The 129,333-nt window shown below is 44.7% G+C and overlaps 4 protein-coding genes across 4 annotated transcripts; 2 read left to right on the plus strand and 2 right to left on the minus strand.

Annotated features, from left to right (window-relative positions):
- Nucleotides 1-8,472: 8,472 nt before the first annotated feature.
- TAF5 (TATA-box binding protein associated factor 5) lies at nt 8,473-25,821 on the plus strand. Its single transcript, XM_073685338.1, has 11 exons — nt 8,473-8,946; nt 13,253-13,493; nt 15,239-15,554; nt 15,819-15,982; nt 18,611-18,746; nt 18,853-18,973; nt 19,455-19,584; nt 19,673-19,837; nt 20,176-20,353; nt 20,545-20,722; nt 21,647-25,821. Exons 1-11 carry the CDS (start codon nt 8,505-8,507, stop codon nt 21,862-21,864), a joined length of 2,289 nt encoding a protein of 762 aa, XP_073541439.1. The 5' UTR covers nt 8,473-8,504; the 3' UTR covers nt 21,865-25,821.
- On the minus strand, nt 25,662-32,425 carry ATP5MK (ATP synthase membrane subunit k). Its single transcript, XM_073685339.1, has 4 exons — nt 32,269-32,425; nt 28,928-29,023; nt 28,745-28,836; nt 25,662-25,860 (listed from the first exon to the last, which is right to left on the minus strand). Exons 2-3 carry the CDS (start codon nt 29,012-29,014, stop codon nt 28,747-28,749), a joined length of 177 nt encoding a protein of 58 aa, XP_073541440.1. The 5' UTR covers nt 29,015-29,023; nt 32,269-32,425; the 3' UTR covers nt 25,662-25,860; nt 28,745-28,746.
- A 13-nt stretch (nt 32,426-32,438) lies between these two features.
- Nucleotides 32,439-90,809, plus strand: PDCD11 (programmed cell death 11). Its single transcript, XM_073685337.1, has 36 exons — nt 32,439-32,594; nt 35,063-35,167; nt 44,068-44,196; nt 44,507-44,674; nt 45,297-45,458; nt 46,263-46,386; nt 50,129-50,310; nt 50,407-50,514; nt 52,468-52,674; nt 53,995-54,116; nt 55,645-55,705; nt 56,224-56,370; nt 56,452-56,703; nt 57,394-57,534; nt 58,291-58,485; nt 59,958-60,128; nt 60,754-60,973; nt 61,490-61,645; nt 62,418-62,533; nt 63,378-63,856; nt 65,332-65,394; nt 66,232-66,319; nt 66,660-66,749; nt 66,835-66,937; nt 67,080-67,257; nt 69,436-69,492; nt 69,739-69,861; nt 70,343-70,465; nt 70,546-70,693; nt 73,057-73,155; nt 73,634-73,771; nt 75,770-75,990; nt 76,077-76,245; nt 77,089-77,242; nt 88,401-88,566; nt 90,331-90,809. The coding sequence occupies exons 2-36, from the start codon at nt 35,075-35,077 to the stop codon at nt 90,500-90,502; spliced, it is 5,325 nt and encodes a 1,774-aa protein (XP_073541438.1). The 5' UTR covers nt 32,439-32,594; nt 35,063-35,074; the 3' UTR covers nt 90,503-90,809.
- Nucleotides 90,810-99,691: 8,882 nt separating this feature from the next.
- Nucleotides 99,692-114,030, minus strand: LOC141271254 (RING finger protein 122-like). Its single transcript, XM_073681377.1, has 5 exons — nt 113,892-114,030; nt 110,447-110,489; nt 106,792-106,833; nt 104,505-104,587; nt 99,692-100,412 (listed from the first exon to the last, which is right to left on the minus strand). Exons 1-5 carry the CDS (start codon nt 113,999-114,001, stop codon nt 100,316-100,318), a joined length of 375 nt encoding a protein of 124 aa, XP_073537478.1. The 5' UTR covers nt 114,002-114,030; the 3' UTR covers nt 99,692-100,315.
- Between the last annotated feature and the right edge of the window lie 15,303 nt (nt 114,031-129,333).

A 129,333-nucleotide genomic window follows, 5' to 3' on the forward strand; every position in this document is an offset into this window, starting at 1 on the left:
ACCATCCCTGTGTCATGCAGGCTGTCAGCGCTGGACAGGGAGAAGATTGTTTGGAGATGCACTGCGCATGTCCAAAAAATCTTCCTGCTGTCTGGTGACCTGGATGTTGTCATGACGACATCGGGTCGTCATGGCAACATCCTGGAAGCCACGGCAGACAGTGCTGGAAGCCGGAAGAGGAGGAGAGTATCTGTGATCACCTCCCCTTGCCTCTGCAATGCTGCGATCGACTTCGATAACAGCATCGCGTGGGTTAATGTGCTGGGAGCGGTGCGTGACCGTTCCCTGCACATAGTACCGGGTGTCAGCTGTGACAATCAACTGACACCCGGCGGCGATCGCGCCCGCATAGCCTGTGTGCGCGCGCGATCGCGATGACGTACTAATACGGGTCTGGCTCTTAAGTCCCAGGGCACAGACGCGTATTAGTAAGTCTAATGTTGTTAAGGGGTTAAACAATATTTTACCTCACAAAATGAATAGTGTAAAGGTAATACGGGGCCTGCAGGGGTAGGGGCCCGGGAACGCCAACTTCAACTCTATGTACATCTTTGGACGCACGTTTAGCTGAAGAGTATTGCAGCGCAGAGACCCGTAGGGTCCGTGCGCCGCAATACACGCTGCCGGCCAATCAGAGGCCAGCAGCTGACGCCAGCGTACACATGGCAGTGACGTAATTCGCTCCAGTTTGCACCCTGAATTCAGCTGCCGGCTTCACAAAAGGATGCCGCGCTATAGCGGTGCAGAGAGAGTATAATTATTTTTTCTATGCATTAAAGAACTGAGGCAGAATGGTGGATATACAGGTGCTTCTCACTAAATTAGAATATCATCAAAAAGTTAATTTATTTTGGTTCTTCGCTACAAAAAGTGAAACTCATATATTATATAGAGTCATTACACACAGAGGGATCTATTTCAAGTGTTTATTTCTGTTAATATTGATGATTATGGCTTACAGCCAATGAAAACACAAAGGTCATTATCTCAGTAAATTAGAATACTTTATAACAACAGCTTGAAATGTTTTTAAAATCTGAAATGTTGGCCTACTGAAATGTATGTTCAGTAAATGTCCTCAATACTTGGTCGGGGCTCCTATTGCATCAATTACTGCATCAATGCGGCGTGGCATGGAGGCGATCAGCCTGTGGCACTGCTGAGGTGTTATGGAAGCCCAGGTTGCTTTGATAGCAGCGTTCAGCTCGTCTGCATTGTTGGGTCTGGTGTCTCTCATCTTCCTCTTGACAATACCCTATAGATTCTCTATAATAGATTCTCTATGGGGTTAAGGTCAGACGAGTTTGCTGGTCAATCAAGCACAGTGATACTGTTGTTTGTAAACCAGGTATTGGTACTTTTGGCAGTGTGGACAGGTGCCAAGTCCTGCTGGAGAATGAAATTTCCATCTCCAAAAAGCTTGTCGGCAGAGGGAAGCATGAAGGGCTCTAAAATTTCCTGGTAGACGGCTGCGCTGACTTTGGTCTTGATAAAACACAGTGGACCTACACCAGCAGATGACATGGCTCCCCAAACCATCACTGATTGTGGAAACTCACATTACTACATAATGAAGGAGGAGGTGCAACTTGTATGTCCTTATAGGATTCGGATTGCTACAATGGCCTATACATCTGACCAACGTGCAGGAGGGGGCCCAGGTCCAAATCTAGCACTGGGGCCCATTGGACTCTAGTTACACCACTGCCAGTGACGTCTCTAGGTGAAATCCTTCATCTTCACTTTTCTTCTTCATCCAGCTGGAGACCGCCATCACTTCTTCCAGCCAGGACTCGTCTCTGCAGAAAATAACACACAGTTATCAATAGCTGATCTCTTCTTGATCACATTCCCCACTTTCCCCCCGACTTCTACACTATGCCAGATGAAGAAAAAAAGCAACATAGTGCTGCCCTGCACAGTAACAGGATCTCCCTTTTGTTCCCTCCCAATTAAAAAAAAATTTCCTCGAAAGTAAAATATATTACAGTAATTATGTCCCCCAATATGTTCCTCACTCTCACCCCCCATATAGTAATTACGTATGTCACCAGTCCTAGCCCCTTCCTGTGATTATGTCCCCCATCCTGGGCCCCATCCAGTAATACTGTCTCCCATCCTGTAATAATGTCTCCCATCAATATTGTAATTAAAATAAAAATGATTCTTCTTACCTGTCCGCAGTCCAGCAGCGTCCTCTTCCGGCTTCATTTCTGGCCCATGTCGCCTGTGTATGACGTCAGCTGCCGGGTCACCGGCTATTTTAACTATTGCCGTGCAGGAAGGGTTTCATTGGCTACCTGCACAGTAATACGTCAACTGGATGTGCGTTTAATGACGCACATTCAGTTGAAACTGGCAAGCGGCCCCTGGAAGTGGATCGGGACACTGTTTCCTGCAGGTTTGGGGAACCAGCTACAAATTTATCAATCGGCTCTCCTGAACCGGTGGGAACAGGCTGAATCCCATCCTTGTGCACATGGGGTATTTAAGGTGGTCAAAAAAGATTTGTTTCCAAGTGAAAACTGCTTCAGGAAATGCTCCTTCTTTGGTGAATTTTTTCTTTTTTTTTGCAGCTTTTTGATCGGACAGTACTTAGTTTTTAGACGTCTATGTGTCCATCAGGATCCGCTTCAAAGATTAAAAAACACTTGAAATGGAAAAAAGAAAAAAAATCATTTTATGAACAGCAAATTGGATTCCCCATAAAAAAATAAGAGTTTTCCAAGTATTTTTTTTAAGGAGGATTTTGAAGAGGTACCCCTCCAAATGCCTCAAAAAAAACTCAGTGTGAACATAAACGTAGAAGTAGAGATGAGTGGATTGATTTGTTGGACTCCAGTCCAGCGTCCGGGTCAGTGGTACACGACGCACAAATGACATTGTGGCAGCCAGCCATGACTAATGCCGTGCCGAGGACGCTGAAAGGTAATAGATTTGCGGTCTCCCGTCTAGCTGCCAGGTAGCAACGACCTGGACCGATGGCCCCCAAACCATCCGCTTATCTCTACTTAGAAGCTCTGCCAGGAGCCTGGGGCAAAAGATAAGTTACTGAGCGGAGGAGGATGGACTGCTGCCACCAGCACCAATCACTGCACCAATCAGCAGAACACGGATTACTATCCACATTACACAATGAAGCAGCAGATTAGACGCCGTGCCACTAAAATAAAAATACAAAAAAATCAACAGCACAAGTTCGGTATCTGTGTAATTGCCCTGTCCTGGAGAATCACGTTACCCGTAATATTTACCGCACTATGAAAGTCGTAAAAAGGAAACCCACAAAAATACGGAAGAAATGCATTGTTAGCTTCACAATTTTCCATGCAGTTGGAATTTGTTTCCATTTTTTCAGTACACTATACAGTAAAGTCAATGGCGCCATCCAAAACTACATAGTAACATAGTTTTTAAGGTTGAAGGAAGACTAAGTCCATCTAGTTCAACCCATAGCCTAACATGTTGATCCAGAGGAAGGTAAAAAAAAACATGTGGCAAACACTAAGCTCCACATTGGGGAAAAAAATTCCTTCCCGACTCCATACGACAATCAGACTTGTTCCCTGGATCAACGCCCTATCAAGGAATCTAGTATATATAACCTGTAATACTATACTTTTCAAGAAAGGCATCCATGCCCTTCTTAAATTTTAGTAATCACTCATTACAACATCATGCGGCAGAGAGTTCCATAGTCTCACTGCTCTTACAGTAAAGAATCCACGTCTGTGATTATGATTAAACCTTCTTTCCTCCAGATGTAGAAGATGCCCCCTTGTCCTCATCTCAGGCCTCAGAGTAAAAAGATCAGTAGACAGGTCTTTGTACTGTCCCCTCATATACTTGTACATAGTAATAAGATCACCCCTAAGCCTTCTTTTTTCACAGTAAATAACCCCAAGTCTAATAACCTGTCTTGGTATTGCAGACCCCCCAGTCCTCTAATAACCTTGGTCGCTCTTCTCTGCACCCACTCTAGTTCAGCTATGTCTTTCTTATACACCGGAGACCAGAACTGTGCACAGTATTCTAAGTGTGGTCGCACTAGTGACTTGTATAGAGGTAACATTATGTTCTCCTCATGAGCATCTATGCCTCTTTTAATGCATCCCATTATTTTATTTGCCTTTGCAGCAGCTGCCTGACACTGGCCACCAAACGTGAGCTTGTCGTCCACCAATACACCCAGGTCTTTTTCAGTGACAGTTTTGCCCAGTTAAATACAATTAAGCATATAATTATACATTTTAGTTCCTCTGCCCAAGTGCATTACCTTACATTTATCCCCATTAAAGCTCATTTGCCATTTATCAGCCAAAGCTTCTAGTTTACATAGATCCTCCTGTAATATAAAATTGTCCTCCTCTGTATTGATTACCCTGCAGAGTTTAGTATCATCTGCAAATATTGAAATACTACTCTATATGCCCCCTACAAGGTCATTAATGAAAATGTTAAATAGAATCGGGCCCAATACTGACCCCTGTGGTACCCCACTGTTAACTGAGACCCATTCTGAGTGTTTTCCATTAATAACCACCCTTTGTTTCCTATCACTGAGCCAGCTCTTAACCCACTTACATATATTTTCCCTTATCCCCATTGTTGTCATTTTATGTATCAACCTTTTGTGTGGACCCATATCAAAAGCTTTTGAAAAGTCCATATGCACAACATCCACTGCATTTCCTTGGTCCAGTCCGGAACTTGCCTTCTCAACTACAACTCATGCCACAAAAAAAAAAAGGGTCATACGGCTGTGCAGGGGAGGGGAAAAAAAGTGATGGCTCCTGAAAGGGGAGAAAAGAGAAAGCACAAGCATGAAAAATAGCCAGGTCTTCAAGAGTTAATCATTTCTATCTACTGAGGAGAAGCTGCACAGCAATGACAGAGCATAGAATCACATGTAGTGGTGCCAGGCCGCACTCTGAAGTAACCGCCGCCGACACCCTCCCGACTACTCCCTCCATCTACCCAACTACTCAGCCATCCTCACACTACTCCGCCATCCTCCCGACTACTCCGCCATCCTCCCACTACTCCCCACATCCTCCCGACTACTCCGCCATCCTCACACTACTCCCCACATCCTCCCAACTACTCCGCAATCCTCACTACTCCACCATCCTCCTGACTACTCTGCCATCCTCCCACTACTCCGCCATCCTCACTACTCCCCACATCCTCCCGACTACTCCCCACCCACATCCTCCCGACTACTCCCCACATCCTCCTGACTACTCTGCCATCCTCACTACTCCGCCATCCTCCCACTACTCTGTCATCCTCCCACTACTCCGCCATCCTCCTGACTACTCTGCCATCCTCACTACTCCGCAATCCTCCCACTACTCCCCACATCCTCAAACTACTCCGCCATCCTCCCACTACTCCCCACATCCTCCCAACTACTCTGCCATCCTCCCACTACTCCCCACATCCTCCTGACTTCTCCGCCATCCTCCCACTACTCCCCATATCCTCCTGACTACTCTGCCATCCTCCCACTACTCCCCACATCCTCCCAACTACTCTGCCATCCTCCCACTACTCCCCACATCCTCCCAACTACTCTGCCATCCTCCCACTACTCCCCACATCCTCAAACTACTCCCCACATCCTCAAACTACTCCCCACATCCTCCTGACTACTCCGCCATCCTCCCACTACTCCCCACATCCTCCCAACTACTCTGCCATCCTCCCACTACTCCCCACATCCTCCTGACTACTCCGCCATCCTCCCAACTACTCTGCCATCCTCCCACTACTCCCCACATCCTCCTGACTACTCTGCCATCCTCCCACTACTCCTCACATCCTCCCAACTACTCTGCCATCCTCACACTACTCCCCACATCCTCCCGACTACTCCCCACATCCTCCCGACTACTCCCCACATCCTCCCGACTACTCCCCACATCCTCCCACTACTCCCCACATCCTCCTGACTACTCTGCCATCCTCCTGACTACTCTGCCATCCTCACTACTCCGCCATCCTCCCACTACTCCCCACATCCTCCCAACTACTCCGCCATCCTCACTACTCCCCACATCCTCCCAACTACTCCACCATCCTCCTGACTACTCTGCCATCCTCCCACTACTCCGCCATCCTCACTACTCCCCACATCCTCCCGACTACTCCCCACCCACATCCTCCCGACTACTCCCCACATCCTCCTGACTACTCTGCCATCCTCACTACTCCCCACATCCTCCTGACTACTCTGTCATCCTCCCACTACTCCGCCATCCTCCTGACTACTCTGCCATCCTCACTACTCCGCCATCCTCCCACTACTCCCCACATCCTCAAACTACTCTGCCATCCTCCCACTACTCCCCACATCCTCCTGACTTCTCCGCCATCCTCCCACTACTCCCCATATCCTCCTGACTACTCTGCCATCCTCCCACTACTCCCCACATCCTCCTAACTACTCTCCCATCCTCCCACTACTCCCCACATCCTCCCAACTACTCTGCCATCCTCCCACTACTCCCCACATCCTCAAACTACTCCCCACATCCTCCTGACTACTCCGCCATCCTCCCACTACTCCCCACATCCTCCCAACTACTCTGCCATCCTCCCACTACTCCCCACATCCCCCTGACTACTCTGCCATCCTCCCACTACTCCTCACATCCTCCCAACTACTCTGCCATCCTCACACTACTCCCCACATCCTCCCGACTACTCCCCACATCCTCCCAACTACTCTGCCATCCTTCCACTACTCCCCACATCCTCCTGACTACTCTGCCATCCTCACACTACTCCCCACATCCTCAAACTACTCCGCCATCCTCCCACTACTCCCCACATCCTCCCAACTACTCTGCCATCCTCCCACTACTCCCCACATCCTCCTGACTTCTCCGCCATCCTCCCACTACTCCCCATATCCTTCTGACTACTCTGCCATCCTCCCACTACTCCCCACATCCTCCTGACTTCTCCGCCATCCTCCCACTACTCCCCATATCCTCCTGACTACTCTGCCATCCTCCCACTACTCCCCACATCCTCCCAACTACTCTGCCATCCTCCCACTACTCCCCACATCCTCAAACTACTCCCCACATCCTCCTGACTACTCCCCACATCCTCCCAACTACTCTGCCATCCTCCCACTACTCCCCACATCCTTATGACTACTCTGCCATCCTCACTACTCCCCACATCCTCCCAACTACTCTGCCATCCTCCCACTACTCCCCACATCCTCCCAACTACTCTGCCATCCTCCCACTACTCCCCACATCCTCCCAACTACTCTGCCATCCTCCCACTACTCCCCACATCCTCCCAACTACTCTGCCATCCTCCCACTACTCCCCACATCCTCCCAACTACTCTGCCATCCTCCCACTACTCCCCACATCCTCCCAACTACTCTGCCATCCTCCCACTACTCCTCACATCCTCCCAACTACTCTGCCATCCTCCCACTACTCCCCACATCCTCCTGACTTCTCCGCCATCCTCCCACTACTCCCCATATCCTTCTGACTACTCTGCCATCCTCCCACTACTCCCCACATCCTCCTGACTTCTCCGCCATCCTCCCACTACTCTGCCATCCTCCCACTACTCCCCACATCCTCCCAACTACTCTGCCATCCTCCCACTACTCCCCACATCCTCCCAACTACTCTGCCATCCTCCCACTACTCCCCACATCCTCAAACTACTCCCCACATCCTCAAACTACTCCCCACATCCTCCTGACTACTCCCCACATCCTCCCAACTACTCTGCCATCCTCCCACTACTCCCCACATCCTCCTGACTACTCCGCCATCCTCCCACTACTCCCCACATCCTCCTGACTACTCTGCCATCCTCCCACTACTCCCCACATCCTCCTGACTACTCTGCCATCCTCACTACTCCCCACATCCTCCCAACTACTCTGCCATCCTCCCACTACTCCCCACATCCTCCCAACTACTCTGCCATCCTCCCACTACTCCTCACATCCTCCCAACTACTCTGCCATCCCCCCACTACTCCCCACATCCTCCCGACTACTCTGCCATCCTCACACTACTCCCCACATCCTCCTCACTACTCCGCCATCCTCCCACTACTCCCCACATCCTCCCAACTTCTCTGCCATGCTCCCAACTACTCCCCACATCCTCCCAACTACTCTGCCATCCTCCCGACTACTCTGCCATCCTCACTACTCCACCATCCTCCCCACATCCTCCCAACTACTCTGCCATCCTCCCAACTACTCCCCACATCCTCCCAACTACTCTGCCATCCTCCTCACTACTACCCACATCTTCCTGACTATTCCCCCCATCCTCCCACTACTCCATCCTCCCGTCTACTCCCTTCATCCTCCCACTACTCCGCCATCCTCCCGTCTCCACCCTCCATCTCTCCTCCTGTCAGCGGCCACCAGGAGCCCGGAAGTGACCTTAGACACGCCCCTGGTAACGTAAAACGCGACGTCGTATAGAATAAACTCCCGCTCCAAGATGGCGGCGGCGCCAGATGAGGCGAGTTTGCCGGTGAAGACGGAGCCCGAGCTCCTGGAGGACGTGAAGCAGGAGACCCCGGCGACTACCGACAATGAGGAGCCGGCGCTGGGGAACGGGAATGGAGCATCTCCAAAGCCTCCGAGTCCCCAGGCTGCAGCCCCGGCAGCGGTCACCCCCCAGGCGGGGAGCACGGACGCCCCGGACCGGCAGACGTTGCTGGCTGTGCTGCAGTTCCTCAAGAAAAGTAACCTGAAGGAGTCTGCGGACATCCTGCTCCGGGAGACCGGGATCCTGGACGGGGAGGACGCGCCGAGCCTCAGCCCCGAGCAGCGCAGCGAGCAGGACGGCGGGGAGCAGACGCTGCTGAGCCGGGTGACCGCGGGGAGCGGCGGGGCGGCCGCCAACAGCGGGACCGGCACCGGGGTCCTGCCGGCGAAAGGTGAGTCTGTGGCCCGGTGTACCGGCACCGCAACCGGCCGGCATGTGTGCACGGAGCCGGCACAGTCAGCGCTGTGTACTGTACACACGTGTGATATATGTGCGGTATTATACACTGCCCAGCTTACACAGGTGTGCGGAATCACAGTGCTGTAAGGAGTATAGATCACTAATATACAGTATGTAATGCACCTATATACTAACATACGGCTAATTAACGTGTGTGTGTGTATATATATACAGAATTACACTAATGTAAGGTATATAATATACAGTATGTAATGCACCTATATACTAACATATGGCTAATTAACATGTGTGTGTGTGTGTATATATATACAGAATTACACTAATGTAAGGTATATAATATACAGTATGTAATGCACCTATGTACTAATAACATATGGCTAATTAACATGTGCACATTATTATTGTTATAGCGCCATTTATTCCATGGCTTTTTATGTATAGAATCACACTAAAGGAATATATATCACTAATATACAGTATATAATGCACCTATATACTAATATACTGCTAATGTAACAGGTACACATGTATATAGAATTACACTAATGTAAAGAATATAATACTGCATATAATAAACCTATATACTATAACATTCTGCTAATGTTACATGTATATAGAATTACACTAATGTAAGGAATATATAATGTACTGTATACACCTATATACTAACATACTGCTAGTGTAACTAATACATGTAATATATATTACAGGTATATGTAGAATCACACTAATGTAACTATTGTATATAATTACACATATACTAATGACATAACATACTAATAATGTAACTATGTACATATTACATGTATGTGTAAATCTGTATATAGAATTACTTATTTAATGTTACATGTATATATTTATGCTAATATAGCTAATATACCCCAATATGTATATAGAATTATATTTGTATAAATACACCCAATATTACTGTTATGTTATACATGTATTCTACATTATATGCCTCAGAATCCAGGTTATAAATCCTAATTTGACAAGTCCAGAAGAGGCAGCGGCTCAGAATAATTCCAATTTTAGAGTTTATTAGCTTAGATGGCTTTCTCACTTTTTATGGCTGATTACGTCATCACCTGCTGTCTTATCTCTTGGATCACTCCTCTTTTGTATGCATGTAAAGAAGAAATCAGATCAATTTAAAGACCTGTTTTCTACAATAAAGACCTTATCTTATCCTCGGTTTTACACCTTTCCTTATCACTCACTGCCTTCACTGACCCAGACCAAGCTCTTATTTCCCTTTTATATGTGATACTATTTACAATAGGAATTATTCTGGAGTTCTCTTATATCTACTTATCTAACATTGCATAGTGTATACACAGATAATACATACATGAAATAGACTAATGTGAATGTCCTATATGCCTCCTGAAGAGATCAGTATTACATTGTGTGTACAATGTATCATGTATGGGTAAATATTTACACTGCCTGTTGGAGAGATACACACTTGCATGGCATACAGGTTACATTCCCTCTGTAGTCATATCTGCTGTGGATTTATTCTTAGGTCTAGGAATTGTTACACAATCCTGGTTATTGTATTACAGGAAGGTAATGTTCCTCTATATTAGATGCATTTTGAAAATCAATCAGAAAAAGACCATTTACTCCATATTTCCAGAGTACAGCAGCAACTCAATTATGTGGAACATCCTTCTGCAGAGTGATCAGAGGCGCGTTTACATTGCCTTTAACAAGCATTTTTATGTTTAAATTTTGTGTTTCTTTCATTAAAAGAGCACTCGCATGTATTTTTTTAAATTAAATGTGTGTATATTAATATACTCCCTTACCGGTGTTCAGTGGCTCTGTGTGACCCAGAAGTGACTTTTACAATGTCAGTCTATGGAGCGTCAGAACAAGCCTCCATAGACTTACATTGTGAAAGACTTTTGGGTCATGCTTACAGTGAGCAGGCTACTAACAATTGTGGTGACGTGCCTGAGAAAAAAGGTGCTGGACACTGGAGAGAGAAGCGGTGGGTGAGTATATTAATACACCCACACTACATTACATGCACATACACACAAATTTAATGAATGAAATGGGAGTGCTTCTTTAAAGGGATTGTCCAATAAGTTTGACAGGAACACATGTCTCTCCCAGCTTTCAAATAGGCTCCTGCTGAACGAACAGTTTGGATCGGCATTATTTTTTCACCCTGGCTATCTCTACTCTCTCCGATGCTGCTATGATGCAGCTTTGCTGCGGCAGTGTGTGAGTGCGGCAGTATGTGACCTAATCGGAGCTAAGGCTGTGTGCACACAGACTTTTATCTTTTTTTCTGCCCATGGCTATCAAAAACGACAAGTTTTTTTTTTTTTTTTTTTTACTAGGACCTGTATCATGAAACTCCTTTGCGTTTTTGAAGGAGTTTTTAATTTCTTAAAGTTTTGAAGCTTTTTCGAAGTCTTCTGATTGAACAGAGTCTGTAGTTTGGAGAATTTTCCATCAGGAGCTGCTTTAAAGACGTGACACGCACTTGGCTTCTATCAAGACCTAAAGTGAAGGAAAACGCTGAAAAGCTGAAGAGACTGTATACATGAACAGCAAAGTGGTTTTCCAATGGAAAGTTTTTTTTTTTTTTAAATGTAACAAATTCTCTACATACTTTACCATTGCGCTATAACTAGTGTTGAGGAGTATGTTCTGTTAACCCTTTCGCAGAGTATGCTCGGGCAGAGCTCCAAGTATTTACAGCTGCTTGGTGATATGTTTAAATCGCTCCCGTGTGCATGATTTGCGACTGTTTGACAGCTTTATTACATGTGAGGAATGCAAAAGAAACTATCATTGCACACGGGAGCGATTTAAGCATATCACCGAGCAGCTGTAAATACTCGGAGCTCGGCCCGAGCATACTCGCCGAAAGGGTTAACAGAACATACTCGCTCAACACTAGCTATAACTATTGGCTTCAGAGCCGCATTACAGGCTGTTGGAGAGAGGTTCAGCCACCACAGACCACAGCGGTGGATGGTAATCAAGGCAGCGAGCAATAAACTAAGAACAAAATTGTAATCCGGAGAGTTGTGCACAATTTTAATAGCACATTACAAAGCTGCTTGTTTTTATAAGCGCACTCTAATTATATCCAGCTTTTATGAAGATAATTATTGCTCCCCCTCCCCCCATACAGGATTGTCAGCAGCACATCCATGGAGATGTGCTGCTGACAGATGTGATTATTTTTTTTTATGGTTCCATTAAACATGACATCCATAACAGAAGCCTTTTGGTGTTTGTCAGGGCTCGGTTAGTCGTCAATGGGAACTCGTTCCTGTTTTTGTAATGCATCAATCCCTTTTAGTCCCTGAAAATTTGTTCTATTTATCTGAATAGGGTGGCTTTTTTGTGACAAGCATTTCTGTTTCTGCCAGCCTTAATCATGTGAACGTCACAGTTGCAGAAATTTTTGCAACAGACCTGCGACGTGCATATACCCCACAGCTGAGTGCTGGGAGTTGTAGCTTCACAACAGTTGGAGGTCACTCTAGTGTGAACAGGGTCTCAATGATTGTGTGGAAAATATATGTTCAGGGTGTTGAAGCTCTTGGGAAGTAACAGTATTAATAACAAATAATTTCTAGTATTGGGAAGTAACAGATATAATGGTAACTAGACTTGGTCATTGAGAGCTATCTCAGACCTGTTGGTGCACTTAATACCATATTGCCATTAATGCGATGTGTTGACTTAAAGGTAACCTGTCACCTGATTCATGCTGCCCAAACCACAAGCAGCATGAATCAGAGCCTGGCTACATGATTGTAGTCGGGTATATATTTCTCAAACACTGCAGCATTTCAGAGAAATCAGTTTGAAGTTCTTGCTGGGAGAGATGAAAAGTCTGCTGCACCTTCTCACCCCTCCATGTGATTGACAAGTCTCTCCAGTGTCTGTACAATGGGAGAGACATGGAGTGGGGCGGGGAGACTCATCTCTTCTTTGCTGGTGAGATCTTCAAACTATGATTTCTCTGAAATTCCAAATGTATACCCAGCTGCAATTAAGCGACCAGGCTCTTATTCATGGTGCATGGGTTTGAGAGGTATGAATCAGCTGACAGGTTCCCTTTAACGGTCTGTCGCCTCAATGGATAGTTTGTATTAGAAGTGTTTTTGTTTTGTGTGTGTGTTTTTGTTTTTTTTTTTTTTTCTTCTCTTCACCCCCCTTTGCTATGTATTTATATTTACATATAGTTTTCATGTCATTGTGACAATGTTTTTTTTTTTTTGTTTTTTTTCTCTCTTTAGCTCCGCTGAATAGTGGCCCCCAAGATCAGCCGGATGTCAGCGCTGTACTGTCCGCCTACACCCAGCAAGGGGATCCAGCCCTGTACGAGGATTATTATAGTGGCCTGAAGAGGTTCATTGAGTCCGTCCTGGACTGTCATCGCGCAGAGCTGTCTCAGTTATTCTACCCACTGTTTGTACACATGTATCTGGAGCTTGTATACAACCAGCATGAAAATAAAGCCAAATCTTTCTTTGATAAGTGAGTACAATGACACTGAACATGGCTACTATAAGCTTACAGTTTATTAGGAATGGGGGGAGGGAACGCGATGCTGACACTCAGGATTATTTTATGACGGCGCAGAGGATTGGGCATGTTAAACACATACATACATGCCCATTCCTTGCTTCAACCATTGCAGATGATAGTCTAATGGTGCACACCGACTGTCGGTATGGTACCTACCTGCCCCAAACTGTGCCAACAGCACAGTAGTGGTAACGTCACTTCAGAAGGGTTCATCATAGAAGGGGGAAGTCCAGGGTCAGTTGTCTGCAGTTATGTATCTGTTAAAAGGTATAATTAAAAGCGTTTTCCCGTGATAGACGTTCATCTACGCACACGAAAGGGATTCCCAGCAACTAGACATTCACCCCTAGCAATCGTTGGAAAGGGAGTCATGAGACGTACACTACCGTCACTTCGCCTTTGAATGGAGCCTGTGCTTTACCTCTCAGATCAATGTCTACGGGACTGATGGACACAACCCTGAGATTATTGGTTCCTGTCGTGACCTTAGACAATGAATGAAGTGTCTAAGAGCACACGCTCAACTGGTACTCGATTCAGTGAAGAGTAATGGGGGTCTTTGTACCCCTGTTTAAATGAACAGCTGGGGTCCCAACAACGAGTTTTGCATTGCACATATCCTGTGGATAAATCTATTGTGGTAAAATCACTTTTTTAAAGAGAAACTATTTTATGGTTAATTTTATGGGAAGCGGGGGCACCCATGACAGCGTTGTGATCTTTCAGATGTCGCCTCTGTTTAGCTCCTCAGTGTTACTGTCGGTAATTCATGGATGTCTCAAGTCCTCTGGTGTGTGGGGGACATCACTCTATGATCTGTATGCCAGAATAGGGGACATGGATAGGATTTGCTTTCATAAGAGTATCCCTTAAAGAGGTTGTCCACTACTTTTACATTGATGGCCTATCCTTAGTATAGGTCATCAATGTCTGATCAGTGGGGTCCAACACACTGTACCCCTGCTAATCAGCTGTTATCGGTGGCAGCGGCAACTGGCTGGAAGTACTCACTTGTGGAGCTTGGCTGTCTACTTGTAGTATCCTGCCTCTGCCACTACAAGTAGATGGCTAGCTTAGTAAGTACCTGTGGCCACCCCACTGATGACAACTGATCGGCGGAGGTGCCGGGTGTTGGACCCCAGCTGATCAGACATTAATGACCTAAGGATAGGCCATCACTGTAAAAGTAGTGGACAACCTCTTTAAGGGTAAGGCCTGGGCCACATTGGCTTTTTGTAATGCTATGGACTAATTTTTTTTTTTTTTAACTTATTTATCTACGGTTATTCCAAAGCAATTCATTAGTTTTAACTGAAGTGGAGCTGCAGTCCTCCCAATTGCATACAACCCAATCAATAGCAAAAACTTGCAGCCCAGCCGAGGCCTAACTTTATTGGCATTTTTACTGAAAAGCTACTGGTTTTCTTCAAGCTGCTTTTTTTTTCTTTTTTTCCATGCCACTTTGAAAGAGACTGGTGCTTTTATGTAAAGGTATCCATGAAAAGTTAATGTACCTAGCTGAGATTGGAGTTCTTCCACTTTGTGGTACTCTTCCAATGTGTGGCGTCTTGGCTGTCTCCCCTCCGTTCTAGCTTCTCACGTGCATCTTCATATAGTGACCTATTGACAAGTATAGCGAACATGTTGCTTATTATACAGCATATCTTAATTTTTCTTTCTGTGCTTTCTTATAGGTTTCACGGAGACCAGGAATGTTACTATGAAGATGATCTGCGGATTTTGGTCAGTCTCACTAAAAAAGAGCACATGAAAGGAAACGAGACCATGCTTGATTTTAGGACGAGCAAATTTGTCTTGAGAATATCCCGGGACTCTTATCAGCTGCTGAAGCGCCATCTACAGGAGAGGCAGAACAATCAGATCTGGAGCATAGTCCAGGAACATCTGTATATTGATATCTTTGATGGCATGCCGCGTAGCAAGCAACAGATTGATGCAATGGTGGGCAGCCTCTCCGGAGAAGCAAGAAGGGAAGCAAACAAAGTCAAGGTTTGTGCTATTAAGTGGAAAGTACCTATTGTATAAACTGACCCCTTGGGCATAAGCAAAAAATCTATCCATTTCCTAGACAGAAGGTATTTTCCCTGGCCCCTGCCAATCTAGAGATCTTCTCTACTGTTCGCCAGCATGTTTTTTGAGCAGCGGCAGAGTGTTAAGATTTTTGATATTCACTATATTGTAGCACTGGCATACCATCCGTTCGATGAGGACCCAAGGTAGAGGGAGTTTTATTAACTTTTATTCTTTTTATAGGTGTTCTATGGTCTTCTAAAAGAGCCGGAGATCGAGGTGCCCTTGGATGATGAAGATGAAGAAGGGGAAAATGAGGAAGGCAAGCCAAAGAAAAAGAAGCCAAAAAAGGATAGTATTGGTTCAAAAAGTAAGAAGCAGGACCCTCATGCTCCTCCGCAGAATAGGTATGGGGGCCTAGGTATTTATCATTTTGACAATAATTCTGTATCTGGCTACTTTTTTTTTATTGATTTTAACAACTTTAAATCCTGCTAAAGGAGGTTATCTTGTGAACACAACCCCTGTACATGTTTTATGCATCATAAGAGGTTCTTCTGCGCTGATCCATTAGCCTTTTCATTGCGGATTTATAATAAAACAGATCCTCAAGTACAGGAACACGGCTAAGTTGCACATTCAGTAGCACTTGGATTTCCTTATGCCCCCAATATATTATATAAATGCCAACGTCTATATAGTTAGACTTGATTGTTTATGTGGTATGCCTCATCTCCTCCTGCTGTCACTGAGCATTAGTGTTGCTCTCTATACCCCCTTCTTCTCACTTTGTAATTTTTAAACAATAAAAATCAATTTATACTTATTGGCCATTTGTTATTGATCAAAATAGGTATAGGTATTGAGCCACTGAAAATCAATTTGTAGATGGCAAATAGTGAATTACATAAAATAAACTACCTTTTAAAAAGGTCCAAATAAACCTGAAGTGCAGAGCAGTGGAAGGGAATAGACCAGTAAATGTGCACATTCACCCCCCTCCAAGCCTTGTCCGGGCAATAATCCACTCATATACGGTCCTCCCACTTAATAACAATATAGACCCACCAATGTGTATAATAACCTCCAAAGGAACCACAAGTCCTATATAGGCAATGGTTAATTATATTAATAGGTCATCATTTAGAGAATACACCAGGACAAAGTACACATGGGCATAGAGTCATAATAGGGAAAAATCAAACCAAGAGAGGGTCTGTGTGACCACCATACAGAGAGGATGTTGATCTAATCTAAACACCAACATGGAATCTCCCCTGATGATTCTGGTTTAAAAAGGAAACTTCTTGGGAGTTATGTTTTCTGCTCACACACCTTGGACACAATCAATGATACACAGGGCTTTCATTGAACCTTTAATAGGCAGAGGGATAGATGTCCTGAAAACTACACACTGTGAGATCGTTCCAATATGTAATCTGACTGTGCGTTATTGATTTGATTCTTTCCCTATTATGACTGTATGTACTTTATCCTGGTGTATTATCTAAATGCTGACCTTCTATTAATGTGATTAACCATTGCCTATATAGGACTTGTGGTTCCTTTGGAGGTTATTATACACATTGGTCTATTCACTTCCACTGCTCTGCTCTTCCTGCACTTTAGGTCCATTTGGACCTTTTTAAAAGGAAGTTTATTTTATGTAAATCCGTAATAAATGTTTTATATTCACCACTATTTGCTATCTACAAATTGAAGAACATGCATACGTACATACATACATACATTTATTATATAATTTTAAAAAAAAGAAACTGAAGTGGATAGACTGTCGGAAACTTCTGTCCTTTGACTCTTAAAGGGAATCTGTCAGTAGGATCACCCCTCCTAAGCCGTCTATATGGGCATGTAGGTCATTGGAAGTTGAATAAAATGATACCTTGATATCTGCAATCTGATGTTATTTTACAGGGAGATGCACATTTTTCTTACTATAAATGAGCTGTTAAGATCTATGAGTGGGACATGGATCTCCCTGAAAATTTGCCTCCAAAGCTCCTTGTAAATGAAAGGGGGTATTACCAGTGTGAGACATGTAATGACTGACAGGCTGCTCTCCTGATCTACATGTCTCACACTGGTAACATCCCCTTTTATGTAAAATGAGCTCTGGAGGCATATTCTCAGAGATCTATGTCCTGCCCATAGATCTTAACAGCTGATTTGCATATTAAGAAAAATGTGGATTTCTCTGAAATAAGGTATCCCTTTATTCTGCTTCCTATGACCTACATGCCCATATAGACGGCTTAGGAGGGTAGATCCTGACAGATTTAACTTTAAAGGGGTATTCACATCTCTAAGATCCTATCCCAATATGTATTAGGTGTAATATTAGAAAATGCCTCCAATTAGAAATGTAGTATAGTTCTTCTGATGTGCTATGTCGCTTTCCTCATGCAAGTCATTGCAGTAGCTTAGGTATCCATGGTTATGGCCACTCGTATAGTGACAGTTAGGTGTTAGTGGCTGTAACCATTATACCCAAGCTACTGCATTGCCCTGCACATGGAGTAAGCAACATAGCTTCAATTAGAAATGTAGTATAGTTCTTATGATGAGCTATTTGCTAATATTAAACCTACTACATATTGGGGTAGGATCCTTTTTAACAATGTATCACTTAAATTTGGATGGAACTCTGATGTAACAAGTCTCTTCTGGTTTTCATCTGTGCCTAATGGATCTCCATAAACTTTAATTGGCCGGGTCTGATCAGCAAAATGGATGAGAATATCACCTGCTCAGTCTCACGGATCAATGGATGCGTTTTCAAAACTAAAGTGTGTATGGATTAATTCAGCAATATGGGTCTGTCCATTTAAAAACATCTAGCTCATGGATGTATGAATGTAGCCTTGGCATGCACACAAAGCTGTATGGGAAAAACTGAGTGACTGGAGGTTAATCCGCCACCAATTTTTTGTATTTTTACCTGTATCCAGTTAAAATTGTATAAACAAAAATGTAATTCAGAATCTTAATTGTATCTTCATTCCCCCCCCCCTTAGGATACCTCTGCCAGAGTTGAAAGATTCTGACAAACTTGATAAAATCATGATAATGAAGGAAGCAGCGAAGCGTGTGAGACTTGGTCCGGACTTTTTACCGTCAATATGTTTTTACACATTTCTCAATGCATATCAAGTATGTTGAAATGTCACCTTACCGATTTATTTTTTAATTAGATCCAAAAAAAAATTAGAGAAAATAGCATTGCCCATGTATAAAACTCTTCTTAATTTCCATGCAGGGCCTGACCGCAGTGGACGTCACCGATGATTCCAGCATGATCGCAGGAGGCTTCTCCGATTCCACTGTGCGCGTCTGGAGTTTGACGCCTAAAAAACTACGTAATGTGAAAAGCACATCTGGTAAGGAGGACTTTATTCTACCTCTTTAGAGCATAGGGTTGTATTTTATAACTGGAGACAATGGAAGAGCAATAACACTTGAGAAAAGCTCCTGACTAATACAGGCTCATGCCTACAGTACCTTTTTAAAGAGGTGGCCCTGTTATGACAAATATGGTGTCAACAGGGGACCCCCTTCGCCCATAAGGCAGAGGAGAGCTACTCTGTGACTGTGCGGACCACCGATCCATGCCTGTATTACACAGCTGGGTGGAGCCTCACCTGTTCATCTCTGCTGTTCTGCGTTTATTTTTTTGAAGACCTTAATCAGGCCGATAAGTAAAGCAGGACAAAGAACTAAACCTAAAACCACTACTTGGTGCAAGTTTGTGGATTTTCACCAACTCCCATCCCAAGTGGAGACTTTTATTTTGGAAAGGCAGAACCTGTTTGTCTTAAGTTGCTGAATATTTTATTTATTTTATTTTTTTTTCCCGTCCAGATCTTAACTTAATTGACAAGGAATCAGATGATGTCTTGGAGCGAATTATGGATGAGAAAACTGCCAGTGAGATGAAAGTCTTATTTGGTCACAGTGGTCCTGTATATGCAACCAGCTTCAGTCCAGACAGGTGAGAGGAATATTGCCATGAAACTTGATGACTGCAGAGCATTGCATAGTTCATATATGTACATCTATATAACATGCATCTCTTCTAGGAACTACTTATTGTCCAGTTCAGAAGATGGCACTGTCCGGCTATGGAGCCTGCAGACCTTCACCTGCCTGGTCGCATACAAAGGCCACAACTATCCTGTATGGGATGCACAGTTCTCCCCATTTGGTTATTACTTTATTTCTGGAGGACATGACCGAGTCGCACGGTAAAATTTACTTCTTTTTTTTTTTTTTTTTTTTTTTTTTTCCAATACAACTTTTCTTAATAAATCTGTTTTATGGCCACTGAACGTTGTCGCCCAATTAAAAGTCTAATTTATACGCTGATGGTTTTAATGTGTCTGATCTATGTATATTACTGAATTTGGGTATATTTATTCAATGTCTGGTGCCACCATATTTGTTCATTTAATCCATATTGATCATGTAGTGCCAAAATATTTTGTGGAGAGAAATACACATTTATAATTTCTTCTTTACACATTTCTGTACAGAACTTGTGACTGAATTCTGTAAATAATATACCTAACTTTACCTTTTTCAGCTTATGGGCCACTGACCACTATCAGCCGCTTCGTATATTTGCTGGCCATTTGGCAGATGTCATAAGTACTCGTTTCCATCCAAATGCTAACTACATAGCCACCGGCTCTACAGACAGGACAGTCCGGCTATGGGATGTTCTCAATGGGAACTGTGTAAGGATCTTTACTGGACACAAGGTAACGTACAGCCGCCTCCAGCTTTTGGTTGTTGTATTTAGACCTAATGCCAATTAAAATTATGCTTTAATCTTGTTATATATCTTGTATAGATTATAAACTATTGTTGTATTAGGAGATGTGATCAATGATTGTGATTTCTCATGAAAACTATGGATGCTGATTGATATGTGACTTGTATATTTCTGCAGGGACCTATTCATTCCTTATCCTTTTCTCCTAATGGAAAGTTTCTCGCCAGTGGGGGAACAGATGCCAGAGTTTTGCTTTGGGACATTGGTCATGGATTGATGGTTGATGAGTTAAAGGGTCACACAAACACAATCTATGCACTTAAATTTAGTCGTGATGGAGAAATTTTAGCATCAGGTATGTTAAACCTTTTCAGTACTTAATATGGTAACATTTATGTAATATTTTGTATCTATTTGAATTTCCTGAGTGCTCAGTAAGATGAGTGTGCACTTAGGTTTTACTTTTTGGTACAGACCAGTAGTTCATATGGGGAAAAGGCCACAGTTTGGACTAGTCTGGTCCTTTCTAGGGATCCAGCTAGTGCATCTCTATAGCAGGCAGCTCCAGCACTCTTCCTCTATGCGTGCGAGCACAGGGCTCATGCAGATGTCACTGGCCTGAGTTTGCACGTACTCTGCCTTAAACCTCATTCACACATGACTTTTTTTTTTTTTTTTTAAGACCTCAGTGAATGGTCCGTGTCTGTTTTTAGGAATGGAAAAATAAATTACAGCTTCTTGTATCTTTGCAGTGCTTAAACACAGACAGCACATAGATTGTACACTGATATCTGTGTGCTGTACATGTTTTCCACAGACCCATATACTTGTATTGGCACTTTTCATCTGTGATTCTGGAAAAATAAAACCTGGATATGTGAACAGCACAATAGACATGTGAATGAGGTCTTATGCTGACTTCACTTGTGGCTTTTTTTTCTGGTTGCAAAATAAACCCACTGCCTACATGTCTGCAAATCGCTAGGAATCACATTGCAAACAGTTAACACCCCCCCCCCCCCCCCCCCAACTTTTATTCTTGTCTACTTTTAATCCATTTTCCAGTATAGTATAGGAGAAAACTGCAGGAAGCGTAATGTTGTAGCCGATACGCTCCTCTTTGAGATCATGGAGTAACCATAAATATAATGGGCCTAGTTAGAAGTGATATATCAGGCTGTTGAGAATTTTATTCTGCCATGAATAAGTTGGAATCTGATTAAATCCTTCCCTATTCTATATTCCATTCTGTTAACATTTTTTTTTCTATCCATTATAGGATCAATGGATAATACAGTTTGTTTATGGGATGCAGTAAAGGCTTTTGAAGATTTGGAGACTGATGACTTTACGAGTGCTACAGGTCACTTAAACTTACATGAAAATTTCCAAGACTTATTACTTGGCTCTTACCTGACAAAATCCACCCCTGTTATCCATCTTCATTTCACAAGGCGAAACCTCCTTATGGCTGCAGGAGCGTATGGCCCACAATAAGCCGATGCACTTAAAAGACTAATACAGTGGGGAAAAAAAAAAAAACGTGTCCAGCCAAGGGCAAAGGCCAACTTATGCAATGAAGTTACCAAATGCGATTCAGATGTCAATTTCTGCAAGATCTTCTTGCATTCACTGCACTGCCTTGTTTGCTCTATGGACGGGCTGTGTAAAGCTACGGCGCGCAAGTGTATGCGGAAATGGTGCTGTGATCGAATGACTGTTATATTAAGCACTGAGTGCTTGTGTACATGTACAACTGTATATCAAAAATGCTGATTCTGTGGTGGTCCCGGATTTCAGGAGCTATATGAAATCTACTATAGAGCAACTTTTGTAGAATAGGGGCAGCAAGCATGGCGAAGCCTGTTCATTAAAGGTCCATCGGTGGGAGTGCCTCACTATTTTGCCATATTATTTTCAGTGGAGTAACGTTCCAGCTTCTCCTGTCTGTCAAGAATTGGTAGTGGCCTTACTGCTGAGATCCTCAAATAACACTTCACGTTGTATGATGTGGCAATGAGGCTAAGCTTGTGCCGATTCGGGGTACATGAGCGGCATGAATGTGTCCATCCTCAGGCCTGTGGCTGCTTTTGGAATATGCACATTGGCCAATATGAGAAGTGAACATAGTCCAATCACTTACCTCTGCCTTTGAGGTGGAATACAGGATTTAATGCCCCAAATTGTATAAAGAAAAGCTCATATTAGTTTTAAAAATGTGAATCAGTAAAAAGAAAAAAATATAAATGGTGGGCATTAAATATACAGTGCTGTGCAAGTCTTGGGTAGGTGTGGGGAAAAAACGACAAACATTTTTATTTTATCAATTAACAAAATGCAAAGTGAACAAAAGAGAAATCTAAATCAATACTTGTGGTGACCAGCCTTTACCTTCATAACTGCATCAATTTTTCTAGGTACACTTAGTTTTTGGAGACACTTTGCAGAGGTTATTCCAAACATCTTGGAAAACTAACCTCAGCTTTTCTGTAGATGTCACTTGTGCAAATCCTTCTGTATCTTCATAGAATCCAAGACAGACTTGATGTTGAGATCAAGGCTCTGGGGGGGTGGACCAGATCATTACTTACAGGATGCCTAGTTTTTTTTTTTTTACACTCTAAAAATAGTTCTTAATGACTGGCTGTCATTGTCCTGCTGTAGAATACCGCTGGAGCCAGTCAGCTGTCTCCCTGATGGTATTGCACAATGGATGAGTATCTGCCTGTCTTGATCATTGAGGACAATGTTAATCCTGACCAAACTCTTTACTGAATTACATTCCCAAACTTGCCAGGAACCTCAACAATACTTCACTGACTACACTCATTGTACTGCTCTCAAGCTCTTAGCCTCCTCAGTCCAGAGCACCTACTCCTTTTTTTTTTGGGCCTCCTCATTCCTGTTTTTTGTGCACAGATGAGTTGCTTTGTCTTGTTTCCTTGTCAGAGGTATGGGTTTTGGCTGCAATTTACCCATAAAGACCATTTCTGGCCAGACTTCTATGAATACTAGCTGGGTCTCCCTAGTTCCTGATAGTTCTGAGCTGATGACACTGCTGGACATTGTCTCATTTCAAATGGTAGAAAGCACCATGTGCGTTTCATCTGCTGCAATAAGTTTCCTTGGCCCACCACTGTCTATGGTCCTCAACGTTGCCCATTTCTTGATGTCCTCAATACTAAGAAAAATGGGCAGATTCTTAGCCACTGAGTAACACCATCAAGGAAGCATCTGATTTTCTCCAACCTTATTCTGCATTAAGAAATCAACCCCAAACTTAATTGGCTGTAAGAACGGTCTTCAGTGCAAAGAAGTCCCAGAAGTGATGATAGGGTTGTCGTCGTCCCCAAACTCCCTCCCCTCAGTGTCTGTGTAGGATTACATGAAGAGATTGAAGGATTTGCAGAAGTGATATCTGCAGATCTGGGGTTAGGTCTCAAAGATGTTTGGAACAACCTCTTTGCCGAGTTCCTTTAAAAATTGTGTACCTAGTACTATTTATGCTTGTTTGAAGGCCAAGGGAGGTCACAATTATTTTATTTGTTTTGTTTGCATTTTGTTAATTCATAAAAATACAGTTTTAAAGGAATTTTTAGTTTGCAACTTTTTTTTATATATATGTATCTGCCTACAAGTTTTGCACAATGCTGTGTATCAACAGAAGCTGTATTATCTCTGCTTTCATGAGTTTGAATATTGTCTTCATTTTTTTGTACTCTGGCTGCACAGTTTATCTATTTATTATTGGTAAAGTAGGCCTTAGCATCTTTGAGAAAATATAAAAACATTAAGGCTATATTGATATGACTTCTGGATCTTTTAGGAGCGGTAGTCCAAGAAGGGTCCTGCAGGTAGCTATGACCTGTGTAATATAGGAGCAGGCTTATGGATGAGTTAATATCAAGGTCTGTAGCAGACCTGTTCAGTGGTGCATTTTTTTTTTAAATTTTGTGGATTCTTGCTAAAATTCCACACTAAAATTTTTTTAACTCTTAATTGTGTGTGGATTATTTTCCTGCTTCAATAGATACAGTAATCACTCCTGAAGCAGTTTTTTTTTTTCCCATAGAGACAAGTTGCTGCTTTTTCCATGTTGAAAATGGCACCATGTGAACGGTGTTTTCCCACCAACACTTATTCAAAGAATATTTGACAAGTTTTTTTTTTTTAATGGAAGAATCCACTTCAGTAGTTTAAGAACCAGCTCAACTATACAGATTTTATTGTAGATTTAACACAAAGTTATTTAAAGGTGACAGCTGTGTTTGGAAGAACTTCTCCAAGTGAAGATCCTATGTATAGAACAGAACTTTGATCGAATATTAAATGCAGAAACTTTTGCAACAAGTGTCATGTGCATTAACCCTTATTCTGTCAAACAGAAGAAGGGGGCAATGTACATATCTTCCTATAGCCCCATCCTCAGATGTAGTTAAATTGTTTTGTTTTTTTTAATGTGTGACAAACTACTCAGGTATAAAACAAAACAACTTTATATGGCTATTTGTTTAAACTATGCTTGTTTTGACCACCTACCATTATGTATAACTTAGGCTTTACTTCCCAGTCTGACTATTGGACCTAAACATACAGCATCATATAGGTTTATTAGGCTATTGGTTTAAGTCAGACTGGCTCCTGTCCTGAAATACTGCCTCATATGGAAGTTGTGGCTGGAGCTCAGCACTTCTGCCAATGAGTGTCCTAAGTGTGAAACCTGCCCAAGTGCCAGTTTAGTCTTCCACTATCTGAGTGTGATAAGTGGCATACACCATTGCTCCACATGCATTCTTATTCAGTAACTAAAAGATATTGTCCCACAAACAAACACCTATAAGTAATGGGGACACATGTTTGACAACCACTGTATTCAAATAAATGCATGGGACCTCTTTGAAGTAATCATGGAGAAATCAGATTTCAGTTGTTTATTCCTTTTGAATGCTACAAATTAATCTGCAAGGATTGGAAAGCAAATCTCATTTATCAGAAGAAGTTGAGCAGACAGATCAACCTACACTTTGCTGCCATCATGGAGGTTTAGTACACAGGAGAAAAGGATGCAGAAGTGAGGACAAGTTACGCTGCCCTGGTTCAGTCAGGTCTAAATATGACCGTTATTAGTGTGAAGGGACAGCTTTAGTAATGGAAGTAGTGTCCTCCACTTCCTATCCCTTTCAGTCTCCCACACCCCATTTTAGACATTGTACTTACTACCTCTGACTGGAAGAGATCTTGGATTAGGTCCACTTTATGCGAGAGCAATAACCATTTTACAGAAAAGACAGGAGTGACTTGTGAATTATCATTTATTGACTGACACCTCCAACACTTGTGGCTGCCCGGGCAGGAGGGCGCTGCTTTTTGTACAGACTAACTGAAATATTGTAAATAAAGACAATACAAATAATCTGGTATTTAATGTCAAAATGTGAGTGAGTCCATGGGGGGGAGATGGTCCGGCGACTGTCAGCTTCTAAATCCAGGATCCTGTCAACAAAAGCAAAAGTCAGGACAGACGTACAGGACTATGGTGGATATGAGAGCCCAGAAAAGGTGGTAACTCTACTTCTCACAACCCATCATCACTGGAGGATTCTTCATTGTTATATATTGGTGCTAAACACAGCCGCAGAGCTTTCCTTATGTATACAGAAACCTGTCATTGTAGGCTCAGGAAGAATACATGGTTTGTCTTTATGGGTATGTCTGTGGGGGATTGTTGCACTATGAAAAAAAAATCTGAACAACAAAATGTGTTTTGTTGCAGGTTTTACTCTGTAGTGCAAAGGATACAAATCCACACAGTAAAGTGTCATACCACAGATGTAAAGTAAATTTCTTTATGTAGAAAAGGTTTTGATAAATCTCATCCACTTTATTGGTACTGAAATAATAAAAAAATCCAGACCGTATTGTCCCTGTGGAAACACATCCTAAAGCATGTTTTACAAATATTTAATATTTTAACTTGCATGCGTGACCACCATACCAGTGACTGTCTATGGGACAGAAAGCCATTAAGGAATCCTATCACTACCATTAGGCTGGGGCGACATTGGCAGCAATAGAGGCTAATTATTATTAGTGTTGAGCGAACTGTGTTATCCGAGCATGCTCGGTTGCTAACAGTATCTTCAGAGTTCTCAAACACTATGCTTGAGTCGCCGTAGCTGTTCGACATCTGCAACACATGCATGGATTGCCTAACAAACGGACAATCCATGCATGTGGTGCAGCTGTCAAAACCGCTGCGGTGACTTGAGCACGCCGAAGATACTCCTGTTTAGCACACGAGCGTGTTTGGATAACACCTTATCTGAGCAAGTTTGCTCAACACTAATATATTGTACTGAGATACATGGCTAAGTGAATGAAGTGGCATTTGCCACCCCCAAGGGTATAGGGACAAGTGAGTTGCTTGTCACTACCCTAGGAGATGCAATGCGATAGCAGTGACAGTGATCTTTGGCTGTGTGACCTGTGTTGTGGCTATAGTCACAGTGTAGCCCTAGCCTAAAAGTAGACTGAATAGTGATATGTGCACAAAGGACATTGGACCCCTGTATGGGATCAGTGGAGGTCCTAGTTACACACTTTCATCATTCATATTCAGCAAATCGGTGATACACATTTAGTGAGAAAAGTCCTTTATATGGGAATTAGTTACCTGGATAAACCTTCCCATTAATGCTTTCCATAACAGATCAATATTAATACAGGATAATAACATTCTAACAGCACTGGGCCTCATTTTTCAATACAATAAAAAGCAACAAGCTTTTTTTTTTTTTTTTTAAACAACCACAGTGTTAAAAGGGGGACATGGCGGCTTTATTCCATATGATTTTTTGGAGGTGCGATCCATGCTCTTTTTTGTATTTCTTTATTCCAAAAACTGCACCACACCTGTCCACAGGTAATGTTTGCTATTACAGCTCAGCTCCATTCACTTTTACGCCTGGGCTACACTGACTTTTTGTAGCGCTACTGACTGATTTAAAAACTATTTAGCAACAGCAATGCATTAAGGCTATGTGCCCACGATGCAGAAATGCTCAGGATTTTTTCCTGAGCGTTTCTGCATTTCCCTGGCAGAAAAAAACGCATGCGGATTGTACATGCGTTTTTCCTGCCAGGGACATGCGGAAGTGAAGCGTTCTTCACATAATTTCCGCATGCGGGTTGACAAGCGCTTTCCAAGCGATTTTAGCATCACTTGGAAAGTGCTTGTCAACTTGGTCACACTATAAATCCATGCCGGTTGCATGGATTTTTATATAGTGTGACCGTAAAGAATGGTAAAAAATAATTATACTTACCTTCTGATGGCATCGGAGTCCTTGTCTCTGCTTGCCGGCAGCTTGCGGTAGATTTAAGGACCTGCTGACATCAGCGGTCGCGTGGTCTGTCACATGACTAAATGATGTCACCGCAGGTCCTCGAGTCCACCGCGATCTGCCAGCAAACCAAGACAAGCACACCGGGGGCCATCAGAAGGCAAGTATAATTTTTATTTATTTATATTTTTTACAGGTACTATGGTACCCGGGTCCCATCTGCACATTGAAACGCTTGGATTCCGCATGTACAGATCCAGTGATGCGGATTCCATGCATTCCAATGCAAGTCAATGGCGGCAAAAACACCACGTTTACGCACAATTGGTAGTGCTGCGGATTTTTCCGCAATGATAATCCGCAGCATGTGCACAGCACATGCGGATTATCATTGGGGAACATAGCAGACTTTCTACCAAGTGTTTTTTAAGCGTTTCTGCAGCGGAATTGCTGCTACAGAAATGCTTAAAATGCATAGTGGGCACACAGCTTCATTTATATGCAATTGGGTGGATCACAGCTGCCACTTAATAGTTAAAATCAATCAGTAGTGCTACAAAAAGTTGCAGTGTAGCCCAGACCTACCTAATGCAGCCAAGGTGCAATACAAGACAACCCAAGACAGGTTGTCCATGGAAGACAGACAAGTTTTTTTTAAAGAAATGAAAGCAGTGTAGATTAGTAGGTTTGGCAACGAGGCCAGTTACTCTGTTAAATGGGACTTACTGGGCCACCCATCCAAAGACCTATAGCCAATTACACAATTGGCTAGAGGTTACACTTAAAGAGGTTGTCCAGGCTAATAAAATTCATGAGGATGAGTCCTCCATATTAGTTCACTGGAGGTCTGACTTGTCGGCCTCCTGCCTCTGATGGTGCCAAGATCCTCAGCTCCTATTTAATTAAATGTCATCGGAGCAGCCGTGCTCAGGAGGTCACTACACCGCAAACTGCCATTAGTGGAAAGGGATGTGGCCCAGTATAACAAACCAGTATCTGATCTTACAAACAAAAAAGGGCTGACTATCACTTACCATTATTTATCTTTGACCGCTGCTTGTTTCTTGGGCTTTAATTTAAAGAAAAGGACAATGGCGGCAATGCTTGCATATGTGGCCAGTACACACTGCAAAGGGGAACAAAAAATAAATAAATCAGAATCTTAGAAAAAGTTGACAAGGATTGCCACAGTCCTCCCTGTCCTTAAAATCACATACATTCCTCCTGCCAACCATGGTATAAGAGTTGAAGTATTTCTTGATGCCAGTGAAGTGGTACTGTGCCCCCGCGTCGTGTCCTCCCATGGTGAATTACTGAAAGAAACAAAAAACCTCATTAATAAGGGACACATGACTACTCGTGAGGATTGTATGCAGCAGAAGCTTTAGACATTATTGACAGACCCGAGCACAAGTGACTGATATACAAATCGCTTTCTAGCACCCAGATATTCAATTTTCACTGTGAGCCATCAGTAACAGGTCACAGGTACAGAGCATCTCCAGTTTTGAGTCCCTCTTACACTATTTTACTTTGTGAATATTTTTTATAGCTCATCTTGGACTAGTCTAAAAAGTACAGGCCGCTTTATAGTCTGGTGCTTTGGTCACAAATCTGCTGATTTGTCATTGGAAACCATCAACAAGTATGTCGACGCTCACACCTCTTACAGATTAGCTAATCTTACTGTACAGTATAGTACATTTTTCATACACCAGATTACAGGCCAGCACCTGGAATAACTAGAAATCCCCAGGAATCAAGCTACCTAGTAATGCTGGGAAATATAATGGGTTATTCCCATCTCTGCCTTCCTGTACTCTGCTTTGCTCAGACCACTAGAGATTGGGGCAAAGAAGCAATGAAGAACGGCTGAGCTTAGGTAGTTTCTTTAACTCATTAATTTCCACGGAATTTCTAGAGACAGCAAATCATTCTGACATCAGATCATCTCATACGAGCTCTATACATATTTTTCACAGATAGATCACATACTCAGTCTATGGAGCTGTTCACACATGTATTTTTGCTGAGTGTATCCCCACACAAAATCACAGAACCAATGGAGAATTATCTAAGGTTTGGATTAATCTCACCAATACAAGTCTAAAAGGCACAGGACGCGGGCACAATCCGTGTGCTGTCCATTTTTCATGGACTGCTTGATACGAGTGTGATTAGAAACCTCCATCCCCCCCCCCCCAATCAGTGGAGAAAAATTACTGAAAAGGTGACCAGCCTCTGGCCACGTGCACACGGTGTCTAATCTGACAGGGGAGACACTGGAGTTTTCTTTCGCAAAGCCGCACCAGAAAAAAAGCTGTCACTTTGGCGGTGATAGATCACTTTGACTCATTGAGCTCAGTGGCTCTGAGCGTCTCCTACAGTCAACATGGGACGAGCCACTGAGCTCAATGATTGGCTGCAGCGCTGTAACATGAACACTGCAGACAATAACACACTGGGAGCAATGTTGGAGACTCACTGGACCCGGGGAGGGTGAGTAAAGGACATATGATTAAACCTGCAGAGGAAGGAGGAGATACGGGGGCTACAGAAACCCCCCTTAAATTATTGGTTACTTGTCGCATTACTACATGTTAGGGGCTTTAAATTCCGTTCAACTCCTTTAAGGCTATGTGCCCACGATGCAGAAATGAAGCAGAAAATTTCTGCATCTCCCTGGCAGAAAAAACGCATGCAGATTGTGCATGTGTTTTTCCTGCAGAATACATGCGGATCCACATGCGGATTCACTTGCGTTTCCGCATGCAGATTGACAAGCGCTTTCCAGGCGATAGCATCAGTTGGAAAGTGCTTGACAACTAGGTCACACTGTATAAATCCATGCAAACAGCATGGATTTATACAGTGTGAACCGTAAAAATGAAAACAAATAAAGCTATACTCACCCCCGATGCCCGGCGTGGCGGCAGCGCTCGTTCCTGTCTGGTTCCCGGCTGCCGGCATATCGCGAGACAGAGCGGTGAAGGGCCTGCGGTCACATGACTGTGACGTCACCGCAGGTCCTCAAGCGATGCCGGCATTCAGAGAAAAGACGCCGGACAGGTGAATATAACTTTATTTGTTATTTTATTCTTTTTTAAGGCAGTGTGCCCACGTAGCATTTTTCAAGCGTATATGCTGCGGAATTTCCGCAGCGTAAACGCTTGAAAAACGCATGTATATCCGCACCCCATGGTCCCCAATGGGATTCCGCAACTTCTATGCACATGTTGCGGATTTTTCCGCAGCGTTTATGCCGCGTTCAAAAATCCGCAGCATGTCATTTAATTTTGCGTTTCCGCAAGCGGAATTGCCTTAGTCCAATGCATAAAAAACGCAAGGCAATTCCGCATGTGGAAAACGCGTGAAAAATGCGCGATAAATACGTGCGGAATTCCGCATGCGTTTTTCCGGGAGAGGACTTGCATTTATGCAGCAGAAATTTTCTGCTTCATAAATGCAACGTGGACACATAGCCTTAGGCTGTGTGCCCACGTAGCGTTTTTCAAGCGTATATGCTGCGGAATTTCCGCAGCGTAAACGCTTGAAAAACGCATGTATATCCGCACCCCATGGTCCCCAATGGCATTCCGCAATGTCAATGCCCATGCTGCGGATTTTTCCGCAGCATATATGCTGCGGTCAAAAATCCGCAGCATGTTCATTAATTTTGCGGAAGCGCAGCGGAATCAATGTGCGGATGGTACCCAAGTCTGGATGAGAGGAGACTCTCATCCAGACCTGGGTACCAAAGAACCTGTAAAAAAAAGAATAAAATAAAGTTTATACTTATCTTCCGATGTTTTCCCTCCGTCGCGCTGTTGTCTGAAGGACCTGCCACGTCATTGAGTCATGTGACCCACCACATGACTCAATGACGTCACCGCAGGTCCTGCACACAACAGCGTGAGCTGCTCAAGACTCCGGACGGGGCAGAGGATGCATCAGAAGGTGAGTATAAAGTTTATTTTTTTATTTTTTACCATTCTGAACAAGCTGTCAAGCACTTTTCCAAGTGATGCTTGGAGAAGTGCTTGATAACCCGCATGCGGAAATGCATGCAAAGATGCCTCACAAACGCTTCTACCTGGCGGGAAAACCGCATGTAATATCCGCATGCGATTTTTCCGCCAGGGAGAAGCGTAAAAAATATGCTTCAGGTCCGCAACGTGGGCACATAGCCTTAACGCTGCGGAAAAATCCGCAGCATGTGCATAGAACATGCGGAATCCCCTTGGGGACCATGGGGTGCGGATTACCTAGCGTTTCACAAGCGTTTCCGCTGCGGAAAATCCGCAGCATAAACGCTTGAAAAACGCTACGTGGGAACACAGCCTAATGCAACTGGCCATCATGTGCACAAGACAGAGGTCAGTGACGGCCCCGCATCCATCCAGTCCTGCAGTGGAGGACGCCAGGAAACAGCACCGATAACCGGCCACCGACTCACAGGCCCAAATACTACGCAACAAATTAAAGGCGAAACCCAGCCACAGAACAATGCAGTGTGACCGGCTGCAGCCAGTGTTCCCTGTGCCCCCGCAGCGCTCACCAGTCCGTGCCCGCAGCTACGTGCCAATGCCCTTCACTGCCGACTACTGCGCCCGATGTCTCCGGCTTTCTAACCACCGGCTCCGCTCATTGGCTGTTCCAACTGCTCGTCAAAGCTTTCTGTCTTCCTATTGGCTGCTAGTCTCTCTCGTTCTCCAAGGTCCAGAAGGTGACTCCGATGACGCAGCCAGGAACAGGAAGTCGTGTGTCACGTGGCTGTGTGGCTGGAATTTTGTACTTCCGGGTTAACAGTACGGGAGACCCACGTGTGTGATCGCTGCATGTTTCTGCTGAGGAGCCCGGCTGTGAGCGATCTGTGTGCAGCCGGTAAGTGGTCGCCTGATCGGAGCAGTGAGGTCCGGAGCTAGGGAAGGGGACGGTCAGCAGTAAAGCTGGGATGTGACTATCCCGAGCTTCTAAGAAAGAGAAGTGCTGGCGGGTAATGGTGAGGCTGACATCCTGCTCACACTGCAGTCTTTCCATTCTCAGCCCTTAAAGAGATTGTCTCGTCTTAAATGGAGAAACATGTGCAAAGTGCCTGTAAAGTCGTGATCGGTGCAGATTACCTGGTATTAAAGATCCTCTCCGTTTTCAAGAGATCTTTAATTTTATTGTTTACAGCTTGTTGCCTTGGTTACCAACCACCTTTGCAGTCTATTTGAAGTGGCTGGACTCCTAGGCGAGGAGCGCAGCGCTTACAAGCTCTTTCCAATAGTCTGCCATGGTCAGGAGTGAGCATCGTCGGTGCCCTGCGCTCCTCCTGTGCTGCAGAGGCCATGTGTCCCATGTAGCGGCATCAGTAATTCCCAAACTGAAGGTTGATAAAGCCGCAGTGGACACAAAGAGAAGAGGCCCTGGTCAAGAGCAGTATATGGACCCTATCGCTCATCATAATGCACAATGGCATCTGATTTGGTTGTAGTGGCCCTTTACCTCTTGTCCCCTGGCTGCACTGATGATATGTCGGCCCCTGAGCACACTGTCACTCAGGTTTTGGGAGGATGGGGAGCGGCGTGCTTTTGCCACAGAATAAGAGACAACCCTTTAATAATCAGTGTGGGTCTGATCAATGGTGCACGATCACGCGTAGCTTCCCTGCTGGTATCAGTAGATGTGGCATCACCTGCAATGTTGCCTCCCGATGCCAATGTACTTTGGTCTGTCTGTGTAAAAAGGCATTTAAATGACCGATGATTGGTAATAGTTTATTGATCGGCGGTCATATTGTGCTGCCGGTTAGTCCATGTATGTGGACCTTAAGCAGAGCAGGACTAACCCCTTTAATAAAGCTGCTCTCCACTCAGTGTTGCCTCTCCATCGGGGTATGTTCACACTTGATAGATCCTCTTTGGATTTTCCATCTGGGTTTGCGGCAGAGAATCCTCAGCATATTATAGTAGCTGCAAAGTCAATGACTTGATGCCAAATCTCATCCATTCACTGTGAAAAAAATCAGATGCCGTGTGTCACGGGTGTATCAGAGGTGACAGACAGCCCTGCAGTTGGTTGCAGGAGATCTCTACGTTTGGCATTACAGACATCTTTTTAGATGAGAGGCCGTCTCTAGGACCTAGCGGCTACCTCCCTCTGGTATTTAGATCCCTGGCCTGGTGTGTCTGAGAGGGAGGTGCCAACTATATTCATTTCTACTTGTGAAGGCTTATCTACAGCAGTACTTCGTCCTCTCTGGAGCTTGAGGCTGAGTTTGCATTTGTCTGGAGTCGTCTAAAGCTAAGCAATCTCCCCCTGTTTGTCTACCCTTGTTGTCTATAGAGTTTAGTGGAGATCGACTAGTGCTCATCTCCTCCCATCCCTAGCCTTAGCCATATGCCAGGGAAAGACAGGGCGAGGCACGCATGCAGCAATTGCTGAAGAAGCAATATAGGGACGGTAGTTGAGACAGGGTGACGCTAGACCAGACTAGGAGGTCTCCACTTGCTCCTTTTCCCTCTTCCCTCTGTGTTGCACTAAGTCTTTCCCACACCTGGCATGACACCGTGCATTAAACTGTGGTTCATGTTGTAAATCAGCATTTTGTCCCTTTATGCTGTGTTTTATTCCCCCAATTTTCACTGTGAAATCTGCACCAGAATCCTCAGCACATCCAGACTTTGCGGTGGATTTACTGTGAATAAACGGCAAAATCTGCAGCGTAAAATTTGTATGTGGCAGCAAAGTGAACGCTGAGCGTATTTTTTTTCTGTGGATTTTACATTAGTGCAGAATTTTGTGCTGTGTCTTCCATTTTCAGATGTCTGACACCTCACTCCTCATGACGTAATGGCATGCTTAAAGGGAAGCTGCCAGCACGTTTTTACATATAGAAGTATCGCTGTATAGGTGCTTGTCCCCCCCAATAAATTTCATACCTTTTTTTTTTTTTTTTTTTTTTGTAGATATTCAATATTCCAGTCCTGAGAAATCTAGAAGTCATATGGAAATGAGGCTGGAAGTGCACTGGGGGCGTGTCAGTGCAGTTGGACTTCCTTTTCCAAGTACATTGACATTCCCCCAGTGCACTTCCAGCCTCATTTGCATATGACTTCTAGATTTCTCAAGACTGGATCGCTGAATCTCAACAAAAAAAAAAAGGTATTATTTCCAATGAGGTAAGAGCATCTACACAACCACACCACGACTTCCATATGTAAAAATGTGCTGCGGTGCGACTGATGGAATAGTTTAATGGTGTGCAGGCAACTGCTGCTGACTTGCTTACGATTTTCATCATAGCACTGAAAAAGTACAATTCTCTGATTAGTTTTGTAATGTTTTATTTATTTTTTCTTTTCCAGACATACACCAAAATGGAAGAGAGTTTCCCCCGAGGTGGCGTACAGAAGAAATCCGAAGAAACTGGCGTTAAGAAGAGGCCGCGAGAAGATGACAACCTCTTTTCTGTATGTCAATGAGCGATTTTTTTTTTTTTTTTTTTTTTTTTTTCCTTCTGTTTAAATAGAAATATTTTTAATATAACTTTTAAAAATGTATTTATTTTTGACATATCATTTAGATATACTTTCCTGTTCTTTGTAACGGTACGTCCACATGGGAGGAAACATGAGCGGATCGTATCAAATCAAAAGTTTTCTTATTTCATTGCTGTGGACATCCTGCTGATGTGCAGCAGGTTTAATCCTATGCATTGTAAAGGGTGACATCCATGGTGAAAATGTGCAGCATAGGTTGGCATGCGGTGGATTTAAAGGGAAAGTGTCATGTCCCCAAACGCTATTAACCCGCAGATATAGGGTCAATCTGCAGGTTAATAGCATTACAGTGCTGACTGGACGCAGTATTGAAAATGCTGCTACCAGGAAGAAATCTTCCTGTCAGGAGGAGGCCTGACAGGAAGTGGTGGAGGCGGAGCCTGCCGTGTGCTGCAAGAGTTGTGCTGTGTGTGGAGAGAGCTCCTGGGAAGGGAGGAGAGCCAGGCGGAGGTGACCGAGCGGACCGGGAGGACCAGTAGGAGGCGACCGGAGGGACGAGCGCAAGAGAGCGCTGTGGCAGCGTGCAGTGCCGGCCAGCGGAGGGTGCCAGGTGGTGGTGACCAGGAGGTGATCAGGAGGACCGGTAAGAGGCGACCGGAGGGACAAGCGCGCTGTGATAGCGTGCAGCGTCCCTAGAGGAGGTGAGTGAGGGGCAGGAGGCCGCGATAAGCGGCCCTACTGAACCCAAGTGTGTACTGTACTGTATTGTATTTGTATCTGTATTGTAATTGTATTGTATTCCCTAGTCCATATTTAATTGATTACCCCCCCGTCCATATTTAATTGATCACCCCCGTCCATATTTAAATTGATTCCCCTGAACACCCCCGTCCATATTTAACTGATCCCTCTGACCACATTAAATTGACCCCCCGTCCTCATTTAATTGATCCCCGACCACCCCCCGTCCATATTAAAGTGATCTCCCTGACCACATTTAAATGATTGACCCCCCCAGCCCATAATTGATTGATCCCCCTTGTCCTATTTAATAGATTCCCCTTGTCCACTTTTACTCATCCCCAGTCCCTATCTATTTGCCTTATCCCCCACCATATTTAATTAACCCCCGTCCATAATTAATTGATTGATTCCCCAGACCACAATTAATTATTTCCCCAGTCCATATTTATTGATATTATTGATACTTATTGATCCCCAGTCCTTAGTTAATTGACCCACCGTCCATACCTATTTATTTGCTTTACCCCCCATCCTATTTAATTAAACCCCCTGTCCATAATTAATTGATTGATTCCCTAGTCCACAATTAATTATTTCCCCAGTCCATACTTATTGATCCCAGTCCATAGTTAATTGACACACCGTCCACACTTAATTAATCCACCTGACCCACTCAGCTGATCCCCCGTCCATACTTAATTGATACTTAATTGATCCCCCGTCCATACTTAACTGATCCCGCGCCGATATCTAATCGATACACTTGCACATCCCTAATTGATCCCCGTCCATACACCTATATATAAATAATTGTGTTTTGTACTTGTACATATATACTGACTGTATCCCCATATTTAGAATGACGTCCATGTTGGCCGGAGCCGTGCAGTGTACATCTTGCGCAATGTATGCATTCCCTGAGCTACCGCTCAGGGATCCATACTGCTGCGAGAGATGTGAGCATATCGTGCACTTGGAAGCCCAAATCGTGGATCTAAGTGCTCAGATAACGGTACTGAGGAGCATCGACAACATGGAACGGAGTTTGCTGCTCACCGAGCAGACACTCAATGGGTCAACACTGGGGGTGGAGCTTAGTGGGGAAGCGCAGGCTGAACAGTCAGGGAGCTGGGTAACAGTTAGAAGGGATAGAGGGAAGAAGTATAGGAAGGCTGGTTCAGAACCGGCATTATTGGAGCACGACAGATCCTCTGACCGCCGGGGGAGTGTATGCTCCAGTAATGAGGGGGAGGGGGGAAGTGTAGGGCAGGCTAGACAGGTCCTGGTAGTGGGTGACTCTATTATTAGGGGGACAGACAGGGCAATCTGTCACAAAGACCGGGATCGCCGAACGGTGTGCTGCCTCCCTGGCGCTCGAGTCCGGCACATATCGCGGATCGGGTTGACAGGTTACTGGGTGGGGCTGGCGAAGACCCAGCGGTCATGGTCCACATTGGCACCAATGACAAAGTGAGTGGTAGATGGAGGGTCCTTAAAAATGATTTCAGGGATCTAGGTAGGAAGCTTAGGGCAAGGACCTCCAAGGTAGTTTTCTCAGAAATACTACCAATCCCGCGAGCCACACAGGAGCGCCAACGGGAGGTTAGGGAGGTGAATAAGTGGATAAAGAGTTGGTGCAAGGCAGAAGGGTTTGGGTTCATGGAGAACTGGGCCGACTTCGCTGTCGGCTACAGGCTCTACCGTAGGGACGGGCTGCACCTCAATGGGGAGGGTGCAGCGGTGCTGGGGAAGAAGATGGCTAATAGGTTGGAGGAGTTTTTAAACTAGAGACGGGGGGGGGGGGAAACCAAGGAAATAGGTGGGATGTGAGGCAAGCAAGGGGGAAGGGGAGAAGTGAATGTAATGAGGGTGGAGAGGGGGGTGGGGATTGTACAGTTAGATCGTTAGAGAAGAATAGGATGCTAAATAACCCCAAAGTTTTATCTTGCATGCTGACCAACGCAAGAAGCCTGACCAATAAGGCGGATGAGCTGCGGGCGCTTATATCGGAGGAGAGGTATGACATCGTAGGTATAACAGAGACTTGGCTAGACGATAGCTACGACTGGGCGGTAAATTTATTAGATTATAGTTTATTTAGAAGGGACCGGAAACGGGAAGGGCGGAGGAGTCTGCTTATATGTAAAGTCACGTCTAAAGCCCAGACTAAGGGAAGATATAGGAGAGGGAGAAGAGGGGGTTGAGTCCATGTGGGTAGAGATAGAGGGGGGCAAAAAATAATAATAAAATATTACTGGGGGTCTGCTATAAGCCACCAAATATAACAGAGGAGAATGAGAATCTGCTATTAGGACAAATAGACAAAGTAGCAAAACATAATGAGGTGATTGTAATGGGGGACTTCAACTACCCGGATATTGACTGGGAAACAGAAACCTGTAGATCTCAGAAAGGAAAAAGGTTCTTGACAAATATCAAGGATAATTATCTCTCCCAACTAGTGCAGGAACCAACGAGAGGGAAGGCCGTGTTGGACTTAATATTGACTAATAGGCCTGATAGAATAACTGAGGTACAGATAGGGGGGCACCTAGGTAATAGCGATCATAATATTATCAATTTCAAAATGCCCTTCAGTAGGGTTATCAATAAGGGAACAACTAAAACATTAAACTTTAGGAGGGCGAAGTTTGATCAGCTGAAAGAAAACCTTCAACTTATAGACTGGGACAAAGTTCTTAATCAAGGAAATACGAATAGTAAATGGGAAACCTTCAAAAGAATTCTGAATACTCAGTGCGAGAGGTATATACCGTATGGGAATAAAAGGGCCAGAAATAAGAGGAAACCAATATGGTTGAATAAGAACGTAAAAGGGGCGTTAAATAGCAAAAAAGAGGCATTCAAGAGATTAAAACAGGAAAACAGCAAGGAGGCACTAATGTGTTACAAGGAAAAAACGAGAACCTGCAAAAAACAAATAAAAATAGCAAAGGAGGAAACAGAGAGACATATTGCTAGGGAAAGTAGATCAAATCCCAAACTGTTCTTTACGTATATAAATAGTAAAAGGATTAAATCGAATAATATTGGACCGATAAAAAGTGATGAAGGCAAAATCATAGAGAAAGATGAGGATAAAGCTAATCTATTAAATAAATTTTTTTCGTCAACTTTCACAAAGGAAAAAGAACTAACAGGCGAAATGAGAAGTGACCAGCTTAATCCTCCACTAAGTATGACAAATCTAACCCAAGCTGGGGTACAGGAACGCCTCAGTAACATTAAAATAAACAAATCACCAGGACCTGATGGCATACACCCACGGGTACTAAGGGAACTAAGTAATGTGATAGACAGACCGTTATATCTTATATTTAAGGACTTTGTTGAGACTGGGTCTGTACCACTTGATTGGCGACAGGCGAATGTAGTGACAATATTCAAAAAGGGAGCGAAAAGTGACGCCGGAAACTATCGGCCGGTGAGTCTGACGTCCGTTGTGGGCAAAATTTTTGAAGGCTTTATTAATGAGGCAATCATGGAGCATCTTGACGCTAATAATCTATTAACCCCGAACCAACATGGATTCATGAGGAATCGCTCCTGCCAAACAAACCTGATTGACTTCTACGAGGAGGTTAGCTCTCGAGTAGATCAGGGGGAACCAGTGGATGTCGTGTATCTCGACTTCTCAAAAGCGTTCGATAGCGTGCCACATAATAGGTTGGTATACAAAATGAGAATGATGGGGCTGGGGGAAAATGTCTGCAAGTGGGTAGCTAACTGGCTAAGGGATAGAAGACAGAGGGTGGTTATAAATGGAATATACTCAGATTGGGTAAGCGTCACTAGTGGGGTACCACAGGGGTCTGTACTAGGCCCAATGTTATTTAATATCTTTATTAACGACATAGTCAACGGGATAAATAGTCAAATATCAATATTTGCAGATGACACAAAGTTATGTAAAACAATTAATACAAAAGAGGATAGTGAAGACCTACAGAGGGATTTGGATAAGCTGGGTAGGTGGAGCATTAAATGGCAAATGAGGTTTAACGAGGAGAAATGTAAGGTCATACATATGGGAAGGAAAAATGGAAGTCACCAGTACTCACTGAATGGGAAATCATTGGGGAATTCAGAGATGGAGAAGGACTTGGGCATCTTGATTGATAGCAAACTAAATTGGAGTGCCCAAAGTCAGGCCGCTGCTGTAAGGGCAAACAGGGTAATGGGATGTATCAGAAGAGGTATAGCTGCAAAGGAGGAGAACATTGTTCTTCCACTGTACAAAGCACTGGTCAGACCACACTTGGAATACTGTGCTCAGTTATGGGCCCCAATATATAGAAAGGATATAAATGAGCTTGAAAAGGTACAAAGGAGGGCAACAAAATTAATAAGGGGAATGGAGGGACTGCAATACCCAGAGAGGTTGGCAAAACTAGGACTATTCAGCCTGGAAAAGAGAAGGTTGAGGGGGGACATAATAAATGTGTACAAATATGTTAGGGGACAGTATAGAGACCTTGCCCGGGATTTGTTCAAAAGGAGGGATATTACGGTAACAAGAGGGCACTCACTAAGACTGGAAGAGAAAAGGTTTCAGCACCAGCATAGGAAGGGGTTCTTTACGGTAAGAGCAGTGAGAATATGGAATTCACTGAGTGAGGAGACGGTAATGTCAGATTCACTACACCAGTTCAAGCGGGGACTGGATGCTTTTCTAGATACCAGGCAGATTTCTGCATATACTTAAAAATAGAATAAAATAGTAGGTTGATACAGGGATTTATTCTGACTGCTGGTTTCAGAGTCGGGAGGGAATTTTTCCTCAGGTGAAGATTGGCCAAATCATTTGGGGTTTTTGCCCTCCTCTGGATCAACTTTAGCAATTACAGAACTAACAGGTCGAACTTGATGGACGCAAGTCTTTATTCGGCTTTACTAACTATGTATATGAAATGAACTTTAATCTTCCCAGGAGCCTCCGGCTTTCAGTTATAGGTGTACCCAGAGTGGCTACACTCACCCTCAGTACGCTGTAAGCACAACCTGGCATTTTGACTAACAGCCGGCTCTGCAGGTCATCTGTGGAGAGCGGTATCAAGAGAAAATAGTCGGCACTCCGTGTGGCTCGGGTGATGCACGTGGAAAACAATGTCTGTAGGAAAAGCAAATCCCGGCACTCACTTGTTGATGATTAGTTTGTTTATTCCACAACTCACAAAAAGACGTTTCAGCCTGTCCAAGGCTTTTTTCAATTGTGGTTAAATACATTCAGTCAAGATATTTATAGTCAAATCCACGGAAATGACACAATTCTCATTAACATAAAAAAGAAGACTGACAAAAATTATATACAACAAAACTATACAAAAATTAAAACATAATAATAAACTTAAATTGCAAAACATCATCCACAAGTGAATTTATATACCTAGATAATCCCTAACCAAATATAAATACATGAATCTCCAAATATGAATTCCATTTAATTATTCCCACCTATAAATATACCACATTTTAATACTTTCTCAAATGTTCTAATTTACATTTCTCAATATTCTTATATTATTTTTCTTAAATATGTTCAACGTTTTATAATTTTTTTAATGATTTTTAATATTTTAAGAATTTTTTTTATTTTTTAAAAATACTGCTCATTATATTTATACATGCAACTGATTCCTTGTAAACAACCTGCATCAAGTGACTAAATCTATCCTTTATTCTTTCTCCTCAATATTATAATCCACTATAATCGTTTCAAGTCACTATCTAATAAATGCCTTATAGATAGATCAGTATATTGCCGCATTCCCGCAGATCCCAATTCACATCATAAGAAATGATTTACCATACTGTTCCTTTATCACTTTATATCCCATTATCTAAACTCAGTCTATCCCATTCAGAGAGGTATAGTTACACATTAAGCTACTAATAAAGGAATCACCGCAAACACACGGGGATAGAGAAGCCTGCATTCCAAGTAATTCTCGCCTCCCACAGATCGTTATCTGAGATGAGAGAGGCTCTTGTACTCCTCATCTTCTATCCCCTGACCTAAACCCTATTTATCTCCTTGAAAGTGACAATATGATTTAATGTCCATCCGTTACTCCCGGAATTACCGCAAATACATAGGGAAGCCGTCTATCTTGCATCACCTCTCATCTCCGTTCTCCAGATTCTATTACAGCAAAAAGTGGCAAGTATAATATACAACCTATTTGTTCTCATGCTGATTTTTCAGAAATTCATCGCATCTGTGATGTCTGAAAAGAAGGTAGGATGTATATATTACTTATTATCCTGATCACATAATACCACTAACATTGTATTCTTGATTCAGGCCATTCGGATATAAAGTTCCCAAAGTATAAATCCAAAAGACTTCTCTACGTAAAAGGATTTTTTTAATACTACCTCCCCTTCTAGGTGTATCTATTTGTTCTAATACTTGATATTTCAATTGGGCTACTGAATGCCCTTTTTCCTTAAAATGTAATGGAAGGGGAAGCGAAGTATCTCCACACCTGATAGTGGATTTATGTTTATTAACCCGTGTTCCCACTGACTGCATTGTTTCTCCAATATATGAAAACCCGCACGGACATTTTATCTGATAAACCACATTTGTAGATTTACATGTGAAGAAGCCCTTAATACTAAATCTTTTGCCCGTCCTAGGATGGCTAAAATATTCCCCCTTAATTACATTACCACATTGGGCACAGTTCAAACAAGGATACGTTCCTTTATTTTTTGTTGAGAGAAAAGTCTGTCTAGGAATTATTGCGTCGCTCCCCACATCAGCCCGTACCAGTTTATCTTTCACATTGGGCAATCTCTTATTACAGATGAGGGTAGGTACATTAAAATCCATCACACTCGGATATGCCTGCCCCAGAATATGCCAATATTTCTTTATAATTTGATCCACTTTTAAATTGACTGGATGATATTCCCTTACAAAACATATACGTGATTCATTCTTTCTACGTGGATCTTTATCAGTAACTACCTCTCTCAATGCCCTATCTAAAATACGTTGGAGATGGTCTCTCCATCTAAAGTTATCACACATTTCCAAAATTCTTTTTGAACAGGTAGAGGGGTTAGTGACAATTCTGGTCACTCGCTGAAATTGTGATTTGGGGATAGCCTTTTTTAGAGAATATGGATGTGCACTCCTAAAATGTAGGATACTATTCCTGTCCGTATCTTTTTTATATAAATCTGTCTCAAAATCCCCTCTTTCATTTCTAATCACCATAGTGTCCAGAAAGTTCATCCTCTCAGTACTATGTGAAATAGTAAATTTCAGTTCATTCCACACATTATTTAAATCCTCACAGAATGTCATTAGGGTTTCTTGTGACTGGACGCAGTATTGAAAATGCTGCTACCAGGAAGAAATGAACTTTAATCTTCCCAGGAGCCTCCGGCTTTCAGTTATAGGTGTGCCCAGAGTTACTACACTCACCCTCAGTACGCTGTAAGCACAACCTGGCATTTTGACTAACAGCCGGCTCTGCAGGTCATCTGTGGAGAACGAGCTTTCAATCATCGTGACAGGACGACTTTACAGCCATCGCTCACAATGCGGTGAGCGGTGACTGAAAGCCGGCAGCTCCCGAGAGAGAGAAGTTAATTTCCTCCTGGTAGCTGCACCTTCAATGCGGCGGCTTGACAGCATGGTGATGTAATAGTAATGCTATTAACCGGCAGGTTGATCCCATATCTTCAGGTTAATACCATTTGGTGACATGACAGGTTCCCTTTAAAATCCGTACCTCAGTTTTACTCTGTGCATACGTCTAGAAACATGTACATAAGATTACTGTTACTCTTTTAAGCTGCACCTTTTTTGCGTGCTATTAAAGGGAATAAAAGCTGATCTGCGGGACTGGGGAGCGGCCACTACAGAGTACAGCTCCGTACATCGTTACTATCAGGCTGGAGCGGAGTACAGCTGATCGGTATGGCTCATCAGTATCGATATAGTGGACAATCTGTTTAAAGATGCCACCGTTTTTAAAATCTGCGATCTCCCATTGTTATTATAAGATTATTATATGTATTAGAACCTTTAGAATCATTGCTACTTTAGTCAGTTGCAGCACAAATAATACATTAATATTTCTATTTAGACACACCATGAAGAATTAGAAGAGACAAAGAAGAAAAAGAAGAAGGTTTTAAGTGGGAAATCTGAGATTTTCAAGCCTGAAAAGAGCGCTGAAACAAAAGACAAAGGCATCGAGTTACTGAATTTTAAGGTTGGTAGATTTTTCTAAAAATTATTTAATTTCTTCATCTGCCATTCTTTTGTTATCCTTCCTGAAAATGTACGAATAATTTGACGACTGAGCTTTACCATCGCACACGTCATTAGATGGCGTCCATACATTTAATTTTTCATCTGTGCAGGTGCATAGATAGACCCTTTTGTACACAGAAAAGTTCAGTTGTTTATATCTAAATTAGCAGGAGGAATAACAGAGGAACAGCACTCTGTCGTAAAAAAAAAAAAAGTATATTGTATTATTAATCCCTTCTGCACCCTGACCGTTTCTTATTCGATTGCAGAGCCTCCATGATGGCATGCTGCTCCTGGGATGTGTGAAAGACGCAAAAGATTTTGAGTTGTCCATTAATTTGCCCTATGGGCTCATTGGCTACGTCCAAGCAATAAATGTTTGTGAGGCCTACACCAAATTGCTTAGTGAGCAAGTGGAAACGGATGAACCACTAGAGGTAAGGATCCGAGCGTCCTATATGGAAATGGTAGAGAGTAGGGATCTAGAATGCCCGCTTTTATTTCTGACTTCTGCAGCCTAGAAGCCGCTGCTTCCACATTGGGTGAAAGCTGCGCCCCAGATATATAGAGGCACCGGCCTTCTTCCATGGAATGCAAATTGCAAACGCTGAAGACTGGCTGTAAAATGTCCAACACCTTACAAGACTGATTTAAAGGGATTGTCTTGCCTTAAAGAAATTGAGAAAAATGATGTCCGGTGCAATTGTTCGAAAATTAATGCTTATAGTGTAATTAGTACTATTGGTTTGGCTCTCAAAAGACGGGTGTGCCGAGCAAGTCAGATACAAAGAAACACCACATTCAACTGAGCAATTAGTCTCCCACTCGCTTGCTCCCCCATCTCCCGCTCGCTTGCTCCCCCATCTCCCGCTCGCTTGCTCCCCCGTCTCCCACTCGCTTGCTCCCCCGTCTCCCGCTCGCTTGCTCCCCCGGCTCTTTCCCTCAACCTGGCATTCATTGCACCTACACATCCCATCAAAGATGCCACTGTGACTGAATACATGTAATAATCTGTGTCACTTGTACTGGGCTCTCCTGAGTTGTCTCTTTATGTTGTAGGCTCTGTTGCCGCTGTCTGCCCTATACTCACCAGGAATGCTGGTTAGATGTGCAGTGAGCCGCCTGGAGACCACGTCTGGGGGGTACCCAAGTATCAAACTGTCTCTGAACCCCAAGCTGGTCAATGCGGATCTGACGCCCTCTTCTTTGCACACGGGCATGGTAGGTCTTGTCAGTGCATGTGATTTCTGTGGCATATTGTAATGATGTGATGAAGCAACAGTTAATGTATCCCCAAAAATTCTAAGATAGTTGTTCCATATTAAAGGGTAACTTCCCGGCCATTAGGCCACCCTGATGTACATCTCTGCAAGGCTTCACACACACATGCTTTCCTCACTGCTGACTGTGCTGAACCCTCATTCGATGGGTGTTTAATAGATTTCATCATAAATTAAAGAAATTGTTCAGTTATAACAAGTCCTCGCCTTTCCGCCAGATAGGTGATACCTTACTGATCAGTGGGGGTCCTAGCGTTGGGTCCCCGCATTAGTCAGCAGAATGGGGATTTTTTTTATCCACGATTGGGCACTTTTATTCCCGTTACAAATTAAAGCAGCGGATCAGACGCCCGACTGCTGCTCCATTCATTCTCTGAGGCTGCCGAAAGAAACGAGGGCAGTCCCATAGGGAATGAATGAAGCTGCCGTCAAGCATGTGCGCTGTCACTCCATTCTAGCATGGATAAAAGTTCCCCGTTCTGCCGATCAGTGCGGGTCACAGATAGGTGATAATTTGATTTCTCTGGACACCCCCTGTAATCTGTTCTCTGGAATATTAAATTTTTGCCAGAGTTGTAAAATAAATCCACATGTCTGATCCAAGCATTCATGTATGTAAGGGCGTGCGGGGAGATAACTGCTGGATGAATACTGATTCTGCTGACGGCTGTCCTATGTGTACTGTATCTTTCTGTGTGGTTCTTCTGACCCTGCTGATGTGGTGACATTTTATCTGTCCTCCCAGTTTCTCTGCGGTTGTGTTTCCAGTATTGAAGACCATGGATATCTCATTGACCTGGGAATTGGGGGAACTAAAGCTTTCTTGCCTCGTCAAAAAGCTCAAGTGTATCTAAACCAGACAAGTATATGTAAGGAAACATTAAATCTATGTATATAATATTCTCTAAGGTGATGATGTTCTCATAGACTTGTAGGCAGCGATTGTATGACAGCATGACATAGTACAGAATAGACACTGTAAGACATGCATTTTACAGTTAGGTCCAAAAATATTTGGACGGTGACACAAGTTATGGCATTTTTGCTGTTTACCAAAACATATTCAACATACAGTTATATAATCAATATGGCCTTAAGGTGCAGCCGCTCCGCTTTAATTTGAGGGTATTCTCATCCTAATTGGAGTAAGGCTATGTGCCCACGTAGCAGATTTGATGCAGAGCGTTTTTGCCTCTCCCTGGCAGAAAAAACGCATGCAGATTTACATGCGTTTTTTCTGCCAGAGAGAAGCGTTTTTTCAGTGTTATTAGGCTATGTGCCCACGTTGCATTTATGAAGCAGAAAATTTCTGCTGCATAAATGCAAGTCCTCTCCCGGAAAAATGCATGCGGAATTCCACACGCGTTTATCGCGCATTTTTCGCGCGTTTATCACGCGTTTTCCACATGCGGAATTGCCTTGCGTTTTTTATGCATTGGACAAAGGCAATTCCGCTTGCGGAAACGCAAAATTAAATGACATGCTGCGGAAAAATCCGCAACATGTGCATAGAACTTGCGGAATCCCATTGGGGACCATGGGGTGCGGATATACATGCGTTTTTCAAGCGTTTACGCTGCGGAAATTCCGCAGCATATACGCTTGAAAAATGCTACGTGGGCACACAGCCTAACATGCGTTTTTTCAAGCACTTTTCCAAGTTATTTTGAGCATCACTTGGAAAAGTGCTTGACAAGTTGATCACACAATATAAATCCATGCAACCGGCATGGATTTATAATGTGTGAACAACTTGGATGCTTTAAATGCAGCATCTATAGTAAAAAAAAAAAAAAAAGAATTAAAACGTTAAAAATAAAAAAAAACCTGTATATTCACCTCTCCGGTCTGCTCCCGGCCGCGTCTTCTCTCTTCAGCATCCCGCAGTGTACTGTCAGGACCTGCGGTGACGTCATTTAGTCAGCTGATGGTCACGCGACCATCACCTGACCGCCGACGTCAGCGGTCGCATGACCATCAGGTGACTAAATGACGTCACCGTAGGTCCTGACAGTACACTGCGGGACGCTGAAGAGAGAAGACGTGGCCGGGAGCAGACCGGAGGAGACCGGGGGCCGCCGGAGAGGTGAATATATAGGTTTTGTTTATTTTTAACTTTTTATTTCTTTTTTTCACCGTGTGGTAGCCGGGATGAAGAGAAGTTGTAGTCTCGTCTTCATCCCAGGTACCACACGCACCGCGATTACGCTGCAGCGTAATCGCAGTAGAAATGGTCATGCTGCGTTTTGCAAAGCAATGCAAATTAGGCGCGCAAATCAGCGCATCATGTGCACAGCACATCCGAATTCACATTGCTTTGCATGGCAGACTGTTTTACAAGCGTTTTCACGGCCGTAAAAACTATGCAAAAACGCTACAAAAACGCTACGTGGGCACATGGCCTTAGGGTTTAGGAATTACAGCTCTTTAATATGTAGCTGCCTCTTTTTCAAGAGATCAATGGTAGTTGGACAATTATCTCAAAAGCTCTTTAATGGGTTGCATGGGATTTTCCTTCATTAATCCATAATCAATTAAGCAGTTAAAAGGTCTGGAGCTGCTTCCAGGTGTGGCAGTTGCATTTCAATCTGTTGCTGTGAACCCACAACATGTGGTCAAAGGAGCTCTCAATGGAAGAGAAACAAGTCATCATTAGATGGGGAAAAAAAAGAAGAAATCCATCAGACAGATAGCAGAAATGTTAAGAGTGGCCAAATTAATAGTTTAGTACATTCTGCTAAAAAAAGAAGAGCGCACTGGTGAGCTTGGGAACTCAAAAAGGCCTGGACGTCCACGGAAGACAACAGTGGTGGATGATCGCAGAATCCTTTCCATGGTGAAGAAAAATCCCTTCACAACATCCACCCAAGTGAAGAACACTCTCCAGGAAGTAGATGTTTCAGTATCTAAGTCTGCCATAAAGAGAAGCCTTCATGAGCGCAAATGCCGCGGGTTCACCACAAGGTGCGAACCATTAGTCAGCCTTAAAAATAGAAAGGCCAGATTAGACTTTGCTCCCAAAAAAACATCTAAAGAAGCCATCCAGTTCTGGATAAAAGCATTCTCTGGACAGATGAAACGAAGATCCTCCTGTACCAGAATAATGGGAAGAAGAAAGTATGGAGAATGCTTGGAACTGCTCATGATCCAAAGCGCAGCACATCCTCTGTAACACATGGTGGAGGCAGTGTGATTGTATGGGCATACATGGCTTCCAGTGGCACTGGGTCACTGGTGTTTATTGATGATGTGATTGAAGACAGAAGCAGCCGCATGAATTCTGAAGTGTACAAGGCGATAATTTCTGCTCAGAATCAACCAAATGCTGCAAGGTTGATTGGACGGCGCTTCACAGTAGAGTTGGACAATGACCCAAAACATACTGTGAAAGCAACACAGGAGTTTAAGGCAAAGAAGTGGAATATTCTACAATGGCCGAGTCATCACCAGATCTCAACCTCATCGAGCGGCATTTCACATGGTTAAGACTAAACGTATAACAGAGAGACCCACCAACAAGCAACAACTGAACTCCTCTGCAGTGAAGGCCGGCAAAGCATCACAAAGGAGGAAACCCAGCATTTGCTGGTGTCCATGGCTTCCAGACTTCAGGCAGTCAATGCATGTAAAGGATTCTCTACAAATTATTAAAAACGAAAAATTTTTATGGTAAAGTTAATTTGTCCAATTACTTTTGAGCCCCTGAAATGAGGAGGCTTTGTAGAAAAATGGTTTCAATTGCTAAATGTTTCACAGAATATTTTTGATCAACTCCTTTAACGTGAAAGTCAACATTTCAATTGCCTCTAAGTTTTCATTTTAAATCCAAAAAATGGCATGCAGAGCCCAAATCACCAAGATTCTGTCACTGTCCAAATATTCCCGGCCCTAACTGTATGTATACCTGATATATCTATTTTAGTTTGTGCCATTTCTGGGTTTTCTCCTATGTATTTTCCTTCTTCGCCTCCAATCTTATTCCTATAATGCTTCTGACTTTGCACATGAGCTGGAGTCTCGTCACACTGCACTTGCTCAGTTTTGTCTCCTATCTGAGTGCAGAAGTCATTGGTGACATAGAACGGCTGATTCCGGACTCGTATGGAAGAGTTTTAGTGAGTCTGATGCTGCATCACATGACATGTTCTCCTGCCTCCTGCTTGTTTTAGTTTTTTCCTTATTATAAGTAGTAGATGATTACATACATATACTTATGCTGCTTCTAAGCAGGAGGCAGGGATAACAGTGTAAGGCTACATTATGTAAGATACACTATAAAGTCTGCACGTGGGACTCGCAAGAAATGTACACAATCAGTAAAAGTTGGGAGAAACCTATCACAAGCAGGAGACAGAGGAGATGAGCTGAAGCTGATTACTGCTCTATTATGAAGCAGAAAATGTACCTTTAGCTGTATACATGATGTACACAGGTATAAAAGGGAAAAATTGGATAGCTGTTAGAACAGAAAATGGGCATCATATTTTACATAATACTAGGAGGGTCAATAGAAATGGGCATTTGTGATAACAGGGGACAATAGATAACAACATTAAACTGCCCAGCAAATGAAAATGAGATATTGACTTTTATTCTGCTTTATGTGTACAGTCACTTCTCTGCAGATCGGACAGTACCTCAACTGTGTGATTGACGAAGTAAAGAATAGTGGCCGAATTGTTCGCCTGTCCATCACACAGTCCGATGTGGCTACAGCCATCGCTACGGAGGAGCAGAAATGGACCCTAAATAATCTTTTGCCGGGTCTGGTGGTAAAAGCTCAGGTTCAGAAGGTGCTGATCTCAGACTCCATACTCTGTGTCGGGGGATTGTTGGGGCTTGGTCCCAATGGGGTGCAATTATAACGGAGTGATTTATTTTCCCTGTAGGTCTCCTCTGATCGTGTCACACTATCCTTCCTGTCATCCTACACTGGGGTTGTGGATTTCCTGCACTTGGAGTCCAAGAAAGTCAACTCTTACAAGAAAGATCAGACCGTATGTATCCAAATCTGGTAATATAATTGTTGGAAATTCATCTAATGACTATTGGGCAGTTTTCTGTTCACAATTTTGCTCAGGAGTTCTTCTTACTTTTCCATTTGGTTTGTTGCTCTTTGGGCTCTGTTCACACAGTATTGTGCGATTACCATATGTATCAGGAGAACTTTCAGCAGCTGTGTTAAATTGATTCCCATAAGTCTTCATTCACTAGATGGAGGCCAGGAGAGTTTCTTATTGACCTCTGTCTGGATGGGTATATAGCTCATTGTATAGATAGTCTGCAAATAAAAATTACCCCCGAAAAATCATTGTCCGGCACTAGATTTCTACTTTCTGTCTCCAGCAGCAGGGACACCAAGGCAAATTACCGGATGTGGGGGTCGGTGTTTGTCTTTGTGCTCCTGCTTTCCTGTCTCAAGCCGTATACAATCAGAGCAGCGGGTGGACTTTCTTTTCAGGACTGACAAACCATTGGACAATGGCAGATGCAATGCAAGCACGGAAGTGAGGGAAAGGAAGTTCATGCACCTATAATGCTGGTGGAATTCCGATGTAGAGAAACCAGCCACTTCAAGGGAACCTATCATGTCCAGAAATGATAAATGCACTTGCAGATGTAGTGTTAATCTGCAGGGTAAATAGCATTACATTCCAGCCTGACTTACCGGAAGCGCGGCTACAGGCAGAAAATGAAGTTCTATCCTCCCTGCTGCCGCTTACTTTCAATCATGGGGGCGGTGTATGGAAAGGTTACTGCCGATGCTTATTACTAGGTGAGACCAGCTGTAATCACTTCTTGGCACTTTGACTGTCCGCTCTTGACATACACGCTGCAAAGCAGGCTGTCAATCAATCGATGTGGGTGGGTTACAGCGCGCTCACTGAGTAGTGAGAGGTGACTCATAACCGCTCCCTGCACCGCCCCAATAACTGCATGCGAGCTGCCGTAGGCGGATACTTCTCCCTATAGCCGCTCTTTAATTAAGGAAGATATGCAGGATTTCATCTTTGTTTACCTGCAGATTAACCCTATATCTGCAGGTGACAGATTCCCTTTAAAGAGAAAAGGAGATGACCAGTTACAGAGCATCAGCATTGGGTCACGGCCCCCCACTATTAGTATTCGGTCAGTATTTTTTCTCATGAGTGGGAGCCAAAACCAGGTGAGGAACAATCAGAGAAAAGGTATAATGGCAACAAGTCACCAATTCTGCATTTATCACCCACTCCTGGTTTTGGCTCCTACTTCTGAGAAATAATACTGACCAAATACTGAAAGTGTGGCTGTGTCCTTAGGACACTTTCTGGTCTTGTATGTGCACCAAAAGCCATTGGTACAGGCTTTGTGTGAAATAAACAGGTACACTTTGATCATTATTTGCATAAAACCAGACAAAACTTTTCTGCTAGTGCAGTTTGTCTACTTAAAGGGGTTCTCCAGGAATAGAAATAAGTAAATAACTAAAGGAAATGTCATTAGAAATTCTTAAATACATTTTATTAGCAAATCACAATCGTTTTGTTTATAAAAGTAATCATTATAGAATTAAAATGGACGTTGCCTTGTTTCACTGACACAAACCTGTCCTAGGATGTTAGAACAGGAGAATGCGCAGGCGAAGCTCCACTGCTGTGACCTGGAGATACTTATATTGTTATTCAGAGAGACAGGGTGGACAGCAGTGAGCGGCCTCTTCCTACCGCAGTATCCCTGGTATCTCCAGTATTAGATCAGGTAGACAGGGTGGACAGCAGTGTGAACAGCCTCTTCCTACCGCAGTATCCCTGGTATCTCCAGTATTAGATCAGAAGCTCTGCCCTCCTTCATATCACTTATTTTTTTTTGCTAGTGAATACACATCATGTCAGGAGAGCCAAGGAGTCATGTTTAGTAAGATATCACTACGATTAAATGAGAACTAAGGTCTCTTTCCCTCCTTCCTCCAGGTGAAAGCTTGTATCTTGTGGATTGATCGATCTTCCAAGGCCATTCGTCTGACCCTTCAGAAGTGCTTCTTGCAGCCCGGGAGCTCCGTCATGCAGCTGAGCAGTGACCGGATCGGCACGTTGCATGAGCGCTGCACAGTGACGGCGTTACATAAGCGTGCGGGGGCTGTGTTTAACTTGGATGGGGAAACTCTCGGATTTTCATTTGTAAGTTCTGAGCAATAACTAAAAGTTGGTCTAAAAGTGAATGACCCCATACTAATGGGGGCAGAGATGCTCTGTATGAAGGCGTATCATGATCTCAAGCATTTATGAGATATTTATAGCATATGACATATATCTGCTATATGCCTGATGGTAAGAGTCATGACCCATGTATACTAATGAAAAAAAAAACAATATCCATGACCCCCTTTTGTTTTTTTTTGGTTAAAGTGAAGCTTTATGGAAAGGGCAGGGCAAACACTGCGCCATGCTATTCATAACGCCCATCTATTTCACTAACAGGAACCACACACAAGCTTTGGATAAGGTCTGGTTCATGTGAGTGAATACGGACTGAAAGCCCAGTCTGGCGGAGGTCTCCTGTCCCTGAACTGACAGCCTCACGTGTCTATGGGTTCGAGTCAGGAAACCCATCTGGGCATTGCAGTCTGTATCCGCTCGTGAGAACCCGGCCTTATCGTAAGGAGCTACAGAGTCTCTCACTCTCATTATGTACAGGCTACAAAATTCAATAAAAACTCTATATGCAAATTGCCTCTTCAGAGAGGAAGAGGTCTAGAACTCTATAGCGCCACCTATTGGATGTAGCAATCCTACAAGTCTATACAGACACGGTGTTTCGGGGCATTGCTCCTCGTCAGTGCGAAGTATGAGATCTGATTTGGCTAGATGAGAGGGTAAGACTGAGATCTAAGGGGTAAGGTTTCTCCTTGTGGGGAGTGACATGCCAGGTCTGGCACGCCAGTCTTAGCCTCTCACCTAGCCAAATCACATCTCATACTTTGCACTGACGAGGGGCAATACACTGTCTGCAAATTGAGATTCTGGCTTGGCTTTTATCCCAAGTCATATTACAAAGCTCGTTAAAGAGTCGATAATGACTTGTAGGATAGCTGCTTCCAATAGATGACGCTTGAGTTCAAGTCCTCTTTCACTCTGAAGAGACAATTTGCATATTGAATTTCCCAGAGGAGCATGCACGGCGTATAAGTCTCCTCATACTGGCGTGCAGGCCTGGCATGTCACTCTCCACAAGGACAAACCTTACCCCAATAAAAACTGTACAATTTAATTCTGGCAGCAGATTTTTTGCATATGTGACAAGCTGGATATTATTTTACCTGTGGATGAGATGCCACCTCATCATGTCTTGAGAATCATGGGCTACGCTTTTCAGACATGTTATGCACCAGAGTAAAAGGTTTCCCGCCATCCGGCTTGATCACTGCGTCTTACATGTAAGCTCACTTTAATGAATCCATTATCTTTTATGACACTTTTTGCCTTTTTTTTGTCTTCCAGAAAAGAGAACTTGCTTTAACAAAGTTAAAAACTTTGCAAAAGTTCAAAGAAGGAACGGTCCACAAGGGGCGAGTTATAGAGTTTAGCCCTATGGATCAGACCCTCCTGCTATCTTTTAGAAAGTAAGTAGCTGCTTTTTGTAGACACCTTGTCATGCTTTAAGTGTCCACGTTGGACAGTATTCAGACTATACATCCAATATAGCAGCTTTAGTGGAAGAAGCTATCTTTTTAAAAAGTTTTTAAAGGAGTTTTTGTTTTCCTGAAGCATGTTTCTTTTGCATCATTTGGAGCAGATTTCGTCAGGAGCTGCTCCACAGAAGTGACAAGCACTTACTCTTTCCTTTCGTTTTGCAAATTTTGAAGCCTGAAGCTTTTAAAAGCAGTTAAAAAAGACAGCACACGTGCACAGACATTGCTGTGAATATTTAATTTTTGTGTTTTTTTTTACGCTTTTTCTGGCGGCTCAACCTGAAAAAGACATTGTTGTCACAGTCTTAGACTTTTTTCACACAAGGGTAATTCTCAATCAGATCCAGCCCCCACAATTATGTATGTTACTCCCTGTTCCCATCACATTTTTACATCCTCTTGGAAGGTACGGTGGGTGTTTTTATTTTTCTCCCAGGATCAGAAAATAAAGGAACCTTGTAACTTCTATTGTACAAGAAAAAACAAAACAGGATTTGTCTGCATCCAATCCAAAAATAGGACAAAAAGAAAAAAAACTTACTTTTTTTCTCTGGATTTTCCAGACAGAAAATTACCTGTGTTTTAGAGAACCAACATTGTGGATGAAATGTCCCAAAATCTCATCCACACACTGCTGAGAAAATACTGGCGTCTATCTGCACTTCAGATTATAAGTCTGCAGTTTGTTAATTTGTCCTGCAAATGTTTACAGCAGGTTCCAAAAAGAGAAACGGTCGCATATTCACAGCTTTTCAGTAGTAAAACCCATGCAGACCTTCCTAAGTTACAGACCGAGAAGCCTCCTTACAGGGTTTTAGTGTTTGTGTTTTTTTTTTTTTTTTTTTTTTTTTTTTTTATACTTAGCTCAAGAGACACTACAGAGTCTGTTAAATGCTGCGTGTGGAAGCGACCTTAAAGGGGTTGTCCAGCCTTAGACTACAAGTCTGCAGTCATTCTGTGTGACTGCAGACTTGTGAATCCTCACATTGCTTACGCTGCGTGCTGTGAAGATTCTCCGGTGCTAAAAGCAGACGATCATGTGTTCACAAGTATGCGATTTGCATATTCACGGCCACATTCCGACTAGACTGTGTCCGGACTCACTCAATGCACTAGTATTGAGCGAGGCTACGCTCATCTAGTCTGCATGTGACCACATTATGCAAATCTGTTCTGCTCCAGACACCAGAGAATCCTCACAGGGCACAGTGTTGCGCAATGTGAGTATTCACAAGTCTGCAGTCACAGACTGACTGCAGACTCGTAGCCTAAGGCTGGACAACCCCTTTTAATAGCCAAGTAAAAGCGTCCACAACCGCTCTCCTACAGAGTATTTTCACAGGGGAAATTAGTAGCTCTAGTTTGGCCATAGTGTGATTGTGGAGTATATACTGTATATTTGTTTGAGCTCAACATATTTTCCTCACTTGCTTTTACATTTTATATTTTTTTCTTGCAGAGAAGTTCTGGAAGGTCTTTACTTGAGACTTGAAGATGTGCAAGTTGGACAAGTTCTGGAGGTAACTTGTAGTAAAGTTTTGTATGTCTTTATATGAGAGTTGAGCAAAAAAGATTTGCAAGACCCTTACCCAGTGTCCAGGTCTAGAGTCCATTTCTGCCTGACTAGAACACTACGAACCCCATTCTACCTACAACATCCCCGGCGCCTTTTCTGATTAATAGACCTGGCGACTTCTTTACGTTGCGACACACTCATTATGTCGCATGGGTCTGCTATTTAGAAGAGAGGCCGGGGATGTTGCAGGTAGTGGGGGGTTAGATGCTTGCATTGAGATGGGGGGTGCATTTCTTAATTCTAGCGATGGCTGCTGAGGATATTTTGGTGCGGACCCATAGAGGGAAGTCCTGGTGTTTCGTTTGTGAGGTCTTATGTCCTAATAAGACATATGTACAAGGGTTATTGTAAGGTGGCTCCTTTGGGTGAGATCCCTCATTGGGAGAGTAGACGTAAGTTTATACTGTCATATAAGATCTATATAACCTCTGTGCTTACATCATCTGCCTTTTCCGTACACAGGGCACCGTGAACAGTATAACGCCAATAGGAATGGTGGTGGATATCACTAAACGCCTGAACGGCATTGTGCCCACCCTGCACCTGGCAGACGTCACTCTGAAGCAGCCGGAGAAGAAATACACTCCTGGGACCAAGATCAAGTGCAGGGTGAGGACCTCACACCTTGGTCTTTGAGAATTATTGGGCTTGTGTGTCACTGATATTTCACTGTCTCCGACTATTCTACAGGTCCTAAGTGTGGACCCAGCGGCCAAGAAGTTGATCTTGACCAGGAAGAAAATTCTGATAAACTCGAAGTTGCCGATCCTCACCACCTACCACGATGCCACCCCCGGCCTGGTCACTCACGGCTTTATCCGCTCGGTGAGAAGTTGCGGCTGCGTCGTCCGGTTTTATAACAATGTCCAAGGGCTGGCACCGATCATGGAGTTGAGCACCGAGTATATTACATCACCAGAAGAAGTTTTCTATCAGGGACAGGTAATAGTTTAATAGTTTTTAAAGTTAACATATGTTCATTCAGTTTGACCTATATCCTAACTTGTTGATCCAGAAGAAGGCAAAACTCCACGATGCAGATGCTAATTGCCCCATATTAGGGGAAAAATTGCCCGGATATTATACACTAGAGGCGGGGGCAGGGGGGAGCGTATGTTATACACTCGAGACGGGGGCATGGAGGCCGGATGTTATACACTGAAGGTGGGGGGCAGGGGGGAGTGTATGTTATACACTGGAGGCGGGGGCAGGGGGGCCGGATGTTATACACTGGAGGTGGGGGGCAGGGGGGAGTGTATGTTATACACTGGAGGCGGGGGCAGGGGGGCCGGATGTTATACACTGGAGGCGGGAGCAGGGGGGCCGGATGTTATACACTGGAGGCGGGAGCAGGGGGGCCGGATGTTATACACTGGAGGCGGGAGCAGGGGGGCCGGATGTTATACACTGGAGGCGGGGGCAGGGGGGCCGGATGTTATACACTGGAGGCGGGGGCATGGAGTCCGGATGTTATACACTGGAGGCGGGGGCAGGGGGGCCGGATGTTGTTCACGGGGGGCGATTGGATTGAATAAAATATCTGAATATACTGTGTTTTATATATATATATATATATATATATATATATATATATATATATGTGATATGTATGTGGCTTTGTATCATTTTCAGGTGGTTAAAGTAAGAATTTTGGATTGTAATCCTGAGATGGGGAAACTGCGACTATCCTTCAAGATGCTTGATGAGGAGGAGAAAGGAGTGACGAAATCTAAGCCTTTACATAAGGTTTCACAAGCCTGTACATATGGAAAGGTATTTCTGGCCCAGTATCATCGCTGTCAGTAAACAAAACCATAAGCGGCATCGCTGAAATCTGTGTATTAACCTTTATATTGTGCTGTCTTCAGATTACATAGCACAAACCTGCTGTCGGATTCCCTCTAATGGTGGGTGTCTCAGCAGTCAGCCCCCAATGATCATACATTTATGGATTAGTGCTAAATGTCTTTTCTCAGATAACTCATTTTAAAGGGGTTTTCACATCTTCTCTCTCGAGGAGCGCACCCCTCCGCTGCTTCCCTTTCCGTCTTGCCGAGAGGACAGGGCGCTCTTGAAAATTGATAGTTCAGACCAGCAGCACTCTCTCTCGCTGCGCTCTCCCATGCTGCAGGCAGAACTGGCGGGTTGGAGGAGCGCCGGAACGCTGGTGCCGGCTGAGGTCAATGATCTGGTTGGTTTCAGAGCAGCACTCACAGGCTCTAAAGCAAAAAGCTTGTAAGCGCGCGCTCCTTATCTGTGAAATCTGCCGCCACTCATAAACTCCAGAGGTGGCCGGTAGGCTAGACAACGAGCTGTACACTATAGAATTAAAAGTTGTGGTATTGTATCGCTTTTTTGTTATAAACTCTTGCACTTTTTGTCGTTTGCCCATAATAACGGCCTATAGCATAGATTTAAAATTTGAGGTCTTTTTTACTGGTTTTAGTTTTCCAGACTATAAAATGTTATCTGTAGGTTTGGGTCACTGTATTACGTGTAATTTTATGTTTGTTTTTATCTTTTTGTTAGACTGTTGATGTGAAAATTGCAAGTAAGGCAGATGACGGGCTGAATGTGCTGATTCTGCCTGAGGAAACTCCTGCATTTCTTCCGAAGACCCATCTGTCTGATCACGTCTCCAATTGTGAGCTCTTGTGGCAATGTTTGCAGGAGGGGGACGAGCTCACCGGACTAATAGTTCTCAGCACCCTAAAAGGCAAAAGTGTATCCTTTTTAGTCTTTACGTCCTAATTGTTTTTATTTTCAGCCTCAATATTTTCCCATCTTTAGGGTCACTGAATCGGCAGTGGCAATCCTAGGGGTCGCTACAGTCTCGCGTATGGAGTAAATGAGAACAGGCAACATAGTTTAAAGGGAATCTGTCAGCAGGTTTTTGCTACCTCATCTGAGAGCAGCATTAGTAGGTAAAGAGAAGCTGATTCCAACTATGTATCACTTAGTTTACTGGATGCAGCAGTTTTGACACAAGCAGAGCTTTTAGATTTAGAATAAAGCAGAGCTGAGAAAGCAAACCCCGCCCAGGCCACAGCTAACCCCGCCCACACCAGTCTGTCCATGCAGAAAGTCCATAGACAGTGAGCTGCTTATCACAGGAGGGGGCGTTGCTGGACTAGTGTTGTCCAGTAATGTTAATCTTAATAATTAATCCTTCACAGATAGTAAACTACAGCATGCACTTTGACAAGTGACACATTCCTGAATTCTGTGTTTTGGCCTCTATCTCCTGCAGTCTTCAGATTAAATCTCTCGATTTCATGAATGCGGCTCTGGGGTGACTGGTATAAATTGGAGCACCGTTCCCACATGCTAGTAATTGTGCTTTTTGTTGTCTATGAGACTGATGGATACAGCCTAGTACTAGGCTTCAGCAGACCCACGGACAATGATGCAGGGTGTGGTTCACAAGCGGGACCATGGCTCCATGACGGGACCCAACAGAGTGCTTTTATTGGGCATGGTGGGTTCCCAGCGATCAACAACCTATCACCGGATTTCACTTTAATATAGTATTTCTTAAAGGGAGTCAGCGCATGATGTTTCAAACCAAGCACAGGCTCTGGGTGCACCCTTGGTGTGGCCAAGCAGTTCAGTGCATTTTCCCACCTACTTGTTCTCCATTAATCTCCACCCTTCTCTGGTTCCTGTAATGTCAGAACTGTCAGTCAATGAAGAGGACAGTGGGGGTTGATGGAAAACAGGTGGGAAGATTGCACTGAACTGTTTGACCACACCAAGAGTGCACTGAGCGGCTGTGCTTGGTTTGAGCAGTCTTTTTTTTTTTTATTAGTTTTGATTATACATTTTTGTGGAAATGGTTTCACTAAAACTTGTATTTCATTAAATGAAATCCCTGCTGCATGTTTGGATACAAGTCTAGTGGGCGGTGCTACTAGTGATTTGACAGTCTTCCCTGTATGTCTGTGCATGCAGAAATAGCTGTCAATCACTAGTAGGACCGTCCACTGGACTCCTATATCACCTAATAAAATACAAGTCATACTGAATCTTTTCCAACAAACCTATATATCATTCTGCTCGGCTTCTCCTCCTGTATACCGTGCTGTGCACAGACTGGACAGCTTGTACAACATGACGGGTTCCCTTTAAATACGGCCCTCCACCTTGTCTTTATTAAAGCTGCTTAATGTTGGTGAATCCTTTACTAAAAGCTTCAGATACTGACCAGGAAACCTGCCCTCATCTCATTCATGGAGAAGGAGCCGGGCGCTAAGGACTTTTCTGCCTTACAGATTGGGATGTTATTCACTGGATTTGTGAAGAATATCATGCCGTATGGAGTCTTTGTTGAGCTCCCGTATGGACTCGTCGGTCTGGTCCCATTATCGGTATGTCACATGGCTGCTGCAACATGGCGGCCATATTGGTTGTCACTATAAAAAACTGCTATAACTAAGAGATTGAAAAAGCTTCAGCGAAACCTCTTACCCGCGTAAGGTAAGAGGTTTCTCTGAAATATATTCCAACTTGATTGGGGCCAGTAGTTTTCAGTCTCTAACCCTCTTGACTTTGCGCAAGAGAAAGCGCTATCCAACTTCTCAAAATTACCTGTATTTTATTTAAAGAGTGCGGGACCGGACAGCATGTAATTTATAAAAAGAAAACAAAAAAAGCTTTATTATAGGTCCAAAAAAGACTGGGTGGTGCTCTCATATATTTGGATTGATTGAATTAAGGTCAACCCCTTTAACATCGGCTGCATTTTTTGCAATATACTCAGTTACTTTTTTTGTTTTTTTTATTGTTTAGGTTTTTTTTTCCATTTTGCAGATTTAGGCTGAGTTCACACATAACTGCCACATTGCTGCTCTTTTTGCACTATTTTCCGATGTTGTGGGAAAAAAGGAGGCAAATAGCGAGCAGTAACCTTTTTAACACAAGACTGGGCCTGGAAAGATATTTTGCTTTTCTGTATTTTTTAAATTTTTCTTTCTCAATAATTTGTGGCAATAGAAAATGAGCGACAAGTTTGTGACAAACGTCAACGACCATTTTGCTATGGGCCAGACGGTGGTGGCCGAGGTGACAAACATTGATGAGGAGAAGAAACGTTTCCTGCTGACCCTGAAGATGTCTAGGTGTGCCCTCGATGACCGCTCGGCCGAGAGCTTTGCACGTCTGAGCCAGTGTATGAAGGAGATTCAGCTCTCCAGGAGTCTCCTTACCAGCCATGGTACGATTCTTCACCAATAATCATTGATTTGCTGGTTAATAATTGAGAATCTTTACTGATTGATCCTAAGATTTGTGATTGTACAACAAAGATTGTTCCTAGGCTTGGGTATATACATGGCGGATATGTAACCCATGCAAGACTTGTATTTCCAAGAAAAGGATGGTGTTGAACCATCTTGTAGAACTCTACATTATTGTTCCTGTCTTGCTCCTTCTGGAAATGTATGTAAGAGAATTGAGTGATGCCATTTACCTAATCCATATGTTGCGTTCTTACACAGTCTGGCATTTCGGCACAGATCGGTGACATACTGTGCAGATTGTGTTGTTTTTTTTTGTTTTTTTTTACTAACTTTCCAGGATGATTGACAGGTACGGCACATAGTTCTACGTAAAGATGCTCCATTCTATTATACCATTTATAGCCCTGTATTATAAAGACATGACGGGTAAGTTCTGGTGTCTCTATGACCCCCTTTTTAACCCTTTTATGGTCTTACTCTTGCTGTTTCAGGGCATCTGGAGGATGGTGATAATCTTTACTCTCTAGTCCCGGGGAAGAAGCTGACCCTCGTCGTTGAGGCGGTGGAAGAAGATGGTTCAGTTCTGTTCTGTGTCGGCAAAGTATCTGGAGCTCAGAAAATAACAGCGGCTCAACATGAGAATAAAGGTAAAACCTTTCACCTAATGGGTGTGATGCATATTTTAAAGGGGTTTTCCAGTTTTCAGAAAAACCTCTCTACAGAGGCTGCAGGTTGTTTTAAAAATTGATATAAATGTGGTTCTGATTCTCCATCTCTGCTCCCGCTGTTTGTCTGCCCTGCTAACTTCAAGTTGTCAGTGTTAAATCCAATCAATGGCACAAGCCGCTGAGCTCACTGATTGACTGCAGTGCTTTCGACATGTTGCAGTGCTGCAGGCAATAACAGACACAGGGATTGTTTTTTTTTTTAAACTGTAAAACCCCTTAGTGGTTATGTCTATAGGAATTTCCATTTGCAATGCTGTGTCCTTATAAGCATTAATATTTTGATGCAGGGACAATATATGAAGGTTATTCTTGTTCATACTTTTATTTGAATCTTGAATCTTTTAAAAGCGTTTTGCATCTCGTCTCCTTGACTGCACGCTGGGCAGGACGTTTGCCGATGCCAATGGAAGGACGGACAGTAGATATTGCGCATTTATCCCATGATTAGACTCGGACATGTGCACAATACCTGTGGGTTGTGTGATTTACACCCCGGAGACCATCCCGGCTGGTGTGAAGAATCATTCTCTCAACCCTAAGGGCAGAAATGAGAGAATCTACACAACCCTTCTACCCGGCTGCTACTACTTTTGTATGTTGTATCCTTGTTGCTGGTAATCCATTCTGCACTGACTTTTTCCTTGATATACAGCTCTATTTCATCATATTTTGTCATGTCTTTCATTTGCAGCAAAAAGTTTGGTGGCTGGACAAAAAGCCAAGGTTGTGGTTCTACACGTTGATCTCCTAAAGTCCCACCTTCACGTCTCCGTGGATGAGAAGCTTATGATAAAAGCAAAATACACAGTAAGTGCTTGTGCGAGTCCTGGTTATTATATCCTCCACCAACTAGGATCTCCCCATAGATTTGCACTGATTCTTCATTTTTTATAGTTTACATTTCCAAAATCCTGATGGGCCCCTTCCACTTCTGCTGGTAGAAGCTTCATTCTCACATCCGATCCCAAGTAGCAATGAATGTGATTGGTTCCGAACCAGGCAGAAGACCCCTCCTAGACCTCTAGGCAAAAAGACCCTCCTAATTTAATTGAAGTTTTTAGGTGGTGGGGATTATTGGTCTACTACCGGGAGGATTCCCATATCTGTATATTGCCAGGATTTAACGTCATCTATTGGTGACTGAGTTCGATTGGTCGGACCCCCAAGTGATCCTAAAAATGAGAAGATCTGCATCTTCTTGGCATCTTTGGCCACCTGCTGCAGCGTGCTTCCATTCAGGTGAATGGGTATAGGTGCAGTTCCCTGCACAGCAGCGCTGCAACCCACCGTGTTATGGGCATGCAGTGGCCCCTCCAGTGTCAGGATCATTGGGGGTCCCAGTGGTTGGACTTGATTACTAAAGTCTAGTAATATTCCGTCACTTACTAAGATGGGCATACCCCTTCAAATAAAGAGGCAACACTCAGTAGGGAAAAAAAGTGTGCAAGTTACCTTTCCTCCGGAGAAACGAAAGCCGAAGACTCCTCCATACGGAATAGTGACTCATGTACAGACAGCTGTTTCACTGCTCTTGCCCCTCATCAGGGCAGAGCAGGGTACTTTTTGGCTGGGCAAGGTGTTAGATCAGATTTTCTGTCATTAATCCTTCATACAGAATTGTGCTCCTGACTTTTTTTTTTTTTTGGTCTAGGTTACTGACGGTTCAGCTCATTCTGCGGTCGTGCACCATGTGGCAGAAGAATTTGCAGTCGTGTCCTTGGAAGGTGCCTCTCATCTCGCCGCTGTCCCACTCGCATGTCACTATAATGACACCTTTCAGTTTGACTCGGAAAAGTTCCATGTTGGACAGAAAATCAACGTGGTGATGAAGAGTACGAGTCCTGATGAATATGGTCTCCTGCTCGCTGTCCAAAATACCAGTAGATCCATGAAGCCAATCAAGCACCTTGTGAAGGAAAAGCCGGTGATTGGGGAGCTGGTCACAGGGACTGTAAAGAGTGTGAGGCCTAATAATGTAATGGTTTCTATTAATGATAATCTAGTGGGGGCGATCCATGCCTCCCAGATATTGGAGGATGCACCAGAAGGCGTCCTCCCTACACTCACCCTGAAGATTAAACAAAGTGTCACCTGTCGAGTAATTGGAGGACGAGATGTGAAGACGCATCGGTAAGTGATGGGGATGCTTCTACCACGGCTCAGCCATTCACTGTCATCCTCTTTTATTGCTTTTAAGTATCTCTGAACCACTTTTCTAATTCCAAACCATTATTGAGGTGGTCAAAAATGTGTTTTCTATTGGAAACTCCTATATTGGGGAGTTATGGGCAGAGTTTTTTTGTTTCCGGACTTGATTTTTTGCAGCCTTCTTGATCGGACGATTCCTAATTTGGAGCTTTTTCCATCAGGAGATGCTTCAAAGAAATGACATGTACTTTCTTTTCTCCCACCTGGCATCTTTCAGAACCTGGAGCAGAAGAAAAACTCACAAAAGACTAAACCTATGAACAGCAAAGTAGTTTTACCATAGAAATGAATAGGGAGAGTCGTTCAAGTGCGTTTTGAGTGACATTTTTTTTTCCTGGTGAGTTTTGGAGCAAACCCTCTCCAAAACGTACCTCAAGAAAGTCCATAGGCACATGGTCTCCTCCAGTTTGGTTTGAGTTTAGACTTAAGTCTAGTCTCTCTGGTGGGAATGTTTTCTTTCCTTTACACCCTCCTTCAGTGCATCTCACCTTTGTCAAGCTGGACTAGGCTTCCTCAGGGGCTCTGCACTCAGGCCTTCCAGTGTCTTCTGGATTGTTGGCCTCTACCTATGACATTTGTGCTCTGAATTCATATTCTTCTGCTCTGCTGAGTTTTCCGGACTCCATTCTTGGAGAGTCCCCTTTAGGGACCATCACGACTATTCGCAGGTTGTCTATGCAAGCTGGCCTCTATTGCATATGCGGCTTCCTTACCCTTTATCAGTACTGGGTGATATTACTTGCGTTTTCTGCCATCTTTTTTCCTAAGTGTTGTTCTTTTCACTTGTCCTTACTCCTCAGTCTTTTCTTCTTCCCATTTTCATTAGTGTTCCCTTTGCTGCCCTGACTGGTCATTGGTTATGAGGTGGTAACAGCATGGCATACCAGCATTTCCCTTCTCCCTTGTGCTGATTTCCATTTTGGATAAAAACATAGGGGAGGAGTGATTGTCCCTGTTAAAACCCCATCGACATGTTGTGGAAAAAATCAGCACGAAAGTCTGAGCATGCTGTGGATTTCCAAACCTGCAACATGCTCCTTGTCCAGATTTTCACTGATGATTTTACCTTTTTTAAAGGGATAGTTTGGTGATTACAAGTGATCATCTCTCCATAGGATATGCGGGGGTCTGACCATTGGGATACACACCAGCCGGCAAAATGGGGCATTTTTCTCCCTGTTAGAAGGTGAAGGGAAAGTGTCCATGCTCGACTGCTGCTCCATTCGTTCCCTATGGGGCTGCTGACCGCTCGCTCTCCCTTTTCCAGCACTCCCATAGGGAATAAGTGGAGCGTCGTTCAGGCATCCAGGCTGTCACTTGTTTTTATGACAGCCCTATCGGACTGCGATTATATATGTATGTTCTGTAATAATACTTATGGCTTCACCTTTCCACAGATTCCTGCCGATTACTCACCCACACTTGATGAAGTCTGTTCTGGAGCTCAGTATCCTTCCCAGGTGAGTGATGTGTTTAGGGGTCTCCCTGCCTACATCAGGCCTTTCATTCAGGTGCTGAGCGGACACTTTTACTGCCACAAACTGATATCAATGCAGCTGAAGGCAGCAAATAGACTGGGGGAAAGGGGATTAGAAGTCACTTGGAAGGATTTTTTATTTTTCTATTTTTTACAGTAATGAAGAGAAAAGTGATTTGCAAAGTTTCATAACTTTCCACGCTGGGAAAAAGATATTAGAATAAATGAGAGTTTAGTTACAAAGTGCTGGGATTGCACTGTCTATAAGTGGTGCAGAAGCATTGGAATCACATGTACGCTCCCTGCTCCGTGTCCGGCACTTTGCCTAGGCGTTGCAGGGATCACACATGAATGCAGAGAGGAGTGCTATCCTCGCTCCTTCTGCGGCTCTACAAGGGGTTACAGAAGATCCCGGCTCTATGGATACAAGCTGTGGACCCTCCTACAACATTCACAACCCGATCAAACAGAGTGTTTGCAGTCTTGGGACTTGTAGTCTGCATACAGGGAGCGGAGGTGCTGCAGAAAAGCAATTTTTTTTTTCCCTGCAAATCCCATTTGAAGCAGAAAATACTCAAATGTTTCCCAAAGGTGCTATTCTATGGCAGTATTTGCATGCTCCCTTCACAGACAGACATGAATGTGAAATTTCCCCCTAGGGAGCCCTGTCTGCTACTAGCGGTGGGTCCCACATTTCGATCCTTCACCTTCCTGGAGAACAGTGCTGTTGGTGGATTACATATGGCAGCTTTGTCATTGAAGCATTTGTTTCTTTTCATCTCATTTCTTTTTTTTTCTTTTCTTTTCTTTGGCTTTGTAGTCTGCTGGACCCCAAAGAGAAAATTCCCAAACTGCGACCTACAAGTATGTACATGCCCGGGGAGAAGGTGACCTGCTATGTGGCCAAGGTAATTGGATGCTAATTAATAATTGGGGATGAAGTGTGATATAATTTCTTCATTCTTCAGATTTCATGGACTAAACTTAAACCTTACAGATTACTCTGCCCTGCACTTATAGTTGGGTCGTGCCTGGTGCTTCATAGGACTGAGCTGCCATACCAGGCACTGGTGCACTTACGAATCTGTAGGTAGCTGGAGACACAGCCGTTGGGGGTAGCGTTGCCCAGAAAAGCATGATGTACCTTTCATTTTTCTGTTAATCAAGGGTTCATCTTTGTAGAACGGGTTAATGGGATAGGAAACGATGGCGGTTCTTTTAGCTCTTCTCATTCTGCTCCCTCTGCAGTACAATAAGCAGAAGCAGTATCTGGAGGTGGAGATCACTAGCGAGATCCATGGACTCGTTGAACTACTCCTTCTATCCAAGTCCTGCAAGGTACGTTGTGTGCAACACCCGATGTGAGACCTGCAATGAATAAATACTTTCCCCCATCTTATCGCCTGTCCATTCTGCTTTGCAGCTGGTGAAGCGTCCAGAAATACATTTCAAGGAAGGGCAGGCGTTGTCGGCTACTGTGGTCGACGCTGGAGTTTCCCACAAAACGCTCTCGCTATCACTGACAGGTAATGACTTCGTAACGCACGCCGTCTTATGGTCGTCATTGGGTTTTTAGGCACCTGCTATAAAGCAAAACCTTGGAACCGCTGCGGCGGCATCTGCTCTGTAATGATGCAAAAATAGTTTTTATTGTTTTTCTCTCTGCAGACACGTACGCTCTGACACAAGGTTGTGTGACCATTGGCTGTGTGAACACCATCACTCCAGCCTCTGGCTTAGAAATATCATTGCCATTTGGAAAAATTGGAAAAGCCAGCCTCTGTGATTTGGGTGACTGCTATGCCAACAGTTCAGTGAAAAACTTTACCGTTGGGATGTTTGTAAGGTAGAAGAGATATTTTTGATCCTTCTTTATTTAAGTGCCGCTACAATTCTAAAGATGTTCTTTCCGGATCTGTGTGTAATAATACTTAAAGAATTTATTTTAATTGTCTTCCTCGGGAGCACACATATCCCCAGCTTCCAGGCTTCCTGTTTGCCACATGTAGTTCGGTCCTGAAGACTCATAGTTCCGTGCGCTCCAGCGAGGGCCGGCCGACTTGTGCGCTCCAGCGAGGGCCGGCCGACTTGTGCGCTCCAGCGAGGGCCGGCCGACTTGTGCGCTCCAGCGAGGGCCGGCCGACTTGTGCGCTCCAGCGAGGGCCGGCCGACTTGTGCGCTCCAGCGAGGGCCGGCCGACTTGTGCGCTCCAGCGAGGGCCGGCCGACTTGTGCGCTCCAGCTAGGGCCGGCCGACTTGTGCACTCCAGCGAGAGCCAGCCGAAAAATGGGAAAAATGCTTGTAAGCACTGCTCGTGTTTGGTCATGCTGCTAGTCTGCAAAGTGGCCTGTAACCTAGAAAATGGGCATTAAACAATAAGATAAAAAATAAGTCCAGTGATTGGCTGCAGTGGTCACTTGCTGTATGCGTGACTTCACCTCTGAAGTTACGTCAACAAAGACTGCAGGGAAGCGGCAGAGAGGCAGTGCTGGAGCGGCATGTATGCAAGTCATGTTGATTCTCTTATTTGAAGGATTTTTGGTACTCACCGTAAAATCTTTCTTGGAGCCTTCATTGGGGGACGCAGGTAACCATGTCCACTTTAAGCTTTTTTCCCGATCCTGGATCTCAATGGAGAAGGGAGAGGCTCTGATCTCCAGCCGATTGATGGGAAGGGAGACCTCCCGAGCATTCCAGCGACCCTGAACGGTGTGATCACGGAAAAGCTCTCCCCATCCGAGAAGACTGGCATCCGTCGTGACAACTAGCCAATGGAGAGGGAGGAATGATCTCCTGAGGCGGATGGAGGGGGAGAGGGTCTACCAAGCCAATGACTGTCTCACACGAGGAGGCAAAAGAATGGGGCGGTTCAAAGAGGAAGTTGTCTTCTCCCAAGCCGACAGGAGAGCCAGTTGGAGAGGGCGGGTATTGAACTGGGCAAAGGGAACGGCCTCCATTGCAGCGATCATCTTCCCCAGAACATGCATGCAGATTCATAGAGGGTGAGGGATTGCACGTCTTGGCACACAAATTCCCAGGCTGGGGGCTGTGATCTTGTATTCTGGAAGGAGAACCCTGGCCAGGGAGGTTGTAACAACATACCCAGGAAGACTAAGTACTGGGACGGAATCAGGGACGATTTTGCTCTGTTTACTATCCAGTGGAGAAGGGCAAGAATGTCCTAGGTGATCTGGAGGCTCTGGCAGTGGCTCCGGAAGGACGTACCCTTGATTAGCAAGTCGTCCAGGTCGGGGATGATGACTATCCCCTTGAATCGAAGAATGGCCATGATGGTTGCAATCACCTTCGTGAACACTCTAGGGGCAGAGGCTAGGCCGAACGGGAGAGCCGTGAATTGGTAACGATTCTCCTGGATCACAAATCTGAGAAATCTCTGATGTGACACGCAAATTGGGTTATGAATGTAAGCATCCTGAATGTCCACTGACTAGAGAAACTCCTCGGGATCCATGAAAGAAATAACTTAGTGGAGGGAGTCCGTTTTGAAATGATGGAGCTGCACCCGCCGGTTCAGGAGCTTGAGATCCAGGATCAGGCGAAAAGCTTAAACTGGACCATGGTTACCTGTGTCCCCCAATGAAGCGATAAAGAAAATATGTTTCCTTTACAGACGAGCAAAAATATTTGTTCCAACCTCTGGTTTGGTCACTTCTGCAGCCAGTCTTCACTTCTGCATCCAGGATCTCCCGGGCACTGTCCCTTTCTGAGCCCCCTGATGACGAGGCCTCACGCAACCTCGGTACAGCAAAGGGGTCTGGGAAGCAAAACGGGCGAGCAGTGATACCGCAGAAGTGAAGTCCGGCTGCAGCAGAGGACACATGAAAGGCTGTAACTGGGTACTGGAAATCTTTTTGCACGTTTCTAGTTTCCATCCAGTAACCACATAAAATGTTATTTTGTGAACCATCTTTTCTATTGGGCTTCACTCAGTATAAACCGTTGTGTAGATTAGATATTGTAGAGGTTTATTGTCTGAACGTGGATTAATAATATCATTTTCCAGGTGCTGCGTTCTCTCTGTTAAGAAGACAACAATTGAGGTGTCCCTGAGGAATTCTCGGTAAGTGGATTCCTACAGCGATCGCGGCTATTCCCATACTTTTTTTTTTTTCTTCTCTTTCATCAGTATTTTGCCCCCCGGCTTCTCTAGTAGTGGGTGACTGCTGTATTACAAAGGAGAAAGCGGTGCCCATTGCCCAATGACAGTGGTGCCAGTTTACCTTTTAAAGGGGCTGTGGGTAGTGGTGGGACCACCCCTTTAAGTGAAGCCCTGTGTATGTTATTTTTGTCTGCTTTTTTCTTCTAGGACATGTCCGGAGTCTGCACAAAAGGTGACGGATAAAGAAATCTCTTCCATTGACGGCCTGGAGGAAGGACAGCTCATTGCAGGTTTCGTTGGAGCAGTTACAGAAAAAGGGATCTTTTTCCGGTGAGGTTTTTTTCATAGGCAGGTAACTTTCTTAAAGGGGTTCTCTGATTGCGGACAGGGTGGGCCATAAATGTCTGATAGATATGGGACCTTGTCTAGCAACGGTTGGATCTGCATCTGTCGGACATCTCTGGCCTGTTCTTTGGATTTGCCTCAAATATTTGAATGAGAGGTGCGAATCGATTTTGCATGCATTACCCGGTCCACAAGCCACGTCTGAGAACCGCCTCCTCCCTTCTGCCATCGCTTTTCTACTTTTGATGATCCGACATATGTGCGCCACACCGCAGCGATGACGTCGCGCCAGGCTGGAGAATCAAAGAAGAGACGCACATGCCAGGAGATGGGGCGACTCTCAAAGGACCCATCCATACCTACAGATCAGGGACCTTGGCTACTGGACTGGTTCCTGGGCATCGATTCATACCAACCCCTTTAATATCGACACAGATCGGTGATACGTTGTTACTCTGTATCGCAGGTTATCTACCTCCATTTTTGGCCGCGTCCAGTTTAAGCACAGTAGTGATTACTTTATCAAAGATCCCGAAAAGTTTTCCTCCTACATCCCGGAAGGAAACCTGCTTACTGCCAAAATTCTAACGTAAGTTCTTCCTTTTTAAAGCAAGGTGACATATTAGAGGGGTAAGATGGACATGTAATGAATGTGTTTCCCTTCTATAGTATTGACAGACAGGAGAAACGTCTGGAGCTTTCACTTCTCTCAAAGGATACGGGAAAACCAGATGTCATTCCGGAGTCTGCAGGTTTCCCTATGAGGGTCAAAAGTAATGTAAAGAGGAGGAGAACAGATTCTGAAAGTGAAGCCAAGGTATTTCTACTGCTGACGAGTCTCCTCTGTGACCAGGAGATGGCAGCACTGAGGTCTCATGTAGCAGCTGCTGATCAGACAATTGTCCCAGTGAGCGATTCCTGCGCTGACACTCTTGTCTTGGTGACCGCTCCGTTCCCTCGGATTTAATGAATAGATTAGTGATCAGTGTCAGGCAGCGACCGATCGAAACATGCCAATAATTGAACTAATGAACACTTGTGCTGTCTGTAGAAGTCCCTCGCATTCATTCACTTTTCAGACTTCATCATCTAGTTAGGTCTAAAAGGGGTTTCAGAAACCAGTTTGTTAAAATACTATATATATATATATATATATATATATATATATATATATATATATATATATATATATATATATATATATATATATATATATATATATATTTTTTTATTTTATTATATGTGTGTGTGTTCTTTAATCACCCTCCCCGGGTCCAGTGCTTCCTATGCTGCTCCCGGTGCCTGTTATTGTCACATCCATGAGCAGTTATCTGTGAGATCAGTGGCTCTGTCCAAGTTGATGCCACAAGCTGCTGACTGCAACCCTGGTAGCATAATGTCAGCGCTATAGACTATAACAGACATCGGGAGCAGCGGCAGAGATTTGCTGCTGGACCTGGGGAGGGCGAATAAAGCACACATGTTTTTGTTTTTAATTATTATTTTTTTTTTATTGTTTTTATTATTTTGAAACAAATGGAGACTCCCCCCTCCCCCCCCCCCCACCCATTTAAAGCCACTCAAAACTAGAACATGACAGCACAATCTTCCCCTTCCCCCATGTCTTCCGAGCCGTTCACTGGATGCTCAGTATTAGGATGATGTTTGCACACACTGCTGTAGCCTTCCGAGCCGACCTCATGGTAACTCTGTGGTCCATGGTGAGCAGAATATTGGCTAAAGAGTCAATTGTATGTAAAATTTTTAGAGCTAATGTTTAGCAAAAGAAAAATATTTTTCCCTTCAAGTTTAAAAAAAAAAATAGAAAAAAGCAGACAAACGGGTTCCTCAAAACCTCATCTAACGAGGCTGAACCACTGTAATTGAGAATCGAAAATTCTATAATTATATTTAAACTTGAATTTTCAACTTTAAGCTTTTACTTTGAAACTTTGCAGTTTCCAGTTTTTACGAGTTTTAGTAACTTAATGAGGTTTTCCAGGCTAAATTTGGGTTTCAGCAGTCAGTCTAACAATGTGTGTTATGCACACTGTCAGGATTCCTCTCCTTTGCCTGCTGGAGCGATCGTACATATCATAGGTATTAGGCAACAGAAGGGTAATCCTGACAGTGTACATAATATGCACTGTTTGACTGTTGAAACTGAACAGTGTGTATTATGCACGCTGTCAGGATTCCCCTTCTGTTGCAATTTTTTTCATGTGACCGATTTGCACACTGGCTGTCTCATGCCAGCTAGCAACTTTTCCTGCTTCTCTCAATAGAACACGTGACCACAACTCTGCAAATCACATAAGTTTGGAGATGTGACCGACTATTCCAGCAGGAAAAGGAGAATCCTGACAGTGTGCATATTGCGTATAAATATTCTTCAAATAGAAGTCTTTTTATCCAGTAAAGTGCAAAAATACAATCCAGTAAGGATCTATAAACTCCTGTGGATCTATAGCAATGTCCTTTTACGTTGGCAGTATGCGCCGAAAGAGAACTATTTTCTGTATATATCCTTACTGGATTGTGTTTTTTTGCATTTTATTGGATAAAAATATTTCTATTTGAAGAATACATTTGTCAGGTATTTCAATTTATATGAGATTTTATGCTCTGGACACACAGAATTGGACTTGCTGAGCTAGTTGAAAACATAAGGTGTGCACATTGCACACTGTTAGGATTTGCCAAGCTAAAATGTGCTAGACTGCAGAAAATTAAGTTTAGCCCTGAAAACATTATTAACCCCAAATCATTTCATGGTTCAGCTCCCAATTTGGGACTTGTGATGAACAATTTTTTTTTTATTTATCATTTGAAGAGATGAGAAAATAGATTTGAAGATACAGTGGAATCCTCTATTAAAGGAACACTAAACTAAACACATAATTATTAAACAAGCCGTCAGTCCTGTACAATACCTGCAGGGAACAGGAGGGTTATCTCCTACCAAACAGTTCCACCTTCAGCTGGTGGACGACTGAAGCCCCTCGACTTATGTTATGTAGCATAGGTAAACCAATGTTCACACCAGTGCATCGAGTCAGACCTGCAGTGACGTTACCAGCCGTGTCGAGTAATGGCTTTGCTTTCGTCAGTTTTTGCTGCTCTTTTTATACTTTTATCTGGTATTAATGATTTGTCTCTTATTATTTGGGCTTTAAATAGAATAAGAAAAAAAGAGAAGAACCAAAAGATGACGAGGACAGCGGTGTGGAGGTTTACTGCCGAGAGAATGAGTCAAAGAGCCAAAAACGGAAGCAAGAGGTGGGTCACAGGGCCGGACGTGACACATTAAAGAAGAATAACTCAGCAGGGAAGAAACTCCGACTTTATAGCTATATATGTAGCACCTTAAAGGGGTGTTCATCGTTGGTGGTCCTGCCTCTGAAGTGCTAATTAAATGGCTGATATGTCAGAGATATATATATATCCATAGAATTAGACAGCAGTGTGCTTCATCGGATGCCATATTATAGCGGTACTCTATATACAGTATTTGTGTTTATGTACATACATAGTGTGTGTGTATATGTATATATGTGTATATATAGATAGATATATATATATATATATATATATATATATATATATATATATATATATATCTCTATCTAACATTATATAGTGTGTGTGTTAGTTATATATGTATATATAATTATACAGTTTGAAAACAATCCTGTCTTGTATATATGTCATTCCTGTTCGGCTTTGGTACCAGTTTTGTTTTTTCTGTGATCCTCAGAAAACCCCTGCCCCTCGGCTCCAGGTCTCTTCTGGATTCTCTTGGGACGTTACATTATATAACCTCAAAACTTCTATCGCTGGAGAAACTAAGAGCAGTACAGACAGTGAAGACGAAGAAGGTGAAGAAGAGACTAAGGTACCAGGAGCTTATCTGTTACATTTGTCAGATTTTAGTGGTCATTTGTCTATTTATTATTATGGAATAAACCTGCAGACCAGATATTCTTCATTTATATTCTTCTTTAAGTAATTAAAAAGAATTCCAATAATAGATATGAGGTGTCTGTAAGACACTGCTCAATATATGATCGGGTGGACCACCACCTCTTGGGAAGACAGGGGTCCTGTTGCATGCAATAGGCTGTATAATGCTGCGCAGGGTGGGCATGCATGTGGCACTCTCCATTTTAGTGTGTGGCACTTATTATTATTATTTATTATTATAGCGCCATTTATTCCATGGCGCTTTACATGTGAAAAAGGGGTATAATACAAGAACAATTACAATAATCTTGAACACAGTGTGACAGCGACTGGTACAGGAGGAGCGAGGACCCTGCCCGTGAGGGCTCACAATCTACGAGGGATGGGTGAGGATACAGTAGGTGAGGGTAGAGCTGGTCGTGCAGCGGTATTGGTGGAGCGAGGGTTACTGCAGGTTGTAGGCTTGTCGGAAGAGGTGGGTCTTCAGGTTCCTTTTGAAGGTTTCCACGGTAGGCGAGAGTCTGATACTTTGGGGTAGAGAGTTCCAGAGTAGGGGGGATGCTCGAGAGAAATCTTGTATACGGTTGTGGGAGGAGAAGATAAGAGGGGAGTAGAGCAGGAGATCTTGTGAGGATCGGAGGTTGTCTGCAGGTATGTATCGGGAGACTAGGTCACAGATGTATGGAGGAGACAGGTTGTGGATGGCTTTGTATGTCATGGTTAGGGTTTTGAACTGGAGTCTCTGAGCAATGGGGAGCCAGTGAAGAGATTGACAGAGGGGAGAGGCCGGGGAATAGCGGGGGACAGGTTGATTAGTCGGGCAGCGGAGTTTAGGATAGATTGGAGGGGTGCGAGAGTGTTAGAGGGGAGGCCACAGAGCACGAGGTTGCAGTAGTCAAGGCGGGAGATGAGGAGGGCGTGCAATAGTGTTTTTGCAGATTCATGGTTTAGGAATGTGCGGATCCGGGAGATATTTTTGAGTTGGAGTCAGCAGGAAATGGAAAGCGCTTGGATATGTGGTTTGAAGGAGAGTTCCGAGTCCAGGGTTACCCCAAGGCAGCGAGCTTGAGGGACTGGGGAGAGTGGACAGCCATTGACGTTGATAGATAGGTCACTTATCTAACTGCTATAGACTACAATGGAGAGAGACGTTCACAGAGGGGGGCTTGACCAGGCACTATGTGTGATTGCAAACTTTTGAATCCTCACCGCGCACATTGTCAGGATTCTCCGGTGTCGACACTGAGAGCGAGCGGTCACGTGACTGCACGTATACGATTTGCAGACTTCCGGCCACATTTCAACTAGACGTGTCTGTCCTCACTCACTTCACTTGTATTGAGCGAGCCTGTTCATGTCTAGTCAGCACGTGACTGCATGTGTGTAGATCGCATTCTTGGCGTCACGTGACTCCCAGCTCAGTCCCATTGAATTAAGGGGAGTGAGCTCGGGAAGAGCTGCAATACCAGGCACAGCCAGGACAAAAAGTACAGGAACTGGTCGACAACAAGTGGTTCCAGCACCAATGGTCCCTTCAATCTTCTAATTGTGGGGAGCCAGCAATCAAATGCTCACTGATCTGGTATAAATGACCTCAAGTCCCATAAAACCTTTTCTTGATAACTGTATTAAATTAAAGTGTATACTGATTTTCTACATTTATGGAATTTCAGCAGTATATGCCATAAATGCCTGATGGGGGGGGGGGTCCTTCTGGGGCCCTCACTTATTTGGGAGAACTGGGCTCATGTGATACTTATTCGATTCGAAGTGTCTGCAGTTCTCTCTAGTTATGAGCGTCCATAAACTCACATGGAAATTTCCTGAATTTAGACCTTTTTTCCAGAATTAGATTTTTTTAATACAACCCTGCCATCTTTGAAAATGAATGCGAGTACCTAGACAATTTTTTATCCTAATTTTTTTTCAGACTAAGAAAACTAAAAAAGATCAGCAAAAACCGCAAGCAAAGATGCAAGTCGCGGATCCAAACCAGCCGCCACAGTCGGTGCACGAGTTTGAGCGTCTTGTGATAAGTTCTCCAAACAACTCCGCCAACTGGATCCAGTACATAGATTACCACCTCCAGGCCAGCGAACTGGAGCAAGCACGGGCGGTGGCCGAAAGAGCCCTGCAGACCATTTACTTCCGGTAAGGAGATCATCCGCCGCTCCTCCTCGTATGTCCTCAGGGTGGAGCACTTTAACTATTTCACTGATGTCTTTTAACCATTTCAGAGAGGAGCAGGAGAAGCTGAGTGTTTGGGTCGCTATGCTTAATTTGGAGAACACCTTTGGGACGGAGGAGACCCTACAGAAAGTTTTTGAACGAGCCATTCAGTACAATGATCCTCTGAAAGCCTTTCAGAATTTGGTAGACATTTACATAAAGTCTGAAAAGTTTAAGGTAAAGATCATGATCTGCAACAAGAACAACCAACCAATCTCCAGATCTGACTGCTTCTTAGGTCGACTATGAGACCGATTCAGTATCTGCTCATTTTTAGGTAAAAAAAAAATCCAGTCAATTGTTATTAATAACGGACTTTAGCTCGATCTCGAGTCATGGCGACTTGATGGATGAATGATCTGTTAGAAGATTGATGTTGTGCAGTCTAGATAGGTCCACCAGGGTCTTCTCTGACATTATCTTGATAGTATCAAGCCATTGGGTTGTTGGTCTTTCTCTTTGCCTTGTTCCTTCTATTCTTCCGACAATGAGGCCCTTCTCCCCGACTGTAAAATATGACATGACATGAAGCTGCCCAGCAGACGTCTGAATGTTTTTTATGCACGGCCTCCTGATTCTTCCTTCCCTTTTGCTCATCTGACCATTTTTGAGGTGCCCATACACATTAGATTCATTCGGAATTAAACAATCTCTCACGTACACATGCCTGCTCTTATTGGCGGAGTGCGCAAATGTTTTCCATGGAAAGAGAAAAGTAAAGTGATGCCGGAGACTCTTCTGTCAGCTTTTTGTCTCCAGGGGATGTTGAACTTCAACATTCCGGATCTATGTCCCCCAAGTTTGTGTAAGGAGAGAAGTCTGTAGGCCGCCATACTCATTAGATTGTGGGTCAGATCCAGGAAAATTGGAAGATATTATCGGTCTTTTGCAGATTTTTCCTTTTTCCAATCCACATTGTGTTACTCATACAAATGGACATGGTGCAGAAACCCATCTTTATGTAAGGTGTAATTTTAAGTAAGGTGTAAATATCTCGCTTTTTTTTTTGTTCGTTTCCAGGAGGCTGAAGATTTGTACAAAAACATGGTGAAGCGATTCCGGCAGGAGAAGTCCGTCTGGTGGAAATACGCCACGTTCCTCCTGAAACAAGGCCAGTCCGAGGCCACGCACAGACTGCTGCAGCAAGCCCTGAAGTGTGTTCCAGATAGAGAACGTGAGTAGCAAATTCATGGGCCTGAGCGTTTAGGTAAAAGATCAGGCTTCGTCCAGGGGGCCGCACACGGGCACTGTAAGTCTGGAGGAATCCAGATGTTGCTAAAACCTTTCGTCAACCTCTCGATAGAAATGTTGGACGTATACATTTAACCCCTGTCATATTCTTCACCCATTGGCTGAATGAAATGGTGCAATCTGCTGTGCTAATCCATACCAAAAGAAAAGCTAACCCTGCTGGATTCCCACCAGACGGAGGCCAAAATCATCCCCGTCTGGTGCATGGGCACCTATGGATGTTTTACAAACACACAAGCTTTTATTAGATGTAAACGGTACAGTAAATAGAGACCCTCATTGCCCGCCTCATGGCCAGAATCCTTTTCATACAATGGTGGTTGGTACAGTCTTCTCCATCCACATGAATACATCGTTGTACCCCACTCGTCCGTCTCTGGGAATAGTTTGGGTCTCCATGAAGACCTGTTCTGTTTGTCAGGGCTCGTGGAGACCACCGTTTTAATCGGATGAGTGCTCTTTGTGGTTTTAATGGATTACACTCATACCCATGGTATTCGATGGGGCTGCACACGTCTTTTTCACTTGGTCCAAGGAAAAAAAAATTGCAGCATGTACAATTTGCCTTCTAGAATCAGATGGCATTCGCCCATCCGTGTCTTTGGGTCTGTGAAAAAAATCGGGCCGAACTCTGATGACATCCAATTGCGGTCCGATTCTCACCGACTGTCATAATTGAGAAAGTGGAGAAACTTTTTTTTTTTTCTCCAGTTCCAAGAAAGTTGGATCCCACTCTTATCAAACTCTGAGTGTGATTAGCTTAATCGGACCAATTTTCTTGGATGGAGAGAAAATGGTCGTCTGCTCCTGCCCTTACATCTACAGTGACCGATCGCAATGAATGCTTACAGGTCTTAGAGTCTAACCCTTAAAGTATATTCGGAGGAACACCATGGTACGACCGTTCCTCGCTGTTCATGCCTGGCCATAGCAGGCGCTGGATTGTGCACCGTCTGAGTGACGCACGCCAGGTCATTCAGCTTCACACGTCATGAGTGGCCATGGAGCGGTGATACTGACAGCTTGACATGATGGTGAATAAGGGAGATTAGGCAAAGTGGCAGACTTGATTTTTTTCATTCTTCCTTTCTCTCTGGTTCAGCACAACCTGGTAAATAGCAACATAACAGTGAGTACTTCTTTCAGAAGTCGGCTTGAAAATGCCTCCAGGCCAAGAAGATGCACCTGCTGAATAAGTGAGCAGCGAGTTCAATGGCATGTGGGTGTGATGGTAATTGCTCAAATGAAGTCCTTTCAATTTGTCGGGGCTGAATAGTTGTATTCAGCACTGATGGACATTTTTTCAGTAGGATCATACTTTTAACTTCACTCTGGTGTAAATATTAATGCATCCTAGCTGATAAAGCAGGAGGGCAAAGCTGATAGTATGTGATGCCAACAGACTTCTGCCCACCTACTCCATTGTGAAGTTGTGGCCTCTGAGGAACAGGAACACCTGTGTCTCCAGTTGTAAGAACAAAGAACCCGCTGAAAACGTTTCCTTGATTTTTAGCTACAGACATGTGCAAAGTCCACACACCACTCAGGTTTATGTGTATATTGGCACATGAGAACTCAATCCACCACTAAAAAAAAATAATTTCTGAAAGTTTTAAAAAAATGGTCTATCCAGCTTTGATTTTCCTTTCACCCATGACAGCACCACGAGGGGGGATTCACCCATCAAGGACAGGAAACCTACAGAATAAAAGGGACAGAACATCTCCTCCGCATCTTGTCCTTGAGGGGGAACGTATACACCGAGTGTCTGGTGGCAGAACGAAGGCTTGCCTAGTCCTGCCTGGTGAGCGCAGTGTGCGGGTCTTGGAAGAACCGCAGCGGGTCTAATGGGGGCTTTAATTGGCGTGGGGGCGGCGGCTGCAGCATTTCTGCCGGCCGCTGCATCTGATGAGCGCACCGATTACGTTTGACTCTGAAGTGTAATACACTTTAGTGAGAGGTCCAGAGGAGGTGGCCAATTAGAGGGAGGCGCTTTTAAATGTAGTTTAAGACCACCAGAAGACCGGTGGCTCCGGCACTCCTTCCAGTTTGGCATGGAGCCGCAGCACCAGCGGCAGAAGCAGTAACAGCCTCGGCGCAACAGTGGCAGTGGCGTTTTTACTGGTAACTCCAGAGGCGACAGTAAGACCAGCCAGCAGAGCTGTAGTATAGCCCCCAGAGGAGATCACTCAGGTGATTTAATTCCACCTCCGAATCCAGTACCTTTCCTAGGCGCTGATTGGTGAGTGATCTTCGAGAAGGTTCACCCCTGTAATAGGTCGTTCTCTCTTTTGTTTATTCATTATGAGAGGCCTAAGAAATGCATAGCAAAGCTCAAACATAAGAGTGTGCGCTTTGCAGAAAAGGATTATCCAGCCTATTGCAGAAAATCTCTGCCGCACCTCTATTGAGAAGACCGTATGTGAAGAATCCCCTTACCTATGCTATTGAGCTGATATCAGTTATTAAGCAGAGGTGAAAAATTGCCTTAAATACTTCATCCACCATGAAGGCGACAAACGTAGGAAGGGGAAAAAGTTAACACCCTTGTCATCTGATTCCGAGGAATTGAGAAATCAGAGGGGGGGGGGGATGTGTGTCCTCGGATTCCTCTTCTTCCTCAGACAATGGTGCAGGGGGTCGCCCATGCTTTCCGGTGGATGATACTGATCGGTTGGTCAAGCCAGTAAGGTCCACCATGGGCATAATAGAAGTGGAAGCCCAGAAGTCAGTGCAAGACATCATGTTCGGAGGTCTGAAGCAGAAAAAACAACAAACCTTTCCAGTGCATGAGAAATACAGACGAATGGAAAACACCAGAGGGGAAAGATGTGCTGCCCTCATCATAGAAGAGAAAATATCCCTTCAAGGAGGAGGAGACCACTCTGTGGGATAAAGCACCAAAAAATAGATGTGGTTGGGGGCCATGTTGTCAAAGAAATTTTCCTTGCCCTTTTAGGACATAGGGATACTTAATGATCCCTTGGATAAGAAGGCAAATGGCTAATTAAATGCCTGGGAATCCTCGGCAGGAGCAATGAAGCCGGCTTTCTAGCTAGATCCATGATGGTCTGGCTAGACCAATTGGATAGCCAGCTTAGGAATAAAGTCGCAAGAGAGAACATCTTGGCCATCATGCTGTTAACGCAGGGAGCAGCGTCATTCCTAGCAGATGCATCTGCAGGTTCGGTGAGATTAGTAGCTAGGTTGGCAGTTCTCTCCAACGCAGCATGAAGGGCCCTGTTCCCTAAATTCTGGCCCGGCAATATCCAATCAAAATTCAAACTGCGTTCCATCCCATGTGAAGGAGAATATCTTTTTGGTCCCATGCTTAATGACATCCTAGACAAGGCTGGAGATGGCAAGAAACTACTTCCTAATTGGTCCTTTTGAAAGAGGAGATATGGTCACAGAAGACCTTCAAGAGATCAAGGAAAGTGGGAAGCCTGGCGGAGAAAGGATAGAGGGTTCATGTTGGAGGGTCTCTCCCCGGAGAGTCAAAAAATCATCCCGATGATGCCATTTCCCAGGTAGGGGGAATGCTTTTTCTTTCTTCCTCCCTGCCTGTGCGAGAATCTCGTCATGCAGGTGGTCTGGCCTGAGATTGGTGTTCCTGGCTGTTCTCCCATAGACCTTTGTGGTAACAGCTCCTCAGGTCTCGGGGAACAGTTAGCCCTAGAAACAGAAGATCGGGAGCTGGTACAATAATCAGTCCTTATAGAAGTTCCAGTGGAGAAGGGAGAGGGTTTCTGTTCTCTTTTCTTGATGAAAAAAAGCCGCACTCCACCTTCGGTATCATCAACCTGAAATATCTAAACAAGTTCCTAAGAGACCGGCCTTTCAAGACGAAGTCTGTAAAATTGACTATAAAGCTTCTGTTTCTAATTCATATGGAAGATCAGAAGTTCCCGAGGGTGGCTCTAGCCATAGACCGAAAGATCAGGGTTAGGGTTCCAGTTGAAGCCCCATGAGTTTTTACAAAGGTTATAGCACATACAGCTCATTTTCGGGAACAGAAGACCCTTCTAGTACCATACTTAGATGATTTTTTGATTATAGGCAATACAATCGAACACTGCAGTTCTCAGAATGTGCCAGAGCCACCTTAACAAATCTAGGTTGGTTTCTGAACTTGAAGAAGTCAAGACTAGTTTCCTTGAGAGTTTAGATCTTTTTAAGGCTTCTTTTAGACTGCAATCAAAAGCTGTTAACCGCCAGAAGGAAAAAATAGAAAAGGCATCAGACCAGGATCTAAAGGCGATAGAAAAAATCCTACCATGACTCTTAGGAAGGCCATGTTGTTGCTGGGGTCTCTGACATCTTGTATTCCAGCAGAAAATAACGAGAAATCTTGATAAGCGAAAATGCGCTAAAAGGGCTTTTAGTTGGAAGGGTAACTCTTTCATCGGTGACAGTCAAGTCTCTCCATTGGTGGTAAAGTATTGAAAATTTATCAAGGGGAGTCCCTTGGGAAAATCCGGTTCCGAGTGTTACAACCATGGATGCAAGTCCAAGAGGATGTGGAGCACATTTAGAGGACTGTCTGGTCAAGGGTGGTTGGACAAGAGAGGAAAGGTTAGTGTCCTCCAACCTGAAAGAACTATTGACGGTGAAGTATGCGGTGGAGAAGCTGCATTCATCAGTACAGGGCCGGCATGGTCATATCCTATTGGACAACAGAGTGACAGTAGCATAGATCAATCACCAGGAAGGAATTCGCTAATGACGATAACGGAGCAAATCTTTCAGGTAGCGGGGGCTCATCGCTCTTCATTGACAGCACTGCATATAAGAAGGAACCAAAACAGCAAGGCAGACTTTTTAAGCCACAATTGGTCGAGGCAAGAAAAGTGGGGCCTGAATCAGATGGTTTTCCAGCATATAGTAGAGTTATGGGGTTTCCCCGACACAGACCTGTTTGCAAACAAACAAGACAGAAAAGTAAAAAAAGATTTTGCGCACTGGATCTCAGAGAACATCTGCATATGGTTGAATGCCTTTCGAATCAGGCGCTCCTTTCTCCTAGCACTTTGGTGCTTTTCCTCACAGCGCCATACAGGACTTTCTGATGCATGTATTTTTCTAACAATAACAATCCCTGGCTCTTTCTCCAGCCATACTTACTCAGCTACAACATTCTGTTCTGAAGAAGGCCAATACACTGTGTTCCAAATTATTATGCAAATAATATTTTCTCAGATTTTCCCAAATTACCTATATGAATTGCAGTCATTGTAATTTTCCAGTCAAATAACTATTAGAGTACAATTGAAAGGTTTTTGCACAAACTGCCTATGATAACAGTATATTTAAAAAAATAAAAAACTCAAACTGCACTCAAAATGCATGTTCCAAATTATTATGCACAGCAGAGTTTTCAACCTTTTCATGTTAATAAAGAACAGAAAAATGGTCATTTTTGAAATTATAAGCATTAGCAGGTTATTACAAACTGAAATCAAACAGTTTTCAACTCGTAACATCACCTAGAATAAAGTTTTATTTGCACATAGGACCCCTTGTTCGAAAGGAGCTTCTGAACTCTCTCGTCCATTGAATTTGTCAGGTTTTGGATGGTTTCTGCTTTAATTGTTTTGCATGAGGACAGAATACCCTCCCAGAGCTGTTGCTTAGATGTGAACTGCCTCCCGCCATCATAGACACTCCTTTTGATGATGCTCCAGAGGTTCTCAATGGGGTTGAGGTCAGGGGAGCATGGGGGCCACACCATAAGTTTGTCCCCTTTTATGCCCATAGCAGCCAGAGATGCAGATGTGTTATGTGCAGCATGAGACGGGGCATTATCATGCATGAAATGATCTCGATGGTCCAGATGGATGGAGTGGAGGATGGCTGGTTGATGGACACCCCATGCAAACACGGCTACGGCGCTAACAAGGAGGAGGTGGAGTAATGTTTTGAGCTGGAATCATGGGGAGAGAGATTGTCGGCCCTTTTAGGATCCCTGAAGGGGTAAAGATGAACTCCATAATGTATGTTGAGTTTCTCAAACAGCACTTCCTTCCATGGTTCAAGAAGAAAAACCTTGCATTCCGCAGCAAGATCATTTTCATGCATGATAATGCCCCGTCTCATGCTGCACATAACACATCTGCATCTCTGGTTGCTATGGGCATAAAAGGGGACAAACTTATGGTGTGGCACCCATGCTCCCCTGACCTCAATCCCATTGAGAACCTCTGGAGCATCATCAAAAGGAGTGTCTATGATGGCGGAGGCAGTTCACATCTAAGCAACAGCTCTGGGAGGGTATTCTGTCCTCATGCAAAACAATTGAAGCAGAAACCATCCAAAACCTGACAAATTCAATGGACGAGAGAGTTCAGAAGCTCCTTTCGAACAAGGGGTCCTATGTGCAAATGTAACATCACCTAGAATAAAGTTTTGAGTTGAAAACTGTTTGATTTCAGTTTGTAATAACCTGCTAATGCTTATAATTTCAAAAATGACCATTTTTTTTGTTCTTTATTAAAATGAAAAGGTTGAAAACTCTGCTGTGCATAATAATTTGGAACATGCATTTTGAGTGCAGTTTGTTTTTTATTTTTTTTAAAATATACTGTTATCATAGGCAGTTTGTACAAAAACCTTTCAATTGTACTCTAAGGCTGAGTTCACACGATGCGTTTTTCATGCGTTTCCGCTGCGTTTTTGCAGTTGCGTAAACGCCGCGGAAACGCATGAAAAACGCATGGTAGAAGGGCAGCAATGTTCCCCAATGGAAATCCGCATGTGCTGTGCCCATGATGTGGATTTTTCCGCAGCGTAAACGCTGCGGTCAGAAATCCGCAGCATGTCAATTAATTTTGCGGAAACGCTGCTCTTTTGCCGCCATTGACTTGCATTAGACCGCATGGAATCCGCATCACTGTATATGTTGATGCGCTTTTCATGCGGTCTAATGTGCGGATGGTACCCGGGTGTGGATGAGAGGACTCTCATCCAGACCCAGGTACCATTAAAAAAAAAAGAATAAAATAAAAAATATATATATTCTCACCTTCTGACGGCCCGCGCTGCTTCCTGCCGGCTTCCCGGGCACTTCGCGGTTGAATGAAGGACCTTCGCTGACGTCAGAGTCATGCGACGGGTCACGTGACGCTGACGTCGGAAGGTCCTAAAGTCTTCACTGCCGGCAGCCGGGACCGATGAAGCAGGACACCGGGGGCCATCAGAGGGTAAAGTATAGATTTATTTTTTATTTTTTGACATTCACACACTATATAAATCCATGCCGGTTGCATGGATTTATATAGTGTGAAGTTGACAAGCACTTTCCAAGTGATGCTAAAATCGCTTGGGAAGCGCTTGTCAACCCGCATGCGGAAATGAAAGTGAAGACCGCTTCATTTCCGCATGTCCCTGGCAGGAAACCGCATGTACAATCCGCATGCGTTTTTTCCTGCCAGAGAGATGCAGAAACGCTCAGGAAAAAATCCTGAGCATTTCTGCATCGTGTGCACATACCCTAATAGTTATTTGACTGGAAAATTACAATGACTGCAATTCATGTAGGTAATTTTGGGAAAATCTGAGAAAATATTTGCATAATATTTGGAACACAGTGTAAACATGCCGAAACGTTAACATATATTGGCAACAAACTGGATTGTTTTGCACAATAAATTTATTTTTTCTGCATGAAATCTTGGAGTTCCAAATCTATTTTTCTTACTTCTGGAGTGGTATCCTATTTGTGCACCCTCTAAGAGTGCCACCCAGCCTTTTTTTCTTTTTAGTTGAGTTCCATATAAGTCAGGAGGTTGTCCTCCCTTCTTACTACTCCAGGAATTCTAGGGAAGAAAAATTTCACACCTTAGGCTAAGTGCCCACGATGCAGAAATGCTGCAGCTTCTTTCCGCATCTCCCTGGCAGGAAAAACGCATGCGGATTTTACATGCGTTTTTCCTGCCAGGTAGAAGCGTTTGTCTAGCGTTTTTGCATGCATTTCCGCATGCGGGTTATCAAGCGCTTTTCCAAGTGACTTTAGCATTACTTGGAAAGTGCTTGACAACACTATATAAATCCATGCAAACGGCATGGATTTATATAATGTGACAAAGTTAATAGTTATAAAAAAGAATAAAATAGTAAAAAATAAAAAATCATACTCACCTTCCGATGGCCCCCGGTCTCCTCCTCCAGTGTGTCCGGTCTCTTTTACGGCTCGCGGTGGTCTAAAAGGACCTTTCATGACGTCATTTAATCATGTGACAGGTCACGCGACCGCTGAAGTCAGCGGTCGCGTGACCTGTCACATGACTAAATGACGTCATGAAAGGTCCTTTTAGACCATCGCGAGCCGTACAAGAGACCGGACGCACCGGAGGAGGAGACCAGGGGCCATCGGAAGGTAAGTATAATGTTTATTTTTTATTTAAATTCTTTTTTTTACAGGTACCATGGTACCCGGGTCTGGATGAGAGTCTCCTCTTCTCCAGACCCGGGTACCATCCGCACATTGAATCGCTTAATATCTGCATGTCCACATGTAGTCATGCGGATATTATGCGATTCAATGCAAGTCAATGGCGGCAATTACGCTGCGTGTCAGCAAAATGAATGGACCTGCTGCATATTTTTCCGCAATGTTAATCCGCAGCGGAAATTTCCGCAGCATGTGCACAGCACATGCGGATCATCATTGGGGACCATGGGGCACGTACAGTTATATGAAAAAGTTTGGGCACCCCTATTAATCTTAAGCTTATTGTTTTATAAAAATTGGTGTTTTTGCAATAGCTATTTCAGTTTGATATATGTAATAACTGTTGGACACAGTAATGTTTCTGCCTTGAAATGAGGTTTATTGTACTAACAGAAAATGTGCAATCTGCATTCAAACAAAATTTGACAGGTGCATAAGTATGGGCACCTCACCAGAAAAGTGACATTAATATTTAGTAGATCCTCCTTTTGCAAAAATAACAGCCTCTAGTCGCTTCCTGTAGCTTTTAATGAGTTCCTGGATCCTGGATGAAGGTATTTTTGACCATTCCTCTTTACAAAACAATTCCAGTTCAGTTAAGTTTGATGGTCGCCGAGCATGGACAGCCCTCTTCAAATGATCCCACAGATGTTCAATGATATTCAGGTCTGGGGACTGGGATGGCCATTCCAGAACATTGTAATTGTTCCTCTGCATGAATGCCTGAGTAGATTTGGAGCGGTGTTTTGGATCATTGTCTTGCTGAAAGATTCATCCCCTGCGTAACTTCAACTTTATCACTGATTCTTGAACATTATTGTCAAGAATCTGCTGATACTGAGTGGAATCCATGCGTCCCTCAACTTTAACAAGATTCCCGGTGCCGGCATTGGCCACACAGCCCCAAAGCATGATGGAACCTCCACCAAATTTTACTGTGGGTAGCAAGTGTTTTTCTTGGAATGCTGTGTTTTTTTGCCGCCATGCATAACGCCTTTTTGTATGACCAAACAACTCAATCTTGGTTTCATCAGTCCACAGGACCTTCTTCCAAAAAGAAATTGGCTTCTCCAAATGTGCTTTTGCATACCTCAGCCGACTCTGTTTGTGGCGTGCTTGCGGAAACGGCTTCTTTCGCATCACTCTCCCATACAGCTTCTCCTTGTGCAAAGTGCGTTGTATAGTTGACCGATGCACAGTGACACCATCTGCAGCAAGTTGATGCTGCAGCTCTCTGGAGGTGGTCTGAGGATTGTCCTTGACTGATCTCACCTTTCTTCTTCTCTGCTTTTCTGATGTTTTTCTTGGCCTGCCACTTCTGGCCTTAACGAGAACTGTCCCTGTGTTCTTCCATTTCCTTACTATGTTCCTCACAGTGGAAATTGACTGGTTAAATCTCTGAGACAGCTTTTTGTATCCTTCCCCTGAACAACTATGTTGAATAATCTTTGTTTTCAGATCATTTGACAGTTGTTTTGAGGAGCCCATGATGCCACTCTTCATAGGAGATTCAAACAGGAGAACAACTTGCAAGTGGCCACTTTAAGTAGCTTTTATCATGATTGCATACACCTGGCTATGAAGTTCAAAGCTCAATGAGGTTACAAAACCAAAAAAAGTGCTTTAGTAAGTCAGTAAAAAGTAGGTAGGAGTATTTAAAACAAGAAAATGATAAGGGTGCCCATACTTATGCACCTGTCAAATTTTGTTTGAATGCAGATTGCACATTTTCTGTTAGTACAATAAACCTCATTTCAAGGCAGAAACATTACTGTGTCCAACAGTTATTACATATATCAAACTGAAATAGCTGTTGCAAAAACACAAATTTTTATAAAACATTAAGCTTAAGATTAATAGGGGTGCCCAAACTTTTTCATATAACTGTATTACCAAGTGTTTTTTAAGCATTTTCGCTGCGGAAATTCCGTTGCAAAAACACTTGAAAAACTCATAGTAGGCACGCAGCCTTAGATGTTTGGAGATGCCTGATAAAATGTTTTGGTTACAAGGCCGTGGAGGAAGAGACTGTCATTCGTCTCCTTCCAAAGCCCCAGGAAAGGGATAACAGTTTTGAATAGTACTTTAGCTAGGTGGATTAGAGAGGCCATTAGAGCTTATTCATCAAGTGATAGGGCAGTTCCAGGGGATTTGAGAGATCACTGTGAATGGGCCATTGCCGCCTCCTGGGCAGAGAAAGTGGACTATCGACCAGATATGTAAGGTGTCAATAGTAGTTCAGAGTAAACATGGTTTGAAAAGCCAGCTGGGGACCATTAAGAGACCTGACTTGTCCGATGTGGCCCACCCAGGCCACCTTCTCCTCGCCCTACTGCAAGTGATTGACAGGTCTCTCCCTATATACACACGAGAAAGACCTGTCAGTCAATTGGAGCTGTGCTGGGAGAAGCACTAAGAGCTAGTATGATATTCTGGACAGGTAATTTGTTTTAATGTCAAACACATTTTGTCCGGCTTACTCATCCTGTGTGTTGTGGTTTGTGATTTTTAGCCATTTTCTGAACTGTTGTCAATGACATTTAGGTTTTTGGAAATTTTCAAAAAAGGTTTAAATTTATGCTTATAAATGTAGGTTTTAGGCAACAGTGTAACGTTCTTCTCTTATTCTCAGATGTGGATCTGATCTCCAAGTTTGCTCAGCTGGAGTTCCGCATGGGAGATACTGTACGAGCCAAGGCCTTGTTTGAAAGCACATTGAGCAGCTACCCGAAACGCACAGACATCTGGTCTGTGTACATCGACATGATGGTGAAATATGGCAGCAAGAAGGAAATCCGGTGAGCACTGTTACTTTATTGGTTGGACCTTGCAAAACGTTCAGAGCTTTGTTTGTATTTAGTCAATGTGAAGCTATAACACTCAGTGTGTACGCCATGCTGGGAAATGTAGTCTCACACTGATGTAAAGGAATATAGTTATGTGCCAGGGTAGATCCAGCGGTGACTGACTGTGCCCGTGGGGCTTGGGAAAAGGTTGGCTTATTCTGCATTGTATTAAAGGGGTTTGTCTTGGGGGATAACTTCCAAACTTATCGCTGGGGATCCAGCCGCTAGTACCTATACCAATCCCAAGAACCGGGAGTCTGAATCAGAGTTCAGTAATGTGCACTGCTGCTCCATTCATCCTCTAGGGAAGCGCCGGAGTTAGCGCAGCGTTCACGAGCTCCCATTAAGAATGAAAGGCGCGGCAGTGTGCATGATCGACTGTTTAACCAGAACGCCTGTTCTGGGGATCAGTCGGACCCCAGCGAGGGAAGTTATCCCCTATTCAATGCAAAAAGGATAATTTTCAAGCTTGAGAATACCCGTTTAAGTCAATGGTGAGGCAGGAAGAAGTGGAGATGAATGGAGAGCACTGAGCGGGGAAGTTACAGTTGGTTCTGACAGCACTTTCTCTTTTATATTTTATTCCCTGTCTTAGTTGCGTGGGTCCATTGGACCCCAAGTGTGTTTGTTTTTTATCATATTTCTGCAAGTATGGAAGGTAGATAACCATCCGTTTCGGTAGCTTATTAGCTCAGTCTTCCCTCCTTCAGGCATCGCAAGACATAGCGTCGACTACTCATGTCACAGCGAGGTGCTTGTGTCAGTGCCTAAAGTGTCAGTATTTAGGCACGACTAACTGAAGGTTAAAGGGGTTTACAATATTGGATAAAAATATAGTGCCACTCCTGTCTATTGGTCATATCTGGTATTGCAAGTCGGCTTCATTGAGATGAATGGTGGTGAGATGCAATACTACACAGATGTGGCACTGGTTTTGGGTGAAAAAAAGCATCCATCTTATTCTAACCTTTGTCAGTCATAAAGAAGTGATCACAATACAAAGCTTACAATGTAATGCTTAAAGGGGTTGTCCACTGCTTTTACATTGATGGCCTATTCTTAGGATAGGTCATCAATTTCTGATCAGCCTGGGTCCGACACCCGGCACCTCCACCGATCAGTTGTGCTCGGTGTTGGCAGCCGGAAGTACTCGCTTGCAGAGCTGGTCGTCTTCTGACAGTGGCCACCGCAGGGCACAACACATTTGCCCCCCATTGATCTGAATAGGAGGCAGATTTGTTGAACCCTGTGGCGGCCACTGTCAGAAGACGGCCAGCTCTGCAAGCGAGTACTTCCGGCTGCCGACACTGGTAAGAGCTGATCAGCGGGGGGTGCCGGGTATCGGACCCCGGCCAGACAGACATTGATGACAAAATAGTAAAAAGTAGTAGACAATCTCTTTAAAGGGGGCTGTACACTATAAATGAGTCCGGTGGGCGGTCTTACTAGTGATTGACAGCTCTCTGCATGCACAGTCATACATTGAAGATTGTCACAGAGTAGGACCACCCACTTGATTCATATGTATATGAACACCAAGGACTTCAGTTAATAAAATGCAAGTTTTACTGAATCTTCTCCAATGTCTCTGTCTGATCAGCTCCTCCTGCTGTGTACCACCCTGCCCGCAGATTAGACACCGGTTTCGGGTTCCCTTTAACATTATGTCTGATAATGGGTTTCCATGTATTAATATTCTCATCATTGTTTTTACAGGGAGATTTTTGAGCGCGTCATTCATCTGAGTTTGGCACCAAAGAAAATAAAGTTTTTCTTCAAGCGCTACCTGGAGTACGAGAAGACGCAGGGCAACGCGAAGAGTGTTCAGGCGGTGAAGGAGAAGGCTCTGAACTATGTAGAATCCAAGGGCTCTGTGACCACGACATGAAGCCCACGCCTCCTCTGTGGGACTGGTGTTACCGACTTTGTACAGATGTGGGAAAGCTCCAAATCCCACTCGTCCCTGTGACTTGTTTTTGTGGTTGTGGAAACCACATGGTCGCTTATGTAATGACTTTCTTCTGGGAAGCTAATTAGATGCAGAAGTTCTGCGCGGAGAAGACTCAGACCGAACAAAAGTCCATTTTCAGTATGCATTTTATTGAATACAGCGGCGTTTTGTACACAGGTGATAAAATAAATGCTGCTCTGTAAAGAGGTTGTCCAACCATTAAATAAATAATTGTTTTTAATCAGCCGGGGGTCACTATTCACCACTGCAATTGTACATTTCAGCACAGAAAGCAAACTTCTCTTCCCATCGGCATTTGCTTCAGATCACTGATGCACGTGAAAGCAGCTGGCTAAGTGGTCTAGTTTATTAGCTAAGCCAGCCCCCTTCTGTCATGGCTGATGCAACCACAAGGACGTATATTGGTATGTGGTTACCCAAGATTGTGCTACCAGAAACCCTTCTCTTACTAGGTATTTTGCAGGGATGGATCTCTTTTCAGCATACCTATGGAGGCCGTTTCACAATAACTTCCTGGTGACACAGTTCCTACAGCTGACCAATGATCATCAGGCCCTGACTATACGACTATTGTGATACTATATCTTTTTGCATGCAGCCTACATGATATTCTTACTTTAAAGGGGCTCTCCATTACTGGACAACCCAGGCTTAATCAATTCAGGTCCCCATAGAAAATAAAAATAATGTATACTCGTCTCTCACAGTGCTGTTGTTCCCAGTGAGAGTTGTGAAATTGTTGTTCCATGTGACCACTGCAACAAATCAGTGGCCGCTGGCTGGCTGCAGCCTTTCATTCTTTTGTCAGAGCGCTTGTCTGCTGTAATAGAATATTGATGAATTGTCACACAGCCCCTGGGAATAGTGGTGCTGGAATGGCAGCACTGTGGGAGGCAAGTATACTTTGATTTTATTTTCTCTGAATTGATTAAAGGGGTTGTCCAAGCTTATCACGAAAGGCTGCAGTTACTCTGTGACTGCAGACTTGTGAATCCTTGCACTGTGAGGATTCTCCGGTGCCGAGACCAAGCAGTCATGTAACCACAAGTATGCAATTTACATACTCCTGGCCACATTCCAACTAGACGTGCGCGGCCTCTCTCAATGGAGTGAATTGAGCAAGGCCATGCACATCTAGTTGGAATGTGGCCAGGAGAGTATGTTTATCGCATACTTGCGGTCACATGACCCCTGGGTATCGCCATCGGAACTGGAGAATCCTCACTGTGCGCTGAGTGAGGATTCACAAGTCTGCAGCCTTTCGTGATAAGTCGGAACTACAACCTTTAAGCAAGGGGTAGACCAGTAATGGACATTCCCTTTAAAATACCAGATGTAACCTGAAAATCAAGACAAAGCTTCACTGTCCTAACATGTTAATATACTCTGTGAAATAAAGGGTCCATTTATTGCTCATTATCTATACCGGGGCTTCTCTAGACAACACAAGAAAATTTCTGGGTCTCATCAGCTATAGAAGTCCATGTTCAGATTACGAAGCTTTATCTCGCGCTGCTTGTATAATCTTAAAATAAGTGTAGAATAAGTCAAATATGTTGCAGCACTATTTGTAGCAAGGTCTGTGCAGAATATGATCACTTCTATGAAAATTGCCTCTAGGGGGCGTCTCACAGTTTGAGAAGCCCTTATTTATATCATAGTTTAACCTCTCTACTTTTGGCTAACACAGCTTTTGGTAAGTGAGCAATGAAGTAGGGGGACAGATGGATAGACATATGACTGCAACTAAGCTAGTATTTCCCAAGTTGTTGTTTTTTTTAAATAAAAATCTATGCTCCATTCACCATTCTTCTTGACTTTCAGGTCACGTAGGAACAATTATTTATTATTATTATTTCTTTATCGCTTCATTGGGGGACACAGGACCATGGGTGTATGCTGTTGTCGCTAGGAGGTTGACACTAGGCAAAAAAGAAATAGTTCCTCCTCCGCAGTATACACCCGCCTACAGGCACCAAGCTCACCAGTTTAAGCTTAGTGTCTGTAGGAGGTAGACCTGGATCCTAACAGATCCAACCCTGTTGTGTTTTATTAATACTTGTTCTTCATTTTTCAGATGCAGCTCTTCAGGGTTAACAGGTTCCACTGTGTCCCCTGTTAACCCATTTCACAAGCGACCGAGAGAACAGTGTGGCTACCCCCACATCGCGCCCTCTCAGACCCGCTGGGCAGGACCTATCCCCTGTCACCTCTCGGTGTCTGAGTGATTCCTGGTGGCCAGTCCTTGCCTTTTCCCCACCCCAGCCCCCTCCTCGGAGCGGCCTGGGAGGGAAGACTGTGGTCCCTGCGGTGACCTTCCCCCAGAATCTGGGGTTGACACCATCTCCTGCACTGCCCAGGACCGGACAGTGCGGGAAGGAGGAAGAGCCAGGATCCCCCCTTATCCACGGAGGACCTCCTGTGACCATCCTCAGAAGGGGAGAAAAAAGAAGAGGTATCGGGACCCTAAAAAAGGACAGAAAGTTACATCTGCTGTCTCACAACCGCAGTTCCCAGGCCCCCAGTGCTGCCTGCCACCTCTCCCCCTCACCTCTCATCAAACATGGCGCTTCTGCAGCACTTCCTGGGCCACGCCCCCTCTCCTCGCATCTTCAGCATCCCTCATTCCCACCTCCTTCTTCCCCATTATGCGCCGCAAAACTGCCCGCGCTTTCTCAGTCGGGGGCGTCTCTGGTGGGCTGTTCCTATTACCAGCGGGTATATGCCCCCCTCCGGCATTCGACCAATCAGGGCCGAGGAGCATTGTGACTCTTCCGCCACGCCCTCAAGCCCTCCCGCAGACCTATGAGCGGCCGGGTCCTTTAAGCCCGCTCCCTTTCCTCCCGCCTATCAGAGCCTCGGCGCCCCTCGTCTTCAGGGCAGTGTGCTCTGCTCCTGCCCCGCCCCTCTACGCCGACGCCATCACTCTGTCTGGCTGCTTCATCACCGCAGCTCTGCTCCTGACTCCGGCAGCACCACTCTGCCTGGCAACAGCGGCCCGCTCCAGCCTCACCTCCGGAGTTCCAACGGGGGACACGGGACCGAGGTTACTTCAGGATCTGGTAGGCTCTGCCCTGGCACCAACCCACACCCTTTCCTGCCCACAGGCTCCCTACTCTGCAGCATCCCTGGTCAGGCACATATGCCCAAACCCAGGGAGCTCTCTGTCCGTCCCTCTCACATAGTCACATACTACTCCTGTGCTCTTTGCGGTACTAAGTGGCCCGCGGGTCTCACAACAGCTTTCTGCTCGACCTGCAAACCTCCCGCCATGCTGGCACCCCAAGATCTTCCCCCCGCCACCCAGGACAAGGGAACTCCCTCTCCTCCGGAGTGGGCTGTTGCTATGTCCCAGTCTGTCTCTGACCTCACCAAGGTATCTCAATCTCTGGTGCAGGTCCTAGAACACTTGCCTATATTATCCACGGCCACCAGTGCTCCGAACGTTCCCACGGACGGTTCGCAGGCACCCCTGCCCCCTCCTCCCAAGGGCAGACTGAGAGCACGTTCTCAGAAACAGACTCACACAAGCTTATCCTCCACCTCTCCAGACTCCAAGATGCTCCCTGAATCTCACATCTCTGCCCTGGGATCTAACTCTGCATCAGATTCAGACTCTGGTTCCAACATGGACCAATATTCCAAGATCCAGGACATGATTGACAGCCTTATATCGGCCGTCAATCAGACTCTGCACGTTAAAGAAGACTACTCCCGTTTCCTTCAAGAGAATTAAGCGCCCGGCACGCACTTTTTCTAACCATACAGAATTTGACGGTGTCTTTCAGAAACAGTGGGAGCATCCAGAAAAGCTCTTCACAGGAAAGAAACAGTTAGACATGCTATACCCATTTAACCATGACCTTGTCAGCAAATGGATAGAGTCCCCATCAGTGGATCCTCCCGTCTCTCGGCCAAAACGGTGCTGTCTCTTCCAGACAGTTCCTCCCTTAAGGACACTACGGATAGACAGGTTGAGGCCTTGGCCAAGTCAGCCTTCGAGGCTGCTGGCGCCTCCCTTTGTCCTTCCTTTGCCTCTACTTGGGTATCAAAAGCAGTGTCCGCAGGGGCCAAACAGCTTAGGCAGGGCATCTTAACGGGGGCTTCTCCGGACGATCTGGCTGACCTAGCGGATCAGATAACCCACGCAGGGAAATATCTGCTCACGGCGTCCCTCGACGCCGCTGCCTGCTTAGCCCGTGTCTCTAGCAATCTTACTGCCTTACGTAGAATTCTTTGGCTGAAGGCTTGGAACGCCGACCCGGCTTCCAAAAAATCTCTAACAAATCTTCCTTTTCAAGGCTCCAGGCTGTTTGGGTCTAAGTTAGACCAAATCATTTCTGATGCCACTGGGGGCAAGAACACCTCCCTTCCCCAGCCCAGACCTAAACGCCCCTTTCCTAGGAGACGTTCCCTTCAGTTCCGGTCCTTTCGTCCGTTCGCTCAACCGGGCCCCTCCTCTCAACAGGACCTTACCCCAGCACAGAGAGAGAGACGTAAGCCTTCCTTTAGGCCCACTCCCAACTGGCGTGCAAAAGGTCGCTCCTCCAAGTCCTCTGGATCCCGTTCACGATCCAACAGATTTTCCTCAGCATGACGGGTCACTCCCACCTGGGACTTCTCCCAGGGTGGGCGACCGTCTGCTTCTGTTCCGAAACTCTTGAGTCTCTGCAGTAGAAGACGCCTGGGTCAAGGAGATTGTGACCTCCGGCTACAAAATAGAATTCAACGCCAGGCCAGGAACACGATTTCTCAGGTCCTGCCCCCCACAACCATATCTGCTTCCCAGCTTCCTTCAGGCCATTGCCTCCCTTCTGCATTCAGGAGTCATAGTTCCCGTCCCCTTTCAGGAAAGGTTTTCCGGTCTTTACTCCAATCTTTTCGTTGTCCCAAAAAAGGGCGGCTCACTGCGTCCGATCCTGGATCTCAAACAACTAAATCAACAAGTACGCACCCCATACTTCAGAATGGAGTCCCTCAGGTCGGTAATTGCCTCAATGGAAGCAGAGGAATATCTATGTTCAGTGGACATTCAGGACGCGTATCTTTACATCCCAATCTGCGCATCACATCAGAAGTTCCTTCTCTTTTCCTTCCAGAACGCACATTACCAGTTCACTTCCCTCCCCTTCGGTCTCACCTCCGCCCCGAGGGTTTTCACGAAGGTAATGGCGACGGTCATGGCCATTCTACGAGCTAGGGGGATTGTAATTATCCCCTACCTCGACGACCTGTTAATCAAAGGCCCCACGTTCAGGGACTGTCTCCACAGCCTCCAGATCACCTTGAACACACTCTCTCGGTTAGGCTGGCTGATCAACACAGACAAATCCTCCCTGGTCCCATCTCAACGTGTAACCTTTCTAGGGATGCAGTTTGACACGACCCATGCCCGGGTCCTTCTTCTGAGGGAAAAGATAAACTCTCTCCGGGGGATCCACCTTCTCTCCGACCCAAGTCCACACTCCCTTCGCCTATGCATGAGTGTCCTGGGAAAAATGGTGGCAGCTATGGAAGCAGTGCCGTTTGCCCAGTTCTGTACCCGGCCTCTTCAACTGGCCCAACTTCTGTCGACTTGGGACAAGAACCCGTCATCTCTAGATCGTCGCATCAGGTTACCTCTTCAAGTGAGAAGGTCACTAACCTGGTGGACCCACCCCTCTTCCTTCAGACCCGGGAGGTCATTCCTACCGCTTCGTTGGCAGGTGATCACGATCGATGCCAGCCTCATCGGTTGGGGGGCAGTCTTCCTTCACCACACGGTGCAGGGCCGGTGGAGTCCCCACAAAGTCTCCCTACTGATCAACATCTTGGAGATAAGGGCAATTTACCTGGCGTTGCGTCACTGGCAGGAGATTCTAGCAGGGTTCCCAGTCCGCGTACAATCGGACAATGCCACGGAAGTGGCATACATAAACCATCAGGGAGGAACGCGTAGCAAGCCCGTCTTGAAAGAGGTGGCAAGAGTGCTAGTTTGGGCTGAGAAGACAGTTCCGGCAATCTCAGCAGTCCACATTCCGGGGGCCCTTGCCTCAGGGGAATGGTCCCTCCATCCCAAGGTGTTTCATCAGATTTGCTTACGGTGGGGCATGCCGGACGTCGACCTCATGGCGTCTTGGTTAAACCACAAGGTCCCATCCTTTGTAGTTCGGTCTAGCGATCACTCAAGACACGCTAGTCATATCATGGTCTCAGTTCCAACTACCCTCTCTCTTTCCCCCTCTACCTTTGATCCCTCGAGTCATCAAAAAGATCAAGACAGAAGGAGTACCGGTAATTCTAGTAGCCCCGGATTGGCCCAGATGCGTCTGGTACGCAGATCTAGTAAACCTGCTCGTCGACTCCCCCTGGAGACTACCAGACCGTCCGGATCACCTCTCTCAAGGACCTATTCTTAATCAGAGTTCTCTTTCTCTGAATTTAATGGTATGGCCGTTGAGGCCGCAGTGTTGAGGAAGGCGGGTTTTGCTGACCGTCATTCAGACCCTAATTAACGCCAGAAAACCCGGTACCTTGCGCATATACCACAGAACCTGGAGAGCCTTTTTTCGTCACTGCGAGCAATATCAGCTAGCTCCCATGTCCTTTTCGTTACCGGTCATTTTGGCCTTTCTTCAGTCTGGCCTGGAGACGGGACTCTCTCTAAGCACTCTCAAAGGCCAAGTTTCGGCCTTGTCCATTCTATTCCAACGTAACTTGGCTGGCGGTCCTCAGGTCAAGACGTTTCTACAAGGGGTGGCTCACCTGGCATCGCCCTCCAGTGGACCCATGGGACCTTAATATGGTCCTAAGCGTTTTCCAACAGCCCCCGTTTGAACCCATTCAGGACATCTCAGCCTCTCTTCTCTCCTGGAAGATGGCTTTTTTGGTGGCTGTTACCTCAATAAGGAGGGTTGCAGAGCTCGCAGCCCTCTCATGTCGGTCGCCCTTTCTGGTCTTCCATCAAGACAAGGTAGTGATCAGGTCGGTGCCTTCCTTTTTGCCGAAAGTAGTCTCCTCTTTCCACATCAATGAGGACATTGTTTTGCCTTCTTTCTGCCCGGCTCCAGTACATCCATGGGAGAAATCCCTGCATAAACTGGATCTGGTCAGAGCTCTACGTGTGTACCTTTCCAGAACGGCCTCCCTTCGGCGTTCGGATGCCCTGTTTGTCATCCCTGAGGGGCGTCGCAAGGGTCTTCCTGCTTCCAAAACCATCGCCCGTTGGATACGTTCGACCATTTTGGAGGCATATCGTGTCTGACAAACCTCCCCCTCCGTGAGTAAGGGCTCACTCCACCCAGGCGGTGGGGGCCTCTTGGGCAGTCGGCCATCAGGCTTCGTCTTCTCAAATCTGTAAGGCCACAACGTGGTCTTCACTCCACACCTTTTCAAGGTTTTACAGGGTCCACACTTACTCTTCGGCTGATGCCAGTCTTGGATGGAAGGTCCTGTAGGCGGCGGTTGCCCGCAGTCTGACCTAGTCTGTGACTATCTTGTGTTCTCCCACCCAAGGGACTGCTTTAGGACATCCCATGGTCCTGTGTCCCGCAATGAAGCGATAAAGAAAGAGGGATTTTTGGTACTCACCGTAAAATCTCTTTCTTGGAGCCTTCATTGGGGGACACAGTACCCTCCCTGATTTTGGGCATATGTCCAGTTGGCCCTGTTCGGCATCTCATTTAGTTTTCACGGTTGTGCCCCGTAGGGCATTGCATAGTTGGTTATTTTATGTTTCTCCTACTGCTTTAGCCACTAACTGGTGAGCTTGGTGCCTGTAGGCAGGTGCATACTGCGGAGGAGGAGCTATTTCTTCTTTGCCTAGTGTCAACCTCCTAGCGACAGAAGCATACACCCATGGTCCTGTGTCCCCCAATGAAGGCTCCAAGAAAGAGATTTTACGGTGAGTACCAAAAATCCCTCTTTTTATTATTTTTTTTAAGATTGGGAAAGAAAAAAGCTACCCCCCAAACAGCATCCCTCTCGTCTTGGGGCTTTGCATGGTATTATAACTCTGTCCCATTCACAATTCTAGATAACTGTTAGGTTAAGTAAATGAAGTTTTATTTTTTGTAGCGGGTTCACAAAAAAAAAAAAAGTCCTTTATAAAATCTCTTTCCTATTTATATGTTCAGTCTTTTCTCACTGAGCGTTTTTCAAGACCTGAAGAGGACAAAGTGCTTGATCCTTTTTTGAAGCGGTTCCTGATGGAATGCACTCCAGAAGTAGTCAAAACTCTTTAAAACTTTTTCAGAAAATGAAAATAAAACTCCAAGACCTCCTGAGAGAGGGAGTGGTTCCTGTAATGGTTTTCCCTTGAAAATTTGTTGTTTTTGATCACCTTACAAAAAAAAAAGAAAAAAAAAAAAAAAAAAGTAATGTGCAGATAGCCTACAGCTTGGCTAGACAACTTTTTGTAGTAAAAAAAAAAACAAAACAAAACAAAACAAAAAAAAAACCTTAAGTAATCCATCCCTGTTAACCAGGTGTTTTTTTCCGTTACTCGGTGGAAAAAAAAAAAAAGTAGCTACTAGTTTTAAAATTGCCCTAAAGTCCAAGCCTGTAGTGATTAATAAGAAATCGCTAATCACTTGTCAGTAGGGATTTTCAAGCTACTAAATGCATTCTTAAAGGGGTTGTCCCACAAACAAAAGTACATTTTAATCAATAGAATAATAACTTCCACTATTGGATGTGTTTAAATAAAATGTTCCTGTGCTGAGATAATCTTATAAATGTGCCCCTGCTGTGTACTGTGTAATGGCTGTGTCTGACCGTACAGGAACATGGTCTGATCATACCACATCTCCTGGGTAGGGGGGGACGCAAAAGAGTATACAGATATTACAGCAGGGGGATCACAGCTGATTGAGGTAAAACATTTCACTGCCTGTTTTTAAACAAAGAAAGAATTATTTATGATCCCCTGCTGTAATGTCTGTATACTCTTTTGCTTCCTCCCCTGTCCAGGAGCTGTGGTATGATCAGACCATGTCCCTGCATGGTCAGACACAGCCATTACACAGTACACAGCAGGGGCACATCTATAAGATTATCTCAGCACAGGAACATTTTATTTAATCACATCCAATTGTGTAACTTATTATTATTCCAAGATCTATTGATTTAAAATTAACTTTTTCTTAGTGGGAAAACCCCTTTAATGGGACTCTGTCAACGCAGAATAACTGTTCAAACCAAGCATCCTGGCGGAGCCAAACATTTAAATACACCTTCCCATCTGCTTGGTTTCCCTCTATCTCCACCTCTATAAAGCCAGAGCTGTCACTCCCATAAGGGGGTGGTGGAGATAGAGGGAAAACAAGCAGGTGGGAAGGTATATTTAACCCCTTAATGACCAGGCCAAATATGACCAGTGTCAATTTGAGATAACTCTGGAACGCTTCAACGCACCCCCCTGATTCTGAGATTGTCTTTTCGTGACATATTGTACTTCTTGATGGTGGTAAAATTTGCTCGATATGACTTGCGTTTATTGGTGATAATTCAACCACAGTCTCCTCTTTGACTATCTGATCTATTTCTGGTGATGGGTTACCATTCGCTGACTGATAATCCTTGATGATTGATCCCTCCTCGGTTCCCTCACATGACCCGAGACCAGATCACCCCACCGAATATTTATACAAGTGGTGAAAGCTGAGCCTCCATGACAAGTGTATGATACTTTGCATGTTTCCAAGTTTTCTCACGCATTGCTAGAGGCTAAACATAGCCTTGAAGACATCGTCACATGTGCTCTAAGGAAGGTCTGGGCAACACCACCGAAATGGTTTTATTACACATCGGACATGAGTTCCGCACTTCTAGCCATTTCATCAGGCACCTAGAGAGAGTAAGAAGAAAGTCAGGGATACGTTGCCAGAACTTTGTTTTTTTTTCCTCTATGTTGAGGAGGACTCTGTTGTAACTGCTTATGTAAAAAAATAAAATAAAATCATAAATTAGCTAAAATAACCATTGTACATTGAGAAGCTTATTTATTCATACACAATGTTGTTTATAGGGAATATCTATCTGCTTCATAGTAAAATTGACAATCTCATCTGGTTTTGTGGTATGTACCATTATTACTGTGCCCATTCATTTCTACAGTGCTTTACTACGAGGCCTTCACTGCCCATGGACATGACAGTCTCAGCGCCCATAGAAAGGAAAATGGTAGTGCTTTACGGATGTGATTGCTTTCTTGGCTTTCCTTTGATTTATCCAATTTCGCAAAGGCTCTGAATGGCTCCAACACATGCCCATATACTTATCTGTTTATTCACTAGACCCGCTCATCACCGGTACAAAATGGTGTGAAGTGGTCCTGTAGGTAAAGTGCAGGACCATGGACATGCGCAAGTTAAAAAATTAAATGAATAAGCTTTTATTTTATTCCCTCCTTAAAGGGAATCTTTCAGCAAGTTTTTGCTACCTTATCTGAGAGCAGCCAGATCTAGGCGAAGAGAAACTGAATTCAACGATGTGTCACTTAAATTACTGGGTGCCGCCGTTCTCACACAATCAGTTTTTTTTACATTTAGCAATGAAGCAGAGCTGAGAAAGCTAACCCCGCCCACACCACAGCTAACCCCGCCCACATCAGGCTCTGTACAGTATCTACAAAGTCCATAGACAGTGAGCTGCCTGTCACAGGAGGGGGCGTTGCCGACCAGGACCTCCTGGTGCTAAAACTATCATTGTAAGCAAACAAAACTAGTGAGCTTGATAAGAGAGGCATTGCTGAAATCTGTGTTTTAACCCCTACAGCATGCTGTCTTCAGATTACATAGCAAAAGCCTGCTGACAGATTCCATTTAAGACTTGACATAATGTGATGGATTAGTACCTATCACCTAGAAAACTTCACGATGTAAACAGAGACCAAAATATAAAACTATTCTCAAATGTATCTAATTAGAATAAAAACTAATAAAGTCTGTCCAATTTAGTGATAATAGCAATGGCCAATATTATGATGGGAGACTGAAGTTTAAGTCAAGCTCTCTACTGTCTCACTAATCTAAATTGGATGTCCTGAATTATGAAGCAGTGGGAGACAGCAGAGGCTAGAAACAGCAACTGTGGTAAATCCTGCCGGCCTCCTATGGCTATCTATCTGTGTACAGTATATGGCAAGAGACTCAGACTAACCCTTTATAAGCAGCAATGCCTCTTAAGAGATTAACCTATTAGAAGCAGCTGTGTCCATCAACTATATCAGGGAGGCTTAACACATTAAAAACAATGTCCCTATGTTTTAAAAAGATAATATTCTGTGTGAAGATCTGGCTCCTGGCAGCAGATAAAGAAAAATTTTGCCCAAGTTGCATTTCTCTATTGGTATACATTAGAGACATAATGTTTACAATTCGCTTTTAGTGCCTTTTTTGAAGTTTCCAAAAATATTTTAGAACATTCAAATTTTATGCAAATCCTAAACAAATTACTGTAAAAAAAAGTGTTCCCAAAAATGGATAACCTGTAGTTATGACCCTTACCATAACAACTATGGCACATTCACAGCACATCTCCATCATGGGTACAGTATGCCACATGGAAAAAAAATGTTACAGGTCCAGATTGTTACGTGCTCAAATCATATGATATAGCATGACCAGAAGCGATGACATGATCTAGATATGGTTTGCCATTTTTTCCCCCGCTCTATCAATTCATATGGCACCAGTTGTTTCATTTCTCTACATCGGGGCATGATTAGAACTGTTTTATGTGCTGTAACTTTCCTTTATCTAATTAACTTATGGTGTCAGAGGTGCCTGATTCATTAAGAGGCTTATGTCTCATAATCAATCAGGTGCATATGAGAAGTGGCATATGCCTCACACCACATCTTACTCCAATCGGAAACTGGAGTAAGATTTCTGGTGTAAGTATGCCATATGAATTAGACAAGCTGTGGTGTCACACCCTTGTTCCGCCCCCATTCTGCCCCTGCTTTGCCCATTTTATTGTAATTGGGCAAAACTTGCATGAAAATGCCATAAGTTGGAATTTTTTGCCAAACATCGAGTTGTGCAAAAATTTTGTAACATCAGAAGTGTTTTATGGCAGAATTCTGGAGAAAATACTTTGATGAATCATGGCCGAAATTTAAACTGCATTATTGCTACTGTATATAAAAATACTTATCAAATGAAGGTACTTAGAGCATAAATTGGTCAATTCGTGTGACCCCACATCCATAAGAAGGTGACCTCTCTCTGATGGGACACTAAACCTAATATTTATTAGACATGCCTCTCCCGGGCTATAAGCCTACAAATTTAAAGGGCAGATAGGATCCAGCATTAATTAAAAACAGCCTTACGCGGAGTAGTGATCGGCCAACCAAGGAGGCAGTCACCACCTCCAAATGTATGGTACAAAGGGACAAGTATATTCTATATGGCAGTTTACATGTGACAGATTCAATGTTTGCATAGGTCTTAGCACATACAGTGGCGATTTTAAGAGGTAGTGTCAACCTTATTTTCTATTACCTGGATTTTAATCATTGTAAGCCCCCCATTCTGGACATCCGTGAAGTAACATTGATCATATCTGCCCCCGGAATCGAAATATCTAATTTGTCAGCAGTTGTATAATTATGAACAGATGTTCGCGTGACACTGTCAATGCCTCTTCGTACAGAATCTGACGCGCCCCTGGGCCTGCTGTGTCGTGCGGCATCGCGCGCACGGGGGCTTACCCGGAGCCGGATCAGATGGGGGTAGTAGTCTCGTGGCGGTGACCCGGTCCGTGCCCAGGGAGTCAAACTGAGTGGCAGTCTTAGCAGTAGATGTTAGAATGTTCGACTACGCCACCCGTTGAATGCGGCTATGAAGCCGCCGCTGCAGGGCAGACCGCTGAGGCCGGTGGTACGGATGTGCAGCGTGGATGGTATAACCCCCAACGGGAGGGGTATGGCCTCAGGGCAGCAGATGTGGATGATAGTGGTAGTGATGGTGCAGCAAGGAAGCTCAGAGACGTGTGGTGCAGTTTCAAGGCTTTTACTCACAGGTGTTGCTCCGGTCACTTCGGCCAGCAGTGACCACCCGAGCCGTGCTGCGTCCACCAGGTGCGGGACTCGGCCAACTCCCAGGCAGTTCCAGAGCGTGGTCCCAAGCTCCCCTCTATTCCTTCCTACGGGCCGTCCTCACCAGGGACCCCCCTTTGTCCGGCTCCCTCGGGTCTTTTGGTGGCGAAACCTTTCCCGGCTTCCCTGACCCTATGCGTGGTTTGCCTTCCTGGTGGATATGGTGAGGGGTCGCGCCAAAACTTGTCCACGACCTCCGGTTCCTGGCTAAGGATGTTTAGCCTCTACCAGTTTGGGATCCGGTACCCTCTGCTGCCAACCCTTCACCCGTTAACTTGTTCTCTTGTGGGATCTCAGGGTTCCCTCTATTCTTGCGTCTCTGGGCCTTTCTTGGTGTTTCTGTTCCTCCTCTCTCTGCTTCAGGCCTGGCTCTGGAGCTGGGCCCAGCCGGAGCCACAGCTCCCTGTCAGCCCTCTCTGGCTGAGCTCCTCTCTGCACAGGCTCTCCTCTGAACAGGACCTTGTCTAAAGATGGTGCCCACCTCTTATACTCCCTCTGACACCCGAGCCCAGGTGACTAGCACCCAATGGGCTCCTTCCTATGCCCAGAGTCCCTCCCCTGACTGCTCCTACACTACTGGGATGTTCCTCCCCCCCTCCCACTCCAGCCAGGGACAGACGCTGTCGTACCTGCACATCTATCTGGTGGGAGTACCGTTGTTCTGTCCCCCGGAAATGGGATGAGTGTAGTGCATGCAACTAACTGAGCTTGGTCCCACACTCCATCCTTACCCGGGAGTGGAATACCACACCTCTGGTTTGAGGTGCAATACCCCTGTAGCAGCCGAGTCCTCGGGGTGCTACAAATCCATCTCCCTCTTCAGCTGGCACTTACTTTGTGTGGAACGCGTGAGTACAAGGACACACGCCAACCTCTTCCTCCAGTTTAAACTCGTCCAGACACACGGCACACATTTGCTGTAGAGATACAAGTTACACGTCTACTATTAAAAGCCTAGAAAACTGATTTCTAGAAACCGTCTCAAACACAATTTTACAATACAAATAGAAAAAAAAATAATGTATATTCTGCGTCTAAATAGGAATCATCGCCCATCATTCTGCTACACAGAAACTTTGATCGGCTGTGTGCCCATGATGCGGATTTCCGCCACAGAAACGCATTAAAATCACTTGTTAAGATGTCTGCAATGTTTCTCAATGATAATCCGCATGTGCTGTGCACATGCTGCGGAAATTTCCGCTGCGGATTATCATTGCGGAAAAATCCGCAGCGCAACCAATTTGGGCGCAATTTCGTGGCAAAATCACGCCCATTGACTTGCATTGAAAAGCATAAAATCTGCATGTATAGATTTATACAAGCAGATTTTATGCGGTTCAGTGCACGGATGGTAACCAGGTCTGGAGAAGAGGAGACTCTCATCTGACCGAGGTACCATCGTACCCGCAAGTTAGAAAAGAATTCTAAAGTAAAAAATATTCATACCTCTCCAGCAGCCCCCGGTCTCCTCTGGCAGGACCTGCGGTGACGTCATTTAATCAGCTGATGGTCACGCGACCATCACCTGACCACTGACATCAGCGGTCGCGTGACCATCAGCTGATTAAATGATGTCACCGCAGGTCCTGCCAGAACACCACGGGCCGCAGAGGAGAGAGGATCGCCACCAGGAGGAGACCAAGGTCCGCTGGAGAGGTGAGTATAAGGGTTTTTTTTTCTTTTTACTTTTTAATTCTTTTTTTTAGTATAGCTGCACCATTTGAAAGCAGAACTCTCCTCATAAGTTGGTCACACAATATAAATCCATGCCAGTTGCATGGATTTATATTGTGACCAACTTGTCAAGCCCTTTTGCAAATGCATTTGAGTGATGCTCAAAATCGCTTGGAAAACCGCTTGAAAAAACGCATGTAAAACGCTTAAAACCGCATGTAAAATCCGCATGCATTTTTTCTGCCAGGGAGAGGAAAAAACGCTCAGGAAATTTCTGCTTCAAATCTGCATCGTGGGCACTTAGCCTTAATAGGGAAATATCTATTGTTTTTCATATACTAGCAAAAAAATTTAGTTGTTTTGCCATGTTGAAATTTTGGAAACTTAGTAGTAAGGCCTCATACCCAGCGCAAAGCAGTCTGTACCGGTGGTACAATCAGTGTACCATCATAGGATCGAATCCATACAGGGCCATATTTAACAGGTATTTTCCTATAGTATCAATGCTACTATCCAATTTTTATTAGATTTTCATCCGTCTAGATTTACCATCATTGAGGCATCCGTTTTTCTTGTATATAAAGAATAAAAAGATGTTCCCAAGGTTGTTCTTATTAGAGAATGAAAAACGGAGAGCACTAGGATGCAAACGGATGGCATTTTCTTTTTTTCTTCTTTTTCACTGACCCATTATATGATCAATTGAGATATTTTAATTAGAAAATTGGTTCAAAATTGGACAATTTTTTTTCACTCTTTAAAGAAAAAAAAATGTGCATGTGAACAAGCCCAGAGATTATAATGGGTCTGTGTTCTATCCCAGAAAAACAAACAGATTAAATGTGTGAATGAGGCCTTAGGGTATGTTCACACTGATATTTTTTAAGAATTTATGGAGCAGAAACTCTCTGAGATCCTCTTCAAAACTTGCTGTTTCTGCTCACTTTTCTGCTCCAAAAACTCAGGAAAAAGACTCAGCGTGAACATACTGTTAGGACGCATGCCGGTCTTAACAAAACGCTCGCTGGAGTACAGTCACCTGACTCATTAAGTAGCATACGTTTCTGAAGTAGGTTAAACTACCCTTCTGATGACTCTGATAGGCGGGCGTGACCACGCGCCATCTCGCCCATGCCCCACCAATTCTACTCCCAGATAAGTGTAGCTGGCTGGTACTGCCGTGTCAGTGCCAAAAGTCATAATATGCTTTGGCAGATTTTGAGCTATTACGACTTACCATGATATATATACTAGGTTCCCGGTGTATATGCCATGTCATGGTGTATATGCCAGGTTTCTGATTTATATGCCAGGTTTCTGGTGTAAACACCTTAATGAATCAAGCCCTTAAAGTCTTCTGCCTAGATGTGCACCGCACAATGTAGACTAAATCATGTGAATAGTGTATGAATTTGTCAAAAGGCAATATTAATATGAAGCTTACTCCGATCAGGCTGGTTTTCTTGGATTTCTTCTTTAACACCACCTAGAAAATATATATGGAGCTACAGGTTATCAACTATAACAAATTATTTTAAAAACACTGAGTTGCTCATTTCATGACAAACAAAATAATATTCATAGAGATGCAAGAGGGTTGTTGTTTAGGATTCTGCACCCCATCCTGGTACCTGGCATCAACATTGATTTGAAAAAAGTAACTTAAAGGGCATCTGTCAGTAGGAGCAACCCCCTAAGCGACTTTATGAATGTAGGTAATACATAATAGGAAGCTAAATAAAATGATACCTTGATATCTGCGATCCGATATGTCAGAAAAATCCACATTTTTCTGGGCTGGACATAGATCTCCCTAAGAATCTGCCTCCAGAACTTATTTTACATGACAGGAGCATTGCCAGTGTGAGACATGTAGATCAGGAGAGCAGACTGTCAGTCATTATATGTGTGGCGCCCCTGCGGGTCCAGTTGCCACAGAGGTACTGCATCTCACCCAGAGGTGTGGTACCCCACCTCTCAGGTAAGGAGGGAGTACTACCCAGGACCCACACACTCACATCCAATACACTCCACTTCAGTAGGGAAGGGCGAGATTGCTCCTAAGGGAGAGCACAGTCCCTGGCCCCTAGCTGGAGGGTGGAACTAGGTAGAGGAGGTGGGTGGAGGAAGAAGGGCAGTGGAGCACAGAGGGTAGGAGTATAAGAGAGAGGGTTGAAAGTTCTGGAAGTATTCAGAGTTCAGAGTGAAGTTAAGAGCAGGAGCTCAGGAGGAGCTCTGCTCAGAGGAGTGGATAGAAGAGTCGGGCCTAGTGAGAGAGGCCCAGGAGGAGAGAGGAGCAGTGAGGAGGGCTCCAGAGGAAGACAGAGAGTATCCCAGGGGCACGGCGAGTGCAGAGGCCACCTGTGCGCCCGAAGTCACGCTGACGTGGAGGGATCAGGCCGCAGAAGGGGACCGGCCCCAAAACTAGTGGAGAACAACCAGGCTCAGCTAGCCAACCGGAGGCTGCAGCATTTTCAAGGTGTTGCCGCCAAAACCCACAATTACATCGTTGAAAAGGTGGCCACATAGGGTCCAGGGGACTGCATATCACCCGACAAGGCCCGGGGCCACTGGCTTGGGACACTGATTGTGAGGCGCAGGGCAGGAAGGTGTGAGACGACCTGGAAAGGTACATAGAACGGGGTCCCGTCCAAGTGCTCCTGAGATACCTGAGAGTTTGCTGGATCACTACCCCGGAGGACACAGGACGATGTGGGCAGTTACACACCGGTGACTGTAACCTGAGGAACTTAACAACTGTGAGTAAAACCTGAAGACTGCACCCCACTGTGTCCTTGAATAATTGCTGCGCCATCACCTGCATTACACCACACCAACAACATCTACCTCATAAAATCACCATCTACTGCCCTGGAGCTTAGCTCTGCCTTTGGAGAGCTGAACCAACTCTGCTGCGTCACCATCAGCTCCAGAGGATCTGCACCGCAGCGGCGGCCCCATATAGCCGCATACCACAGGTGGCGTTACGAACATTATCTCTAAAAACTTTATTCCCCTTTTACTTTTCCTTTAATTTGACCGCCTGGGGCCACGGACCGGGTCACTGCCACCGTGACATCCCCAGCACCAACCGGCCCGGCTACCGAGTACCCCACAGCCCCAGGGGGCGCGTCATATGTCTCTCACTGGTTACACCCTCTGTCATGTAAAATAAGCCCTAGAGGTGGATCTCAGGGAGAACCGGCCCATAGATCTTAACAGGTCATTCACATATTAAGAAAAATGAGCACTTGGATGATTTTTTTTATATTCTCACGTGATCTTGTGATCTCATTTAGATGTCCATTTTATTTTAGACTGCAAGAAAAACTGATCAATTTTGGTTAGTGATTTTTATTTAAATTTCATCCACTTTTGGTCAATGTGAAATTTTTTTTAATCTGCTTTTCACATGTACAAGAAAAAGAAAATTTAAAAAAATCTATTTTTCACCCACCCATTAGACGGTAATAAGTGGATAGTGTGGATGGCACCCAAACGCTATCCATTTTTTAATTTACAATTTAGATCAAAAGCAAACATTTCTGTAATAGTTTCTCTGATGAAAATTCTTTACACATCGCTTTGTAATATCATTGGTATATTGTAATACTGTGCTGTTGTCACTGATTACTAATCGCTGTATCAAGTGTGTATTATAATATGAAATATATAATTGATTTAAAAGGGTATTCCCATCTCTAAGATCCTATCTCAATGTGTAGTAGGTGTAATAATAATATTAGCAAATACTTCCAATTAGAAATATAGTATAGTTCTACTGATAACCTATGTCGCTTACCTGATGTGCAGGGCATTGCAGTAGCTTAGATATCCATGGTTATGACCACTAACAACTAACTACAGTAACTGTCACTATGTGAGTGGTCATAACTATGGATACCTAAACTACTACAATGCCCTGTACATGGGGTAAGTGACATAGCGAATCATAAGAACTATACTACATTTCTAATTGGAGGTGCTAATAGCTAATATTATTATTATTATTATTATTATTATTGCACTTACTACATATTGGGATAGGATCTTGGAGATGGGAATACTCCTTTCAAATAAACCTGACAGCTGATAAATGCTGCCCTAGCTACGGGCAGCACGTATAAGAGACTGGCTGTATGTTCTCAGCCAGGTATGCAGCATTTCAGAGAGAAACATACTTAAAAGCCGAAAGGGACTGAACCACAAGGAACTCGTCGGACAGCCGGTTCCCTGGCAACTTCTCTCCGTCCACTTCCCTGGAGTGACAGGTCTCTTCCTGTACATGCTCGCAGGCAGAGACCCATCACTCCAGAGGAGCGGGCGGGGGGAGGCCGCCAGGGACCCACCTGTTAAACGCGGCTTGATCAGCGCTGCTGCGTATCTGAGTCAAATGTGCATGGCCCAAATCATATAGCAGTGTCTGATATGCTGCCCATAGATCTTGTATCGGCTGTCAGGTTCCCTTTAAGTACAGGAAGTACAAAGGTTTCGATGGATCTGGAGATTTGACATTTTAGCAGTAGAGACCCCATCCATGCAGGCTGAGCAGCTGTGCCCTATAAATAGTTTTTTTTTATGGCAGCGTGAGCAAATTAACATCTGATCTCATGAACAGACAGTATTTCTCAGTTATACGATCAGATACATAGGAGAGGACACCTGATCGCTCAAAATCTTAAAGGGGTATTCTGAATTTAGCAAATAATGTATTTTTTTTTTATAAAAAGGAAGACATTATACAATTTTCAGTGCAGCTTCTGTTCCATACCGCTGTTTTTTTCAAGATCTGTGCTTACTATAATTCTCTTGGAAGGGTCATTGATTAGTCCTTATTTACTCTATGGCACCTTCTCCTTCCTCTGATAAAACAAGGGAGACACAGATTGGGTAGCCCCTCGAGGGCGGGAGGGGGGCGGGCATGTCACTGACTTGCTCTGAGGCTGACCTTCTGAAAAATCCTCATTAAAGCACAATATGACCTATTATTTCAGGTAATCAGCTCTTAAATAAAACCACATTTTTATATATTAAATGAATCAATTGGAAAAATTGACTTATTGACACAATGGTGGTGAAGTCACAATAGATGAACGTACCTTCTTATAGCCACGTCTCCTGTACTGCTCCTGTTGCTTGAGTCTAAAATAAAGAAAAGGATCCATCATTAAGGCTAGTTTCACACATCCGACAGTCAGACCAGGTTCCCACAATGAGTTTTTGATGTTGCAGCATTTCTACACCTATAATGTAAATTAGATTACTTGCGTTTTTTTACTTGCTTATGACGCGCCCCCTGGGCCAGTGCTGTTTGGGGATTACCCGGAGCCGGATCAGATGGGGGTTGTAGTCTCCGAGTGGCGGCGACCCGGTCCGTGCCCAGGGTGTCAAACTCAGTGTGTGGCAGTCTTTACAGATGTTGTTAAAGGTCCTTAGTGTCGACTACGCCACCCGTTGATTTGCGGTCAAAAGGCCACCGCTGCAGCAGGGTCTGCTGAGGCTGGTGGTGTGTGTGCAGCTGTGATAGTATAACCCCCAACGGGAGGGGTATTAGCCTCAGGGGGTCAGATGTAGAGGATGGTGGTTGTGAAGGTGCAGGATGAATCAGCAAGAAGACTCAGAGTCGGGCTGTGCAGTTCAGGGGTTTTTACTTACGGGTGTTCTTATGGTCACTCTGGCCTGAAGTGACCACCCGAGCCGTGCTGCGTCCACCAGGTCCTGGACTCGGCCAACCCCCAAGTAATTCTGGAGCGTGGTCCTGAGCTCCCTTTCTGACTTTCCCTCTCTTCTGGCCGTTCTCACTAGGGATCCACTTATGTCCGGCTCCCTCGGGTCTCTTGGTGGGTACACCTCTTCTGGGTTCCCTGACCCTATACTTGGTATGCCTTCCTAGTGGATTTAGTGAGGGTCGTGGCAGATCCTGCCCACGACCTCCGGTCTCTGGCTAAGGTGTGCTTTTCTCTCTGCCAGCTTGGGATCCGGTACCCTGGGTGCCAACCCTTCACCCTGCTGTTTGTATTCTGGGGTCTTGGGGTTCCTTCTTCTTCTCTCTGGGTCCTTCTGACTCCTCTCTTTCTCTTTCAGACTTCTCCTTGGAGCTGGGCCCAGCCGGAACCACAACTCCCTGTCAGCCCTTCTGGATGAGCCTCTCTGCTCTGCTCCTCTGACTCTACAAAGGCTGACTCACTCTACAAAAGACCCTATCCTAAGATGGTGCCCACCTTATATACTCCCTCTATGTGTGAGCTCAGGTGACCAGCACCCAATGAGCTCCTAGCCTTACCCAGACTGCTCCCCCTATCTGCCCCTACACTACTGGGATGTTCCACCCCCCTCCCACTCCAGCCAGGGACAGACACTATCGTACCTGCACATATACTGGTGGGAGTACCGTCGATCTGTCCCCCGGAAATGGGATGTATGTAGTGCATGCAGCCTACTAGCTCAGTTCCACACTCCATCCTTACCCGGGAGTGGAATACCACACCTCTGGCTTGAGGTGCAATACCCCTGTAGCAGCCGAGTCCTCAGGGTGCTACACTTATATATTGCATTTTTTAAAGCTGCATTTTTTGGTCTCTTGTTAGTATGTCATGTTTTAAAGGGGTTGTCCTCTACTTGGTTGTCCTTCTTGAACTATATGTTTGGCCCCGATAAAATGAAAAAAACTATTTTCACCTCCCGTGTCGGCGCCGTTCCAGCAGTGTCAGCACTCGCGGTCCCAGGCCTCTTGTGCGGTTGTATGACATGTGAACCCGGCGCCAAATCAGCGCTGGCGTCACTGTCCCCTCCTACATACGGATTGAACATGGAGAGGAAGTCAGAGGGCAGCAGCAGCCTGACTTCCTCTTCATGTTCAATCCATACGAAGGCGGGGACAGTGATGCCAGCGCTGATTGGCTCACAACACTCTGGGCCGCGAGTGCTGACACTGCTGGAATGGCGCCAGCACGGGAGGTGAGTATAGGGTTTTTTTTATTTTATCGGGGCCAAATATTTAGTTCAAGAAAGGGTGGTCCTAGTAGTGGACATCCCCTTTAAATAAAGCTGCTTTGTTTTTGATACTTCTCGGTATTTAGCTTTAAAAAAACGTATTGATACAGTCATGTGCGGATTACGTGTGTTTTTCATGCATTTCCGCCACGTAAAAGCACTAAAAATGCATGTGAGTTTTTACTTGTGGATTTTCTGCATCTAATGCAAGTCTGTAGGAAAAATCTGCAGCGAAAACTCAGCGTACCGGCAAGAGAAATTGACATGTTGTAGATGTGAAACTCGCACTGCAGGTCAGTTTATGCTGAGTATAAAAAGTGCAGCGAGCAGGAGATTTCTATAAATCTCATCCACTTTGCTGGAACTGTAAGATGCTGCGTTTTTGACGCAGCGAAAATACGTAGCATCAAAAACTCACCGAAAACTCATCATGGGCACACAGCCTTACAGTCCCAATACTCAACAACATGATATATACCTATGAGACTGCCAAGTCCGGCTGAGGAGACCTGCGGCTGGTCCAGAAATCATGATTCATAAACAGACCGTAAATCTAGGATATTTGAAACTGAACCTAAAATGAAGGTCTCCATATGTTCAAGATGTTTTTTTTAAGATTTGAAGGGGTATTCCCATCTCCAAGATTCTATCCCAATATGTAGTAGGTGTAATAATAATATTAGCAAACACTTCCAATTAGAAATGTAGTATAGTTCATTTGATTTGCTATGTCTCTTCCCTCATGCGCAGGCATTGCAGGACCTTAGGTAATCATGGTTATGACCACTAGCAATTAGCTGTCACTATACCAGTGGTCGTAACCATGGATACCTACGGTCCTGCAATGCCTGCACATGAGGAAAGAGACATATCGAATCAGAAAAACGATACTACATTTCTAATTGGAGGTATTTGCTAATATTATTATTATTATACCTGCTACATATTAGGATAGGATCTTGGAGATGGGAATACCCATTTAAAGCCATGTATGTGCCTTTGCAATGACTGGTCATGTCCTGGACTTTAATACTGATGGCCTATTCTTAGAATTGAGCTGATGGAAGGGTCCAGCACACTATAAGTAGAAGTAGCTCCGTACATTGTGTAGTGGCCATTACCCCAGGGGCAGACATGTCATACATGGGTCCACAGGTACATAGACCATATACGGTGCCTACACAGTGCTCAATATTATATCCAAGGAGACCAGCAGCATCTGCTGCCAATGCCACTGAGGATTTATGACAGTTTATTGCCATATAACTCTAGCCTAGAGGGGTTGGCCCATCTTGTGCCTTCATAGCATATCCACAAGGAATGATAGATTCTGGTCCCATCATAGTGACCGACATATTTCTCAAGAATGTGGCTCTGTTTCACGCCGCTATCATAGGAAGGGTGGTCGTCGGCCATGCACAGTTCTCTCAATCCATTACTATGGAAGCTCCGCTGTGGGACCTCCAGCTATCACACATCTTGTGAGATGCCGTAAATGTAAAAGATGGGAATAACCCTATAAGATAGATATGTAATCAACCAAATCCTTACCTGAAAACGTAGCAGCAAAACACAAGGCAGAATACAAGTAGCAAAATCCCAGCGCCAAAAACGAAAATGAAGAAATTCAGAGGTGTTGCCTGAACATTTTCCTTTGTCATATTAGTCCTTTGCGTTGGATGATCTGTGGATATTCTGTATTAGAGCAGAAATTATAAATCCAAAATGTCCTCAATAGCACCGAATACAAAGAATAGGCAGCACATCACAATGCGATTGAGAGTGCTTTCACAGACCGCAGTTTTTGCAGTGTTCTTTTTTAATTCAATAATAAATTATGCATTTTTTGTGGTGTTTCTTCACAATTTTGTATTCTTTTTGGGTCCCTGGAGTTTTTTTCCCCCCAAACACCACATACCTTAGCTCTGGCCATGTTTTCCATAGGCTTCCATATAGGAAAAAAGTCTGATAGGAGCCCCCGGATAATGTTTTCATACACAACTATTCTTATAATTATCATAAAGTGACTTTTGTTTCTTTTACATTGAACACCCAGAAGAGAATGGAGTTGCCACATGTCGGTAGTATTGTATGTGCATGGTTTGCAGTTTTCCTCTACTGCCTTTGTCTTTCATTGTCAGTAATTTACTTCCCCATAAACGCAGGATGTGAAAAGTAGCATCATAATGTGAAGGTGGCCAGATGTTGACTATACAGCTACCTTGACTGCAATTTTTCCACAGAACCCCATGTATACGACTGGCCTTAGGGATAACATGTGAGAACTAAACCAGGAATTTGCTGTGAGCAATAATTACAATAGTCATGCAGAATTATCATGCACTTGAAAAGCGTCATATTGCTTCACCTATGCCCACCTTTAGGCGGAGTTCAGACAGCCATACTAAAACTCAGGTCAGTCGCATTCGCAAACTGAAGAAGGGACTGGCTCTATGTAGAAGCTGCCATCTATTGACAGGAACTAGTCTTACGGACCAGACGAGTGCAACCTGCAATCCTTCTCCACATGGACCAAAAGTCCATGTGAACAGTTGACGATATGTGCAGGCTGACTGGTTATTATTGGATCAGTGCGCTTTCCATTGAGCACACGGACACTACACTGACCGTAGATACTGCTGTCTAAACCCAACCTTAGGCCAGTTTCACACATTTGTGCTTTTGTAGTCCATACTTGGACAACGATGAATGAACTGGCTGAGGATCTTCTGATCCAAACTCAACAGCCTGGAAGGTAATAAGGCCTTTGAGTTCAAGTCAGGAGAGCTGTGGCATATTGGTGTAGCGCAGTCCTAATAAGGACCACGAAATATGGAATCTGACCTTAAAAGGACAATTACATGAGACTTGTTTGACAGCTCGGTCCAAAAAAAAAATCCACATGAGGTTTACCACAGTGTGTACAAATGGAAGTGGTTTTGTGATGCATTTTTTTGGTGGTGAGGATTTTAAGGGTGAAATATTTATTTTTCATTATCACCTTTAAAATCACGCACACTTGAAGACCACATTACAAAACCACAACAATTCCCATGCAATTTTTATGCAGTACAAATAAATGTACCTCAAATATAGACATAGATAAAGCAATGTTACATTGGGTTCATATCATGTCTCAGCCATACACTTGTGCCCCCTCAGGGGCTTCATCAAAAAATAGGATTCAAACGTGCTCCTGAGGGAGCCATGGACTTTGCTCATCAAACAAAGTCCAAAACATAAAATTTTGGATTCTGCTTGAGCCTTCTTTCGACCATATTGGTCTTTGAAGTTGAAAAGAATAGTGTAATCTATGGCGAAATTGTTTCCAACTTCAAAGATGGACATGGGTAAAGAAAAACTTAAAGTCGAAAGTTGCATGTTTCGACTCTGTTAGATTAAAGTCTATGGCTTCGTCAGGAGCACATTTAAAAGATATTTTTCAGGAGGTTTAGACAGAACCGACAGTCACGACGCATACGATATGAGAATACCCTAACATTTTCCAAGTGTAGCATAATCATAGTTCAATCATTGCTCCCCCAAACCTTCAATCACTCCATTAAACCTTCATCTCTAGAAAAGGATGGAAGCTGCTAGTTCTGAATTTTACCAGGTGATGGAAAACCCGGATGTATCTACACAATATATTCATTTGATCACTACAGTATATTATATATATTATACACACACCACTTTTAAATGTTTTCTCCACATTCCCCCACTAAATGGCAAGAAGCCTATTTGAAGGTGGCACATTCTCCTTTAATGTACTCACCAGGACATGATGGACAGGCCTTGGTTATAAGGTGGTTGTTATCTGCTTCATTCTCTTCATTAGCACCATGGTAAATGAGCAATCATTCGGGATCAGATGAGCACGTGAAGGTGACCCAGAATTGTAGAGGAAATCCTGTCTTTTGTTTATGGACAATGGGGCTTTTGGGATGGGTCACATGTCAGCCAGCACGGGCCAAGCTTTTGTTCATTCTTTGTAGTGTGACACACTTTATTTATAGGCAGAGAAATGACAGAAAACATCCACAAATCGCAATATTATTGAATGTTAGGGCACTAATATTTCGAAAAAGGACTTGTAGAGAGACTAAAAAATAAACTTGGCTAGAAAATGTAATAAATAAGAACGTTTTAACATAATATAAAACATGAAATGCTTTAAATTTTATATATTATAAAATATAACATAATATAAAGCACGTAAACTCCACTTTAGGTCTCATGTGCATGGCTTCTTTGTGTGCACAGAGTTTATACTATTCAGAGTACTGTATGGACTTAGTAGAAAGCTCAAGAAATGGGAGAGAAGGGTCCATGAGGACTGGGTTATAGCACCAATTAAAAAATGTTAAAACATAACTTACTGTGTAATTAAAATGTGAGGAAAAAACCCCAAAAAATAAACAAGATTAAGGATCCAAAAGCTTACACATTTCGGGTTAGCAAACATTATTCTTAACTGTTTGAATATTTATCTTTTTCTTTTTTTTCTCATCATGTTTTTAATTGCACAGTAAAAGTTCTGTTTTAACTTTTTCTCATTGGTGCTAGAGCTCAGTCCTCGTGGACTCTTCTTCCATTTCTAACCTGGATACCAGCCTGGTGTGTTCCTACACTCCCTGCACCCCACCCTGACCAAACAAGGTCTACCAGGGTTCCTATGTGAATTCAAGTGGTTTTCACACTGGAAGGTGAGCTGAATTATAATTTTTTCTCCTTTTCTATAAAGATCAAGAGTATGGGCTCATAGACTTTATATGGAGCATGTGCACACCATTTTCAATCTCTTTTGGTATTCTGACCTTGTAAGCTAACCTGTCAGGTAACCTGCTCAGACCTTTCCACTATTTCAGCCAAGCTACTAAAGCTTACACGAGATAGCTGTGTAACTCTCTCTCCCGACTCACCCATACACATGAAGTCTCGGAAAAGGGTTCATGTGTTTTCTACAGGGAGGGAGGGAGGAGAAAGCCGCTGCCAAATACCTCTAGCATTGGCTTGTCTCTCCTGTAACCAAAAGGATCAGAAGTCAAAAAAAAAAAATCCGATTACCCGATCTTTCTCCTCCTCAACATCATCTGTTGAGGAAGAGTCAAGAGGTTTCCAAAGACAAAAGATTTTTGCCCGGTAAGGTTCGGCCTGTTTCCATCTAATATACATGGGGCTTTAGGATGTCAAAGTCAGTGTTTTAGTTAGATAAGCTCAGAGGTGTACATACCATATATACCATGAAATTAACAGTTAACAATTAAAGAGGCCCCATACAGTGTTCTTGCACAGGACCCCATTGTTTTTGTCATCTGCCCCTGTGTCATTAGTAATATGTGGAAGATCCTCTGGAATAAAGAACTAGATTTGCACACTATTGATTTTGCATATTAGCATTGAAGGATTATTACATTACATGATCTCTGACTACTGCGGCTGGTATCCTATACCGTCCTTCCCGTAAGGAGACAGATAATTTGGGGACAAAGGGATAGGCTGTAACCTTACCATTTGTTCATATACTGTATGTATTTTTTTTATTTCTTTGAACCAATGGCATCAGACAGATTAAGAGTTGTTACTGTACAGATCGTTTAAGCAGTCTGTTCAAGAATCAAAGACCAGAATATAAATTGCTTCCTCGTATTCATGGCAAATTTATGATCCCTCGCACTACTTTGGGCCGACCCCACAGTTCCTTAAAATGGCATCTATATCAGGATTTCACCTCCACAAAAATATTTATATGCGCATGTGACTCGCCCCCTGGGCCGTGGGGCACCCGGAACCGGGCTTCAGTGCAATGTTGGGGGTAGTAGTGGCAACCCGATCCCGTGGCTCAGGGTGGTCAGACCAAATGCTGTGGCAGTCTATTTGTAGGGTTTTGAATGTCTGACTACGCCACCCGTGGATTGCGGTCAGGGATGACCGCCGCTGCAAGGCAGACCGCTGAGGCTGGTGTTGGTATGCAGCACAAGGACAGGATAACTCCCCACGGGAAGAGTGTAGCCTCAGGGCAGTGTAATAGGATGCTGGGGGTGATGGTGCAGGCCGCAATAATAAGGGTTCAGAGTCTGCTTCAAACAGTTCAGGGTCTTTATTGTAGTTAGTACTAATGACCCAACAGGAGTACAGGGTAGGAATGGGCCTGAGCGTCTGAGAGCATTCGGGCGAGCCCCACTGGTCAGGGTGAGTGGGTAGGCCTACCGTTCTCTCTCTGCCTTTGCTGACTATCCCCCCTTTTTCGTGGTGTGATAGCCCACGTCCCTGAGCTGGCCGTGTACTACGCCTGTATGACTTGCGACTCGGGCCTTAGGTACCTGTTGCTTCTACTTGCTGTACCGGTCCCTCTGTGTGGCGGAGCCTCCAGGCTTCTTAGGCCAAGGGACCTGAAATCCCTCGCGGGTTGGTTTTCTGCTGCAGGGCTTGCAACCCTGACAGCCTCGGACCCCAGTGTCCGGTTGTGTAGTTCTCTCTCAGCCAGGACCGGCTCTCGTCGCCTCTGTCCCTGGCTTGCTGTTCCTCCTCTGCCTCCCGGACTCGTCAGCTGCTGCTGACCTGTCCCTTTCCTCTGGGAACCCTTCTGGATGCTTCAGAAGTGGGTCCTGGTCTCCCTAACCCTGCCCTCAGTTCCAGCTTTTATAGGGGCCGCCTGCTCCCCCTACTGGCCTGGGACAGGAGGTGCTGCTGCTAATGGTCCCTGCTCTCAGACACAGCCTTTAATAATTTGTGGCATCCAGGCCTGGGGTGACACACATGTACCTCTTTCAAAGACAAATCCAGGAATACCTTTGCATGGCCATTCCATTCCACCATTGCTGAAAAATCAACGTTTGTATTCATATGCAAATGAGGCTGAAGAACTATGGTAGATCTAAAGCCTCTTTCGCTCCAGCTCTATATCTTGCCCAGTGTCATTTCTTTCTGCTTTGACTGACAGCCTCTGCGCTCTGTGACTTCAGGTAGAGGAGTCATCACTCAAGTAGGAGGAGGTGGCGCTGGGCTGGGAATAGAGCTGGAGTGACAGAGGCTTCAGATGTACAAATAGCTCTTCAGACTCATTTACATATCAATTCAAATGCTTATTTCTCACTAACAAAGGAATGGACTGGCCATGTAAAGTTATTGCTGGACTTTTCTTTGAAAGAGGTACATGTGCCTGTGAGAGAGAGAGTGTGTGTATAGATAGATAGATAGATATAAATAGTTGGGGGTGGGGGAATCCTGCTGACAGATTCCCTTTACAGCAGCTCTTCTGGATACTGACAGGCACAGATGGACAGTCCAGAAAAGTTGTTTAGGACTAGATGAAGTCAGTGGTTAATGATGAGATCAGATTGACAACCATATCTACAGAAGATCAAAACTCACACAATGAGAAGAGCAAAATCCATGTAAAACATTAGCTTTATGGGAAGAAAAGTCCCTTTTGTGCCATGACTGTACTGTGCTCAGTACAGTCCTCCCCTTGTCTGCTTATTTTTAGTTCATGACTCAGACATGACTTAACTGTTGTTATGGAGAATTAAATTAGAAATCATTCCTGGAATATTAAAAAAAAAAACAAAAAAAAAACGAAATGCCTATTAATCTGGAGCATTTCTGCATCGTGGGCACATAGCCTTAGAACTGAATAAGCGCCTCATGTCTGCCATATGAGAACCAAAGCAAAACTGCAGAAATGTTTTGCCTTTCATAAAACGATTCATGGTGTTGCACCAAATTCTGCTTTTCCATTGCTCACTGATCCAATTAACATTAATTTCCACTGCATTTTATAGACATCATCGCTGCCCCCATTGGGTCTCACAATCTATATTCCCTGTCAGTATGTCTTTAGAATGTGGGAGGAAACCGGAGAACCTGGAGGAAACCTCACACAAACACGGGGAGAACATACAAACTCCTTGCAGATGTTGTCCTTGGTGGGATTTGAACCCAGGAATACAGTGCGGCAGTGCTAACCACTGTGTTACTTGCTTACCTTAGCTCCGTTCCCACCAGGGGCGTACATGCTGCCAGCAAAGCTTCCCCGGGGCCGGAGGTGGAGGGGGGCCCATTCAAGGCAATTAATAATGAGAGGAATCTGGCCCGAGGCTCTGAGGGGCCCATGGCCAGATTACTCTCATTATAAGCGACGTGCCAGGCAGGGATCGCTCCTGCAGCTCCGCTGCCTACGGAACAAAACGGCAGCGGAGCCGCGGTATCCCATCCTCAGCTTCCTGCCCGGTGTTTTCTCTGTGGCACAGACGCGCGAGTCATCACTCTGCACGTGCCTGTGTCATTCAGTAAGTTCCCAGAGTGGAGAAGGAAGCGATGCTGCGGCGGGGGAACATAGGGAAAGGTGAGAGGGACTTATAATAAACAAGTGGAGGGGGAAGAAGGACGTTTGATATGATTTTAAATAAATTGGGTGGTGGGGGAAGATGCGCAGTCCCTGATAGTGTCATAATGAATTGTGGGATGGGAGAAGACACCATCAAGGACTAATCATCCTCCCCCACCACCAATTCATTATAAGGCCCTGATAGCGTTATTATGAATTATGAATTGATAGAAGACACTATCAGGGACTTATAATGAATTGGATGGGGGGGGTGGACGCAGGACATGGACTAAGACTATGTACTCACATTAAGGATTTGCAGCAGAAAATCCTGATGTGATGGCAGGAAAAACGCTGCTTAAAATACTCGTTTTTGCTGTGCATTTTGCAAGCGTTTTTGTTGCAGATTTTTCTCCACTCATTAGAATGGATGAAATATGCAGCAAAACCTTCAAGAATTGACATTGAATCTGCAAGGAAAAAATATGCCGCGTGTGCATAAGATTTAAGGATTCTCATTCAATTTGCTGGTACTGTAAAACGATCCGCAACAAAAGCGCAACATGCACATAGCCTTGAAATTTATTGGGGAAAAGTCACAGACACCGATTAATTTATATTTATTGGGTGCTGGAAATTGCGCATGACTGATTGTATATAAATGGTGGGGTACATATCTGTAGTAAGGGGTGCAATGTGGGGGAAACAAATGTATATATACAATCAGGGGCAGACACTGACTGCTTGGGGCCCCTGTGCAAGAAATGTGTCTGGGCCCCCCACCTTTTATAGCGACAAGGTACAGATGTATATATAGCCACACGGACATATATGCCTCTTACATAGCCTCCTTTACTATGTATATTGCCGCCTCTTATTACACAGTGCTCTCTCTTGTTATGTACAGCACCGTCCCTTACACATTGGATTATCTATAGCCCCCTGTTCTTTATTACATACTGTCCTCTCTTGTTAGATATATAATGCAATAACAACTGATGGAACATGGGAAAGCTTCTTTTCTGATGGAGGAGCTGGTCACCGGCTGCTCCATCAGCAGTCATTTAATATCTAACAAGAGACGACTATGTAATAAAAGAGGGCGCTGTGACTGACAAAAATAACAAGAATACACTATGTAAGGGACAGCACTGTACATATCAGCATAGGAAGCTATATAATAAGAGACGGCACCATATATAGCTAGAGAGGATGGTACGTAATAAGGGACGGCGTTATACATAATAAAAGAGGAAACTATATAACTAAGGACGGCGCTATACATAATAAGGCTACATTCATGTATCTGTGTGCAGTGTCGGTGTGCTGCCTGCTTTTACATACGCATTGAGCATGTCCTATTCTGATCCACAAAATCGGATCAGAACAGGACATTATCTGACCCTCACAGATCTCATTCTCAGATCCGTGATTTTCATGGATGTGTGAATGGATGTATAAAACTCTATGAGTCTGTGGCGCCCCTGGGGGTTCAGTCACCACAGAGGTACTGCACCTCACCCAGAGGTGTGGTGTCTCCTTCTCTCAGGTAAGGAGGGAGTGCTGCCCGGAACCCCAACACCCGCATTCAACACTACACTACTCCAGGCCGGCTGGAAGGGCATTATGCACTTCTGCTGCTGCCCTGTACCTGGCTGTAGTGGGGGGAACCAAAGAGAGGGGGAACCAGTAGTGGGTGTGGGTGGAGGATGTAGAATAGGGGAGCACCATTATAGGAGGTATATATAGGGAAGCCATCTTAGTTGGGGTAGAGTTCAGTCAGTGAGTAGTAAGGAGAAGAGGGGAGCAGAGTCTCTTCAGGAGCTCTGCTCCATGACTGGGGCCCGCTCCGCCTGTGGGAAGCAGAAACATCCCAGCTGCCATCCCATCACCCCCGGAGGTCTGCAGCAGCGTCGGTAACCATTACCGGAAACCACAGGTGGCGTCACGAGACAAACTGTACACTAAAACCCCTTTTCAAGAGAGACCCCAGAGTACGGGCCCGGGAGCCGACTGCCGTGACATCCTAAACAAGGTAAAAGGCCCGGGTACCGAGTCCCCTATATCCCCCTGGGCGAGACCCTCTCTCTTCCTGGCGTCATGAACAGGATTTCGTGCCCGTTGCCACCGGGTACTGTGTGCCGTAATTGAACTGTGTTTAAACTGTGGTGAACATTGCCTCCATTGCCGCGCGGGAAGAAGCGGGGCATAACCGCGGGAACCAGAGAGGCGTGACTGTTGGTAGCGCGCAAAGCCCAGGGCCCGCCTCGACGCCGAACCAGGAAGCGTCAGGTCCTGGAAGGAGACAGTCGTCTGCGGAGGTGCGGCCTACCCGAAAAAGAAAGAGAAGGTAGGCTACGGTTCACTAGGGGGGAACCTGATGGAGTTCCCGCAGGAGACCCAAGCCCAAGCGCTGGCAAGAAAGGGTTCTGCAGACGGGAGTTCCTACAACTAGAAAAGGAACGGCGCACCTGGCGGGGAGCGCTGCGAGCGGTTGGAAGCCCGGAACAAGGCCGCAAAAGCCCAAGTCCAGCAAGCAGAATCTGCCCGTCCTAGTTCCCGTGAAGAGGGACTGGTCGTCAAATTTGACTTGGGGGTTGGGTGGGGCTTCATCCGCGATCCCCACTTCAGCAGAGACATATTCGTCAACCGGCGGGATGTTGAGCCCCATCTGGAACAGGGCCACCCCGACCAGAATTTGTACCCTGGTGACCGTGTCACCTATACTAGGCACCACAGAGAACGCGGGTGGTATGCCCTCCAGGTATACCGCGTGGTCGAGGAGGAAGAGGACATGCCCCCGCAGTTCATGGCTGATGACCCGGCTGGGTCAGCCAGCAAAAATGAGGAGTACCCCAGGCGGGAATAACACCACTAAGCAAAAGTGAGTGGACAAACTGTAAAATAGTTACCCGTAAGGGTACAACCAGTTATTAGTGTGAGAACTGAAAAATTATGTGTGCATTTGGTTACCCGTGGGGGTATACAGACTGCAGGCTGAGGACTGAGCAGCCAAAAACTTTCCAGTGTATATAGTTGCACTTATTAAAGTGCCCTCTATTGGTTTTATATTTGCACCCAACCGACCTCAGAACAAAAACCCGTTTGGCGTGGCCGAAGATGTGGTCCATCACCAGGATCACTTAAGGGTTTTCGGACGGGTCCCTCATGCTGCTAAAAATGTTGAAAAAGTTTTACATGAGAAAATATGTACTGTATATTCAAGTGAAAAGTTTTATATTGTTTTTGATAACGTTAACCTGTAACGTTTAAGAAATGTGCCTCCCATAAAGGGAAGAAAAAGTTTTATAATCTTCTAAGTGATGCATCTGAAAATTTTGTATGTCTTAGATACCGTGTTTTTGCTCAGTTCCAGCCCGCGGACGTGCTGTGTTTTACCAGGGGGGAGTGTGGCGCCCCTGAGGGTTCAGTCGCCACAGAGGTACTGCACCTCACCCAGAGGTGTGGTGTCTCCTTCTCTCAGGTAAGGAGGGAGTGCTGCCCGGAACCCCAACACCCGCATTCAACACTACACTATACTACTCCAGGTCGGCTAGAAGGGAATTATGCACTTCTTCTGCTGCCCTGTACCTGGCTGTAGTGGGGGGAACCAAAGAGAGGGGGAACCAGTAGTGGGTGTGGGTGGAGGATGTAGAATAGGGGAGAACCATTATAGGCGGTATATATAGGGAAGCCATCTTAGTTGGGGTAGAGTTTTAGTTCAGTCAGTGAGTAGTAAGGAGAGGAGGGGAGCAGAGTCTCTTCAGGAGCTCTGCTCCATGACTGGGGCCCGCTCTGCCTGTGGGGAGCAGAAACATCCCAGCTGCCATCCCATCACCCCCGGAGGTCTGTGGCAGCGCCGGTAACCATTACTGGAAACCATAGGTGGCGTCACGAGACAAACTGTACACTAAAACCCCTTTTCAAGAGAGACCCCAGAGTACGGGCCCGGGAGCCGACTGCCGTGACATCCTAAACAAGGTAAAAGGCCCGTGTACCGAGTCCCCTATATCCCCCTGGGCGAGACAAGTCCATGGACCATCCGATAAAAAAATATGGCAGCTAATGGACATTTCACACAAATATGAGAATGCAGCCTAAGGGACTTTAAAGATAACATTATCACTCCAAGTCACACAGGGCAGATACAGAATAATATTTACATCCAGGAACTTACCGCTGACGTCTCATCTGATCAGAGACGGTTTCTGCTGCTTCTTCTCCATCTGGTCAGACCTTCATGGCGACATCTCCCAGTCATGTCTTGTCACGATGATCTCCAGCCTAGAAAATAACAAGGTCACATATATTGTATACATACATGTGTCTCCCCCGGACTGCGCCCCTGAATACAGATATGTACCGCCCCATTAATATACTATTAGCCACGCACCAATCAAAATATAAAGTGATCAGCAGCACTGTGCCCCCCATTAAGTATAATCTCCACTGGCCAATAATATAAATGATTCTGTCACTGTGACTCTCCCCAATTAACTGTAAGGCTCTATGCACACGGAAAATATAAAAGACTTCAAAGTTCAAGCAAAGAGACCCCCATCATTGCTCTCTCCCGGCACCCCCGTCATTGCTCTCTCCATACCCACCATCCTCATCATTGTTCTCTCCAGTCCCCCTCAATGCTCTTCTCCAGCCCCCCTCAATGCTCTTCTCCAGCCCCCCCCTCATTCCTCTTCTCCAGTCCCCCCCTCATTCCTCTTCTCCAGTCCCCCCCTCATTCCTCTTCTCCAGTCCCCCCCTCATTCCTCTTCTCCAGTCCCCCCCTCATTCCTCTTCTCCAGTCCCCCCTCAATGCTCTTCTCCAGCCCCCCCTCAATGCTCTTCTCCAGCCCCCCCTCAATGCTCTTCTCCAGCCCCCCCTCATTGCTCTTCTCCAGCCCCCCCATTGCTCTTCTCCAGCCCCCCCTCATTGCTCTTCTTCAGTCCCCCCTCATTGCTCTTCTCCAGCCCCCCCTCATTGCTCTTCTCCAGTCCCCCCTCAATGCTCTTCTCCAGTCCCCCCTCAATGCTCTTCTCCAGCCCCCCCTCAATGCTCTTCTCCAGCCCCCCCTCAATGTGTAGCACCCTGAGGATTCGGCTGCTACAGGGGTATTGCACCTCAACCCAGAGGTGTGATATTCCACTCCCGGGTAAGGATGGAGTGTGGAACTGAGCTCAGTTAGCTGCATGCACTACACACATCCCATTTCCGGGGAACAGACCGATGGTACTCCCACTAGAGAAATGTGCAGGTACGACTGAGTCTGTTCCTGGCTGGAGTGGGAGGGGGGTGGAACATCCCAGTAGTGTAGGGGCAGATAGGGGGAGCAGTCTGGGTAGTGCTAGGAGCTCATTGGGTGCTGGTCACCTGAGCTCACACATAGAGGGAGTATATAAGGTGGGCACCATCTTAGGACAGGGTCTTTTGCAGAGTGAGGTCAGTCAGTCTGTCAGTCTTTTGTCAGAGCAGAGCAGAGGAAGAGAGCAGAGGAGAAGAGCAGCTCCAAGGCCAAGAGAGAGAGAGAGGAGAAAGAAAGACCCAGAGGGGGAGAAAGAAGGAACTCCAAGAGCCCAAATTAGACCAGAGGGTGAAGAGTTGGCAACAGGGTACCGGATCCCAAGCTGGCAGAGGCTACAGCACACCTTAGCCAGGAACCGGAGGTCGTGGGCAGGATCGATCTGCCACGATCACCCACTAAATCCACCCGGAAGGCAGACCAGGAATAGGGTCAGGGAACCCAGAGACAAGGGTTTACCACCAAGAGGCCCGAGGGAGCCGGACATAGGTGGATCCCTGGTGGGGAAGGCCAGAGAAGAGGACAAGACAGAAAGGGAGCTCAGGACCACGCTCCAGAATCACCTGGGGGTTGGCCGAGTCCAGGACCTGGTGGACGCAGCACGGCTCGGGTGGTCACTCAAGGCCGGAGTGACCAGAACAACTGCAGTAAGTAAACAAACCCTGAACTGCACAGCCCGACTCTGAGTCTCATTTCAATCCCCGCTGCACCACCACAACCCCCATCCTCTGCAACTGACCCCCTGAGGCTATACCCCTCCCGTTGGGGGTTATACTACCTGAGCTGCACATACATCACCAGCCTCAGCGGACCCTGCTGCAGCGGCGGCCGTATTGACCGCAAATCAACGGGTGGCGTAGTCGACACAAAAGAACATCTAGTAACATCATAAGGACTGCCACACACTGAGCTTGACACCCTGGGCACGGACCGGGTCACAGCCACTCGGAGACTACAACCCCCATCTGATCCGGCTCCGGGTATCCCCAACAACACTGGCCCAGGGGGCGCGTCAAATGCTCTTCTCCAGCCCCCCCCATTGCTCTTCTCCAGCCCCCCCTCATTGCTCTTCTTCAGTCCCCCCTCATTGCTCTTCTCCAGCCCCCCCTCATTGCTCTTCTCCAGTCCCCCCTCATTGCTCTTCTCCAGCCCCTCTCATGACTCTTCTCCAGCCCCCCAGTGTTTCAGTATAAAAAATAAATAAAAAACACAACTTACCTCAGCTCGCTCCCCTGCAGCAGCATCCTCCTCGGTGCCGGAAACTTTCTCCCTGACACAAAAGCCTGCGCTGCATGATGACGTCATCAAGCAGCTTGGGCCTGTGTCAGACAGGGAGGAAGGAGAGGTGAGGACGGATCCCTGCAGCTCCTCTGCCATGAAAATGGCAGTGGACCTGGCTGGATCGCATCGCTTCCTGCCCGCCGCACACGATCAGGGAAATTTGGCCATGAGCCCCCCCTGGAGCCTGGGGCTCCAAGAAGCAGGCCAGAATGCCCTCATCATTAGCTGCCCGCCAAGGGCCCCCCCGCACCACCGGGCCCTGGTGCAGTTGCACCGGCTGCAACTGAGGTAGGTCCGCCCCTGTATACAATGTATGTGACATTGTTATTTTTAAGGCTACAGTGATCATCGTGACAAGAGGAGTCTAATCAGACGAGACGTCAACGATCACTGGAGGTAAGTATTTATTCTGTATTTGCACTGTGTATCTTGGAGTAATGTTACCTGTAAAATCCCTTATGCCACATTCTCATATTTGTGTGAAATGCCTGTGAGCTGACAGATTTTTCTATTGGACGGCACATGGACTCAGGGTTTCATAGATCCATTCACATATCTGTGAAAATCACGGATCTGAGAGTCGCTGATCCTGTTCTGATGTGATTTTGAAGATCAGAACAGGACTTACTCAGTGGGTCTGTGTGCTGTTCGAGAGAAAGAGAAAATCGAGCAGCACACGGATAAGAAATGTAGCCTTATTATATATAGCGCCGTCCCTTAGTGTATAGTGCACTCACTTATTACACTGTATGTATAGCACAGTCCTTAGGGGGCATTCCCATCTCCAAGTTCCTATCCCAATATGTAGTAGGTGTAGTAATATTATCAAATACCTCCAATTAGAAATGTAGTATAGTTCTCCTGATTAGCTATATTGCTTACCACATGTGCAGGCATTGCAGTAGCTTAGCTATCCATGGTTATAGTAGCCACACATATAGTGTTAGGTATCCATGGTTACAGCCACTAACAGCTGACTAACTAACACTATGTGTGTGGCCGTTACCATGGATACCTAAGCTACTGCAATGCCTGCACATGAGGTAAGCAATATAGCTAATTAGGAGAACTATACTACATTTCTAAATTGAGGTATTTGCTAATATTATTATTATTACACCTGCTACATATTGGGATAGGATTGTGGAGATAGGAATACCCCTTTAATTATATAGTCCTCTCTTGTTAGATGTAAAATGACTGCTGATGGGCCAGCATCTGACCAGAAGCCTCCTCCATTAGAAAAGAAGCTTTCCCATGCTCCATCAGCCGTCATTTTAGTTTATACCTAACAAGAGAGGACGGTATGAAATAAAGGACAAAAGAGGGCGCTATGTAAAATTAGATTACATAAATATTGCTTTGACGCCACAAAAGGAGGGGGGCCCAGAGACATTTCTTGCACAGGGGCCCCTAGCTGTCAGTGTCTGCCCCTGGTTCCCACAATGAGTTTTTGGTGATTTTTTTGTTACGCTGCATATTTTTGAAGAAATGCAAGTAACCTATTTTACTTACTGGGTCCAGAAATTGTGCAACAGCAAAAACTCGGGGGAATGTGGTGTTAGCCAGCAATGGCACTCACACTTGCCACATCTGCTGTTATGGGAGATCCCTGCTATAGAACGGTGAGTTGTATGTTCGGACACCTTAGTTGGAGCTCCAGCATTTCATAGGACTGCAGTTTACTTAGTGTACCACCTGTTCATCAGAAATCCTCATCGAACACCTTTTGAGGTGTTTATGTCCACAAGACGACCCTTTTGCTGATTTTTTTCCTTCTTGATAAAATCAAAAGAATCTGCAAGAGCTTTTATGTGAAAATATGTAAGATTTAATTATGAAAAGATGCATCAATTAAAGAGTTCCTGAGTCATATATAAATCCATATTCAAGAGGTAACAATATGCCGAATGATTCTGTAGTCAACATTCATCGATGAGACAACCCACACCACCATGGCCGTTTCAGAATGCCGGTGTAAAGCATTTATTCCATATCAAAAACAGAGCAAACTTTTTAGAAGCTGGTGCCTGGGTGGGACCATACTCCATTCAGTAAAAATTAATAGAGAATCTGGCACTCA

Source organism: Phyllobates terribilis, unplaced genomic scaffold, assembly GCF_046119375.1.
Source record: "Phyllobates terribilis strain yellow unplaced genomic scaffold, ASM4611937v1 Scaffold_5__5_contigs__length_657084704, whole genome shotgun sequence".
Taxonomy (NCBI): Eukaryota; Metazoa; Chordata; class Amphibia; order Anura; family Dendrobatidae; genus Phyllobates; species Phyllobates terribilis.

Bases quoted from the DNA above. Each gene is read 5' to 3' on its own strand.
- TAF5 (XM_073685338.1), top strand. From the start codon at position 8,505: ATGGCGGCGGCGCCAGATGAGGCGAGTTTGCCGGTGAAGACGGAGCCC. The intron at 8,947-13,252 runs GTGAGTCTGTGG...TTCTCTCTTTAG, and splicing joins CGGGGTCCTGCCGGCGAAAG to CTCCGCTGAATAGTGGCCCC. The intron at 18,747-18,852 runs GTATGTTGAAAT...ATTTCCATGCAG, and splicing joins CATTTCTCAATGCATATCAA to GGCCTGACCGCAGTGGACGT.
- ATP5MK (XM_073685339.1), bottom strand. From the start codon at position 29,014: ATGGGAGGACACGACGCGGGGGCACAGTACCACTTCACTGGCATCAAG. The intron at 28,837-28,927 runs GTATGTGATTTT...TCCCCTTTGCAG, and splicing joins CCATGGTTGGCAGGAGGAAT to TGTGTACTGGCCACATATGC.
- PDCD11 (XM_073685337.1), top strand. From the start codon at position 35,075: ATGGAAGAGAGTTTCCCCCGAGGTGGCGTACAGAAGAAATCCGAAGAA. The intron at 56,371-56,451 runs GTGAGGACCTCA...ACTATTCTACAG, and splicing joins GGACCAAGATCAAGTGCAGG to GTCCTAAGTGTGGACCCAGC. The intron at 67,258-69,435 runs GTAGAAGAGATA...ATCATTTTCCAG, and splicing joins ACCGTTGGGATGTTTGTAAG to GTGCTGCGTTCTCTCTGTTA.
- LOC141271254 (XM_073681377.1), bottom strand. From the start codon at position 114,001: ATGACAAAGGAAAATGTTCAGGCAACACCTCTGAATTTCTTCATTTTC. The intron at 110,490-113,891 runs GTAAGGATTTGG...TCTTTATTTTAG, and splicing joins TTTTGCTGCTACGTTTTCAG to ACTCAAGCAACAGGAGCAGT. The intron at 104,588-106,791 runs GTAAGCTTCATA...GTATCTCTACAG, and splicing joins AGAAAACCAGCCTGATCGGA to CAAATGTGTGCCGTGTGTCT.